This window comes from Mobula hypostoma, chromosome 6 (genome assembly GCF_963921235.1).
Source record: "Mobula hypostoma chromosome 6, sMobHyp1.1, whole genome shotgun sequence".
NCBI classification, from domain to species: Eukaryota; Metazoa; Chordata; class Chondrichthyes; order Myliobatiformes; family Myliobatidae; genus Mobula; species Mobula hypostoma.
Genome location: NC_086102.1, coordinates 106955874 through 107100052, shown reverse-complemented (window position 1 = coordinate 107100052; position 144179 = coordinate 106955874). Strand labels below are relative to the sequence as shown.

Genomic DNA, 144179 nt, shown 5'->3' with positions numbered 1-144179 from the left:
CCTCCGGGAGCCTTGGTTTCCTCCCACATTCCAAAGACATACGGTTAGGGTTAGTGAGTTGTGGGCATGCGACATAGGTTTAAGGTGAGAGCTTTAAGGTCCGATTTCAACTGGAACCTGACAGGTAACTTTTTCATGCAGTGGTCTGTATTTGGAAAGAGCTGCCAGAGGTAGTGGCTGAGGCAGGTACGTCAACAACATTTAAAAGGCATTTGGATATGGGCCAAACACAGGCAAGTGGGACAGCTTAGATGTCCTGATGCAGGGTCTTCGCCCAAAACGACAACTCTTCTTCATTTCTGTAGACATTACCTGACCGGCTCAATCCCTCCAGTGTTTTGTGTGTGTTGCTCTGGATTTTCAGCATCTGCAGAATCTCTTTTTGAGTTTTGGTGTGCATCTTGTCAAACAGCCTGTTTTTGGGCTGTATGACACTACAATATCTTTTGATCTTAATCATTATTAATCTACTTGCACTTATTTTGGGGAGTGCTGTCCCTGAATCAATATTAATTTCAGGATGTGTCAGTACTTAGACTGAAGGAAGGAAATCACTATATAAATTGTTTCCTGATATTCCAACTGCTCTGTCTTCACAAGACAATATTTCAGGCATATATTCCAGAAGACTAGAATATAGTAAAAGCAGGGATGTAATGCTGAGGCTTTGCCCAGGCCTGCGCCCTAGAAACCTTGCAAGGCGCAAATCCATGGTCTCACGAGACTAACGGATGCCTGTCATGCTGAGGCTTTATAATGTTCTAAGATGTACGGGTTAGTGAGTTCTGGCATGCTCTCTTGACGCTGGAAGTAAGGGCTGCCCCCGGCACATCCTTGGTCTGTGGTGGTTGCAAATGTCGCATTTCACTGTATGTTTCAATGTTTCGATGCATGTGTGACAGGTAAGGCTGATCTTTAAGATCGGATGAGCCATGATCTTACTGAATAACAGTTCGAGTTATAAAGGCCAAGAGCTAATTCCAGCTCTGGATCATATTTCTTCTGTCGGAAAGCACAAACTCAACTCCTTTATCCGAAAAGAGAGGGAAGCAGAACAGTTTCAACTACAAGCCAGCTGGCTTGACATCTGCCATTATTGAACTCACTATATCATAGTCATAGAGTCATAGAGCACTACAGCAAAGAAATAGGCTATCCGGCCCATTTAGTCGATGCTGAACTATTCTGCCGAGTCCCATGGACTGGAACCTGGACCGTAACCCTTCACACCCTACCCATCAATGCACCTATCCAAACTTCGCTTAACTGTTGCAGTTGAACCCACATCCAGTACTCCGTCTGGCAGCTTATTCCACCCTCACACCACACTCTGAGCAAATTAGTTTCCCCCTCATGTTCCCCTTAACCAATCACCTCTAGTTCCAGTCTCACCCAACCTCAGTAGGAAAAGCCTGCTTGAATTAGCCCTAGCCATACTCCTCATAATTTTGTACACCTCTACCAAATCTCCCCTCATTCTCACCTGCTCCAGAGAATGAAGTCCTAACCTATTCAACTTTTCCCTATAGCTCAGGTCTTCAAGTCCCAGGAACATTCTTGTAAATTTTCTCTGCATTATTTTGAGCTTATTGATATCTTTCCTGTAGATAGGTGACCAACGTCTTACAAAACTTCAACCTAACATCTCATCTCCTGTACTCAGCACTTTGATTTATGAAGCCAATGTGCCAAAAGCTCTCTTTATAACCCTACCTACCTGTGACACCACTTTTGATGCGATCAATGTCATCAGTTTCAATGTAATCAGGCAACTTCAACATGCTTTAGTGAAAAGGAAATCAGACTTGACCAATTCTTTGAAGCTACACATGCACATAGAGAAACAGGTGGAAGTACTATTCTTAGCTTTCCAGAAGATGTTTGATAAACTGCCACACCAAAGGTTATTATGGAAAATAGAAGCTCATAGTGTAGGAGGCAGTAAGTTGATGTGGAAGCAATACTGGTTAGCTAACAATAGAGAGAAAGTGGTCATAAATAGGCTTCAGTTTTGGCTCTGAAGGGGTAACCAAGGGTACATCTTACGGACTGTTGCCAGGATCTCAACTTTAGAAAATTAATATTAACAACTTGAATGAAGGCACCAAAGGTTTGGTTGCTTTATTCTGCATTATGTTACTGCTTTCCCTTGTACTACCCCTGTGCAATGTGTAATGATCTGTATAGACAGAATGCACGTCAAGCTTTCCATTGTACTTTGGTTCAGATGACAATAGTACACCAATTTACCACATTACTAAAGATGGAAAAATATAAAGTTGTCTACTTTAGTAGGACAAATAACATGAAGTAAAAAGGGGGGGAAATTGGAACACACACCTCAATAGAAAATCTGATGAATTCCTCAGAGGGCTGTGGATCTCTGGATTTTTCTTCCTCAAGAAAAGAGTGGAAGCAGAGACTTTGTATATTTTTAAGGCAATGATAGATGGACAACTGCAGTGAAACAAAAACAAAATATGATATTGTGCTGGAAGATGAGACCCCTAGGTTGGACGACACTCAACAAACTGCTGGGGAAGAGCTGACCAAGACCAAGGTTTTAGATGCGGTTGGAGTAAAGCCTTCAGGACCTTCAATTACTGGGCACGAGCAGAGGGTCAGAAGCTGACTTTGATTGATTTTAGGTACATGGGACGTAAGCAGTATGAATCAGGGAAAGCTGGAGATGGTGAAAGATGAAATGGAATGCTTGCAAATTGACCTACTGGAATCAGGGAGCTGAAGTGGACTGGTTTGGGACACTTTCAATCCGATCAACACTGGATAAACTATGCCAGGAATGACAAGTACAGGAGAAACAGGGAGAAACAGTGTCATGTTCATACTCAAGAAGAAACTGGCTGGAGCTGTATTGAAATATAATGCAGTCTGCGATTGCCTAATCTCAATTCATCTATGAGGAAGGCCTATCAACATCACCATTGTACAAATATATGCACCAACAACAGACGCAGAGGGAGACGAAGTAGATCAGTTCGATGAGCAAGTGCAGGCTGAACTTGATGGAACATGCAAACAAGATATACTGACAGTTATGGAGATTGGAACGAAAACGTTGGGAGTGGAAAGGATGGTCAAGTAGTCAGTAAATATGGACTGGGTACCAGAAATGATGCTGGACAATGTTTAGTTGACTTCCGCAAAACCAACAACTTGTTCATCTCAAGCACGTTTTTCCAACAACTCAAGCGCAGACTGTTTACACTTGGACCTCTCCTAACGGATTACACAGAAATTAAATAGATTATATCTGTGGAGGTTAGTGATGGAAAATTTCTATGATATTGACAAAAACAAAACCTGGAGCTGACTGTGGCTCAGAACACCAACTACTAATATACAAGCTCAAAGTAAAGTTGAGGAAGTACAAGCCTTTCACCAGAGTACCAAAATATGATCTTCAAAATATTCCACCAGAACTCAGAGATGGCCCAAACAATCATTTTGCTGCTCTAAATATAACCGATAGGACACCAGACGGATCGTGGGAAAGTATCAAGAGTGCTGTACACGAAGAGTGTGTAAAGACTCCGTATATGGTGAAAACACACCAAAATGGATGAGTGAAGAAACTCTGAAAATCACACGGGAAAGAAGAGAAGCCAAGCTAAGGGAAAAGGGGTAGCAGTCGCATTTCTTAATTCAGCTTTCTAACATCCTGCTAGGCGAGACAAAGAAAGCTACCACAATAACATATGTGAAGAAGTAGAAATGGAAAATAAGAAAGGAATGACAGGATCAGTCTTAAAGTTACTAAAGAGAAAATTCCAGCCTTGCATGGGAATGCTGAAAGAGGCGCAAGGTGCCATGCTGAATGAATCTGGGATGATCAAACAATGATGGAAGGGATACTGAGAGTCATTACAGCAGAAAGATCAACTGGATCAAGAGTATCATCCTTCATCTTACAATCAGGAGCCAAAGGTAAGGAAGGAAGAAGTTGAGGCAGCATTGAAAGCCCTACCGAAGAACAAACCACCTGGCGTTGATGCAGTTCCAATTGAAATACCACTGCAATCAGACGTAGCTGTTGCAATACTGACGACACTCTGTCAGCTGATCTGAAAGACAACTTCATGGCCAAGCCAATGGAGGAAATCAGTGCTTTTACCAATACTGGTGATCTGTACAATCGCCCTCATTCCTCACGCCAGCAAAATTCCACTAAAGATCATTCAGAAAAGACTTGAAACCTATTTAGAGCGGGATCTTCCTGAAGTGCAAACAGGTTTCAGGAAAGGAAGGGGAACAACAGACATCATTGCAGATGTGAGATGGATTCTCGAGAAGACAAAAGAACACCTGAAGGATGACCATATGCACTTTATTGACTACAGCAAGGCCTTTAACTGCGTCAATCATGGCAAACTATGGATCATATTAGGACACGTGGTTGTACCAGAACATTTGATCATCCTTATGTGCAATCTTTATACAAGTCAGGAAACAGCAGTTCAAAAGGAACAAGGAGAAACAGAACGGTCAGCATCTGTAAAAGGGTACAACAAAGCTGTATTCTCTCCCCCGCCCGTCTAATCTGTATACCGAACAAATCTTCAGAGAAGCAGAAGTGTATGAGAAGAATCAAGGGGTGATATTTGGTGACGGAATCATCAGTAACCTTCATCATGCTTATGACACGACAATATTGGCTGAAAACGAAGATCTGAAGCAACTGCTAGCCAGCATCAAGGAACGTGGCCTTAAGATGGGTCTGCACCTTAACCTGAAGAAGACTAAGATTATGACAACTGGCAGCACAACCAATTTTGATCTTGATGGAGAGGAAATTGGAGTGGTTGACAGTTTCAACTGACTCAGATCAATGATTAACACCAAAGCGGTAGGCAGTCAAGAAATCGAACAAAGAATCGCCTTGGCAGAGCAGCCATGAAGAAATTAGAGAAGATCTTTGGAACAGGAATCTATCTATCGCATTGACCAGATTCTGTTAAGAAGAAGGTCAAATCAGTCGGATGAAACTCAGCGGCAGGAAGAAACCCACAGTCGGCAGAGTATCAGCACCCTATGGGATGTGGAAGAAGTTTCAGGCACAAGCAGCAGTCCAAGACACAACCAGGCACATTGTAAAGTGGAGAACATGCAAGGACGTAAGCCGTTGGTGAAATAGCCAAAGTCTAACAGCAGGGAGTGGGAAACCATCAATGCAGATGTGAGCCTGATCTTAAATGGCATCAAAGGATCAGCAGAAAAGAAGTTGGAGAGGATGGGTGACCTGATCTACAGCTACGGAAAGGAGAAATTTGAAGTGAAGGAACAAGTCAGCAGGAAAGATATGCCTCCTCCCTCCAAATCCCGTCGTCTGCAGGAAATCCAACGACTTGTTAAAGAGAGAAGAGGCCTGAGGAAGTCGTGGAAAAAAGCAACAGCAGAAGAAAGGGAGGGCATCAACCTCCTTCAAGAGGACCTAAAACAGAGGCTCTCGAAGCTGTGTGGAGCAGATAATTTAAGGAAATGACACAAAAAGGAGGAAAAAGCAAGAACAGACTTCTACAAAGATCCCTTTAAATATGTGAAAGGCATTTTCACAAAAGAGAAAAGTGGATACTTATCAAAAGTATCAAAAGAAGAGGTGGAAAGAGATCTTAGAATCATCCACACTGATGAGCTAAAAGATGAACCGATACTTGTCCCAGCTGACATCCCACCAATCTCACCCCCACAACATCAATTTAACATCAGCCCTCCCAAGCTGAGTGAGGTGAAAGAGGCAGTGAAGAAGGCAAGATTGGCATCAGCACCAGGCCCTAACGGTGTTCCGTATTGTGTCTACAAGAACACCCCGGATGTTGTGAAATTCCTTTGGAAAAACATGAGGGTTGCGTGGGAAAAGCAAGTTATCCCCAAAGCCTGGAGAAGAGTGGGGGGAGTTCTGATCCCAAAAGAAAAGAATTCATCCACCATCAAACAGTTTTGCCAAATAAACCTTCTGAACATAAAAGGCAAGATCTTTTTTAGCCTGTTGGCACAAAGACTTACAAAGTATCTGAAACAAAACTATTTCATTGATACGTCAATCCAAAAGGCTGGCACAGCAGGCTTCTCAGGATGTCTTGAACATACCAGCGTCATATGGCATCAAATCCAGATGGCTAAGAAAGAAAGGAAGGATCTGCATGTTTTGTTCCTCGACCTGACCAACACCTATGGATCAGTTCCTCATTCCCTACTGTGGACTGTTTTTGAATTCTTTCAGGTGTCTGCAACAACAAATCTGGTAAAACACTACTTCCAGGATCTGCAAGTTTGTCTTACAACATCAGACTTCACCACAGCGTGGCAACCACTGGAAGTAGGCATCATGGCGGGGTGCACCATCTCCCCATTGGCCTTCACTATGGCAATGGAGCTCATTATCAGAGCTCAAAACGGGTTGCGGGAGGAAAAGGGCTACAGTTTGGTCAACGGTTACCACCAATACGAGCCTAAATAGATGATATAACAATACTGACAACAACTGTCCCCTGCACCAAGAGACTTCTGGAAAAGCTTCAACAAAACGTCACATGGGCGAGGATGAAGATCAAGCCCAGCAAGTGCAGAAGCATCTCCATTGTCAAAGGTCAAGTCACGGATAAAAGATTTCAGATTGACGGGACACCTGTCCCAACTGTTTCAGAAATGCCAGTGCAGAGCTTGGGCCGATGGGATGATGCTAAGCTCAAGAACACTGAGCAGTTTAAACAACTGAAAAAGGATACCATCATGTAGATAGCTCACATCAACAAGACCTTGCTGCCAGGAAAACTCAAGCTGTGGTGCTTCCAGTTCAGCATACTCCCAAGACTCATGTGGCCTTTAACAGTGTATGAAATCCCCATCAGCAAGGTTGAAAAGCTCAAAAGAATGATCAGCACACATGTAAAATAGTGGCTTGGACTTCCACGATGCTTAAGTCCTGTTGGGCTGTACGGAAACGGCAAATTGTAACTACCATTTGCAAGTTTTGTGGAAGAATTCAAATGCACCAAAGCAAGATTTGACATGACCCTCAATGAATCTGAAGATACTGTTATTCGAACAGTGCGCCCCCCCCGCCAAGTGGAAGAGGACCCCATCTGAAGCCGTTCAGAGTGCTAAATCTGCTCTTCGCTTCAGGGATGTGGTTGGCCAAGTCCAGCATGGGAGAGCCGGGCTCGGGCTCGTCCCATAAGCTCTTCAGTGGCACAAGGCAACATCAGTGCAGAAGAGACGGCTCGTGGTGGAGGAGTTGAGAAGACTGGAGGAGGCAGAGCGAAACGCCAGGGCCGTCTCAATGACCAAGCAGGTCTAATGGACGAATTGGGAGAGCCTGGAAAAGAGGAAACTTAGCTGGCGTGACATCTGGGAGATGGAGGGATCTTGGCTAAGTTTTGACATCAGAGCCACTAATGACTTCCTACTCACACCCCAGAACCTGAACCAGTGGTGGGGAGAAGACCCCACTTGCTTTCTTTGTCAAGCACCTGGATCACTAAGGCACATTTTAACAGGATGCACCATGAGCCTCACCCAGGGGCGGTACACTTGGCGGCATAACCCAGTTCTCAGACAGCTGGCATCAATCTTGGAACAGAGGAGAATCACCACAAATGCTCTCCCACATCGGCAGGAAATGTCTAGATCACACAATTTGTACCAGCAGGCCAACCTCCAGAGCACCATATAACATCAAAAGATGTAAGCATTCTGCAGGTTGCTCGGGATTCGAAAATGGACGTGGACTTGGAAAAAATGTTTGTGTTTCCCCCAGACATTGTGGCTACAACACTCTGGCCAGACGTGGTCCTGTGGTCCACAACAGCCAAGCTGGTATATGTTGTGGAATTGACAGTACCATGAGAAGATGGTGTTGAAAGAGTTTATGAGAGGAAAAAGACCAAGTACTCTGAACTGGCAACTGAAGCTGCCCAGAATGGCTGGAAGACCAAGATTTTCCCTGTAGAAGTGGGATGCAGGGGACTCATTGCTACATCTATGACCAGTCTATTGAGAAAGATGGAGGTGAGGGGTTATTCACTCCAGCAAGCAATCAAGTCCTTGTCAAATGCAGCAGAAGAAAGCAGCAATTGGATATGGATTAAAAGGAAAGACAACAACTGGGCTGCAAGATGAAGACAGGAGGGTATGGAACTGAGGGGGGGTTTATCTGGGACGCCAGGTAGCACTGTTGAGCCCTCTGGAGACGTCATGGGTTTATCAACGAAATGTCAAAGAAGGAGGGTGCCCACCTGATGACCCCGATGACGTACCTACCCTGCCTCCTTGTCACCACTCCAAGCACACTGCCAACATCGAGAGTGCTAACTTACCATAGGGACTGAAACATCAAATCCTAGTAGCGCTACTACATTTGACTTGTGTAGGCGATGGTGTTCTCAACGACATTATATAGATGCAATAGTTGTACGGTAAAGGAGGAGACACCTTTGAACCATGGTGCTGGAGAAAAATACTATGAATCTGATGGACCTCTCACAGAACAAATGAATTGGTTGTCAACAAGACTAAAACAAGTCTCTCTGTGGAGACTCAAATGACAAGACTCCCCCTATCAGCCTTTGGACACATCATGTGAAGAACCAGCTCCCTGGAAAAGGATATGCTCGGCGAGGAGAAAGAACCACGGAAGAGAGGAAGGCCACCAATCAGACACAATTAGGACAGCTATGAATTCAACGTTATCAACAATGAGCCGTCTTTGTAAGGATCAAAGCTCATTTAGGGGAACTATCCACAGGGTCACCATGAGTCAATGAAGACTCGGTGGCACTTAACAACGAGGGTGGACTGAAATGTAGATAAGATGGTACAGAAATGTAAGCCATTTTATTTAAACAGCCTAAGGTAATTTGAACACAATTGGTGACTATTTGTCAAAGGAAGCTTCCAAACAGAGTTTGTTCAAATTGTTGGATAGAAAACGTAGGACATATAGTAGAACTGTCATGGTCCGGATTGGGGTCCCTTTAAATTTACCTTGTTCATGTTACGATCCAGATCATTGATTCCCTGTTTTCCCCTGTCCCTCGGCTTTGGTGATTAGAGACAATTAACGCTCGGCTGAACCGGTAGTTTATAGTCTCCGGCTTTCAGCCGTTCGGCGCGGGAGCATCTGCAAAGTCATCAAAGGTACGGTGTGCCGATGTCATCTGGCCGGAGCAAGCCTAACCTCTGCCCAAAGCGAGTGCCGGTAATTTGTCCTTCCTCACCGGAGCAACCCTGTCCAGTTACCTTGCTGAAGTGAGCCTGCAAAGTTTCCTCATCAAGGTGGGTCCGTCAGTTAACCCGCCGGAGAGAATCAGGAGCCGCTGGCCGTTCTGGCTCCGGCGGCATCCAAGTACCACGTCCAAGTCCTGGCTCCGGCGGCACCCAAGTACACAGTCGAGTCCTGGCCCTGGCGGCATCCGAGTACCTAGTCAAGTCCTGGCCCTGGCGGTCTGTGATTCCTGTCCTACCCCCTGTCTGAATTCCTTCTCTGCCCCTCTCACATCTAGCCCTCGTCTGCAGCCCTCGCCTGCACTTCGGTCTAGTTCTATTGTCGGAGCTAGATAGGTACTGTCTGGTGTTCTTTCATGTTGGTCTTGTCTTGTCTTGTCCTCGCCTCAGTGGGGTAAGTCAGGCCGTCTTGCCGTTGCCCCATGGGGGGGTCATGTCTTGTCTTGTCCTCGCCTCCGTGGGGTAAGTCAGGCTGTCTTGTCGTTACCCCGTGGGGGGTCATGAGTCCCGGCCCTATGTTCTGTACCCAAGGAGGGGTCACGGCTCTCTGTTCTGTGTGTGAGTCCCGGCCCTATGTCCTGTACCCAAGGAGGGGTCCCAACTCTGTGTTCTGTGTATGTGTCCATTGTTCCATGTAACTGCTCTCCCGAGACCGAGGCTCTGTGTTTCCATGTTCCTTCTCTCCCTAGCCCATGTCATGTCCATGCCTGGTTCTGGGGTCCAAGCCCAAGGCAAGACCCAGGTACTGGGTCCTTGCCCAGTCTCTGGCTCGGAGTCCATACGGTAACCTCACAAGATGTGTCTTGCATTTGGGTCCACCCCTGCTCCCCATGCCCCACCATTGTGACAAGAACATAGAACTGTACAGTACAGCACAGGCCCTTCAGCCCACAATGTTGTGCTGATCCTTTAACCTACTCCAAGCTCAATCTAACCCTTCCCTCCCACATGGCCCTCCATTTTTCTTTCATCCATGTGCCTATCTAAGAGTCTCTTTAATGTCCCTAATGTATCTGCCTCCACAACCTACCCAGCAGTGCGTAACATGCACACCACTCTCTGTAAAAATGCTGCCAGAATTTGCCCCTGTGCTTTCCTGAAAACCTCAAAATTATGGCCCATCGCTTTCGGCAGTCCTGGAAAAGAAGGTGCTGTATACCACTCAGTGTATGCCTCGTATCATCTGGTACACCTCTGAAGTCTCCTCTCATTCTCCTTCACTTGAAAGCGAAAAGCCTTAGCTCACTCTGCCTGTCCTCACAAGACATGCTCTCTAATCCAGGCAGCATCCTGGTAAATCTAAGGAACATGAGAAACGAGAGCTGGGAAGCTTTAAGAGGGAGAATTCCAGAGTCTAGGGTCTGGGCAGCTGAAGAGACCATGCTATAAATAGTACGCAAGTTTTAACTGCTGTGCACTCCATCTTCTGCACCAGCCCACACAAACTCATCACCTCACCGTAGAGAGCACTTTGGGACAGTTCTTGGGTGACACCAGAAATATGTGGAAAAATTCCAGTTTAGCTTTGCTGTTGTCAATTATCCTCCACATGGTTTAGTGCTCTCTTTCCATCCAGATAACTTAAAGTTTTCCTTTCGTTCTTTCCCATCTGAGTAGCCAGGGCATCAAAGGTTATGGTGAGAAGGCGGGGGAGTGGGACTAAATGGGAGAATGGATCAGCTCATGATAAAATGGCAGAGCAGACTCGATGGGCCAAATGGCCAGCTTCTGCTCCTTTGTCTTATGGTCTTATGGTCTCTTATCTTCCAGACAAGAACTACTCCTTACGGGACAGTAGCAAAGACCGTAAGACATAGGAGCAGAATTAGGCCATTCGGCCCATCAACTCTGCTCCGCCATTCCATCAGGGCTGATTTATTATCCCCCTCAAACCCACTCTCCTGCCTTCTCCATGTAACCTTTGACGCCTCTACTAATGAAGAACCGATCAACATTCGCTTTAAATATGTCCAAAGTCATCTGTGGCAATGAATTCCACAGATTCACCACCATCTGGTGAAAGAAATTCCTTCTTATCTCTGTTCCTTAGGGACGTCCTTCTATTCCGAGTCTGTGCCCTCTGGTCCAAGACACCGACCATAAGGAACATCCTCCTTATGTCCTCTCTATCTAGGCCTTTCAATACTGGATAGGTTTCAATGAGATCTCCCCCTCCCCCTTTCTTCTAAACTCCAGTGACACATGGAAAGCTTCTCATACGTTAATCCATTCCTTCCTAGAACCATTCTTGTAAACTTGCTCTGGACACTCTCTATCACTTCCTTTCGCAGATAACCAGCCCAAACTGCTCACAATGCTCCAAGTGTTGTCTGACCAATGCCTTATAAAGTCTCTGTATTACATCTTTTCTTTCACACTTGAGTCCTCTCGAAATGAACGCTAACATTGCACTTGCCTTCCTTTCCACCAACCCAACCTGCAAGTTGACCTTTAGGGAGTCCCGCACACTGGGAATGTGGGCAGAATCCAGACCACCCAGAGGAAACTTGCGCAGTTCTGGGGAGAGGAGAACATATCAATACCTTACAGACAGTGGCAGGAATTGAACCTGTGTCACTGGCACTGGAAAGCATTACAATAGAATTCAGAATTTATTTAAATCTTACATCCATCCCACAATGTGAGGGAGTAAAAATCTCTGTGTTATGACTCCGTTGCAATATACAGACATGTGACTATACAGGTCTAATGGCTTGTAGAAAGAAGTTGTCCCATAGCCCGTTGATCCTGGCTTTAATACTGCGGTACCGTTTGCCAGATGGAAGTAGCTGATGCAGTTTATGGTCGGAGTTCTGGTGTCCCCGATGATCTTCCAGGCCTTCTCTCTGCAACTGCTGTTATAAGTGTCCTCAATGGAGGGAAGTTCATGTCCACAGATGATCTGGGCTGTCCGTACCACTCTCTGCAATGCCCAGCGATCAAAGTTGGTGCAGTTCCCACACCAGACGGTGATACAGTCAGTCAGGATGCTCTCAATGGTGCCCTTGTAGAAGGTCTTGAGGACTTGGGGGCCCATGCCAAACTTCTTCATTCACCTGAGGTGGAAGAGACGCTGTCTTGCTTTTTTTGCCTCAAAGCCGGTGTGTACAGTCCAGGTGAGATAATCGGTGATGTGTATACTGAGGAACTTGAAATTACTCACCCTCTCAACTGCAGTCCCATTGATGTTGACTGGGCTGAGCCTGTCTCCGTTCCTCCTGTTATCCACAATCAGCTCTTTTGTTGTTTGGACACTGAGGGAGAGGTTGTTATCCTGGTACCACTGTGTCAGGATGTCAACCTCTCCTCTGAGGCTGTATTGTCACTGCTAGAAATAAGGCCGGTCAAAGTCATGTCATCTGTGAATTTGATCATCAGATTAGAGCTGTGTGTGGCAGCACAGTTGTGGGTGCAAAGGGAGTAGAGGAGGGGACTCAGAACACAACCCTGGGGGCACCTGTGTTGAGGGTCAGAGGGGCAGAGGTGAGTGAGCCAATCCTTACCATCTGTCGGCGATCCAATAGGAAGTCTAGGATCCAGCTGCACAAGGTGGGGTGCAGGCCAAGGTCTCTGAGCTTCCTGTCAAGTCTGCAGGGAATTATGGTGTTGAATGCTGAACTGTAGTCCAGGAACAGCATTCTCACACATGGATCCCTCTTCTCCAGGTGAATGAGGATGGTGTGTAGTGCTGTGGTTATGGTGTCATCGGTAGACCAGTCCCATCGGTAGGTGAATTATTCGGGCTCCAGTGTGGGTGGCAGCATGCTGCAGATGTAGTCTTTCACCAGCCTCTCAAAGCATTTGCTTATAATTCAGGCGAGGCGACAGGGCGGCAATCATTCAGGCATGTTACCTCAGAAACCACTACAACACTGTGCCACTGATTAACCAGTGACTGTAATGGCTACTCAGTATAGTGTCCTCACTTTCAGTGCAAGGGATATTTGACGGGCAGTAGATGAAACAAAGATAGATGCTAGTTTATGCAGAAGACTCCAGAAAGAACAGGAGCAAGCCATTCAGCCCTTCATGCCTGCTCTGTCATTCAGATCACGTCCAACCTTTTACCTCAGTGCCAGCCTGGTATGGAGGGTCCAATACATGGGATCACGAGAGGGTGCCGAGGGCTTTGAACTCGTCCAGCTCCATCATGGCCATCCTCAAGAAGGTGGCATCCATCATTAAAGACCTTCACCATCTGGAATGTGCCCTCTTCCCGTTACTGCCATCGGAGAGGAGGTACAGGAGCCTGAAGACCCACACTCAATTATTCAAGACCTGCTTCTTCCCCTCCGCCATCAGATCTGTCGGTGGTCCATGAACCCCTGAACATTATCTTGTGCTTCGACTTTGCACTATTTATTTATCTTTGAAACCTACAGTACAGTTTATCTTTGAAACCTACAGTACTGTTTATCTTTGCAGTGACAAAACATCAAATTTCATGACATATGACAGTGGTATTAAACCTAATTCTGATCCTGATTCTCCAGTAACACACACAAAACTCTGTAGAAACTCAGCAGGTCAGGCAGCGGTGTGTGTGTGTGTGTGTGTGTGTGTGTGTGTGTGTGTGTGTGTGTGTGCGCGCGCGCGCGCACCCTTAACATGACAAGCTTTTGGGGCCCATCCCTCTCCAGGTTTTATTTTTATGGGGTCGAGTTGTTAGCTCGACACTCAACCCAGGCACGGATGGAGAGCATGCAAGGGAGCCGGCCGTATTCGAACTCGGGACCTCTCGCCCCGAAGTCCAGCGCTGATGCCACTATGCCACCAGCCGGCAATTCTACAGAGATGAACACACACAAAACACTAGAAACTCAGCAGGTCAGGCAGCATCTATGGAGAGGAATAAGCAGTCAATGCTTCAGGCTGAGACCTTTCATCAGGACTGGAAAGGAAGGGGAAGGGAAGGAGCCAGCAGGTGAGACCAGGTGAGGGGGAAGGTGAGTAGGTGGGGGAACGGGGATGAAATAAGAAGCTGGGAGGGGTGAGGTAAAAGAGGTAAAGGGCTGAAGAAGAAGGGAGAGGCTTACAGGAGAGGACAGTAGACCATGGGAGAAAGGGAAGGAGGTGGGAAACCAGAGGGAGGTGATGGGCAGATAAGGAGAAGAGAAGGGGTGAGAGGCAGTCCTTTGGTTCCCTTAACAAATCAAAATCAAGTTACAAGAATATTAACAAACTTCTTGTGAGACATTCCTCCTAGCCTTGAATAGTCCTGATGAAAGGTCTCGGCCCAAAATGTTGTTTGTTTATTCCCCTCCATAGATAGTGCCTGAGCAGCTGGGTTCCTCCAGCAGTTTGTCTGCGTTGCTTAGGACTTCCAGCATCTGCAGAACCTCTTTACTTAGACTGGCCCAATGAGCCACACTATTCAGCAACCCGCCTGTTTAAACTGGGCCTGATCACAGGGCAGTGTGCAGTGACACTACAGTCATCACAGGGTAGCGTGCAGTGACACTACAGTCATCACAGGACAGTGTACAGTGACCAGTACGGTCATCACAGGACAGTGTGCAGTGACACCACAGTCATCACAGGACAGTGTACAGTGACACTACGGTCATCACAGGACAGTGTACAGTGACACCACAGTCATCACAGGACAGTGTACAGTGACACTACGGTCATCACGGGACAGTGTACAGTGACACTACAGTCATCACAGGACAGTGTGCAGTGACACCACAGTCATCACAGGACAGTGTACAGTGACACTACAGTCATCACAGGACAGTGTACAGTGACCAGTACAGTCATCACAGAACAGTTTACAGTGACCAGTACAGTCATCACAGGACAGTGTACAGTGACACTATGGTCATCACAGGACAGTGTGCAGTGACACCACAGTCATCACAGGACAGTGTACAGTGACACTACAGTCATCACAGGACAGTGTGCAGTGACACTACAGTCATCACAGCACAGTGTACAGTGACACTACAGTCATCACAGGACAGTGTGCAGTGACACTACAGTCATCACAGGACAGTGTGCAGTGATCACTATGGTCATCACAGGACGGTGTACAGTGACACTATGGTCATCACAGGACAGTGTACAGTGACCACTACAGTCATCACAGGACAGTGTGCAGTGACACCACAGTCATCACAGGACAGTGTACAGTGACACTACAGTCATCACAGGACAGTGTGCAGTGACACTACAGTCATCACAGCACAGTGTACAGTGACACTACGGTCATCACAGGGCAGTGTACAGTGACCACTACAGTCATCACAGAACAGTTTACAGTGACACTATAGTCATCACAGGACAGTGTACAGTGACCACTACAGTCATCACAGAACAGTGTACAGTGACACTACGGTCATCACAGGACAGTGTACAGTGACACTACAGTCATCACAGGACAGTTTACAGTGACACTACAGTCATCACAGGACAGTGTACAGTGACACTATAGTCATCACAGGACAGCGTGCAGCGACCACTACAGTCATCACAGGACAGTGTACAGTGACACTACAGTCATCACAGGACAGCGTGCAGTGACCAGTACAGTCATCACAGGACAGTGTACAGTGACACTACAGTCATCACAGGACAGTGTACAGTGACACTACGGTCATCACAGGACAGTGTACAGTGACACTACAGTCATCACAGGACAGGTTAAAATGACACTACAGTCATCACAGGACAGTGTGAGTGACCAGTACAGTCATCACAGGACAGTGTACAGTGACCACTACAGTCATCACAGGACAGCGTGCAGCGACCACTACAGTCATCACAGGACAGTGTGCAGTGACACTACGGTCATCACAGGACAGTGTACAGTGACACTATGGTCATCACAGGACAGTGTACAGTGACCACTACAGTCATCACAGGACAGTGTGCAGTGACACCACAGTCATCACAGGACAGTGTACAGTGACACTACAGTCATCACAGGACAGTGTGCAGTGACACTACAGTCATCACAGCACAGTGTACAGTGACACTACGGTCATCACAGGGCAGTGTACAGTGACCACTACAGTCATCACAGAACAGTTTACAGTGACACTATAGTCATCACAGGACAGTGTACAGTGACCACTACAGTCATCACAGAACAGTGTACAGTGACACTACGGTCATCACAGGACAGTGTACAGTGACACTACAGTCATCACAGGACAGTTTACAGTGACACTACAGTCATCACAGGACAGTGTACAGTGACACTACGGTCATCACAGGACAGTGTACAGTGACCAGTACAGTCATCACAGAACAGTGTACAGTGACACTACGGTCATCACAGGACAGCGTGCAGTGACCAGTACAGTCATCACAGGACAGCGTGCAGTGACACTACAGTCATCACAGCACAGTGTACAGTGACCACTATGGTCATCACAGGACAGTGTACAATGACCAGTACAGTCATCACAGAACAGTTTACAGTGACACTATAGTCATCACAGGACAGTGTACAGTGACACTACAGTCATCACAGGACAGGTTAAAATGACACTACAGTCATCACAGGACAGTGTGAGTGACCAGTACAGTCATCACAGGACAGTGTACAGTGACCACTACAGTCATCACAGGACAGCGTGCAGTGACCAGTACAGTCATCACAGGACAGTTTACAGCGACCACTACAGTCATCACAGGACAGCGTGCAGCGACCACTACAGTCATCACAGGACAGTGTGCAGTGACACTACGGTCATCACAGGACAGTGTACAGTGACACTACAGTCATCACAGGACAGCGTGCAGTGACCAGTACAGTCATCACAGGACAGTTTACAGTGACACTACAGTCATCACAGGACAGTGTACAGTGACACTATGGTCATCACAGGACAGTGTACAGTGACACTACGGTCATCACAGGACAGTGTACAGTAACACTACAGTCATCACAGGACAGTGTACAGTGACACTACAGTCATCACAGGACAGGTTAAAATGACACTACAGTCATCACAGGACAGTGTGAGTGACCAGTACAGTCATCACAGGACAGTGTACAGTGACACTACAGTCATCACAGGACAGTGTACAGTGACCACTACAGTCATCACAGGACAGCGTGCAGTGACCAGTACAGTCATCACAGGACAGTTTACAGTGACACTACGGTCATCACAGGACAGTGTACAGTGACACTACAGTCATCACAGGACAGTTTACAGTGACCACTACAGTCATCACAGGACAGTGTGCAGTGACACTACGGTCATCACAGGACAGTGTACAGTGACACTACGGTCATCACAGGACAGTGTACAGTGACACTACAGTCATCACAGGACAGTGTACAGTGACACTACAGTCATCACAGCACAGTGTACAGTGACCACTATGGTCATCACAGGACAGTGTACAATGACCAGTACAGTCATCACAGAACAGTTTACAGTGACACTACGGTCATCACAGGACAGCGTGCAGCGACCACTACAGTCATCACAGGACAGTGTACAGTGACACTACAGTCATCACAGGACAGCGTGCAGTGACCAGTACAGTCATCACAGGACAGTGTACAGTGACACTACAGTCATCACAGGACAGTGTACAGTGACACTACGGTCATCACAGGACAGTGTACAGTGACACTACAGTCATCACAGGACAGGTTAAAATGACACTACAGTCATCACAGGACAGTGTGAGTGACCAGTACAGTCATCACAGGACAGTGTACAGTGACCACTACAGTCATCACAGGACAGCGTGCAGCGACCACTACAGTCATCACAGGACAGTGTGCAGTGACACTACGGTCATCACAGGACAGTGTACAGTGACACTATGGTCATCACAGGACAGTGTACAGTGACCACTACAGTCATCACAGGACAGTGTGCAGTGACACCACAGTCATCACAGGACAGTGTACAGTGACCACTACAGTCATCACAGGACAGTGTGCAGTGACACTACAGTCATCACAGGACAGTGTACAGTGACACTACGGTCATCACAGGACAGTGTACAGTGACCACTACAGTCATCACAGGACAGTTTACAGTGACACTAAGTCATCACAGGACAGTGTACAGTGACACTACAGTCATCACAGGACAGTTTACAGTGACCACTACGGTCATCACAGGACAGTGTACAGTGACACTACAGTCATCACAGGACAGTGTACAGTGACACTACGGTCATCACAGGACAGTGTACAGTGACACTACGGTCATCACAGGACAGTGTACAGTGACCAGTACAGTCATCACAGACAGTGTACAGTGACACTACGGTCATCACAGGACAGTGTACAGTGACCAGTACAGTCATCACAGGACAGGTACAGTGACACTACGGTCATCACAGGACAGTGTACAGTGACACTACGGTCATCACAGGACAGTGTACAGTGACCAGTACAGTCATCACAGGACAGTGTACAGTGACACTACAGTCATCACAGGACAGTGTACAGTGACACTACAGTCATCACAGGACAGGTTAAAATGACACTACAGTCATCACAGGACAGTGTGAGTGACCAGTACAGTCATCACAGGACAGTGTACAGTGACCACTACAGTCATCACAGGACAGCGTGCAGTGACCAGTACAGTCATCACAGGACAGCGTACAGCGACCACTACAGTCATCACAGGACAGTGTGCAGTGACACTACGTCATCACAGGACAGTGTCAGTGACACTACGGTCATCACAGGACAGTGTACAGTGACACTACAGTCATCACAGGACAGCGTGCAGTGACCAGTACAGTCATCACAGGACAGTGTACAGTGACCACTACAGTCATCACAGGACAGTGTACAGTGACCACTACAGTCATCACAGGACAGTGTACAGTGACACTACGGTCATCACAGGACAGTGTACAGTAACACTACAGTCATCACAGGACAGTGTACAGTGACACTACAGTCATCACAGGACAGGTTAAAATGACACTACAGTCATCACAGGACAGTGTAGTGACCAGTACAGTCATCACAGGACAGTGTACAGTGACACTACAGTCATCACAGGACAGTGTACAGTGACCACTACAGTCATCACAGGACAGCGTGCAGTGACCAGTACAGTCATCACAGGACAGTTTACAGTGACACTACGGTCATCACAGGACAGTGTACAGTGACACTAGTCATCACAGGACAGTGTACAGTGACACTACAGTCATCACAGGACAGTGTGCAGTGACACTACGGTCATCACAGGACAGTGTACAGTGACACTACGGTCATCACAGGACAGTGTACAGTGACACTACAGTCATCACAGGACAGTGTACAGTGACACTACAGTCATCACAGGACAGTGTACAGTGACACAGTCATCACAGGACAGCAGTGACACTACAGTCATCACAGGACAGTGTACAATGACCAGTACAGTCATCACAGAACAGTTTGCAATGACACTACGGTCATCACAGGACAGTGTACAGTGACACTACGGTCATCACAGGACAGCGTGCAGTGACCAGTACAGTCATCACAGGACAGTGTACAGTGACACTACAGTCATCACAGGACAGGTTAAAATGACACTACAGTCATCACAGGACAGTGTGAGTGACCAGTACAGTCATCACAGGACAGTGTACAGTGACCACTACAGTCATCACAGGACAGCGTGCAGTGACCAGTACAGTCATCACAGGACAGTTTACAGCGACCACTACAGTCATCACAGGACAGCGTGCAGCGACCACTACAGTCATCACAGGACAGTGTGCAGTGACACTACGGTCATCACAGGACAGTGTACAGTGACACTACGGTCATCACAGGACAGTGTACAGTGACACTACAGTCATCACAGGACAGGTTAAAATGACACTACAGTCATCACAGGACAGTGTGAGTGACCAGTACAGTCATCACAGGACAGTTTACAGTGACACTATGGTCATCACAGGACAGTGTACAGTGACCACTACAGTCATCACAGGACAGCGTGCAGTGACCAGTACAGTCATCACAGGACAGTTTACAGTGACACTACGGTCATCACAGGACAGTGTACAGTGACACTACAGTCATCACAGGACAGTTTACAGTGACCACTACAGTCATCACAGGACAGTGTGCAGTGACACTACGGTCATCACAGGACAGTGTACAGTGACACTACGGTCATCACAGGACAGTGTACAGTGACACTACAGTCATCACAGGACAGTGTACAGTGACACTACAGTCATCACAGCACAGTGTACAGTGACCACTATGGTCATCACAGGACAGTGTACAATGACCAGTACAGTCATCACAGAACAGTTTACAGTGACACTACGGTCATCACAGGACAGTGTACAGTGACACTACGGTCATCACAGGACAGCGTGCAGTGACCAGTACAGTCATCACAGGACAGTGTACAGTGACACTACAGTCATCACAGGACAGGTTAAAATGACACTACAGTCATCACAGGACAGTGTGAGTGACCAGTACAGTCATCACAGGACAGTGTACAGTGACCACTACAGTCATCACAGGACAGCGTGCAGTGACCAGTACAGTCATCACAGGACAGTTTACAGCGACCACTACAGTCATCACAGGACAGCGTGCAGCGACCACTACAGTCATCACAGGACAGTGTGCAGTGACACTACGGTCATCACAGGACAGTGTACAGTGACACTACGGTCATCACAGGACAGTGTACAGTGACACTACAGTCATCACAGGACAGGTTAAAATGACACTACAGTCATCACAGGACAGTGTGAGTGACCAGTACAGTCATCACAGGACAGTGTACAGTGACCACTACAGTCATCACAGGACAGCGTGCAGTGACCAGTACAGTCATCACAGGACAGTTTACAGCGACCACTACAGTCATCACAGGACAGTGTGCAGTGACACTACGGTCATCACAGGACAGTGTACAGTGACACTACAGTCATCACAGGACAGTGTACAGTGACACTACGGTCATCACAGGACAGTGTACAGTGACACTACAGTCATCACAGGACAGTGTACAGTGACACTACGGTCATCACAGGACAGTGTACAGTGACACTACAGTCATCACAGGACAGGTTAAAATGACACTACAGTCATCACAGGACAGTGTGAGTGACCAGTACAGTCATCACAGGACAGTGTACAGTGACCACTACAGTCATCACAGGACAGCGTGCAGTGACCAGTACAGTCATCACAGGACAGTTTACAGTGACACTACGGTCATCACAGGACAGTGTACAGTGACACTATGGTCATCACAGGACAGTGTACAGTGACACTACAGTCATCACAGGACAGTGTACAGTGACACTATGGTCATCACAGGACAGTGTACAGTGACACTACAGTCATCACAGGACAGTGTACAGTGACCACTACAGTCATCACAGGACAGCGTGCAGTGACCAGTACAGTCATCACAGGACAGTTTACAGCGACCACTACAGTCATCACAGGACAGCGTGCAGCGACCACTACAGTCATCACAGGACAGTGTGCAGTGACACTACGGTCATCACAGGACAGTGTACACTGACACTACGGTCATCACAGGACAGTGTACAGTGACACTACAGTCATCACAGGACAGTGTACAGTGACACTACGGTCATCACAGGACAGTGTACAGTGACACTACAGTCATCACAGGACAGGTTAAAATGACACTACAGTCATCACAGGACAGTGTGAGTGACCAGTACAGTCATCACAGGACAGTGTACAGTGACCACTACAGTCATCACAGGACAGCGTGCAGTGACCAGTACAGTCATCACAGGACAGTTTACAGCGACCACTACAGTCATCACAGGACAGCGTGCAGCGACCACTACAGTCATCACAGGACAGTGTGCAGTGACACTACGGTCATCACAGGACAGTGTACAGTGACACTACAGTCATCACAGGACAGTGTACAGTGACACTACGGTCATCACAGGACAGTGTACAGTGACACTACAGTCATCACAGGACAGGTTAAAATGACACTACAGTCATCACAGGACAGTGTGAGTGACCAGTACAGTCATCACAGGACAGTGTACAGTGACCACTACAGTCATCACAGGACAGCGTGCAGTGACCAGTACAGTCATCACAGGACAGTTTACAGTGACACTACGGTCATCACAGGACAGTGTACAGTGACACTATGGTCATCACAGGGCAGTGTACAGTGACCAGTACGGTCATCACAGGACAGTTTACAGTGACCACTACAGTCATCACAGGACAGTGTACAGTGACACTACAGTCATCACAGGACAGTGTGCAGTGACACTACAGTCATCACAGCACAGTGTACAGTGACACTACGGTCATCACAGGACAGTGTACAATGACCAGTACAGTCATCACAGAACAGTTTACAGTGACCAGTACAGTCATCACAGGACAGTGTGCAGTGACACTACGGTCATCACAGGACAGTGTACAGTGACACTACAGTCATCACAGGACAGTGTACAGTGACCAGTACAGTCATCACAGGACAGTGTACAGTGACCAGTACAGTCATCACAGGACAGTTTACAGCGACCACTACAGTCATCACAGGACAGCGTGCAGCGACCACTACAGTCATCACAGGACAGTGTGCAGTGACACTACGGTCATCACAGGACAGTGTACAGTGACACTACAGTCATCACAGGACAGTGTACAGTGACACTACAGTCATCACAGGACAGTGTACAGTGACACTACGGTCATCACAGGATAGTGTACAGTGACACTACAGTCATCACAGGACAGGTTAAAATGACACTACAGTCATCACAGGACAGTGTGAGTGACCAGTACAGTCATCACAGGACAGTGTACAGTGACCACTACAGTCATCACAGGACAGCGTGCAGTGACCAGTACAGTCATCACAGGACAGTTTACAGTGACCACTATGGTCATCACAGGACAGTGTACAGTGACACTACGGTCATCACAGGACAGTTTACAGTGACCACTACAGTCATCACAGGACAGTGTACAGTGACACTACAGTCATCACAGGACAGTGTACAGTGACACTACGGTCATCACAGGACAGTGTACAGTGACCAGTACAGTCATCACAGGACAGTGTACAGTGACCACTACAGTCATCACAGGACAGTGTACAGTGACCACTACAGTCATCACAGGACAGTGTACAGTGACACTACAGTCATCACAGGACAGTGTACAGTGACACTACAGTCATCACAGGACAGTGTACAGTGACCACTACAGTCATCACAGGACAGTGTGAGTGACCAGTACAGTCATCACAGGACAGTGTACAGTGACCACTACAGTCATCACAGGACAGCGTGCAGTGACCAGTACAGTCATCACAGGACAGTTTACAGTGACACTACGGTCATCACAGGACAGTGTACAGTGACCACTACAGTCATCACAGGACAGCGTGCAGTGACCAGTACAGTCATCACAGGACAGTTTACAGTGACCACTACAGTCATCACAGGACAGTTTACAGTGACACTACGGTCATCACAGGACAGTGTACAGTGACACTATGGTCATCACAGGGCAGTTTACAGTGACACTATGGTCATCACAGGACAGTGTACAGTGACACTATGGTCATCACAGGGCAGTTTACAGTGACACTATGGTCATCACAGGACAGTGTACAGTGACACTATGGTCATCACAGGGCAGTGTACAGTGACCACTACAGTCATCACAGGACAGTGTACAGTGACCACTACAGTCATCACAGGACAGCGTGCAGTGACCAGTACAGTCATCACAGGACAGTGTACAGTGACACTATGGTCATCACAGGACAGTTTACAGTGACCACTACAGTCATCACAGGACAGCGTGCAGTGACCAGTACGGTCATCACAGAACAGTTTACAGTGACTAGTACGGTCATCACAGAACAGTTTACAGTGACCAGTACAGTCATCACAGGACAGTGTACAGTGACACTACAGTCATCACAGGACAGTTTACAGTGACACTACGGTCATCACAGGACAGTGTACAGTGACACTACGGTCATCACAGGACAGTGTACAGTGACCAGTACAGTCATCACAGGACAGTGTGCAGTGACACTACGGTCATCACAGGACAGTTTACAGTGACACTACAGTCATCACAGGACAGTGTACAGTGACACTACGGTCATCACAGGACAGCGTGCAGTGACCAGTACAGTCATCACAGGACAGTTTACAGTGACACTACGGTCATCACAGGACAGTTTACAGTGACACTACGGTCATCACAGGACAGTGTACAGTGACACTATGGTCATCACAGGGCAGTTTACAGTGACACTATGGTCATCAGAGGACAGTGTACAGTGACACTATGGTCATCACAGGACAGTGTACAGTGACACTACAGTCATCACAGGACAGTGTACAGTGACACTATGGTCATCACAGGACAGTGTACAGTGACACCACAGTCATCACAGGACAGTGTACAGTGACACTATGGTCATCACAGGGCAGTTTACAGTGACACTATGGTCATCACAGGACAGTGTACAGTGACACTATGGTCATCACAGGGCAGTGTACAGTGACACTATGGTCATCACAGGACAGTGTGAGTGACCAGTACAGTCATCACAGGACAGTGTACAGTGACCACTACAGTCATCACAGGACAGCGTGCAGTGACCAGTACAGTCATCACAGGACAGTGTACAGTGACACTATGGTCATCACAGAACAGTTTACAGTGACCAGTACGGTCATCACAGAACAGTTTACAGTGACCAGTACAGTCATCACAGGACAGTGTACAGTGACACTACGGTCATCACAGGACAGTTTACAGTGACACTACAGTCATCATAGGACAGTGTACAGTGACCAGTACAGTCATCACAGGACAGTGTGCAGTGACACTACGGTCATCACAGGACAGTTTACAGTGACACTACAGTCATCACAGGACAGTGTACAGTGACCAGTACCGTCATCACAGGACAGTGTACAGTGACACTACGGTCATCACAGGACAGTTTACAGTGACCACTACAGTCATCACAGGACAGTGTACAGTGACACTATGGTCATCACAGGGCAGTGTACAGTGACACTATGGTCATCACAGGACAGTGTACAATGACCAGTACGGTCATCACAGGACAGTGTACAGTGACCACTACAGTCATCACAGGACAGCGTGCAGTGACACTACGGTCATCACAGGACAGTGTACAGTGACCACTACGGTCATCACAGGACAGTTTACAGTGACCAGTACAGTCATCACAGGACAGTGTACAGTGACCAGTACAGTCATCACAGGACAGCGTGCAGTGACACTACGGTCATCACAGGACCGTTTACAGTGACCACTATGGTCATCACAGGACAGTGTACAGTGACCAGTACGGTCATCACAGAACAGTTTACAGTGACACTACGGTCATCACAGGACAGTTTACAGTGACACTACGGTCATCATAGGACAGTTTACAGTGACACTACGGTCATCACAGGATAGTGTACAGTGACACTACAGTCATCACAGGACAGTGTACAGTGACCAGTACAGTCATCACAGGGCAGTGTACAGTGACACTATGGTCATCACAGGACAGTTTACAGTGACCAGTACAGTCATCACAGGACAGTGTACAATGACCAGTACAGTCATCACAGAACAGTTTACAGTGACCAGTACAGTCATCACAGGACAGTGTGCAGTGACACTACGGTCATCACAGGACAGTGTACAGTGACACTACGGTCATCACAGGACAGTGTGAGTGACCAGTACAGTCATCACAGGACAGTGTACAGTGACCAGTACAGTCATCACAGGACAGTTTACAGCGACCACTACAGTCATCACAGGACAGTGTACAGTGACACTACAGTCATCACAGGACAGTGTACAGTGACACTACGGTCATCACAGGACAGTGTACAGTGACACTACAGTCATCACAGCACAGTGTACAGTGACACTACAGTCATCACAGGACAGTGTACAGTGACACTACGGTCATCACAGGACAGTGTACAGTGACACTACAGTCATCACAGGACAGGTTAAAATGACACTACAGTCATCACAGGACAGTGTGAGTGACCAGTACAGTCATCACAGGACAGTGTACAGTGACCACTACAGTCATCACAGGACAGCGTGCAGTGACCAGTATAGTCATCACAGGACAGTTTACAGTGACACTACGGTCATCACAGGACAGTGTACAGTGACACTATGGTCATCACAGGGCAGTTTACAGTGACACTATGGTCATCACAGGACAGTGTACAGTGACACTATGGTCATCACAGGGCAGTGTACAGTGACACTATGGTCATCACAGGGCAGTTTACAGTGACACTATGGTCATCACAGGACAGTGTACAGTGACACTATGGTCATCACAGGACAGTGTACAGTGACACTACGGTCATCACAGGACAGTGTACAGTGACACTATGGTCATCACAGGGCAGTTTACAGTGACACTATGGTCATCACAGGACAGTGTACAGTGACACTATGGTCATCACAGGGCAGTTTACAGTGACACTATGGTCATCACAGGGCAGTGTACAGTGACCAGTACGGTCATCACAGGACAGTGTACAGTGACAGTACGGTCATCACAGGGCAGTGTACAGTGACACTATGGTCATCACAGGGCAGTGTACAGTGACACTATGGTCATCACAGGACAGTGTACAGTGACCAGTACAGTCATCACAGGACAGTGTACAGTGACCACTACAGTCATCACAGGACAGCGTGCAGTGACCACTACAGTCATCACAGGACAGTGTACAGTGACACTATGGTCATCACAGAACAGTTTACAGTGACACTATGGTCATCACAGGACAGTGTACAGTGACCAGTACAGTCATCACAGGACAGCGTGCAGTGACCACTACAGTCATCACAGGACAGCGTGCAGTGACCAGTACAGTCATCACAGGACAGTGTACAGTGACACTATGGTCATCACAGGACAGTTTACAGTGACCACTACAGTCATCACAGGACAGCGTGCAGTGACAAGTACGGTCATCACAGAACAGTTTACAGTGACCAGTACAGTCATCACAGGACAGTGTACAGTGACACTACAGTCATCACAGGACAGTTTACAGTGACACTACGGTCATCACAGGACAGTGTACAGTGACACTACGGTCATCACAGGACAGTGTACAGTGACCAGTACAGTCATCACAGGACAGTGTGCAGTGACACTACGGTCATCACAGGACAGTTTACAGTGACACTACAGTCATCACAGGACAGTGTACAGTGACACTACGGTCATCACAGGACAGCGTGCAGTGACCAGTACAGTCATCACAGGACAGTTTACAGTGACACTACGGTCATCACAGGACAGTTTACAGTGACACTATGGTCATCACAGGACAGTGTACAGTGACACTATGGTCATCACAGGACAGTGTACAGTGACACTATGGTCATCACAGGGCAGTGTACAGTGACACTATGGTCATCACAGGACAGTGTACAGTGACACTACGGTCATCACAGGACAGTGTACAGTGACACTACAGTCATCACAGGGCAGTTTACAGTGACACTATGGTCATCACAGGACAGTATACAGTGACACTATGGTCATCACAGGACAGTGTACAGTGACACTACAGTCATCACAGGACAGTGTACAGTGACACTATGGTCATCACAGGACAGTGTACAGTGACACCACAGTCATCACAGGACAGTGTACAGTGACACTATGGTCATCACAGGGCAGTTTACAGTGACACTATGGTCATCACAGGACAGTGTACAGTGACACTATGGTCATCACAGGGCAGTGTACAGTGACACTATGGTCATCACAGGACAGTGTGAGTGACCAGTACAGTCATCACAGGACAGTGTACAGTGACCACTACAGTCATCACAGGACAGCGTGCAGTGACCAGTACAGTCATCACAGGACAGTGTACAGTGACACTACGGTCATCACAGGACAGCGTGCAGTGACCAGTACAGTCATCACAGGACAGTGTACAGTGACACTATGGTCATCACAGGACAGTTTACAGTGACCAGCACGGTCATCACAGAACAGTTTACAGTGACCAGTACGGTCATCACAGAACAGTTTACAGTGACCAGTACAGTCATCACAGGACAGTGTACAGTGACACTACGGTCATCACAGGACAGTTTACAGTGACACTACAGTCATCATAGGACAGTGTACAGTGACCAGTACAGTCATCACAGGACAGTGTGCAGTGACACTACGGTCATCACAGGACAGTTTACAGTGACACTACAGTCATCACAGGACAGTGTACAGTGACCAGTACAGTCATCACAGGACAGTGTACAGTGACACTACGGTCATCACAGGACAGCGTGAGTGACCAGTACAGTCATCACAGGACAGTGTACAGTGACCAGTACAGTCATCACAGGACAGTGTGAGTGACCAGTACAGTCATCACAGGACAGTTTACAGTGACCACTACGGTCATCACAGGACAGTGTACAGTGACCAGTACAGTCATCACAGGACAGTTTACAGTGACACTACGGTCATCACAGGACAGTTTACAGTGACACTACAGTCATCACAGGACAGTGTACAGTGACCAGTACAGTCATCACAGGACAGTGTACAGTGACACTACGGTCATCACAGGACAGTGTACAGTGACACTACAGTCATCACAGGACAGTTTACAGTGACACTACAGTCATCACAGGACAGTGTGGAGTGACCAGTACAGCTTTGGACTGTGGGAAGAAACCAGATCAAGCAGAAAAAACTGATGTGTTTATGAGGGGAACCCACACACTCCTACAGATAGAGGTGGGGATTGAACCTCCCTCAATTGCAGGACTCTGCAGAGAGTGGTGTGGACAGCCCAGCGCATCTGTAGATGTGAATTTCCCACTATTCAGGATATTTACAAGGACCGGTGTGTAAAAAGGGCCCAAATGATCATTGGGGACCCGTGTCACCCCAACCACAAACTGTTCCTGCTGCTACCATCCAGGAAACGGTACCACAGCATAAAAGCCAGCACCAACAGGCTCAGGGACAGCTTCTTCCACCAGGCTGTCAGACTGATTAGCTCATGCCGATACAATTGTATTTCTATGCTATATTGACTGTCCTGTTGTACATACTATTTATTATAAATTATTATAAATTGCACATTGCACATTTAGACGGAGACATAACGTAAAGATTTTTACTCCTCAGGTATATGAAGGATGTAAGATATAAAGTCAGTTCAATTCAATTCAATTCACTTCTTGAAACGGCCAGCTGGAGTAGTGGAGAAGTGACAGAAACAGGTTGTGGGTCAGGGTGAATGGATTATGTAGCTCGAGTGCCAGGCTGTCTTTGAAAGACATGACACATTTAAACCACAAGACCTTTGTGGCGTTCAAAATGTGCCAGAGTGTGGGCGGGGGGGGGGGTCTTATAAAATTAACCTCTGCTTGAGGAACATTTCAAGGGCAAGAGTGAAGAGACAGAGCTTGTTTCACAAGGCGGGTATGAGAGGGTCATTGGATTCCTGGTTCCTATTTATGGATCTATCAGTGGTGACATAAATCAAGGTGACAGTCTCCACAGCTGCCCCACAGCAGACAGAAAGAGAGAAGTCCTGCCAAGTGATTTATGCCGAGCTGGGGACAGTCCTGTCCCAGAAGGGACCATCTTCCAATTAACAGGAATGTAGAGGAGCTGCTCATCTGACACTCAGTTCTGGAGACCACTAATATCACAGGAAAAATCAGACACAGTATGGGTGACTGCTTGACGCACTTGGAGTATCGTGTACCCTTTTGGTCGCCCTGTGGTAGGAAAGATGCCATTAAACTAGAAAGTGTGGAGAAAAGATTTATCAATATGCTGCCTAGACTTAGGAGCCTGAGGTACAAAGAGAGGCTGTGTCGATCAGGACTTTATCCCCTGGTGCACAGGAGATGGAGGGTGAGCTGATGGGTTCAGGTTCATTGTCATTCAACAGTACGCATGTACACTGTCAAACAAAGCAACGTTCCCCCGGATCAAGGTGCACACCATGGTGCACAATACAAAGGTAATATTAGCACAAATAAATCAACAAATAATAAGTTACGTTTATGACACAAATCAAAGAGTGAACAGTATACTCAACTGGCTCTTCATACGTGATGAGACCTGGATGGTGGCAGGAAGTTCAGTTATCTCCTGACCTGGGGGAAGAAGCTGTTTCCCAACCTAACAGTCCTTTAGCTCCTGCCTGAGTAGCGGAATATATTAGATCATGAGAGGTATAGACAGGACGGGGTGCTAACAACAAGAAGGCATGGGTTTAAGATCAGAGGCAAATGATTTAAAAGGAACATCAGAGACAACTCTTTTTCACAGAGGGTGGTGTGTATTTGGAATGAGCTGTCAGAAATAGTGGTTGAGGGGGTCAAATGAGGCACATTATATAAAAAAATCTATTTGCCCTTTGGGCTGGCCAGTGGTGTAGTGGCATCAGCTCTGGACTTGGATCCAACAGAATGTTAGCAGGACTGGAGGGGTTGGGTTATAAGAAGAGACTGGATGGGCTGGGACTGTTTTCCCAGGAATGAAGGTGTCTTAGGGGTGACCTTATAGAAGTTTATAAAACCATCGTGGACATAGAAAGGTTATATAGTCACTGTCTTTTTTTTCCCAGCGTAGGAGAGTCAAAATACAGATGAGAGGGGAAAGATTTTAAAAAAGACCTGAGAGGCAAATATTTCCTCACAGAACGAGCTGCCAGGAGAAGTGGTAGAGGCAGGTACAAATTATATTGGGGTGGCATGGTACGTAACGGCTGGCATAATGCTTTACAGCGCCCTTGATATCCCCAATTGCTGTTTGTGAGGAGTTTGTACATTCTCCCTGTGACCACATGGGTTTCCTCCGGGTGCTTCCATTTCCGCCCTCATCCCAAAGAGTTATGGGTTATGGCTTGTGAGTTGTGGCATGCTATTTCGGCACCAGAAGTGTGGCAACAGATGTGGGCTGCCCCCAGCAAAATCCTCATGATGGTTATTGTTGCAATCAAAGCATTTCACTCCAAGCTTCAATGTTTCAATGCACACGTGACAAATAAGGGAAATCTTTGGAAAGTCTTTTCCCCGGGGCAGGGGAGTGCAAACCAGAGGGAGTAGATTTAAAGGAAGAGTGAGAAGATTTGAAGGGAATCTGAGGGGCAACACTTTCACACAGTGGGTGGTGGGTGTATGGGTCAGAGGAAGTGGCAGAAGTGGGATCAATCATGACATTTAAAAGACATTAGGACAGGTGCACGGATAAGAAAACTTTAGAGGGATATGGGCCACATATAGGCAAAGGATGTAGCTCAGTTAGGCACTTTGGTCAGTATGGATGATGTGGACTGAAGGGCCTGTTCCTTTGCTGTATAACTCTACAATACTATTCCAATTAAGCTTAATTTAAGATTGCAGATCAGCACCTTACTTTGGGACTGGCCATGTACAGCCCCCAGGATTCAACATTCCTTTCAGCAATTTCATATAAACAACTGACCAATTCTGGTGAAAGGTAGAGCACAGAACATAGAATATGGAACAGCACAACACAGTATACAGACCCCTACGGGGCACCATGTTTTGCCAACCTTTTAACCTACTCCGAGATCAATCTAACCTGTCCCTCCCAAATAGCCACACACACAAAATGCTGGTGGGACTCAGTAGGCCAGGCAGCATCTATGGAAAACAGCACAGTCGACGTTTCGGGCCGAGACCTTTCATCAGGACTGAGAAAAACGATGAGGAGTCTGAGTAAGGAAGTGGGGGGAGGGAAGAGAACCACAAGATGATGGGTGAAACCGGGAGGGGGAGGGATGAAGTAAAGAGCTGGGAAGTTGATTGGTGAATGAGATCCAGGGCTGGAGAAGGGAGATAGAAGGCCATGGAAGAAAGAAAAGGGGGAGGAGAACCAGAGGGAGGGAGGTGATGAGCTGGTAAGGAGATAAGGTGAGAGGCAAAAGGGAGTGGGGGATGGTGAAGGAGATGGAGGGGGGACATTACCAGAAGTTTGAGAAATCGAAGTTCATGCTATCAGGTTGGAGGCTACCCAGACGGAATATAAGCTGTTGTTCCACTAACCTGAGTGTGGTCTCATCACAACAGTAGAGGAGGCTATGCACTGACATGTTGGAATGGGAATAGGAAGTGGAATTAAAATGGGTGGCCACTGGGAGATCCCACATTTTCTGGGGGATGGAGGGTAAGTGCGCAGTGAAGCGGTCTCCCAATCTGCGTCAGGCCTCACCGAGGCCACACCAGGAGCACCAGAGCGACCCTTAGAGACTCAAACGCGAGAGAGTCACCTCACCCGGAAGGACTGTTTGGGGCCCTGAATGGTAGTGAGGGAGGAGGTGCAGGAGCAGGTGTAGCACTAGTTCTGCTTGCAAAAATAAGTGCCAGGAGGGAGATCAGTGGGGAGGGACATATGGACAAGGGATTTGCATAGGGAGCGATCTCTGCAGAAAGCAGAAAATGGGGGTGGGAAAGATGAGCTTGGTGGTGGGATGCCATTGGAGATGGCGGAAGTCACAGAGAACTACATGCTGGATGTGGAAGATAGCGGAGTGAAGGGATATGGGGAGAAGGCAGGAAAAGGGTACTGATTGTGGATGATCAGCCATGATCACAGTGAATGGTGGTGCTGGCTCGAACGGCTGAATGGCCTACTCCTGCACCTACTGTCTATTGTGAAGACAAGAGAAACCCTATCCCTGGTGGGGTGGCAGGAGGATGGGTGAGCACAGACGTGTGCGAAATGGAAGAGATGCAGTTGAGGGCAGCGTTGATGCTGAAGGGATGCCCTATCCTTTGAAGAAGGAGGACATCACCTTCGTTCAGGAACAGAAAGCATCATCCTGAGAGCCGGTGTGGTGGAGATGGAGGAAATGAGAGAGGGGGATAGCATTTTTACAGCTAACAGAGTGGGAAGAGGTATAGTCGAGGTAGCTGTGAGAGGCAGTGGATTTATAAGAGATATCAGTAGATAAGCTGTCACCAGAGGTTGAGACAGAGTTTAAAACCTCCCACATAGTCCTCCATTTTTCTTTTATCCATGTGCTTATCTAACAGTTGCTTCAATGTCCCTAATCTATCTGTCTTTACCACCAGCCCTGGCAGGGTGCTCCACACACCTTCCACTCTGTAAAAATAAACCAACTCTGACAACTCCATGTACTTTGCTCTCTCGTATTAGCCATTTCAGCCCTGGGGTAAACGCTCTGGCTGTCCACTCCAACCCTGCCTCTTACCATCTTACACATCTTTGTCATGTCACCTCCCACCCTCTTCACTCGAGAGAGAAAAGAACCAGCTTGTTCAACCTCCTGTTGAAAGAAATGTTCACTAATCCAGGTAAATCCCCTCCACACCTTCTCCAAAGCTTCCACTTCCTTCCTATTAGTTATCTTTCCCAAATTAATCACATTCTTCAAACATTCTATTCTCTCCCCGCAATTTATTATGCTCCGTTTCCAGTGTCCAATTAAACCTACTGGAGCACCCAGAGGAAATCCATGCAATCACAGGGAGAACATGCAAGCTCCACACAGACAGCGCCTGCAGTCAGGCTTGTACTAGATGTCTTGTGCTGTGAGGGAGCAGCTCCACACACTGTGTCACCGTGAGGGAGCAGCTCTACAGACTGTGTCACTGTGAGGGAGCTGCTCTACAGACTGTGTCACCGTGAGGGAGCAGCTCTACAGACTGTGTCAGTGTGAGGGAGCAGCTCTACAGACTGTGTCACCGTGAGGGAGCAGCTCTACAGACTGTGTCACTGTGAGGGAGCTGCTCTACAGACTGTGTCACCGTGAGGGAGCAGCTCTACAGACTGTGTCAGTGTGAGGGAGCAGATCTACACACTGTGTCACTGTGAGGGAGCAGCTCTACAGACTGTGTCACTGTGAGGGAGCAGCTCCACACACTGTGTCAGTGTGAGGGAGCAGCACTACAGACTGTGTCACTGTGAGGGAGCAGCTCCACACACTGTGTCACTGTGAGGGAGCAGCTCTACAGACTGTGTCACTGTGAGGGAGCAGCTCTACAGACTGTGTCACTGTGAGGGAGCAGCTCCACACACTGTGTCACTATGAGGGAGCAGCTCTACAGACTGTGTCACTGTGAGGGAGCAGCTCAACAGACTGTTTCACTGTGAGGGAGCAGCTCCACACACTGTGTCACTATGAGGGAGCAGCTCCACAGACTGTGTCACTGTGAGGGAGCAGCTCCACTGTGTCAGTGTGAGGGAGCAGCTCCACACACAGTGTCACTGTGAGGAAGCAGCTCTACAGACAGTGTCAGTGTGAGGGAGCAGCTCTACAGACTGTGTCACTGTGAGGGAGCAGATCTACAGACTGTGTCACTGTGAGGGAGCAGATCTACAGACTGTGTCAGTGTGAGGGAGCAGCTCTACAGACTGTGTTACCATGAGGGAGCAGCTCTACAGAGGGTGTCACTGTGAGGGAACAGCTCCACAGACTGTGTCACTGTGAGGGAGCAGCTATAAAGACTGTGTCACTGTGAGGGAGCAGCTCTACACACAGAGTTACTGTGAGGGAGCAGCTCTACAGACTGTGTCACCGTGAGGGAGCAGCTCCACACACTGCGTCACTGTGAGGGAGCAGCTCCACACACTGTGTCACTGTGAGGGAGCAGCTCTGCACACTGTGTCATTGTGAGGGAGCAGCTCCACAGACTGTGTCACTGTGAGGGAGCAGCTCTACAGACTGTGTCACTGTGAGGGAGCAATTCTACACACTGTGTCATTGTGAGGGAGCAGCTCCACACGCTGTGTCACCGTGAGGGAGCAGCTCTACAGGCTGTGTCAGTGTGAGGGAGCAGCTCCACACACTGTGTCACCGTGAGGGAGCAGCTCCACAGACTGTGTCAGTGTGAGGGAGCAGCTCCACAGAATGTGTTACCATGAGAGAGCAGCTCTACAGACAGTGTTACTGTGAGGGAGCAGCTCTACAGACTGTGTCAGTGTGAGGGAGCAGCTCTACACACTGTGTCACTGTGAGGGAGCAGCTCTACAGACTGTGTCAGTGTGAGGGAGCAGCTCCACACACTGTGTCACCGTGAGGGAGCAGCTCCACAGACTGTGTCAGTGTGAGGGAGCAGCTCTACAGACTGTGTCACTGTGAGGGAGCAGATCTACAGACTGTGTCACTGTGAGGGAGCAATTCTACACACTGTGTCATTGTGAGGGAGCAGCTCCACAGACTGTGTCACTGTGAGGCAGCAGCTCTACAGACTGTGTCACTGTGAGGGAGCAGCTCTACACACTGTGTCACTGTGAGGGAGCAGATCTACAGACTGTGTCAGTGTGAGGGAGCAGATCTACAGACTGTGTTACCATGAGGGAGCAGCTCTACAGACTGTGTCACTGTGAGGGAGCAGCTCTATAGACTGTGTCACTGTGAGGGAGCAGATCTACACACTGTGTTACTCTGAGGGAGCAGCTCTACAGACTGTGTCAGTGTGAGGGAGCAGCTCCACACGCTGTGTCACTGTGAGGGAGCAGCTCTACAGACTGCGTCATTGTGAGGGAGCAGCTCCACAGACTGTGTCACTGTGAGGGAGCAGCTCTACATGCTGTGTCACTGTGAGGGAGCAGCTCTACATGCTGTGTCACTGTGAGGGAGCAGATCTACAGACTGTGTCAGTGTGAGGGAGCAGATCTACAGACTGTGTCACCGTGAGGGAGCAGCTCTACAGACTGTGTCACTGTGAGGGAGCAGCTCTACAGACTGTGTCACTGTGAGGGAGCAGCTCTACAGATTGTGTCACCGTGAGGGAGCTGCTCTACAGACTGTGTTACTGTGAGGGAGCAGCTCTACAGACTGTGTTACTGTGAGGGAGCAGCTCTACAGACTGTGTCACTGTGAAGGAGCAGCTATAAAGACTGTGTCACTGTGAGGGAGCAGCTCAACACACAGAGTTACTGTGAGGGAGCAGCTCTACAGATTGTGTCACCGTGAGGGAGCTGCTCTACAGACTGTGTTACTGTGAGGGAGCAGCTCTACAGACTGTGTCACTGTGAGGGAGCAATTCTACACACTGTGTCATTGTGAGGGAGCAGCTCCACAGACTGTGTCACTGTGAGGGAGCAGCTCTACACACTGTGTCATTGTGAGGGAGCAGCTCCACAGACTGTGTCAGTGTGAGGGAGCAGCTCTACAGACTGTGTCACTGTGAGGGAGCAGCTCTACAGACTGTGTCACCGTGAGGGAGCAGCTCCACAGACTGTGTCACTGTGAGGGAGCAGCTCCACAGACTGTGTTACTGTGAGGGAGCAACTCTACAGACTGTGTCAGTGTGAGGGAGCAGCTCCACAGACTGTGTCACCGTGAGGGAGCAGCTCCACACACTGTGTCACTGTGAGGGAGCAGCTCTACAGACTGTGTCAGTGTGAGGGAGCAGCTCCACACACTGTGTCACTGTGAGGGAGCAGCTCTACAGACTGTGTCAGTGTGAGGGAGCAATTCTACACACTGTGTCATTGTGAGGGAGCAGCTCCACAGACTGTGTCACTGTGAGGGAGCAGCTCTACAGACTGTGTCAGTGTGAGGGAGCAGCTCCACACACTGTGTCACCGTGAGGGAGCAGCTCCACAGACTGTGTCAGTGTGAGGGAGCAGCTCTACAGACTGTGTCATTGTGAGGGAGCAGCTCCACAGACTGTGTCACTGTGAGGGAGCAGCTCTACAGACTGTGTCACTGTGAGGGAGCATCTCTACAGACTGTGTCACTGTGAGGGAGCAACTCTACACACTGTGTCAGTGTGAGGGAGCAGATCTACAGACTGTGTTACCATGAGGGAGCAGCTCTACAGACTGTGTCACTGTGAGGGAGCAGCTCCACAGACTGTGTCACTGTGAGGGAGCATCTCTACAGATTGTGTCACTGTGAGGGAGCAGATCTACACACTGTGTTACTGTGAGGGAGCAGCTCTACAGACTGTGTCAGTGTGAGGGAGCAGCTCCACACGCTGTGTCACTGTGAGGGAGCAGCTCTACAGACTGTGTCATTGTGAGGGAGCAGCTCCACAGACTGTGTCACTGTGAGGGAGCAGCTCTACATGCTGTGTCACTGTGAGGGAGCAGCTCTACATGCTGTGTCACTGTGAGGGAGCAGATCTACAGACTGTGTCAGTGTGAGGGAGCAGATCTACAGACTGTGTCACCATGAGGGAGCAGCTCTACAGACTGTGTCACTGTGAGGGAGCAGCTCTACAGACTGTGTCACTGTGAGGGAGCAGCTCTACAGATTGTGTCACCGTGAGGGAGCTGCTCTACAGACTGTGTTACTGTGAGGGAGCAGCTCTACAGACTGTGTCACTGTGAGGGAGCAGCTCTACAGACTGTGTCACCGTGAGAGAGCAGCTCCACAGACTGTGTTACTGTGAGGGAGCAGCTCTACAGACTGTGTCACTGTGAGGGAGCAGCTCTACAGATTGCGTCACTGTGAGGGAGCAGATCTACACACTGTATTACTGTGAGGGAGCAGCTCTACAGACTGTGTCAGTGTGAGGGAGCAGCTCCACACGCTGTGTCACTGTGAGGGAGCAGCTCTACAGACTGTGTCACTGTGAGGGAGCAGCTCTACAGACTGTGTCACTGTGAGGGAGCAGCTCTACAGATTGTGTCACCGTGAGGGAGCTGCTCTACAGACTGTGTTACTGTGAGGGAGCAGCTCTACAGACTGTGTTACTGTGAGGGAGCAGCTCTACAGACTGTGTCACTGTGAGGGAGCAGCTATAAAGACTGTGTCAGTGTGAGGGAGCAGCTCCACACACTGTGTCACCGTGAGGGAGCAGCTCCACAGACTGTGTCAGTGTGAGGGAGCAGCTCTACAGACTGTGTCACTGTGAGGGAGCAGCTCTACAGACTGTGTCACTGTGAGGGAGCAGATCTACAGACTGTGTCACTGTGAGGGAGCAATTCTACACACTGTGTCATTGTGAGGGAGCAGCTCCACAGACTGTGTCACTGTGAGGGAGCATCTCTACAGACTGTGTCACTGTGAGGGAGCAGATCTACAGACTGTGTCAGTGTGAGGGAGCAGATCTACAGACTGTGTTACCATGAGGGAGCAGCTCTACAGACTGTGTCACTGTGAGGGAGCAGCTCCACAGACTGTGTCACTGTGAGGGAGCATCTCTACAGATTGTGTCACTGTGAGGGAGCAGATCTACACACTGTGTTACTGTGAGGGAGCAGCTCTACAGACTGTGTCAGTGTGAGGGAGCAGCTCCACACGCTGTGTCACTGTGAGGGAGCAGCTCTACAGACTGTGTCATTGTGAGGGAGCAGCTCCACAGACTGTGTCACTGTGAGGGAGCAGCTCTACATGCTGTGTCACTGTGAGGGAGCAGCTCTACATGCTGTGTCACTGTGAGGGAGCAGATCTACAGACTGTGTCAGTGTGAGGGAGCAGATCTACAGACTGTGTCACCATGAGGGAGCAGCTCTACAGACTGTGTCACTGTGAGGGAGCAGCTCTACAGACTGTGTCACTGTGAGGGAGCAGCTCTACAGATTGTGTCACCGTGAGGGAGCTGCTCTACAGACTGTGTTACTGTGAGGGAGCAGCTCTACAAACTGTGTCACTGTGAGGGAGCAGCTCTACAGACTGTGTCACCGTGAGAGAGCAGCTCCACAGACTGTGTTACTGTGAGGGAGCAGCTCTACAGACTGTGTCACTGTGAGGGAGCAGCTCTACAGACTGTGTCACTGTGAGGGAGCAGCTCTACAGATTGCGTCACTGTGAGGGAGCAGATCTACACACTGTATTACTGTGAGGGAGCAGCTCTACAGACTGTGTCAGTGTGAGGGAGCAGCTCCACACGCTGTGTCACTGTGAGGGAGCAGCTCTACAGACTGTGTCACTGTGAGGGAGCAGCTCTACAGACTGTGTCACTGTGAGGGAGCAGCTCTACAGATTGTGTCACCGTGAGGGAGCTGCTCTACAGACTGTGTTACTGTGAGGGAGCAGCTCTACAGACTGTGTTACTGTGAGGGAGCAGCTCTACAGACTGTGTCACTGTGAGGGAGCAGCTATAAAGACTGTGTCAGTGTGAGGGAGCAGCTCCACACACTGTGTCACCGTGAGGGAGCAGCTCCACAGACTGTGTCAGTGTGAGGGAGCAGCTCTACAGACTGTGTCACTGTGAGGGAGCAGCTCTACAGACTGTGTCACTGTGAGGGAGCAGATCTACAGACTGTGTCACTGTGAGGGAGCAATTCTACACACTGTGTCATTGTGAGGGAGCAGCTCCACAGACTGTGTCACTGTGAGGGAGCATCTCTACAGACTGTGTCACTGTGAGGGAGCAGATCTACAGACTGTGTCAGTGTGAGGGAGCAGATCTACAGACTGTGTTACCATGAGGGAGCAGCTCTACAGACTGTGTCACTGTGAGGGAGCAGCTCTACAGACTGTGTCACTGTGAGGGAGCAGATCTACACACTGTGTTACTGTGAGGGAGCAGCTCTACAGACTGTGTCAGTGTGAGGGAGCAGCTCCACACGCTGTGTCACTGTGAGGGAGCAGCTCTACAGACTGCGTCATTGTGAGGGAGCAGCTCCACAGACTGTGTCACTGTGAGGGAGCAGCTCTACATGCTGTGTCACTGTGAGGGAGCAGCTCTACATGCTGTGTCACTGTGAGGGGGCAGATCTACAGACTGTGTCAGTGTGAGGGAGCAGATCTACAGACTGTGTCACCATGAGGGAGCAGCTCTACAGACTGTGTCACTGTGAGGGAGCAGCTCTACAGACTGTGTCACTGTGAGGGAGCAGCTCTACAGATTGTGTCACCGTGAGGGAGCTGCTCTACAGACTGTGTTACTGTGAGGGAGCAGCTCTACAGACTGTGTTACTGTGAGGGAGCAGCTCTACAGACTGTGTCACTGTGAGGGAGCAGCTATAAAGACTGTGTCACTGTGAGGGAGCAGCTCTACACACAGAGTTACTGTGATGGAGCAGCTCTACAGATTGTGTCACCGTGAGGGAGCTGCTCTACAGATTGTGTTACTGTGAGGGAGCAGCTCTCCAGACTGTGTCACTGTGAGGGAGCAATTCTACACACTGTGTCATTGTGAGGGAGCAGCTCCACAGACTGTGTCACTGTGAGGGAGCAGCTCTACAGACTGTGTCACCGTGAGGGAGCTGCTCTACAGACTGTGTCACTGTGAGGGAGCAGCTCTACAGACTGTGTCACTGTGAGGGAGCAATTCTACAGACTGTGTCACCGTGAGGGAGCTGCTCTACAGACTGTGTCACTGTGAGGGAGCAGCTCTACAGACTGTGTCACCGTGAGGGAGCTGCTCTACAGACTGTGTCACTGTGAGGGAGCAGCTCTACAGACTGTGTCACTGTGAGGGAGCAATTCTACACACTGTGTCATTGTGAGGGAGCAGCTCTACAGACTGTGTCACTGTGAGGGAGCAGCTCTACACACTGTGTCAGTGTGAGGGAGCAGCTCTACATGCTGTGTCACTGTGAGGGAGCAGCTCCACACACTGTGTCACTGTGAGGGAGCAGCTCTACATGCTGTGTCACTGTGAGGGAGCAGATCTACAGACTGTGTCAGTGTGAGGGAGCAGATCTACAGACTGTGTCACCCTGAGGGAGCAGCTCTACAGACTGTGTCACTGTGAGGGAGCAGCTCTACAGATTGTGTCACCATGAGGGAGCTGCTCTACAGACTGTGTTACTGTGAGGGAGCAGCTCTACAGACTGTGTTACTGTGAGGGAGCAGCTCTACAGATTGTGTCACCGTGAGGGAGCTGCTCTACAGTCTGTGTTACTGTGAGGGAGCTGCTCTACAGACTGTGTTACTGTGAGGGAGCAGCTCTACAGATTGTGTCACCGTGAGGGAGCTGCTCTACAGACTGTGTCACCGTGAGGGAGCAGCTCCACACACTGTGTCACCGTGAGGGAGCAGCTCTACAGACTGTGTCACTGTGAGGGAGCAGCTCTACAGACTGTGTCAGTGTGAGGGAGCAGCTCTACATGCTGTGTCACTGTGAGCGAGCAATTCTACACACTGTGTCATTGTGAGGGAGCAGCTCCACAGACTGTGTCACTGTGAGGGAGCAGCTCTACATGCTGTGTCACTGTGAGGGAGCAGCTCTACATGCTGTGTCACTGTGAGGGAGCAGATCTACAGACTGTGTCAGTGTGAGGGAGCAGATCTACAGACTGTGTCACCGTGAGGGAGCTGCTCTACAGACTGTGTTACTGTGAGGGAGCAGCTCTACAGACTGTGTTACTGTGAGGGAGCAGCTCTACAGACTGTGTCACCGTGAGGGAGCTGCTCTACAGACTGTGTCACTGTGAGGGAGCAGCTCCACAGACTGTGTCAGTGTGAGGGAGCAGATCTACAGACTGTGTCACCGTGAGGGAGCAGCTCTATAGATTGTGTCACCGTGAGGGAGCTGCTCTACAGACTGTGTCACCGTGAGGGAGCAGCTCCACATACTGTGTCACCGTGAGGGAGCAGCTCTACAGACTGTGTCACTGTGAGGGAGCAGCTCTACAGACTGTGTCAGTGTGAGGGAGCAGCTCTACAGACTGTGTCAGTGTGAGGGAGCAGATCCACAGACTGTGTCACCGTGAGGGAGCAGCTCTACAGACTGTGTCAGTGTGAGGGAGCAGCTCCACACACTGTGTCACCGTGAGGGAGCAGCTCTACAGACTGTGTCAGTGTGAGGGAGCAGCTCTACACACTGTGTCACTGTGAGGGAGCAGCTCTGCAGACTGTGTCAGTGTGAGGGAGCAGATCTACACACTGTGTCACCATGAGGGAGCAGCTCCACACACTGTGTCAGTGTGAGGGAGCAGCTCTACAGACTGTGTCACTGTGAGGGAGCAGCTCTACAGTCTGTGTCACTGTGAGGGAGCAGATCTACACACTGTGTTACTGTGAGGGAGCAGCTCTACAGACTGTGTCAGTGTGAGGGAGCAGATCCACACGCTGTGTCACTGTGAGGGAGCAGCTCTACAGACTGCGTCATTGTGAGGGAGCAGCTCCACAGACTGTGTCACTGTGAGGGAGCAGCTCTACATGCTGTGTCACTGTGAGGGAGCAGCTCTACATGCTGTGTCACTGTGAGGGAGCAGATCTACAGACTGTGTCAGTGTGAGGGAGCAGATCTACAGACTGTGTCACCATGAGGGAGCAGCTCTACAGACTGTGTCACTGTGAGGGAGCAGCTCTACAGACTGTGTCACTGTGAGGGAGCAGCTCTACAGATTGTGTCACCGTGAGGGAGCTGCTCTACAGACTGTGTTACTGTGAGGGAGCAGCTCTACAGACTGTGTTACTGTGAGGGAGCAGCTCTACAGACTGTGTCACTGTGAAGGAGCAGCTATAAAGACTGTGTCACTGTGAGGGAGCAGCTCAACACACAGAGTTACTGTGAGGGAGCAGCTCTACAGATTGTGTCACCGTGAGGGAGCTGCTCTACAGACTGTGTTACTGTGAGGGAGCAGCTCTACAGACTGTGTCACTGTGAGGGAGCAATTCTACACACTGTGTCATTGTGAGGGAGCAGCTCCACAGACTGTGTCACTGTGAGGGAGCAGCTCTACACACTGTGTCATTGTGAGGGAGCAGCTCCACAGACTGTGTCAGTGTGAGGGAGCAGCTCTACAGACTGTGTCACTGTGAGGGAGCAGCTCTACAGACTGTGTCACCGTGAGGGAGCAGCTCCACAGACTGTGTCACTGTGAGGGAGCAGCTCCACAGACTGTGTTACTGTGAGGGAGCAACTCTACAGACTGTGTCAGTGTGAGGGAGCAGCTCCACAGACTGTGTCACCGTGAGGGAGCAGCTCCACACACTGTGTCACTGTGAGGGAGCAGCTCTACAGACTGTGTCAGTGTGAGGGAGCAGCTCCACACACTGTGTCACTGTGAGGGAGCAGCTCTACAGACTGTGTCAGTGTGAGGGAGCAATTCTACACACTGTGTCATTGTGAGGGAGCAGCTCCACAGACTGTGTCACTGTGAGGGAGCAGCTCTACAGACTGTGTCAGTGTGAGGGAGCGGCTCCACACACTGTGTCACCGTGAGGGAGCAGCTCCACAGACTGTGTCAGTGTGAGGGAGCAGCTCTACAGACTGTGTCATTGTGAGGGAGCAGCTCCACAGACTGTGTCACTGTGAGGGAGCAGCTCTACAGACTGTGTCACTGTGAGGGAGCATCTCTACAGACTGTGTCACTGTGAGGGAGCAACTCTACACACTGTGTCAGTGTGAGGGAGCAGATCTACAGACTGTGTTACCATGAGGGAGCAGCTCTACAGACTGTGTCACTGTGAGGGAGCAGCTCCACAGACTGTGTCACTGTGAGGGAGCATCTCTACAGATTGTGTCACTGTGAGGGAGCAGATCTACACACTGTGTTACTGTGAGGGAGCAGCTCTACAGACTGTGTCAGTGTGAGGGAGCAGCTCCACACGCTGTGTCACTGTGAGGGAGCAGCTCTACAGACTGTGTCACCATGAGGGAGCAGCTCTACAGACTGTGTCACTGTGAGGGAGCAGCTCTACAGATTGTGTCACCGTGAGGGAGCTGCTCTACAGACTGTGTTACTGTGAGGGAGCAGCTCTACAGACTGTGTCACTGTGAGGGAGCAGCTCTACAGACTGTGTCACCGTGAGAGAGCAGCTCCACAGACTGTGTTACTGTGAGGGAGCAGCTCTACAGACTGTGTCACTGTGAGGGAGCAGCTCTACAGACTGTGTCACTGTGAGGGAGCAGCTCTACAGATTGCATCACTGTGAGGGAGCAGATCTACACACTGTATTACTGTGAGGGAGCAGCTCTACAGACTGTGTCAGTGTGAGGGAGCAGCTCCACACGCTGTGTCACTGTGAGGGAGCAGCTCTACAGACTGTGTCAGTGTGAGGGAGCAGCTCCACAGACTGTGTCACTGTGAGGGAGCAGCTCTACATGCTGTGTCACTGTGAGGGAGCAGCTCTACATGCTGTGTCACTGTGAGAGAGCAGATCTACAGACTGTGTCAGTGTGAGGGAGCAGATCTACAGACTGTGTCACCATGAGGGAGCAGCTCTACAGACTGTGTCACTGTGAGGGAGCAGATCTACAGACTGTGTCACTGTGAGGGAGCAATTCTACACACTGTGTCATTGTGAGGGAGCAGCTCCACAGACTGTGTCACTGTGAGGGAGCATCTCTACAGACTGTGTCACTGTGAGGGAGCAGATCTACAGACTGTGTCAGTGTGAGGGAGCAGATCTACAGACTGTGTTACCATGAGGGAGCAGCTCTACAGACTGTGTCACTGTGAGGGAGCAGCTCTACAGACTGTGTCACTGTGAGGGAGCAGATCTACACACTGTGTTACTGTGAGGGAGCAGCTCTACAGACTGTGTCAGTGTGAGGGAGCAGCTCCACACGCTGTGTCACTGTGAGGGAGCAGCTCTACAGACTGCGTCATTGTGAGGGAGCAGCTCCACAGACTGTGTCACTGTGAGGGAGCAGCTCTACATGCTGTGTCACTGTGAGGGAGCAGCTCTACATGCTGTGTCACTGTGAGGGGGCAGATCTACAGACTGTGTCAGTGTGAGGGAGCAGATCTACAGACTGTGTCACCATGAGGGAGCAGCTCTACAGACTGTGTCACTGTGAGGGAGCAGCTCTACAGACTGTGTCACTGTGAGGGAGCAGCTCTACAGATTGTGTCACCGTGAGGGAGCTGCTCTACAGACTGTGTTACTGTGAGGGAGCAGCTCTACAGACTGTGTTACTGTGAGGGAGCAGCTCTACAGACTGTGTCACTGTGAGGGAGCAGCTATAAAGACTGTGTCACTGTGAGGGAGCAGCTCTACACACAGAGTTACTGTGATGGAGCAGCTCTACAGATCGTGTCACCGTGAGGGAGCTGCTCTACAGATTGTGTTACTGTGAGGGAGCAGCTCTCCAGACTGTGTCACTGTGAGGGAGCAATTCTACACACTGTGTCATTGTGAGGGAGCAGCTCCACAGACTGTGTCACTGTGAGGGAGCAGCTCTACAGACTGTGTCACCGTGAGGGAGCAGCTCTACACACTGTGTCATTGTGAGGGAGCAGCTCCACAGACTGTGTCAGTGTGAGGGAGCAGCTCTACAGACTGTGTCACTGTGAGGGAGCAGCTCTACAGACTGTGTCACCGTGAGGGAGCAGCTCCACAGACTGTGTCACCGTGAGGGAGCTGCTCTACAGACTGTGTTACTGTGAGGGAGCAGCTCTACAGACTGTGTTACTGTGAGGGAGCAGCTCTACAGACTGTGTCAGTGTGAGGGAGCAGCTCCACACGCTGTGTCACTGTGAGGGAGCAGCTCTACAGACTGTGTCAGTGTGAGGGAGCAGATCTACAGACTGTGTCACCGTGAGGGAGCTGCTCTACAGACTGTGTCACTGTGAGGGAGCAGCTCTACAGACTGTGTCACCGTGAGGGAGCTGCTCTACAGACTGTGTCACTGTGAGGGAGCAGCTCTACAGACTGTGTCACCGTGAGGGAGCTGCTCTACAGACTGTGTCACTGTGAGGGAGCAGCTCTACAGACTGTGTCACTGTGAGGGAGCAATTCTACACACTGTGTCATTGTGAGGGAGCAGCTCTACAGACTGTGTCACTGTGAGGGAGCAGCTCTACACACTGTGTCAGTGTGAGGGAGCAGCTCTACATGCTGTGTCACTGTGAGGGAGCAGCTCCACACACTGTGTCACTGTGAGGGAGCAGCTCTACATGCTGTGTCACTGTGAGGGAGCAGATCTACAGACTGTGTCAGTGTGAGGGAGCAGATCTACAGACTGTGTCACCCTGAGGGAGCAGCTCTACAGACTGTGTCACTGTGAGGGAGCAGCTCTACAGATTGTGTCACCATGAGGGAGCTGCTCTACAGACTGTGTTACTGTGAGGGAGCAGCTCTACAGACTGTGTTACTGTGAGGGAGCAGCTCTACAGATTGTGTCACCGTGAGGGAGCTGCTCTACAGTCTGTGTTACTGTGAGGGAGCTGCTCTACAGACTGTGTTACTGTGAGGGAGCAGCTCTACAGATTGTGTCACCGTGAGGGAGCTGCTCTACAGACTGTGTCACCGTGAGGGAGCAGCTCCACACACTGTGTCACCGTGAGGGAGCAGCTCTACAGACTGTGTCACTGTGAGGGAGCAGCTCTACAGGCTGTGTCAGTGTGAGGGAGCAGCTCTACATGCTGTGTCACTGTGAGCGAGCAATTCTACACACTGTGTCATTGTGAGGGAGCAGCTCCACAGACTGTGTCACTGTGAGGGAGCAGCTCTACATGCTGTGTCACTGTGAGGGAGCAGCTCTACATGCTGTGTCACTGTGAGGGAGCAGATCTACAGACTGTGTCAGTGTGAGGGAGCAGATCTACAGACTGTGTCACCGTGAGGGAGCTGCTCTACAGACTGTGTTACTGTGAGGGAGCAGCTCTACAGACTGTGTTACTGTGAGGGAGCAGCTCTACAGACTGTGTCACCGTGAGGGAGCTGCTCTACAGACTGTGTCACTGTGAGGGAGCAGCTCCACAGACTGTGTCAGTGTGAGGGAGCAGATCTACAGACTGTGTCACCGTGAGGGAGCAGCTCTATAGATTGTGTCACCGTGAGGGAGCTGCTCTACAGACTGTGTCACCGTGAGGGAGCAGCTCCACATACTGTGTCACCGTGAGGGAGCAGCTCTACAGACTGTGTCACTGTGAGGGAGCAGCTCTACAGACTGTGTCACTGTGAGGGAGCAGCTCTACAGACTGTGTCACTGTGAGGGAGCAGATCCACAGACTGTGTCACCGTGAGGGAGCAGCTCTACAGACTGTGTCAGTGTGAGGGAGCAGCTCCACACACTGTGTCACCGTGAGGGAGCAGCTCTACAGACTGTGTCAGTGTGAGGGAGCAGCTCTACACACTGTGTCACTGTGAGGGAGCAGCTCTACAGACTGTGTCAGTGTGAGGGAGCAGATCTACACACTGTGTCACCATGAGGGAGCAGCTCCACACACTGTGTCAGTGTGAGGGAGCAGCTCTACAGACTGTGTCACTGTGAGGGAGCAGCTCTACAGACTGTGTCACCGTGAGGGAGCAGCTCTACACACTGTGTCACTGTGAGGGAGCAGCTCCACAGACTGTGTCACTGTGAGGGAGCAGCTCTACACACTGTGTCACTGTGAGGGAGCAGCTCCACAGACTGTGTCACTGTGAGGGAGCAGTTCCACAGACTGTGTCACTGTGAGGGAGCAGCTCTACATGCTGTGTCAGTGTGAGGGAGCAGCTCTACAGACTGTGTCACCGTGAGGGAGCAGCTCCACAGACTGTGTCAGTGTGAGGGAGCAGCTCTACAGACTGTGTCACCATGAGGGAGCAGCTCCGCAGACTGTGTCACCGTGAGGGAGCAGCTCTACAGACTGTGTCAGTGTGAGGGAGCAGCTCTACAGACTGTGTCAGTGTGAGGGAGCAGCTCCACAGACTGTGTCGCTGTGAGGGAGCAGCTCTACAGACTGTGTTACTGTGAGGGAGCAGCTCTACAGACTGTGTCACTGTGAGGGAGCAGCTCTACAGACTGTGTCACCATGAGGGAGCAGCTCCGCAGACTGTGTCACCGTGAGGGAGCAGCTCTACAGACTGTGTCAGTGTGAGGGAGCAGCTCTACAGACTGTGTCAGTGTGAGGGAGCAGCTCCACAGACTGTGTCGCTGTGAGGGAGCAGCTCCACAGACTGCGTCACTGTGAGGGAGCAGCTCTACAGACTGTGTTGACCTAAGGTCATCAAACTGCAATCTAAATTCTGTTGTTTCTCTCTGCAGTTGCTGACTGGCTTGCTGTGGATTTCAGATGCCCCGTATTTGGTGGTTCTATATTTCATTTTACTGTTTTCTTTCTCTTCTTACATTCTTCTTTCGTTATCACCACTCGTCTGATCGATCAGCTGTGACTAACAAGTGCCCCCCTCTCTCCCTCACCCCTCGTCCCATTTGTTTCCATCACAGACATTCCCTCTGGTCTCTCCACACCTCCCCCTCTCCCCACATCTGCTCCGTAAATGAACATAACGTAGCACAGCAAAGGAACAGGCCTGTCAGCCCAAGGTGTTGTGCCAGACTAGTTATATGAGTTATTCAGTGCCCAACTTAGTTAATCCCTTCTGTTTACAGTGTCCATGCCCTGCGTTTCTGTGTCTTCTAAGAGCTTCTTTGATAGGATTGAAGAGAGTTTGAGAACATGGCATCCATCCTAAAGGACTGTCACCACCCAGGACGTGCCCTCTTCTCATTACCACCACCGGACAGGAGCCTGACGACCCACATCCAACATTTTAAAGACAGCTTCTTTCTGTAGATTATGAGGACACTCAGTCCTCGTTTATTGTCATTTAGAAATGCATGCATTAAAAAATGATACAATGTTCCTCCAGAATGATATCACAAGAAAACACAGGACAAACCAAGACTAAAACTGACAAAACCACGTAATTATAACATATAGTTACAACAGTACAAAGCAATACCATAAAGAGCAGACCATGGGCACGGTTAAAAAAAGTCTCAAAGTCCCGATAGACTCATCATCTCACGCAGACGGTAGAAGGAGGAAACTCTCCCTGCCATGAATCTCCAAGCGCCGCCAACTTGCCGATGCAGCACTATTGGAAGCACCCGACCGCAGCGGACTCTGAGTCCATCCGAAAACTTCAAGCATCCGACCAGCCCTTCCGACACAGCCTCTCCGAGTGCCGTCCTCTGCTGAGCGCTTCGACCCCGCCCCGGCCACCGAGCAACAAACAAAGCCAAGGACTCGGGGCCTTCCCCTCTGGAGATTTCTGATCACACAGTAACAGCGGCAGCAAAGCAGGCATTTCAGAAGTTTCACCAGATGTTCCTCTGTGCTCTCACGTCCGTCTCCATCAAATCAGGATTGTGCACGGCACCCTACTTGACAAATAACAGACATCACCACCGGAGTGGCCGCTGCGAGCTGCGTCGCGCCATCTTCTCCTCCTGTTTTTTGCCTCTGCCATCAGATTTCTGAATGGTCCCTGAACCCATGAACACTTCCTCACTAATTTGTGCTTATTTTTCAGTATTTATTTAGTTTTTTAAAAAAATATATACATATGGTAATTCATAGTATCACACAGTACTGCTGCCACAGCACAACACATTTCATGACATACCTCAGCAGTAATAAACCTGATGCAGATTCTGATTTGAAATGCCTCCGTCATATCCAACTCCACCGCCACCCTGGCAGTGTATCGTGTAAAAAAAACTTTCCATACATCTCCTTTAAACATTCCCCTCTCACCTTAAAATTCTGCCTTCTAGCTTGTGACCTACAGATCCTGGGAAAAAATATTCTCTACCCTCTCTATGCCTCAAGTAATTTTATTAGTATCCTCAGCATCTGATTCTCCAGAGAAAGTAACTCAGGTCTGATCAACCTTTCCTTACAGCTCATCCTGTCTAATCCAGGCAGCACCCTGGTGAAGATCCTCTCCAAAGCCTCAAAGACCTAAAACATGAACTCTGTTTCTCTCTCCCCAGATGCTGCCTGACCTGCTGTGCATTTCCAGCATCCTTTAAATTTAACTCAAATTTCCACCATCTGCTAAAGTCTGTGTTTTTGAGGTTTAATCTCCCGTTTGAATGTAAGGCAAATCAACATTGTGGTCTTCGGACTGTTATAACAACGAATTCCATCCATTGTACCCTTGTTATTTTAATGAGGCTTCAACGTAAAGAGGCTTAGGGTTACATAGCATGCAATAGTTATTCAGCAGGCCCATCAGCCCAACTTGTCCATGCCGACTAAACTGAGTGTGTCCCCTTTTCCCATTTTTGGCCCATTTTCCCTTAAAAGTTTCCTACCCATGTACTTGTAAGCAGACAGACAAAGTGCTGGAGGAACTCCACTGGTCACTTACGGAGAGAAATGAACAGTAGATATTTCTGGCTGAGATACTTCATCAGGACCAAAATAACGACCTGTGGCTCCCTATGTCTGCGTGGGTTTCCTCCGGGTGCTCCAGTTTCCTCCTACATTCCAAAGATGTACAGGTTAGTAGTTAGTTGACCACATGGGTGTAATTAGATGGTGTGGGCTCATTGGGTTGTATCTCTAAATAAATAAAGTAGAATAAAATTAAAATACCGAACCAGATAAACTCAATGGAAGGAACACTTCTGAGCTATTCCATTTGGAACATGCACCACGTCAAAATTGGGATGCCATGGTAATGTAGCGATTAGTTCAAGGTAATTCCAGCTCCGAGTCCAGAGTTTAATTCCGGTGCCATCTGTAAGGAGTCCGTATGTTCTCCCCATGACCACATGGATCTCCCCAAGTGCTCCGGTTTCCTCCCACAGTTGGTTAGTAGGATGCTTAGTCTTTGTAAAGTGTCCTGTGACTAGGTTGGCGTTAAATAGGTGGGGCGCTGGAGGGTGCAGCTCGTTGGGCCAAAAGGGCCTGTTCTACACTGTATCTCTAAATGAAATAAATAAAAAGGTTGGAGCAATTGAATAGATATTTTGATAGGCGCAAGGACAGGAGTGGTTTAGAGGGATATGGGCCAAACACAGGCAAGCGGGACTGGGCACCTTGGTTGCCATGGATATGTTGGGCAGGAAAACCTGTCACCCTGCTGTATTTCTCTACAACTCTATCACTCTAAGCTGTTCATCAATTTAATTTTAACATGGCATAGTTTGTTTTTGACTTCTTTAGTTTCTAAAAGGAACGCCCACAGACCCATCCCCACGTTTTACACTCTAGTTCTAGAACAAAAAAGTGACTTTAATTGCAACAATTACTGGCAAGGACAGAACCCGCTTCCTGTCATTTTGACCCTGCACTGCATAGCTCGGAGGAATTAATGTCGATGACAGCTGCCTCATGCTACCAAACTTCTCAATGATCTATTCTTAGATCCCCACTGTGACTGACACCCCTAAAACACGTGTTCTTGGGCAGTATCAGTTAGCTATTCCACTGCACAAGCAGTAGAAGGCCGAGAGGGCCATTGTTGTCGTAGCAACAGGTTTGATACAGCCTGGCACGGTATCGTAGCGGTTAGCACAACGCTTTACGGCACCAGCGATCACCGATTGGGGTTCCATTCTTGCTGCTGTCTGGAACGAGTTTGTAGGCTCTCCCATGACCATGTGGGTTTCCACTGGGTGCTCCAGTTTCCTCCCACATTCCCAAGGCGGGCAGGTCAGGGTTAGTAACTTGTGGTCAAGTTACGTTGGTGCAAAAAGCATGGCGACACCTGCAGGCTGCCCCCAGCCCTCCACCCTCGGACCCTGTTGGTCACTGATGCAAAGTGAGGTGTTTCACTGTATGTTTCAATGTACGTGTGGCTAAAAGCTCATCTTGAAAAAAAATCTTTAAAACAAAATCACAAAAAGTCTTCAGATGTAGAAATATGTATAAAAAAATTGAAATGCTGGAAATACAGCAGATCAGGCAGCCTCTGTGGTGAGGAACGTCGACTGTACTCTTTTCCATCGATGCTGCCTGGCCTGCTGAGTTCCTCCAACATTCTGTGGGTGTTGCTTGGAATTAGAATTGATTTACTATTGTCACATATACCAAGATACAGTGAAAAACTTGTCTTGTATACCGTTCATACAGATCAATTCATTACACGTTAAAAGAATGCAGGATAAAGTGTAACAGATTTAAAGCAGTGCAGACAGACAATGAAGTGCAATATCTTACTGGGGTTAGACTCTGAGGCCAAGAATCCATCTTGTTGTACCAGGGAACAATTTTATAGTATTATCTCAGCAGGGGAGAAGCTGTCTTTCAGCCTGGTGATATGTGCTTTCAGGATTTGTATCTTCTGCCTGATGGGAAGGGTGAGAAGAGAGAAGGTCTGGGGTGGCTGGGGTCTTTGATCACGCTAGCTGCTTTACTGAGGCACAGACAGGACCAGAATTAGGCCATTTGGCCCATCGAGTCTGCTCTGCCATTCCAATATGGCTGATTTATTATCCCTCTCAACCCCCATTCACCTGCCTTCTGCTATAACCTTTGACACCCTGACTAATCAAGAACATATCAACCTCTGTTTTAAACATACCTAATGGAAATACTCTATATACTCATGAGTCCATGGAGGAGAGGTTAGTTTCTGTGATGTGTTTCTGTGATGTGTTTCCGTGCTGTGTCCACAATTCTCTGTGGTCACTGTACAGAGCAGACGCCATTCCAGACAGAATGATTTATATGGTGCATCAATAAGGGTCGTGGCAATTTCTCAAGTCTCCTGAGGAAGTAGAGGCACTAGTGAGCTTTCTGGAGCACAACATCAACATATTTGGACCAGGCATTGTTCTTTCTTGTAAAATTCTGTATTCTTTATTCTTAATTTATATGTAACACCCCAGTTAAGATTTCTACTGCTATGCTGTGAGGGGTCTTATTTTAGTAGTCTTCTGTAAAAGTAACGTGTCCTGCTAGCAAAAGTTTTTTGGCTTTGGCTAAAGGTAAGGAGCCATGTTGTCCAACTTAGGAATGTTGTATCAGTCAATAAGGAGTGGGACGGGGGGAAAAGTTTTTATGAAGGACAGTAGTCTGGTTTGAGGTCTTTTTGGCGAGAGGTATGGGGAGAAGAGCACCAGGGAGGACGCCTAGAGGATCCCATCTGAAGGGGAGACCCTTTTGCAAGGAGTGCTTCACAGGGCAGAGGATTCCGAGAAGGGCAGTTCTACCTGTGGTTGGTGAGAATAATTGAGCACCATGAGTAAAGCTACTCCCAGCTACTACAGAAATGAGCTCCAATGTTTATGTGCACTTTTAGACTGGTTTAGCTGTAAGGCGCTCATTTATCTTTTGGTGTGTGTCACTTGAATTTCCAGCATCTGCAGATTTCCTCGTGTCTGCATCATTTATCTTTCTGTTTCTTTCTCTGTTAACTGTTTGATCAAGTTGAAAATTGGTAAATATATTTTCTTTATAATATCATGCTGGTGTACGATCTGTCATTTCTGGGCTACTGATAACTGTGTACGGGCAGTATTTACACAGCATTTGCTCATATCAAGGTTCCTTTAATTGAAACATCCAGACGTTACTGTTTGGTTGAACCCTAAATCATACTGACCCTGGACGTGCATTGCTTATGAAAGGGGACATTCTCAACACTGAGTCATGGGGCTGTTAGCAGAGTCAGTTAACAAAGCAATCAGGTGTGAGAAGGTTGCATATATTTTTCTTGTACTGCTGCTGCAACTAAGTGTTTCATTGCACCTGTGCATACTTGTACTTGTGCATGTGACAATAAACTCGACTTTGAAATTGATTTGGAATCTCTGGAATTCTCCTCCCCAGAGTGTCACACGTTGAGTGCATTTGGAGAGTGTAAGGAAAGAGTTAAATTTAATTCCTCCTTGGTACATGCTAAAATAAAATGGAAGTTTGTAAGACAAAATGGTGCAAGCCTAAAATGTTGGAATGTTTTGAGAAAATAAAAAGAATATCAAAGGTATACAAGCCTGGCCAGTAGACAATGATGAATATATCTTTGTCTGGGCAAGGTGAGATCACTGTGAAGCTGCAGGTATAAAAAGTGGCAATTTCTTTGTGCATGTGGGAATCTTCTCAGGCTGGGTCATGCATGATTACTGCTAAAAGTTGGAAATAGAGACAATGTGAGAGAGAGAGAAAGGGGGAGAGAGAGAGAGAGAGAGAGAGGGAGAGGGAGAGAAAGAGGGAGAGAGAGAGAGAGAGAGAGAAAGAGGGGGAGAGAGAGAGAGAGAGAAAGAGGGAGAGAAAGAGGGAGAGAGAGAGAGAGAGAGAGAGAGAGAAAGAGGGAGAGAAAGAGGGGGAGAGAGAGAGAGAGAGAGAAAGAGGGAGAGAAAGAGGGAGAGAGAGAGAGAGAGAGAGAGAGAGAGAGAAACACTTTAAATTCCCTGGTGTTATCATATCTGTACTGGGACCAGCACATATGTAAGCGCCATCACGAAGAAGGCACAACAGCGCCTACTACTTTCTTCAAAGTTTGTTCCAATTTGGCATGGCATCTAAAACTCCTATAGATGCATGGTCACTATTCTGACTGGTTGCATCACGGCCTGGTACGGAACACCAATTCCCAGGAATGGAAAAGTCTACAGGAAGTGGTGGATATAACCCTGTCTATCCCACCTCTGAACACATCTATGAAGAGTACTGATGTAAGAAAGCAGCATCCATCATCAAGGACTCCCACCATCCAGACCATGCTCTCGTCTCATTGCTGCCATTGGGAAGAAGGTGCAAGAGCCTTAGGTCTCACACCAGCAGGTTCAGGAATAGTTATTACCCCCCAACCATCAGGCTCTTGAACCAGCTAGGATAACTTCACTCACCTCAACACTGAATTGATTCCACATCCTATGGCCTCACTTTCAAGGATTTTACAACTCATGTTCTCAGTATTTTCTCATATCCCTTTTGCCCCCATCCCATGATCCTCTCATATCCCTTTTGCCTCCCATCCCATGATCCTCTCATATCCCTTTTGCCCTTCAGTCCCATGATCTTCCCATATCCCTTTTACCAATCAACTTTCCAGCTCTTGGCTCCATCCCTCCCCCTCCTGTCTTCTCCTATCATTTTGGATCTCCCCTTCCCCCTCCCACTTTCAAATCTCTTACTAGCTCTTCTTTCAGTTAGTCCTGATGAAGGGTCTCGGCCCAAAACGTCGACTGTACCTCTTCCTAGAGATGCTGTCTGGACTGCTGCGTTCACCAGCAATTTTTATGTGTGTTTCTCAGTATTATTTATTATTTGTATTTGTGCAGTTTGTCTTCTTTAGCATATTGGTTATTGGTCAGTTTTTGTGTGTCGTTTTTCATTGATTCGATTGTATTTCTTTGATCGACTCTGAATGCCTGCAAGAAAATGAGCCTCAAGGTGGTACATGGTGACATATAAGTATTTTGATAAAAAAATTTACTTTGAACTTTGAAAGTTTGTCGAATTTGTGGTTCCCTCCGGCATTGTGCAGATCAGTGGATGATAAGTATTATTTTGTTTTCTGACAATTAATCATTTGTTTTTCTGTCTGTATTGTTTGCTTTATAAACTCTAATAAAGTGGTTTCTTGCGGCTTGTACAGTAACATGTGTATAGTGCCTCCTTTGTTTGCAAATGCCCCTTGCTGAATCAGGACAGAACATGGAACAAATTTTGACATATTTTCATTACAGAGTCATACAGTTATAAGGCACAGGTACAGGCCCTTCAGCCCAACAGTGTGGACAAATGCCTGTCAATGCTTGCATCTTGCCCATATCCCTATTCAGGTAGCAGTGGACTGTGGGAGAAAGTGAAGGTAATAGAGGGAGGGGATGGCCAGGTGTGGTGAAGAGGAGGGTTGAATGGGAAGCCAGAATGGGGAATGGAAATGGAGAGAATGGGGAATGAGGTACAAGTTATCAGAAGTTAGAGAAATCCGTGTTCCTGTGTCAGGTTGGTAGCTACAAAGCATACTTCATCCCTCCTCGCCCACCCACCCATCTTCCCTTTCACCAGGTCTCACCTATCACCTGCCTGCCAGCTTGTACTCCTTCCCTCCTCCTACCTTCAAATCCTGGATTCTGCCTCTTTCCTTTCCAGTCCTTATGAAAGGTCTCGGTCTGAAACATCCACTCTTTTTTTTTTATTTCCGTAGATGCTGCCTGACCTGCTGTGTTCTTACAGCATTTTGTATGTCTTATGTAAATATTGACAGACACTTTGAACCTCCTTCCTCCCACCTCAAACCTGCGCCCTCCTGTTTCTGATACCCCAACCATGGGAAAGGGGTTCTGTTTCTCTTTGAGAGACACTGGATGAATTACTGGCCCACACACCCTCCATTTTGTTGATTCTGGGGAGGCTTCTGATTAAAATGTTGGCAGTGGCTGCGAAGATTTTGATGTGTTGATACAGAGCTGGAACTGTAATTGACCTTCAACAAGACGCCAGGCTTCTGAAAATTTGGCCATTTTAGGAATACCTTGTCTTGTTTTCCTGGTTCTTCCTCATCTTCCCTTCTTGGGCTGATGGAGTTGTTTTAACAACGTCAGACTCTATCTGACAAAGGCCTCCGGCATGCACACTGATGTCATGCTGTTCCAGTGATGCCTGGGAAAACAGCAGTCCGGAGGCTGGAGTCCTGCTCATCACCATGTGGGCTGCTGGGATTGTCAGCATGCAGAACATGGGAGAATCTGGATGGAATCCCTCCTGAACCTGATCCCCAGGATGTCCCATGGCAGAGATCTAAAGGCCATAGAAGGCCAGAAGACCACGAGACATAGAAGCAGAATTAGGCCATTCAGCCCATCAAGTTTGCTCCACCATTCCATCATGGCTGATTTATTATCTCTCTCAACTCCATTCTCCTGCCTTCGCCCCATAACCTTTGATGCCCTGACAAACCGAGAACCTATCATAAACAAGAGAAAATCTACAGATGCTGGAAATCCAGAGTAACACACACAAAATGCTGGAGGAACTCAGCAGGTCAGGCAGCATCCATAGAAAGGAAGAAAGAGTTGATGTTTCAGGTCGAGACTCTTCATCAGGGTTAGTAAACTGTGGGGATCCTCCATTAGCACTGGATGCCCGGCGGCATCAGTGGGCTTCCCTTAGCACAATCATCGGACTGTGTTGGTCGTTGCGCAAGACAATTCATTTCACTGTATGTGCTGATGTACGTGTGACAAATAATCTTTATTGGAGTCAAGTTGATCGGAGGTATTTGGTGACTGAGCTGGGATTAAGGTACAAATAGAACCTGCCAATATTCCCCCGCCTCCACTCCACCCCCACTCCCCACATCCTTGTGACTGGAAAGTCACATGTTTTAATCTGATTTATGTTCTCTGAGCAAAGACACCTCAAAAGCAAAGCTCTGCTTTCATTACGGAATTACACTAGCTGCTCCCCCCTGGTGGCCGCTCAGAGTATTGCAGACAAATGAACTTCCCCAGTATCAACCCAAAAAGTCTCTGCCAAACCCGATACAGTCTCCACCAACCCACTCCACACTCTATCCCATATTCAATTGCATTTTTCTATCATCCACGTGCTACCAGGTAGGAGTGACAGGAACTTGAGCACAAGAGATTCATGTAGATGTGAAAATCCGTCTGGGTATCTGTCTGGACATGAACATTGGTTTCTCTAATTTCCGGTAATTTCTCTCCCCTTTCTTTTCCATTCCCCATTCAGGATCCTCTCTAACCCTGTTCTTTTCCTCTCTTGCTCATCACCTCTCACTGGAGCACCTCCTTTTTCCCTTTCTCCCATGGTCCACTCTCTTTTTACTTTGAACTCTCCTCTGGAATCAGATTCCTTCTTCTTCAGTCCTTTACCTATTTCACCTATCACCTCCCAGCTTCTCACTTCATCGCCTCTTCCCCCACCCACCCAGCCACCTTCACCCTCATCTGGTCTCACCTAACCTACCACCTCGTACTCCTTCCCTCCTCCACTACCTTCTTTTGGCTTCTTCCCCTATCCTTTTTTGTCCCGATGAAAGGTGTCAGCCAAAAACACCAACTGTATATTCCCCCCGCCCCGTAGATGCCGCCTTATCACCTGAGTTCCTCCAGCATTTAGTGTGTGTTTCACAGGAACCTGAAGTCCCGCACTGAATGTTTCAGGAATAGCTTCTTCTCCTCCAACATCAGATGTGTGAACAGTCTATGAAGCCATGAGTACTTCCACGCATTCCTTTTGGTAACAGTTATTTATTTATTTTTCTGACCGAGTACAGTACTTTTTTAAATGTCTTGTACCGTACTGCTAACACAAAACAGCAAACTTCATGACATTTCCGTGACAATAAAGCTAATTCTGATTCTGATTCCGTCACTGACTGAGTTTTCTCTGAGTAATCCACTCTCCTGCCGTATCTAAAGGACACACAGATTACCGACGTAGTTTGCCACTGGAATATGCGCTGAATGTGCGGGTAGGTAGAATCAGAATCAGATTTAGTATCTCCGGCATGTGTCGTGAAATTTGTTAATTTAACAGCAGCAGTTCAATGCAATACATAATATAGAAGCAAAAAAAAACAAAATAATATTAATAAATAAATCAGTTACAGTATATTTATATTGAACAGATTAAAAATCATGCAAAACAGAAAATATTTTTAAAAACTGAGGTAGTGTCCAAGGGTTCAATGTCCATTTAGGAATCGGATGGGAGAGGGGAAGAAGCTGTTCCCGAATCGCTGAGTGTGTGCCTTCAGGCTTCTGTACCTCCTAGCTGGAGGTAACTTTATAATGAACGCTGCCTTTCTGAGACACAGCTCCTTGAAGATGTCCTGGGTACTTTCTAGGCTAGTATCCAAGTTGAAGCCGGCTAAATTTACAACCCTCTGCAGCTTCTTTCAGTCCTGTGCAGTAGCGCCTCCCCCGCCGCCCCCACCCATACCAGACAGTGATGCAGCCTGTCAGCATGCTCTCCACGGTACATTTATAGAAGTTTTTGAGTGTATTTGTTGAAATGCCAAATCTCTTCAAACTCCTAATGAAGTATAGCCGCTGTCTTGCTTTCTTTATACCTGCATTAATATGTTAGGACCAGGTTAGATCCTCAGAGAACTTGACATCCAAGAACTTGAAACTGCTCACTCTCTCCACTTCTGATCCCTCTATGAGGATTGGTATGTGTTCCTTCGTCTTACCCTTCTTGAAGTCCACAATCACCTTACTGACGTTGAGGTCCAGGTTGTTACTGTGACACCACTCCACTAGTTGGCATATCTCACTCCTGTACGCCCTCTCGTCTCCATCTGAGATTCTACCAACAATAGTTGTATCGTCAGCAAATTTACAGAAGGTACTTGAGCTATGCCTAGCCACACAGTCATGGGTATAGAGAGAGTAGAACAGTGGGCTAAGCACACACCCCTGAGGTGCACCAGTGTTGATCGTCAGCGAGAAGATGTTATCACCAATCCACACAAATTGTGGTCTTCTGGTTAGGAAGTTGAGGATCCAGTTTCAGAGGGATGTACAGAGGCCCAGGTTCTGCAACTTTTCAAGCAGGATTGTGGGAATGATGGTGTGGATGAGGAGAAGATGGCGGCGCGACGCAGCGCGCGTGGCCACTCCAGAAATGGTATCGGTATTTGTTAAGTAGGTACCGTGCACAATTCTGATTTGATGGAGACAGACGTGAGAGTACAGAGGAATATCTGGAGAAACTTATGAAATGCCCGCTTCGCTGCCGCTGTACTGTATGGTCCAGAATCTCCGGAGGAGAAGGCCTCTGAATCCTCAGCTTTGCTTGTTTCGGCGGCCAGGATGAGGTCAAAGGCGCTCAGCAGAGGATGGCGCTCGGGAGGCTGTATCGGAGGGACTGGTCGGAGGCTCGAAGTTTTCGGATGGACTCAGAGTCGGCTGTCGGGTGCTTCCAATGCATTGGCAGTTGGCAGTTGGCAGTTGTTGGTGCTTGGAGGTTTATGGCAGGGAGAATTTCTCCCTTTTGCCACCTGCTATCGGGGACTATCGGAGTCGATCAGGACTTGAGACTTTTTACCGTGCCCATGGTCTGGTCTTCATCAAATTATGGTATTGTTTTGCACTGCTGTAACTATATGTTATAATTATGTGGTTTTGTCAGTGTTAGTCTTTGGTTTGTCCTTTTTTTGTGATATCACTGGAGGAACATTGTATCATTTTTTAATGCATGCATTTCCAAATGACAATAAACGAGGACTGAGTGTCCTCGTAATCTGATCTAATCCAATTAAACGCTACTGAGCTATAGTAGTAGAATCTTTGGGGATATGCAATGGTATTGGTGCAGGAACACTGCAAAATTGATGCTCAGCGGTCAACATGGATCCAATGGGCTGAATTGGCTGATCGTTTGTCTTCTGTTTGATTATTATTTCCATTTAGATTTAAAGATTACCTTTATTGTCACATGTACAATGAAGCATCAAAACACACAGTGAAATGAGTTTTTTGTGTCAGCGATCATCACAGTCCAAGGAAGTGCTGGGGGCAGCCCACAAGTGTTGCCATGCTTCAATACAGCATGCCCTCAGTTTACTAAGCTGTCTGTCTTTGGACTGTGGGAGGAAACCAGAGCACCTGGAGGAAATCCAAATGGTGGCAGACAGAATGTACAAACTCTTTACAGACAGCGGCAGAGCTAAAACTGGATCACTGGCGCTGTAATGGTGGTACTCTAACCGTTATGTTATTGATTTCCCTTGGACTATCTCAATGCACTGATGTGATGAAATTATCCCTATGGCTGGCACTGACAATAATAAACTAAATTATCTATTGGTTGTTTTCCTTTTGTATTACCTCAATATACTATGTGAGAAATGTTGTGTCTGGATGGCACACAAAACAAACAGTTTTCGCTGTATCTCAGTATGTGACAATAATGAACAAACTCAGCTCATTTCAAACTAGCAAGACCAGCTCAACTTTGTTTATCTATCTGAGAAAACGGGTGGGGAACTGTATCGCTCTTACTCTGTTCCTCCGGAAGGGTAACATTCCAGCACACCCTACTCCCACACCTCCTGCAAAATCTGTTATTGCTTTTAACTTGTATTACTGATGTGACGAAATGATCTGTGTGGGTAGCTTTCCACTGTACCTCAGTACATGTCAACAATAATAAATGAATTTACAAACATTATTTATCAAACTAATCATCCATCATTCAGGAATCTCACCATCAGGACATGGCTACTTCTCATTACTTCAGTGGAAACATCTTGACTCTGAACTGAATACACAACCTACAGGCTCACTTTCACAACTCTACAATTCAAGTTTTCAGTATTATTTATTTATGATTATATTTTTTGTATTCGGTTTGTTTTCTCTTGTACATTGGTTGTTTGTCAGTCCTTGTGTGAAGTTTCTCAATAATAAAGATGCAGCCTACAGAGAAGTGATCACCACCTCTCCCTCAGAGTTGCAAAAACAAAGGAGCTGGTTGTGGACTACAGGAGGAATGGAGACAGGCATCCATTGACATCAATGGATCTGGGGTTGAAAGGGTGAACAGCTTTAAGTTCCTCGGCATAAACATCATCGAGGATCTCACATGGTCTGTACATACCAGCTGTGTGGTGAAAAAGACACAACAGCACCTCTTTCACCTCAGACGGTTGAACAAGTTTGGTGTAGGCCCCCAAATCATAAGAACTTTCTATAGGGGCACAATTGAGTGGCTGCATCACTGCCTGGTGTGGGAACTGTACCTCCTTTAATCGTAAGACTCTGCAGAGAGTGGTGTGGACAGGACAGCCCAGTGCATCTGTAAATGTGAAATTCCCACTATTCAGGACATTCACAAAGACAGGTGTGTAAAAAGGGCCCAAAGGATCATTCGGGACCCGAGTCACCCCAACCACAAACTGTTCCAGCTGTTACCATCTGGGAAATGGTACCACAACATAAAAGCCAGGACCAACAAGCTCTGGGACAGCTTCTTCCACCAGGCCGTCAGACTGATTAACTCATGCTGACACAACTGTATTTTTATGTTATATTGACTATCGTGTTGTACATGCTATTTATTATAAATTACACATTTAGATGGAGACATAACATAAAGATTTTTACTCCTCATGTATATGAAGAATGTAAGTAATGAAGTCAACTCAATTCGTTGATTCTATTGTATTTCTTTGTTCTACTAAAAATACCTGCAAGAAAATGAATCCCAAGGTAGAATATGGAGATATATATATATATATACACACACACGTATACACACACACAGTATCTGCTTTGATAACAAATTTACTTTTAACTTAACTTTGATCAGACACAAGGTTCAGAAGCCTGAAGACACACACAACATTTTAGGAACAGATTCTTCCCCTCCTCTATCAGATCTCTGAATGGACCACAAATCCATGAACACTACCTCACTATTTTGCTCTTTTTTCGCACTACTTATTTAATTATTTATTTTTCTTATTGTAATTTATAGTAATTTAATGCATTTCGTTACCTCTGTAAAACAACTTCATGACGTCAGTGATAATAAATGATTCTGATTTTGAACCATCTTGAAACGCAAGTACATAATTTTCATATGATCTTGCAGCTTATTGATTACCTGCACCGCACTTTCCCTGTCTGTTACTTATTCTGCATTGTTATTGTTTTACCTTGTTCTACCCCAATGTATAGACCCTGAACCAGTGTGGATAACTTTACTCACCAGAACACTGAACACAAGCTGTGGACTCACTTTCAAGGACTCTACAACTCATGTTCTTAGTTGAGGCCCTCCGTTGGTCAGGGTCAATCATGGAATTTGCCTCCCGTCTACATGTTACACAAGCCAGGGCAGCACAGTATGCAGAGCAAGCTGTCGTCCATACAGTAGGCTCCTCCTCTCCACACAGCTAACTAATCAAAAGGGATGGCACAGACTGATACAGTTTGGCACCAGCAGTGTTGCTGGAGTTGCCAGTCAACATTGAACTCAAGGTAGGACTGCCTTAGGGAATCTAGCTCAGGATTTTTCCTTGGCGTTTACTCACAAAGCTTTTCCAATGAGTGGGTATAACCACAAGGCAGAGGAAGTTTGAGACCTGAGTTTTCCTTCTCCCAGATGAGCTGCCAACTGTTGATGATGAGCCCAATCTGCCTGAAGTGACTGCTTTTTTTATATATAGGCACCAGTAACCAGCCTTTGACCCTTCTTCTATCAGTAGAAACAGCTCTGCCAGGCTTAGCAACTAAGCCACAAGTGAAGGCCTGGAGGCTAGGTTATCAGAGGCTACTTGAGATACACGCCATTGGGAGCATTTAGTAAGTATTGGCAGTGTTCTAGCCACGTTTGTTTTGTAACACACATCAAAGTTGCTGGCGAACGCAGCAGGCCAGGCAGCATCTCTAGGAAGAGGTACAGTCCACGTTTCGGGCTGAGACCCTTGTCAGGACTAACGAAACGTCAACTGTACCTCTTCCTAGAGATTCTGCCTGGCCTGCTGCATTCACCGGCAACTTTGATGTGTTACTTGGATTTCCAACATCTGCAGAATTCCTCACGTTTGCGTAAGTTTTGTATGCAGTTAATTTTGTTCGAACATCACTTCCTGTCCGTAAACTTTTTTTAAAAAACATCATTTCTTGAGTGGGTCAATTTGGATTCTGACATTACATACACATAGTAGAAAGACACCCATCTCTGTCCACTCTTTATTTGCCCTTGAAACAGCAATATTCTTAAGTCTTAAACTTTCTTAATATTGGTAAACATTTAGTAGGTGGACTTTGAAGGAAGTATTATGTTTATCATTTAGCGTAATTAAGCTACTGTTGAACCACAAGTCAGTCTGGTCTATACAGCATAGTTGAAATCGATCTCACATCCACATTTGTGCTGGCAGCTCGTTCCACACTCTCACCATCCTCCGAGTGAAGTTCCCCCTCATGTTCCCCTTAAACATTTCACTTTTCACCCTGAACCCATGACCTCTAGCTGTAGTCTCACCCAACTTCAGTGAAGAAACCTACTTGCCTTTACTCTATAATCTATACCCCTCATAACTTTGAATACCTCTATCAAATCTCCCCTCAATTTTCTACGGTCTAGGGAATAAAGTCATAATCTATTTAACCTTTCCCTACAACTCAGGTCCTCAAGTCTCAGCAACATCCTTGCACATTTTCTCTGCACTCTTTCAATCTTATTTACAACATTCCTTCGCTTCTGCAGAGGGACAGAGGGTTGGTGCGTAGATGCTCTGAATGTACACCGAGCCTGAGGAAGTGGCAGGGCGGAGAGACAGAATGCACTCTGTGTTTCCCGATGGCAGTTCCTGTGAGGAAAGCAGAGAGTTTCTCACTTCAAGTCCAATGCCTCAGGACACGCACAACTCCAGCAGCGTCACTCTCTTATAAGAGCAAACGTGACTGTGGTGGCTGCACTAACCACCGAGGCATCTCACTGCTCAGCTTTGTTGGCAAGGTTTTCTGCTCCTGTGGTACTCAGAAGGCTGCAGGCACCGGCTGCTCGCCTATGCCCAGAATTACAGGGCGGGCTCTGAGCAGGACATCAACAATCCGCACGACCTTCTCACTACGCCAACCCCAGGAGCAATGCCAACAGCAGACAACCACCTTACACCAACCTCATCAACCTGATGAAGGCCTTTGACCTGGTCAGTAGAATCGGGCTCTTCACTCTGTTCCGAAAGACCAGATGTCCCTACACGCTTCTCAGGATGATCATACCTTTCCACGAAGACATGCAAGGATAGCTCGTCCTCGAACCGCTTCCCAATCAGGAGCGGCGTGAAGCAGGGCTGCGTACTGGCTCCTACACTCCTCAGCATCTTCTCCCTGCTCCTGTCCCATGCCTTCAGTTCATCAGAGGACGGCGTATATCCCTATATCAGAAATGCCGGCAGGCTGTTCAGCCTTGCACATCTGAGAGCAAAGACCAAGGTGTGACTGGCACTGATGAGGGAGTTGCTGTTTGCCGGCAACGCCACCCTTATATCACCATCAGAGTCATCAACTGCTTTGCACTCGCCTGCACAGACTTTGGTCTGACTGTTGGGCTCAAGAAGACAAACATCATGTGCCAAGACGTCAACAACATCTGTATGGGTGACTTCACCCTCGACATGGTATACGAGTTCACCTACCTTGGCTCCATTGTCTCAAGCAACCTCTCCCTAGACATTGAACTGAACGAGCAGGTCGGCAGAGCAGCAATAATGTCCCGCCTGGCAACCAGTGTCTGGGAGAACTCCATGCTGACCAAGAACACCAAGAGGAAGGTTTACCAGGCCTGGGTGCCCAGTACACTCCTGCATGGCAGTGAAACATAGGCAACCTACTCTCAGCAAGAGCGCAGCCTAAACACGCTCCACCTCCGCTGCCTCTGAAGAATCCCGGGCATCACATGGCAGGATCACGTCCCACACAAGGACACTAAGACAAGCAGGCACGTTCACCCTCTTCACTCAGCATGGCCTACAAATGGCTTGGTCACATCAACCGCCGGATCCCCGGTATGGAGAGCTCGCCACCGGCACCAGACCGACTGAAGGACCAGCCCTGCGTTATAGAGACGTCTGTAAGCGCGACATGAAAGCAGGAGACGTTGACCAAACTACCTGGAAAGTCGTGGCAGCAGCTGGAGTCAGCCCGTCAGGGCAGGAGAAAGAAAAACAGTGAGGGGCAAAGAGAGGGCGCAGGCGGCTGAGGTACTCCTCTACAGCCAAGCACAACATCCGCTTGAGAAACTGCAGCAAGGCCAGGCGCTCCAACTGGGCAGCCATCGATGGACAACCGACTGACCACTCCGCTGTCCATCATCATAACTGACACCCCATCGCTCGAATGGTTGATTAAGATCTTGTTCACGCCTCCCGCAGGATTGGCCAATTGGCGGAAGTCCAGTGCTGTTGCGTGATTGGATGATTACTCCTTTCGTTCCCACGCAAAGTGATGAATGATTGACATTCTAATTTTCGAATAGTTGATAGAAATCTAGCTCAGACCTCGCAGGATTGGTTTAATATCTAATGACGTCAGTGTCCCTCGATGGCATAATTGATTGACACACGGGCAGAGCGCCTGGCGGATTGAGGCGATTAAACTTTGGTTCACGCCTTCCACCCGCGATTGGTCAATCGTTGTTACGTCAGCCCCTTGCGGGATTGGTGGAAGAGTAGTCCAGGCCCGTCCCTATTTCTGAGAGGGATACGGTGCTTGTCACGGCGATGCAGGTGAGTGGGTCCGCAGCGAGTTGTGAATTTCGGGCTGGCGGCTCCGCTGCGACGGGGCGAGTAATCCCCTCACTTTTGCGAAGGGAACTGATGACTTGGGACCGGCGGCGGGGTCGGCAGTCTGACGCTGGGCCGAATAACCGGTGGCCTGGTTGCCGGGTGACTGCTGACAGAGTCAGCACAGTCTGTCTCAGGCAACCTAATTTATTGCCAAATGCATCGTGGTGTAATGAAATCCATATAAACAGCGTGCATAGTAATAATAACTACAATGACAAGGGAACAAGTACAGAATGGTACGAAGACTAGTATATTCGGCAAAAAAATTCTAATTTGATAATAGCTGTGTAAGTTGTTCTATTATTGGCACGTGTATCGAGGTACATTGAAAGACTTTGATCCATACAGATTATTTCATGACAACCAGTGCAAGAGAAAACTATAGCACAATGCAGAAAATCAGACTTAAGTTTGGTAAAACAGTGTAAAGGTCACAAAGAGTTGATTGTGAGGTACAGAGTCCATCTTATTTTACTAGGAAACTATTCTGATAACAGCAGGATAGGAGCTATCCTTGAGTGTCGTGGTATGGACTGTTTCAAAGTTCAAAGTAAAATTATTGTCAAAGTACATGTATGGCACCATATGGAACCTGTGATTCATTTTCTTGTGGGCATTTACAGTAAATACAAAGAAACAAAAAATAAGACTAGCAAAATAATAATAAATAAGCAATGCACACTGAGAGCATGAGATGAAGCATCCTTGAAAGTGAGTTCATAGGTTGTGGAAACCATTTAGTGTTGGGGTGAGTGAAGTACCCCCCTTAGCAATCTGCTGGCAAAGGGGAAGAAACTATTCTTAAAAATGATGAGTCTTCAGGCTCCTGAACCTCCTCTCTGTGGTAGTAATGAGAAGAGGGCATATTGTGGGTGGTGAATATCCTTAGTGATGGAAAAACAGAGCTTACCTTGCACTTTGACCTTTCATGTTAGTTCTGTTTTGCTCTGGTCAGGTACTGCCTGTGCATCTGTGGGTTCCACGTTTTTATTGTAGCACTGCAATATTTGCTCATTTATCCTTCGGTGTCTGGTCTGTTTTCTGGTTACTCTGAATGAGCAAAGGACAGTACAGTGACTTTGAGGTTGGAGGTAAGGGTGTGCAGGCTTTGGGAAGTGCAGAAGTTGTTCACCAGGTTACTGTTGGCTTTAGAAAAGACAGCAATGCATAAACCGCTGGAAGAACTCCGTAGGAGGGAAGTGAGCAGTCAGAGACCCTTCTTCAGGACCTGCTTATTGGGCCTCGGTGAAGGGTCTCGAGCTGAAACATCGACCGTTCATTGGTCCCAGTGTAGGAAGCACAAGGACCAGTGAGTCGGCAAGCCTAGAATCCAGGATTCGATACTAAAGATCGAAACCCAGGGGTCTGTTGGAAGTCCAGAAGTCGAAGCCTGGAGCCCTGTCCTGGGGTTAGAGAATTGTCCGTGTGTGTGCGGGATCGTGGATGAGAGGGATGGGCCTTGTATTTTGATATTTGGTTGCTTGTGTTCTATGTTCTGCCAAGCATGGTAGGCACGCTAAGTTGGTGCCTGGATATGTGGTGAAACCTTGGGGGGTGGGGGGGGAGGTACCTCCCAGATCGTCCACAGACTGTGTTGGTCTTTGATGCAAACGATGCATTTCACTGTATGTTTCAGTGTACACGTGATAAACAATGAACAATGAATCTGAATCATGTTCAGTACAGACATGATGGGCCAAAGGACCTGATGTACTGTTCTGTTACGTTTACTTGAATGAGCACTTAAATCAAAGTACGTTTATTATCAAAGAATGTAAAAATTATACATCCTTGAGATTTGTCCGCTTACAGGCAGCCACAAAGTAAGAAACCCGAAGGAACCCAATTAAAAGAAAAGACTAATGCCCAAAGTGCAGTGGGGGGGGGGGATAAAAACAAATCATGCAAACAATAGAAGCAAGCAACAGCATTCCAAAGCAAACTGAGCCCTTGGATCTGAATCCCTGGGGTTCATCATATTGGTGGGACAAATGGACAAAGCTCGCAGACGCCACGCACAGCAGCTGGGGCAGTCTCAGCATCACACAGAGGAGTGAACATCGTGGGGGAGCGAGCCAAATCAGCCTAACTTTCGCTTCTGGTCCTGACACCCTGCCTTTCCAGGCTGTCTGGGCTGCTCTTTAAATTGTCCAAACAGCAGATTATACCTTGTATTAGGACTGGGGCCCCAACCGCAGTGAAATGCTTCGAGCCAAGACCACGCCACCCAGTGATTCGCTCTGGGTCTAGATTCTGTCGCCCGGCCTGAAGCTGTTCTGGACCTCTCCAAATAGGCTTGGCATTTCAACTGATCTAACCTCGTGTCATTTGGATGGGCATTGACACTTCTCCACCTTGACTCCTTTCCAAATCGCTCACTCCAACTCTGACTGCATTGATTGATTGAGGAATAGCAGACTTCCCTCCGTGATCAGACTTTTGAATGGTCTGTGAACTCATGGGCACTACCACATTACTCTTGAGCAACACACACACAAAATGCTGGAGGAACTCAGCAGGTCAGGCAGCATCTATGAAAGTGAATAAACCATTGATGTTTCAAAATGTCTCGGCCTGAAACACTGACTGCTTATTCATTTCTATAGACACTGCCTGACCTGCTGAGTTCCTCTAGCATTTTGTTTGTTGCTCATAATTATCTGTACTGTGTGATTGTATGTACTGTGTTTTGCACCTTGGCCCTTGGAGATAGTGCAATCACTCGAGTCAAGTATGATATTCTCTCAAACACGAGGAAATCTGCAGATACTGGAAATTCAAGCAACACACACAAAAAATGCTGGTCAACTCCTGGCCCGCTGCGTTCACCAGCATTTTTTTGGATGATATTCTCCCAAGGGGTTTTTCCCTTGGTGGAGAATGCCTGTGCGAGACTTTGATCGGGAAAACTGATGCACGGGCAGCCACCGCACTGTCCTTCACACATCAGCGTAAGGAGGCAGTGGCATGGAATGCAAGATGACTGGGGACCCTTTATTGTTGCAGCCTTCCTCCTGTCGTTGTGATCCACCATCTTTTGTCACCTCCATTGTTGAGTTCTTGGTTAGATTGCTGTATCTCCCCCTTGACTTTGCTGCCACAGGTGACCCTACTAAGGAGCTGTGCTCCAGATGGTATCGATCTCAGAAACTCAAAGCCTGGCCACCACAACACAGTGACGACCCTTGGAGAAGTGGCCCTGGGCAACGCTGCTTTATTTAGCTGAATACGCGCTTGTGATAGAGTGACAATTGAACTTGAGATGGGCCGAAGGGCCTGTTTCCATACTGTAAAACTCTCAGCTCAAAATGAATTTCCACGTCCTGCTTTAATCGAAACTGTTTTTATTCCTCAATGATGCAAGTATCTGTAAAGGGGCTGACACTCAATGCCGGTCCTGAGAAGGTGTCAGTGAACAGTTTTGAGAGTCTGTTGTAGTCCGTGCTAGGCAGGTGCGTGAGTTTGTCGGATTCAGATTAGTTTTATTTATTACATGGACATTAGAACGTAGAGTAAAATGCATTGTTTTGTGTCAACAGCCAACACAGTCCGAGGACGTGCTTGGGGCAGGCCACAAGTGTTGCCATGCTTCTGAAACAAACACAACATGCTAAAAACCTACAGGCTAGGGTTAGTATACCTTTGAAACATGGGAGGAAACCTACACGGTCACAGGGAGCACACATTGTCCTTACAAACAACAGCAAGAATTGAACAGCGCTGGTGCTATATAGTGTTACGCTAACCACTATGCTACCATCTGCCCTGGTTCTAGCCTCACCTACCAATGGAAGCGACCTTTGGGCATGTGCAAGTTCACCATGCTTTTGGTGCCAACACAGTTTGTCTACAACTTGCCAACTAACCTGTACACCTTTGGAATGTTTAAGGAAAGCAGAGCACCAGGAGGAAACTGGGTCTGAGTGTGTCCTCAAGGCCCATCCAACAGCATGTTTCCAATCATGAGAGATTCCAGGACCCGAGGGGGCAGCCTCAAAATGGAAGGATGTCCCTTTGGAACAGAAATGGGCAATTTCTTTAACCAGAGGCTGGTGAATCAGTGCAATTCATTGCAACAGAACTCATTGGCTATATTTAAAGCAGAGATTGATGGGTTACTGATCAGGGCGTCAAAGGTTACAGGAAAGAGGCAGAAGAATGGGTTGAGAAGGAAAATAAATTAGGCCTGATTGAATGGTAGAGCAGACTCAATGGACAAATAGACTAATCCTGTTCCTTTGTCTTATGGGTAGTGTTCTGGTACACTTGCTGTCATCATCTAGCTTGGTAGAAATGTTCACAGGTTTGAGGGAACAGGTGACTGTTCATGATTATCGAGCAGCCATGACATTATGTGAATAAAGCAGATACTAGTTCAATTGAGAACCAGTCTTCTGGAAGTAGCTGCTCACAATCTGCTTTCCAATGATACTTCTTGGCTAGAGAAACCAACCATTCGGTGAGGGACATTCTGATTCTGTCTCACTGAAACTACACAGGTGAAGATGATGTATGCAAAAATAACAAGGTTGTTGTTGTGGGTGACTTCAACTTCCCTAATATTGATTGGCACCCTCCTCAGTGCAAAAGATTTAGTTGGGATGGAGTTTTTTTAGGTGTGTCTAGGAAGGATTCCTAACTCTGTATGTAAAACAGGCCAACTAGGATCAGGTACTAGGCACTGAACTTGGTCAGGTGACAGATCTCTCGGTGGGTGAGCATTTCAGAGACAGTGACCACAACTCCCTGACCTTTACCTCAGTCTTGGACAGGAATATCAGCAGATGGTATGGGGAAGTATTTAATTGGGGGAAGGCAAATTCTGATGCTATTAGGCAGGAAATTGTGAGCATAAATTGGGGACCGATGTACTCAGATGTGGAGCTTGTTTTAGAAGCACTTGCATGGGGTTCTGTAAAGGGTTATCCCATTGAGACAGGGAAAGGATGGTAGGGTTGAGGAATTATGATTGACAAGAGAAGTGAAACATCTAGTCAAGAGGAAGAAAGAAGTTAAGGTTTGGGAAACAAGGATTAGACAGGACTCTAGAGTTACAAGGTAGCCAGGAAGAAGCTTAAGAATGAACTTAGCTAGAAGGGGGCATGAGAAGGCCTTGGGCCAACTGTTTATTCCTTAGATGCAGCCTGACCAGTATTTTGTGTGTGTTACTTTGATTATCCAGTACCTGCAGAATTTCTTGTTTGTATTTGAGTTCAAAGTAAATTTATTATCAAAATGCTTGTATGTCACCATATACAACCCCGACATTCATTTACCTGTGGGCATTACAGCTTCTGTGTGGCTCAGTTTAGTCAGTCACCACAGTGACGTGAAAGCATGTTGCAGCTCATTCTACAGTTGTGGTGCTCACATTATTATGCTCTCCAACTTTCAGACCGCAGCTAAAAAAGGTTTAAAGACTGCAGTGCAGACTGCTGCTGAGGAGTTCCTGGCCTTCGTGGATGAAGGGGTGTCCCCTTATCACGGTATGTAATCTGGTTGTTTTACTTTTACCTGGGGCTGTGGATATTTGGAACGCCTGCTCTTGTCTGATACTGACGTTGGAATTTTCATTCAATGGCCACTTTATTAGGTACCTCCTACACATAATAAAGTGGCCACTGAGAGTATGTTTGTGGTCTGAACTCTTGACTTTGCACTCATGCACTCAGTGGTCAATCTCTGATACATAATAAAGTGCACTTTATTACATTTGTGGACTTCTGCTGCTGTAGCCCACCCACTGTATGATTTGACATGGTGTGCGTTCAGAGATGCTCTTCTGCACACCACATGTTATTTGAGTTACCAGTCTGGCCGTCCTCTCTGATCTCTCATTAACAGTGTATAAGATGATGAGAGGCATTGATCATGTAGATAGTCAGAGGTTTTTTTCCCAGGGCTGAAATGGCTAGCATGAGAGGGCATAGTTTTAAGGTGCTTGGAAGTAGGTACAGAGGAGATGTTAGGGTTAAGATTTTTACACAGAGTGGTGCATGGAATGGGCTGCCGACGACGATGGTGGAGGCGGATATGATAGGGTCCTTTAAGAGAGTCCTGGACAGGTACATGGAGCTCAGAAAAATAGAGGGCTATGGGTAACCCTGGGTAATTTCTCAGGTAAGGACATGTTCGGTGCAGCTTTGTGGGTTGAAGGGCCTGTATTGTGCTGTAGGTTTTCCATGTTTAACAAGGTGTTTCCACCTGCAGAATTGCTGCTCACTGGGTGTTTTTTGTTTTTTTTTGTGTGGTACTCTAGAGATTGTACATGAAAATCCCAGGAGATCAGCAGTTTGAGATGCTCAATCCACAGTAAAGTCACTTGCAATTTCATCAGACTATAAAACCTTCCAGCTGATTTCAGAGTCTCCCACATGCTTTCTGGCAAACTCTAGCTGAGATTTCCTGTGTTTTTCAACAGTGGCTTTCTCTTTGTCACTCTCCCATAAAGCTGCAACTGGTGAAGCACCCGGGCAACAGTTGTTGTATGTGCAGTCTCTCCCACCTCAGCCACTGAAGCTTGCAACTCCTCCAGAGTTATCGTAGGTCTCTTGGTGGCCTCCCTTACTCATCCCCTTGCATGGTCACTCAGTTTTGGAGAACAGCCTGCTCTAGGCAGATTTGCATCTGTGCCATATTCTTTCCATTTCTTGATGATTGACTTAACTGTAATTAAAAGAATATTCAGTGACTTGGATACAAGAAAATTTCCATCTGCTGGCTTATACTTTTCAATAACCTTTTCATGGAGATGCTTGGGTTGTTCTTTTGTCTTCGTGGTGTAGTGTTTTGCCAGGACACTGACTCACAAGCAGTTGGACCTTCCAGATCCAGGTGTGTTTTTACCACAATCAATTGAAAACCTTGGCTGCACACAGGTCTCCAAAAACCAGATCTCCATTTAACTAATTGTGTGTCTTCTATAACCAATTGCCTGCACCAGTCCTGACGAAGGGTCTCGGCCTGAAACGTCGACTGCGCCTCTTCCTATAGATGCTGCTTGGCCTGCTGCGTTCACCAGCAACTTTGATGTGTGTTGCTTGAATTTCCAGCATCTGCAGAATTCCTGTTGCCTGCACCAGTGATGATTTGGTGTGTCATATTAAAGGGAGTGAATACTTACGCAATTAATTATTGTGATTTATATTTGTAATTAATTTAGATCATTTTGTAGAGATCAGTTTTCATTTTGGCATGAAAGAGTCTTTTCTGTTGATCAGTGTCAAAAAAGCCAAACTAAATCCACTGTGATTCAGTGTTGTAAAACAATAAAACACAAACTTCTGGGGGTGGGGGGGGGAGTGAATACTTAACATAGACTCTGTAGATTACATTTCTTTCCCAATCCGATGTTTATTTTGAACAACACTGAACCTCTTGACCATTTCAGCATGTGTTTGTCTATTGAGTTATTGCCACATGATTGGTTAATTAGATAATTGCATTAACAAGCTGGTGTACCTAACGAAGTGACTATTGACTGTATGACTACAGACCTGCATTCAAAATCAAAAGTGAAGTTTATTGTCACAAGTCTACGTGTGCACAAATGCAATGAAAAATTTACTGGTAGCAGCATCACAGGTACAGAGCATCATATAAGCAGCATTCACAAGGAAAATGAAGAAGTCCATTTTACTGCATAATAATCAAAGTGGTCACAGCGTTGCTACCATATACAGTATAGTACATTATACAGCAAGGAACACAATCAAAACAAAGTCCATTTTAATGCAACGGAGTGTGGATGAACTGTAGTGATTAGGATTGTACTCTTCCCCTTCCTACCGTCGTATTCTGGCTTCCATCCCTATCCTTTGCAGTCCTGAAGGGGCCTCTGCCCATTGACTGTTTATTCCCTCCATAGATGCCTGAATTTCTGAGTTCTTCCAGCATTTTTTGTGTTGCTTGGGTTTCCAGCATCTGCAAAATCTTGTGTTCATAAAATTCTTTGTTGGGCACAAGCATTCTGTCCTGATGTTCCAGCATTTGCAGAATCTCTTGTGTTTATGATTGGTGCTCCCTTGAAGTTTAAATCTTCTCTTCAATAGGGGTTCAGTGAGACCCTCTTTCACTGGTCCTCCTTTGTGATCTCTGTGGCTCTGTGAGTCTTCAATCCATGTGCAGCTTGTCCTCCTTCACCCACCCCATCTCCTTATTCTGGCTTCTGCCTCTTCCTTTCCAGTCCTGCTGAAGGGTCTTGGCCTCAAAGGTCGACTGTTCATTCTCCTCCATAGATGCTGCCTGACCTGCTGAGTTCCTCTCGCGTTTTGTGTGTGTTGCTCAAGATTTCTAGCATCTGCAGAATTTTTTGTTTATGATTTGGGGTTGTGCTGGTTGGTCTGATAATTGAATGGTTGAAGGGAAGTAGATCGTGGTGTGGGGCTTGGGGCTTGAGGCTTCAGGATCTCAGTTGAGAGAAGATGGCATGGCCTTGATGGTGGGCAAAGAGCATTGCAGCACAGTACAGGCCCTTTGCCCCATGATCTTGTGCTGACCTTTTAAGCTACTATTGTATCAATCTAACTGTTCTCAACCACATAGCCCTCCATTTTTCTAACATCCATGTGCCTACTTAAGAGTCTCTTAAAAGCCCCTAAGGTGTCAGCCTCTACCACCACTCCTGGCATCTTTGATAATGTTTTTTTTGAGGGGATGGTGAGCAGGGTTTGGAGCTGGCATCAGGAGAGGGTAGAGGCTTAAATCCTGCACGATTTCCATGATTGTAACAGTGTCCAGCATCCTATCATACTGACTCAAATCAGCAGAATACACAATGGGATACCTTTATAATGTAGGGGTATACAACCTATAAATGCAATACAAAAGAGCCAGAGTCACACTGCTGTTGCTGGGATTATCCAACCATAGCACCAACGTGATTCGTATAACACCACAACAAGTGGCTTTCCTTTAAAGGTTCAGGAGGATCGGTTTGTCAATGAATGCACCAACAAACTTCTACAGAAATATCATTGAAAGTATTGTGACTGGATGCATCATAGTCTGATGTAGCAATTCAAATGGACAGGAACATAAGACTATAGATATAGGAGCAGAATTAGGCCATTCGGCCCATTGAGTCTGCTCCCCATTCCATTTATTTTTATTAATTTGGAGATATAGCACAGAACAGGCCCTTCTGGCCCAGTGAGCTTTGCCACCCAGCAGCCCACCTATTCAACCCTGCCTATTCAGGATAGATTACAATGACCAATTGACCTACTAACCGGTACTTATTTGGAGTGTGGGAGGAAACCAGACACTCGGAGGAAACCCACGCATTCACAGGGAGGAACGTACAAACCCCTTTTCCAGACAGCATCGGAATTGAACTCCAACACTCCTATCTGTAATAATGTTGTGCTAACCACTAGGCTACCATAGTGCCCCGTGGCTGATCTATTATGAGTCAACCCCATTCTCCTGTCCTCTCCCTGTAACCTTTAACACCTTTACTAATTGAAAACCCATCAACTTCCTTCTTAACAACTAATACCATTACTTAGCCTAATAGATTAGAATTACCACTGTACATAATTATCTAATTAAGTGTCTAATTTCCTTTTATATCATCTCAATGTGTACTTAAGAATGTATAAATAATTATAGTTTTATACATATAAAAAAAATGGAAAAAGTTATAAGTGTGGAAAAAGTACATGATACTTGTGAATTCCTTATCCAAATAAAAATAAAATTTAAAAAAAAGAAAACCTATCAACTTCCACCTTAAATATACCAGATGACTCAAAGAAGCTGCAGAGAATAGTGGACTCTGCCCAATACATCACAGGCACATCCGTCCCCACCGCGGGTGGTATCTGCAGAAGGTGCCATCTCAAGGAGGCAACGTCCATCATCAGAGATCCTCACCATCTGGGCTATGCTGTGTCCTTGCATGTACCACCAGGGAGAAGGTATAGAAGTCTGAAGCCTCTCACCATCAGGTTCACAAACAATTTCTTTCCTTCAACCATTCAGTTCTTGAACCAACTGGTCTCCCTGTGACTCTGTGGATTTCCTCCAGGTGCTCCAGTTTGCCTCCCACAGTTTAATTGGTAATTAGTTTAATTGGTTATATGACTGTAATTGGGCAGTGCAGGCTCATTGGACCAAAAGGGCCTGTTACCTCTAAGTAAATCAATGGATAGATAGAAAACAATGACAATATAAAAAACAAGAGATTCTGCAGATGCTGGAAATCCAGGCCAACACACAAATGCTGGAGGAACTCAGCAGGTCAGTCAGCATCTATGGAAGAGAATGAACAGTTGACATTTCAGGCCAAGACCCTCAAACAGGACTAGAAAGGAAGTGGAAAGAAGCTAGAGTAAGATAGAATTGAAACAGTTCTATGTTGGTCACAGGCTAGACTACAATGAGCCATTCTGGTCACCACACTGGTGGAAGGTAGTGAGAGTAAAAGATTGAATTGAAGTAAAAGTAAAATTGAATTGACAAACAATTTGCTAAAGGAACTTAGTGAATCAAGCAGTATCTGGAGGATAAAAAGGAATTGACAGTGTTGTATCAATCCTGAGAGTTCCTTTCTCCCTCCCTCCCTCTCACAGATGCCACTCGACCTGCTGAATTTCTCCAGTAGAATGTGCTTGCTCCAGGTTACAGTATCTTGTGTTCCTAGAATCACTTGGATGTTGTCTGGATGGAACGATTGTTATGAGGAGAGAGTGGGTAGGCTAATGGGCTGGCATTGGCATGGTGGGCTGGGGACGGTATGGAATCAGTTCATTGACTCATGATCTCCGTACCTTTTCTGGTTCTTACAGTTGTGGAGGAATGCAAGCGGCGTCTCCGATCAGCTGGCTTCAAAGAGCTCAAGGAGACTGACCACTGGGATATTGAACCTGCCAACAAGGTGAGGAGCTAAGTGGGGCAGTTGGGAGTGCAACTGCAACGATGGGACCACCCTCGGGTTGGAGGAGCAGCACCTTGTATTCTGTCTAGGTAGCCTCCAACCTGATGGTATGAACGCAAGTTTCTCCAGCTCCCAGTAATAACTGCTCTTCCCCCCCCCCCCCACACCCTTGCCTTTGCCATTCTCCATTCTGGCACCCGTTTACCTTTCTCCTCGCCTGACCTGATGCCCCTCCTCTTTCTCTTTCACCAAAAGTCCATTCATCTCTCCTATCATATTGCTTCTCCGTCAGCCTTTGCCTTTTCCACCAAACCCCTTTCAGCTTCTCCCCCCAACCCCCAGCCATCCACCTTACCCATCACTTGGTTTCACCTATCATCTCCCAGTTAGTATTCATCCCCTCCTCTCCCCCACCAACCCCACCTTAGTCTGGCTTCTGCACCCTCCTTTTCCAGTCCTGATGAAGACCTCAACCTAAAATGTCAACTGTTTCCATTTGATGATATACAGCAGAGTAGGTCCATCTGGCTCTTCAGGCCCCACTGACCAGCAATCCCCGATTTAAGTGTCACCTAATCACTGTATTAGCTACTCCTTTCCTGGGAAAAGTCTCCCACCATCCACCTGATCTATGCCTCCCATCGTCTTGTACACCTCTATTAAGTTGCCTCTCGTCCTCCTTCGCTCCAAAGAGAAAATCCCTGGGTGGTCAACCTATCTCGTTTATTTCGAGGTAGAGCACAGAACAGGCCCTTCTGACCTGATGAACCACACTGCCCAGCAACCCACCAGTTTAACACTACCCTAATCACGGGGCAGTTTGCAATGACTAAGATGCTGGCTGACCTGCTGTGTTCTTGCAGCATTTTGTGTGTAACTCTGAGCAGAGAAAAGGCAGCTGTTCCCCATGAGTGTTTCTGCCAAAAGCTGTCTATCCAGAAACGCACTCTCTACACCCACAACTGTGTGACTAGGTCAAGCTAAATTGCCATCTATAAATTTGCCAATGGCACAACTGTTAGCAGAATCTCAGATGGTGACAAGGAGATAGATCAGCTGGTTGAGTGTTACCACAACAACAACCTTGCACTGGATGTCAGTAAGACCAAGGAATTGATTGTGGAATTCAGGAAGGGGAGATCGGGAGTATACACATCAGTCCTCAGAGGGATCAGCAGTGGAAAGAAAGGGTGAGCATCTTCAGATTCCGTGTGTCAACATTCTTGATGTATCTGGTCCCAATGTATTGATGCAATCATGAAGAGGGCATGCCAGCAGCTGTATTTTATTAGAAGGTTAAAGAGATTTGATATGTCACCAAAGACTCTCTTGCAAATTTCTACAGATGTACCATAAAGTCCATTTTGACTAGTTGCATTGCTGTTTGGTATGGAGGCTCCAATGGATCAGAAAAAGCTGTAGAGGGTTGTTCACTCATGGAACTCATTGTGCCCACTCGCCTTCTCACCATAGAGTACATTGTCAGAAGGTGATGCCTCAAAGACGTAGTATCTATCATTGAGGACCCTCACCATCCAGGACGTGCCACATTATTGTTGCATCAGGGAGGAGGTGCAGGAGCCTGCAGGCATACATTCATTGTTTTAGGAACAGCTTGTTCACGTCTCCTATCTGATTTCTGAACAGTCTGAGAACCCATGTACACTAACTTGCTATCTTGATTCTCTAAGTTACAATTTAGAGTAGTTCTTGTGTGCTCCTGCAGAACAGCAAATTTTGTGTGTGTGCGTGTGTGTGTGCGTGTGCGTGTGTGTGTGTGTGTGTGTGTCAGTGAAGGTAAACCTGTTTCTGATTCTGAGCATGGGCTACCTACCGGTCCAGAGACAAAAGCATGGTCCAGCAGTTTGAGTTCATACCATATTCAGATCTTGGTTAGTTTGATTTAAGTTTGGTTGAGTTTATTGTCATGTGCAGAAGTCCGTGTGTGCACAACTACAATGAAAACTTTACCTGCAGCAGCATCACAGGCACAAAGTCATAGAACATTACAGCACGGAAATGAATAAACAGTCCATGTTTCGGGCTGAGACTTATCCTCAGATTGGCACCTTACCCGTGGCTTTGGATGTTTAAGTATCTCTGTTAGTGCTCCTGCAAAGTCTGTATCAGACATAAGAAATACATAAATAACACACAATTTTTGCAAGAAAGAACACAATTAGAAGAAAAACCAAAGTGATTTTAGTGTTACTATACTGAGTAGTGATTAGAGTTGTGTCAGTGCATTCAAGAACGGAATAGTTGAAGAGAAGTGGCCAAATCACTACAGTTTAGCAATGCTATGGCCACTTAGATCACTTTGCACTAAAATACACTTGTTGTTGTTTCTTGTTTTTTGTTTTTAAAAAGCGTGTATAGTTTAATTTAATCTTTTATAGCTTGCTTGCATCAGCATCACAGGCGCCTAGCCATCGAGTTTCCTCCCACATTCCCAAGGTGTACGGGTTAGGGCTAATGAGCTGTGGGTATGCTATGTTGGTGACAGAAGCACGGTGACTCTTGTGGCCTGACCCAGCACAGTCATCACTGATTTGATTTGATTTGATTTGAAGCAAACAACGCATTTCACTGTATTAGTCAATGTACATGTGACAAATAAGGCTAATCTCTCTGATTTAAATTACATATAAAATCTTGTATAATTTATTTTCAAATTTTTATGTGAATGGTGCTAATTTGATGTCTGTGATGCCACTGCTGCAAGCAAGATTTGTATTCCACCTGTACACACATGTACTTGTACATATGACAATAAACTTGACTTTGACTTTGCCTCCCTTTGAAAAGGTAGCTATTCATCACCACTCTCTGCTCTTTGGCCCCTATAATATCTATGCTAAGTGAGCCTTTAATCCCTTGGGCTTTACCTTTTGAGGGCCAGGGTGGTACTTCTGGCATCTGAAAGGTTCCATCCTCATCAAAGCTCTCATTGTCTTCTGAGACCCTCATGATACGTAATTTTTTAAAAAATGAATGTTGTACAGACTTACTTGCCAGCTGAACTGTGTTAATCTATTTGTCTTAAGTAGTATTACATGACGAGGAACTACTCATCGATTTTAGCCTTTGCCGTGGGAGCCAAGTATAAACCGGGAAATGGATTCAGCATGATCGGAGCACACACAGACAGTCCCTGCTTGCGGGTGAGTCCCTGTCTGCGGGGAGTGTTCCTGAAGATCACTTGTGGGAGGGGTGAGGGGGATGAGGATTGAGATGATTGTGACACTCTCAACATGCCTTCTGTATCTAAGCCTTTGAATTTCATTGCTGCCGTCTGGAGGCTATAATGTTAGGACAAGATGCTTTCAGCCAACTAAATAGGTAGTATATTGTGACATAAAAATTTACTTTGATAACAAATTTATTTTAACATTCAGGTTGTGCTTCTTGTTGGGTGTCTGGTAATGTTCAGCTGGTGTTTATGATGAATCTCAATCGGTAAAGCTTTTTTTAAAAAGCTCTTTAAACACAAAATATTCCGCAGAAGCACAGAAGATGATGGAGGAGCTCAGCAGGTCAGGCAGCATCTGTGGAGGGAATAAACAGTTGACATCAAGGGCTGAGGCTCATCAGGGCTGGAAAGGAAAGGGGCAGAAGCCAGAATAAGGTGGTGGGTGGAGGGAAGGGAATACAAGCTGGCAGATGAGGGGTTGGGCGGCAGATGAAATGAGACTGGAAGGTGATAGATGGAAAATGTAAAGGGATGAAGAAGGAATCTGATAGGAGAGGAGAGTTGACTATCTAAGAGGGGAGCCAGAATGGGGAATGGAAATGAGAGAAGGTGGAGGAGGGAGAAATTACCAGAAGTAAGAGAAATAGGAATCAATGTTCATGCCACCAGCTTGGTGGCTACCCGGGAATATGAGGAGTTGCTCCTTCATCTTGAGTGTGGCAGAAGAGGAGGCCATGGGCTGATAATGTTGACATGGAAATTGGAATTAAAATGGGTGGCCACTGGGAAATCCTGCCTGTTGTGGCAGACTGAGTGAAAGTACCTGACTTTGTACTTTGTGAAGTCTTGTCAAGTTTGTAACAGAAAATTTGCAGGCCTTTTGAGCACAGTGAGATCCCAGCCTCAGTAACACATAGATATATAATTCCTTAAAAGTGATAGCACAGGGAAGGTCGTTGGAGAGCTTGTGGCATATTGGCCTTCATAAATCAGAGTACTGAATACAGGAGTTGGGATGTTATATTGAATAGGACATTTTAGAGTAGTGTGCACTGTTCTGGTCACCTACCTACAGGGAAAAATTACAGCATTTAATGTCAGAGTCACAAACAGGCTCTTCAGCCCATCTAGTATGTGCCAAACTATTAATCTGCCTAGTCCCATTTACCTGCACCCAGACTATAGCCCTCCCATCCATGTTCCTATTGAAACTTCCCTTGCATGCTGCAATCAAACCTGCATCCATCACTTCCAGCAGCAGGTCGTTCCACACTCTCACCACCCTCTGAGTGAAGAAGTTCCCCCTCAGGTTCCCCTTAATCATTTCACCTTTCTCCCTTAACCCATGACCTCTAGTTCTTATCTCACCCAACCTCAGTTGGGAAAAGCCTGCTTGCATTTACCCTATTTATACCATTCATAATTCTGTATATCTGTATCAAATCTCCCCTCATTCTACGCTCTAGGAAATAAAGTCCAAATCTATTCAATTTTTCCCTATAACTCAGGTCTTCAAGTTATGCATCATCCTTGTAAACTTTCTCTGTAGTCTTTCAATTTTATTGCCATCTTTCCTATAGGTAGGTGGCCAAAACTGCACAAAATATTCCAAGTTAGGCTTCAGCAACATCAAAAAGTACAAAGGAGAAAAGTAAAAGTGGCAGGCCGACAAATCCAGGGCAAGCATTAAAAAGGGCCACTTTTCAACATAATTGTACAAGGGCTAAGAGAGTTGTAAAAGAGCGCCTGAAGGCTTTATGTGTCAATGCAAGGAGCATTCGTAATAAGGTGGATGAATTGAAAGTGCAGATTGTTATTAATGATTATGATATAGTTGGGATCACAGAGACATGGCTCCAGGGTGACCAGGGATGGGAGCTCAACGTTCAGGGATATTCAATATTCAGGAGGGATAGACATGAAGGAAGGGGAGGTGGGGTGGCGTTGCTGGTTAAAGAAGAGATTAACGCAATAGAAAGGAAGGACATAAGCCGGGAAGATGTGGAATCGATATGGGTAGAGCTGCATAACACTAAGGGGCAGAAGACGCTGGTGGGAGTTGTGTACAGGCCACCTAACAGTAGTAGTGAGGTCGGAGATGGTATTAAACAGGAAATTAGAAATGTGTGCAATAAAGGAACAGCAGTTATAATGGGTGACTTCAATCTACATGTAGACTGGGTGAACCAAATTGGTAAAGGTGCTGAGGAAGAGGATTTCTTGGAATGTATGCGGGATGGTTTTTTGAACCAACATGTCGAGGAACCAACTAGAGAGCAGGCTATTCTGGACTGGGTTTTGAGCAATGAGGAAGGGTTAATTAGCGATCTTGTCGTGAGAGGCCCCTTGGGTAAGAGTGACCATAATATGGTGGAATTCTTCATTAATATGGAGAGTGACATAGTTAATTCAGAAACAAAGGTTCTGAACTTAAAGAGGGGTAACTTTGAAGGTATGAGACGTGAATTAGCTAAGATAGACTGGCAAATGACACTTAAAGGATTGACGGTGGATATGCAATGGCAAGCATTTATAGGTTGCATGGATGAACTACAACAATTGTTCATCCCAGTTTGGCAAAAGAATAAATCAAGGAGGGTAGTGCACCTGTGGCTGACAAGAGAAATTAGTGATAGTATCAATTCCAAAGAAGTAGCATACAAATTAGCCAGAGAAAGTGGCTCACCTGAGGACTGGGAGAAATTCAGAGTTCAGCAGAGGAGGACAAAGGGCTTAATTAGGAAGGGGAAAAAAGATTATGAGAGAAAACTGGCAGAGAACATAAAAACGGACTGTAAAAGCTTTTATAGATATGTAAAAAGGAAAAGACTGGTAAAGACAAATGTAGGTCCCCTGCAGACAGAAACAGGTGAATTGATTATGGGGAGCAAGGACATGGCAGATCAATTGAATAATTACTTTGGTTCTGTCTTCACTAAGGAGGACATAAATAATCTTCCAGAAATAGTAAGGGACAGAGGGTCCAGTGAGATGGAGGAACTGAGTGAAATGCATGTTAGTAGGGAAGTGGTGTTAGGTAAATTGAAGGGATTGAAGGCAGATAAATCCCCAGGGCCAGATGGTCTGCATTCTAGAGTGCTTAAGGAAGTAGCCCAAGAAATAGTGGATGCATTAGTGATAATTTTTCAAAACTCGTTAGATTCTGGACTAGTTCCTGAGGATTGGAGGGTGGCTAATGTAACCCCAATTTTTAAAAAAGGAGGGAGAGAGAAACCGGGGAATTATAGACCGGTTAGCCTAACGTCGGTGGTGGGGAAACTGCTGGAGTCAGTTATCAAGGATGTGATAACAGCACATTTGGAAAGCGGAGAAATGATCGGACAAAGTCAGCATGGATTTGTGAAAGGAAAATCATGTCTGACGAATCTCATAGAATTTTTTGAGGATGTAACTAGTAGAGTGGATAGGGGAGAACCAGTGGATGTGGTATATTTGGATTTTCAAAAGGCTTTTGACAAGGTCCCACACAGGAGATTAGTGTGCAAACTTAAAGCACACGGTATTGGGGGTAAGGTATTGGTGTGGGTGGAGAATTGGTTAGCAGACAGGAAGCAAAGAGTGGGAATAAACGGGACCTTTTCAGAATGGCAGGCGGTGACTAGTGGGGTACTGCAAGGCTCAGTGCTGGGACTCCAGTTGTTTACAATATATATTAATGACTTGGATGAGGGAATTAAATGCAGCATCTCCAAGTTTGCGGATGACACAAAGCTGGGCGGCAGTGTTAGCAGTGAGGAGGATGCTAAGAGGATGCAGGGTGACTTGGATAGGTTGGGTGAGTGGGCAAACTCATGGCAGATGCAATTTAATGTGGATAAATGTGAAGTTATCCACTTTGGTGGCAAAAATAGGAAAACGGATTACTATCTGAATGGTGGCCGATTAGGAAAAGGGGAGGTGCAACGAGACCTGGGTGTCATTATACACCAGTCATTGAAAGTGGGCATGCAGGTACAGCAGGCGGTGAAAAAGGCGAATGGTATGCTGGCATTTATAGTGAGAGGATTCGAGTACAGGAGCAGGGAGGTACTACTGCAGTTGTACAAGGCCTTGGTGAGACCACACCTGGAGTATTGTGTGCAATTTTGGTCCCCTAATCTGAGGAAAGACATCTTTGCCATAGAGGGAGTACAAAGAAGGTTCACCAGATTGATTCCTGGGATGGCAGGACTTTCATATGAAGAAAGACTGGATGAACTGGGCTTGTACTCGTTGGAATTTAGAAGATTGAGGGGGGATCTGATTGAAACATATAAGATCCTAAAGGGATTGGACAGGCTAGATGCAGGAAGATTGTTCCCGATGTTGGGGAAGTCCAGAACGAGGGGTCACAGTTTGAGGATAGAGGGGAAGCCTTTTAGGACCGAGATTAGGAAAAACTTCTTCACACAGAGAGTGGTGAATCTGTGGAATTCTCTGCCACAGCAAACTGTTGAGGCCAGTTCATTGGCTATGTTTAAGAGGGAGTTAGATATGGCCCTCGTGGCTACAGGGGTCAGGGGGTATGGAGGGAAGGCTGGGGCGGGGTTCTGAGTTGGATGATCAGCCATGATCATAATAAATGGCGGTGCAGGCTCGAAGGGCCGAATGGCCTACTCCTGCACCTATTTTCTATGTTTCTATGTACAATTTCAACATAACGTCATAACTCCTGTATTCAGTACTTTGATTTATGAAGGACAATGTGCCAAAAGCTTTCTTTATGAGCTTATCTACTCATGATGCCAAAGAGGAAGGAAGTTTGGATGTTTTTGTTCTGGGTGCAAGTTGGTACACTAGGCAGAACAATAGTTTGGCAAAGACCAGATGTGCCAAAGTGCCTGTTTCTGTGCTGCATAGTTCTTTAACTATGAACCACTGAGTTCCTTTGTGTGTAGTTCTGGTCTATTGTCAATGGAACTAGGCAGAATGAGTTTTGTGTGGAGTATATAGGCCCAAATTGTCTGTGATGATAAGTAACTGGGTTTTTTTCCAGCCCTTGTGCTGTATAGCAGTGTATTCCAGTCACTAATTCACTGCTTCCCCTTCAGGAGGCTGAGGGAAGCTACTACCAAGCTGAGAGCATCTTGTTCACTGGCACAACATCTTTCACCTTTATGAAACTGCATCAAGGTAGAATATGCAAAAACATTCTGAGAGTTGCTCTGGATTTGCAGAATGTTTTGTGTTTTAAGAAGTGCAGAATAAAGTATTGGGTTGCAGAAAAGTGCAGTACAGGCAAACAACAAGGTCATAACGTGATGGACTGTGAAGCCAAAGGTCCATCTTACTGTGTTAGAGAACTGTTTGATAGTGTTATAACAGCGGGATGGAATCCTTCCTTGAGCCTGCTGGTTAAGTGCTTTTGTGTTCTGCTCAGTGGAGGAGGGGAGAAGAGCGTGTAATCTGGTATGTGTGTGGATGCACTGCTTGAGTGCTCAACTGGTAATGAAGGTCTTGACTTTGTCTTACCAGGTGAAGCTCAGGTCAAAGAAGACACAGGTAGGCTACCTGCAGGTGGGAGTAGAATGTTACGGTGGTGGAATTTGGAACACCTGGTTTGACCGTGACCTTACAGTGGCTGGCCGGGTTTTGGTGAAGGTAAGCTGGCTTCATTGGTTCCTGGTTAAGTTGTGCCCTGTGCATTTTTGTCCTCTTCTTTGAATCTCTGTCCATTTCTATCTCTAAATGTCTCCAGTCCTGTACAACACACAAAATGCTAGAGGAACTCAGCAGGTCAGACAGCATCTGTGAGGGGGAATAAACAGTTCAAGTTACGGGCAGAGACTCATGAAGGATCTTTGCCTGAGGCATTGACTGTTCATTCCCCTCCATAGATGCTGTCTGACCTACTGAGCTCCTCCAGCAGAGTGAGTAAGTGTGTTCCTGCATTCTGGTCCTATAATTCTCTGACTTGACTCCAGCACAAATCTCCAACTCAGACCTCTCTGCATCTTTACCCCTCTGCTTTAACATGCTGCTTCATAGACTGTCAGAGTTAGGTTTTGATCTAACACTGTGTGCTTGTTCAATAATGCCTCTGTGCTCCATCGTTGCGTAACTAGAAATTTCTCTATCTCCTGTGCATGGAATCTTGTGCTTTTGATTTCTCCACACTGCTGATGATTTTCTGCTTCTGTTCCCAGACAGGATTCGGTGTGGAGCAGCGCCTGATCAATGTGCGTCACCCAGTCCTTCGAATCCCCCACCTGGCTATCCATTTGCAGAGAGACATAAATGACAGCTTCGGACCCAACAAGGAGACTCATTTGTAGGTTTGAACACAGAACAATGCACTCTTTCCCCCAATCCTTGGCTCAACTGTCCAGTGCTTCAAGTTGGAGGCTGAGAGAAAACCTGATAGAAGTGTATAAAATACAGGGAGAATATAGGGTTAAAATGGCAGAATTCTTAGCACTGCTGAGGAACGGAAAGATCTTTGGGCCCATGTCCATATATCCTTCAAAGTTGCCATGCAAGTTGATAGGACTGTTAAGAAAGTGTATGGCGTGTTGGCCTCCATTAGTCAGGGGATTGTGTTCAAGAGTCACGAGGTAAAATCCTGGATTGTCGGAATATTGCATAGAGAAAGAGGGAAGATTTGATGGAGGTATACAAAATTGAGGCATATAGATAGGGTAAATGCAAGCAGTTTTTTTTCATTGATGTTGGTGAGACTGGAACTAGAGGTCATAGCTTAAGGGTGAAAGATGAAATGTCTAAGGAAAATCCTGAGGGGAAACATCTTCACTCAGAGGGTTGTGTGTGTGTGTGTGGAACAAGCTATCAATATAAGTGCTGGATGAGGGTTCAATTGCAACATTTAAGGGAATTTTAGATGTGTACATGGATGGAATGGGTATGGAGAGCTATGGTGTGGGTCGGTGGGGCAAGGCAGGATAATAATTGTCTGATGTTTTTTCCCATCTTCTATACCCTTCCATTACTTGTTCCCTCATGTATTTGGTGTCAGTTCAGTACAGAACAGAAACAGTTCCTTTGGCCCATCTAGTCCATGTCAAAACCATTTAAATGTCTCATCCCATTGACCTGTACTGGGACCATAACTCTCCATACCTGTGCCATCCAAATTTTTCTTAAACGTTGGAATTGAACTTGCATGCACCACTTGCACTGGCAACTCATTCCACACTCTCACGATCCTAACATAACATAACATTCCAACTCCTGTGCTCAGTACTTTGATTTATGAAGGCCAATGTGGCAAAAGCTTTCTTTATGATCCTATCTACCTGTGATGCCATTTTCAATGAATTATGGACCTGTATTCCCAGATCCATTTGTTCCACACACTCCTCAGTGCCCTACCATTCACTGTGTAAGACCTACCCTGTTTGGTCCTACCAAAATGCAACACCTTGCACCTGTCTGCATTAAACTCCATCTCCTATTTTTCAGACCATTATCCCAGCTGATTGCAGGTCCCTCTGCAAGCTCTGAGGGTCTTCCTTGTTGTTTACTACATCCACAGTTTTATTATTCCAGTTAACCACATTATCATCCAGATCACTGATAATACATGACAAACAATAACTGACCCAACACCGATCTGTGCGGCACACCAGTAGTCAGAGGGGCAACCATCTACTACCACTATCTGACTTCTCCCACAAAGCCAATGTCTAATCCAATTTACTACCTCATCTTGAATGTCAAACGACTGAACCTTCTTGACCAATCTCCCATGTGGACCTTATCAATGCCTTGCTGAAATCCATGTAGACAACATCCACTGTCTTGCCTTCAAGTTTCCTGGTAACTTCATAGAAAAATCTAAGATTGGTGAGACATGACATAATACTCAAAGCCATGTGGACATCCAACTACCCCCAATCAGTCCAAAATATCCAAGTATTCATATCCAGTCCTTTGGAATACCTTCCAATAACTTTTCCACCCTTGATGTCAGGCTCATCAGCCTATAATTTCCTGGCATATTTTAGAGCCTTTCTTAAACAGCAGAACAACATTAGCTATCCTCCAAACCTCTGGTCCCTCACCTTTTGCTAAGAATGACTTAAATATCTCTGCTAGGATCCCTAAAATTGCTGCACTTGTCTTCCACAAGGTCCGAAGGAACACTAGGGAGTTATACACCCTAATTTGCTTACATAAGATATAGGAGCAGAATTAGGCCATTTGGCCCGCGTCTAATCCGTCAGTTCATCATGACTGATCCATTTTCCCTCTCATCCCCAATCAGCCTTTTTCCCCATATCCCTTCATGCCCTTACTAATAAAGAATCTGTCAACCTCTGCCTTAAACGTACTCAATGACTTGGTCTTCACAGATTCACCACACTCTGGCTAAAGAAATTCCTCCTCCTCCTCATCTCTGTTCTAAAAGGACACCTCTCTATTCTGAGGCTGTGTTCTCTGGTCTTAGACTCACCTACTATCAGAAAAATCCTTTCCACATTCATTCTATCGAGGCCATTCAATATTTGATATGTTTCAATGAGGTCACCCCTTGTTCTCAGAATTCCAGAGAGTAGAGGCCCAGAGCCAAAAACTGCACCTCGTATGAGAAGCCTTTCAATCCCAGAATCATTTTTGTGAATGTCATTTGAACCATCTCCAATGTCAACACGTTGTTTCTTAGATAAGGCGTCCAAAGTTGTTCCAAGTAGTTCAAGTAAGGCCTCACCAGTGCTTTATAAAGCCTCAACATTACATCCTTGCTTTTATATCAAAATTCCCTGAAAATGAGTGCTTAAAAGTAAGGAATTTGTTAGTTTGGGGAACAAACAGGAGGTTCTGTGAGATGGAGAATCCTGGATGGTATGTTACCTTGTGGATGCTGGGGTCCAGAACATCTCAGGTTGAGTCTTCAGCATTCTAAAGTGGGAGGGTGAACACCCAGAGGTTGTGGTCCATGTAGGTACCAATGACATGGGTAGGATGAGTGATGAGGTTCTGCATGGGGAGATGGGTGCAAAGTTAAAGGGCAGGCACTCCAGGGTGGTGATCTCCAGATTGCCACCCTTGCCATATTCTAGTGAGGCCAGAACTAGGAAGATTATGCAGTAATAACAGAAATGGTGGGCAAACTGCATCAGTCTTCATTGTGGAAGACACTAACAGTATGGTTAAAAATTCCAGATATTGGGGCATGAAGTGTGTGAAGTTACCATAACTAGAAAGAAGGAAACTGAGTGGTCTGAAGGTAGATAAGTCACCTGGACCAGATGGTGTACACCACAGAGGCTGAAGAGATGGCAGAAGCATAAGTAATGATCTTTCAAGAATCACTAGATTCTGGAATGGTTCCAGAAGACTGGAAAATTGCAAATTTCACTCCACTCTTCAAGAAGGGGGAGGCAGAAGAAAGGAAACTATGGGCCAGTTAATCTGACCTCAGTGGTTGGGAAGATGTTGGAGTCGATTATTAACAATGAGGTCTCAGGATACTTGGAGGCACATGATAAAATAGGCCATAGTCAGCGTGATTTCCTCAAGGGAAATTCTTGTCTGACAAATCTGTTGGAGTTCTTTGAAGAAATAACAAGCAGGATAGAGAAAGGAAATTGGCTGATGTTGTGTACTTGCATTTTTCAGAAGGCATTTGATGAGGTGCCACACATGAGGCTACTTAACAAGCTACAAGCCCATGATATTACAGGAAAGATTCTAGCAAGGATAAAGCAATGACTGATTGGCAGGAGGCAAAGTGTGGGAATAAAGGGAGCCTATGCTGGCTGGCTGGCTGCCGATGACCAGTAGTGTTCCACAGAGGTCTGTGTTGGGACCAATTCTTTTTGTTATATGTCAGTGATTTGGATGATGGATTGATGACTTTATTGCAAAGTTTGCAGATGATATGAAGGTGGGTGGAGGGGCAGGTAGTTTTGAGGAAGTCGAGAGGCTACAGAAGGACTTAGATTCGGAAAATGGGTAAAGAAATAGCAGATGGAATACAGTGGGAAGTGTATGGTCATGCACTTTGGTAGAAGAAATTAAAGGCTTGAATATTTTCTAAATGAAGAGAAAATACAGAAAATTGCAGTGCAAAAGGACTTGGGAGATGTTGTGCAGGATTCCCTGAAGATTAATTTGCAGGCTGAGTCAGCGGTGAGGAAGGCAAATGCAATGTCAACATTCATTTCAAGAGGACTAGAATATAAATCCAAGGATGTAATGTTGAGACTTTATAAAGCACTGGTGAGGCCTTACTTGGAGTATTGTGAGCAGCCTTGACCCCCTTATCTCAAAAAGGATGTGCTGACAGTGGAGAAGGTTCAAAGGAAGTTCATGAAAATGATTCCAGGATTGAATGGCTTGTCATATGAAGAGTATTTGATAGCTCTAGGCCTATATTCACTAGGATTAAGAAGAGTGCGGGGTGACCTCATTGAAACCTATCGAATGGTGAAAGGCCTTAATAGAGTGGACATGGAGAGAATGTTTCCTTTGATGGGGAAGTCTAAGACCAGAGGACACAGCCTCAGAATAAAGGGACATCCATTTAGAAGGGAGATGAGGAGGAATTTCTTTAGCCAGAGAGTGGTCCATCTATAGAATTCTTTGCCACAGGCAGCTGTGGAGGCCAAGTCTTCGTGTATATTTAAGGCAGAGGTTGATAGATTCTTGATTGGTCAGGGCATAAAGGAATACAGGGAGAAGGCAGGAGACTGGGCTGAGAGGAAAGTTGGATCATCCAAGATGAAATGGTGGAGCAGACTCGATAGGCCTAATGGCTTAATTCTGCTCCTATATCTTATCATCTTGCAGTCTTAACAGTGGCTAAGGATTTGGTGTAGGAAGGAGGGCATAAGAACTTTGGATCATTCAGCCTCTTCCAGTGAAGGTGGAAGCTATACAAAAGGGATGCTTTGCACCTGAATTGGAGGGGGACTAATATCCTAGAAGAAGGTTTGTTAATACTGCACGGTGAGGTTTAAACTAGAGTTGCAGGGGTTGGGATAACAGTTAGTAGAGGGGTTGTGGAGACATGTTGGTAAGACCTCAGACAAAGTCAGGAATCAAAAGGTTGAGCATAGTGCAATTGGTGTCCTGAGTTGCATATATTTCAAGTATCATAGGAAAGGCAGATGAGGTTGGGGCATGGATCAAACCTGGAATTGATGTTGTAGCCATTCGTGAGACTTGTTTGCAGGAGTGCCAGCTCAATATCCTGGTGTTCTGTTATAGATGTGACAGAGCAGGAGGGGTTAAAGGAGGAGAAGTGGCATTACTAGTCAGGGGAAATGTCATGGCAGTGCTCTGCCTGAACAGACTGGAGAACTTGACAAGTGAGGTATTATGGGTGAAATTGGGAAATAAGAAAGGTATGACCACGTTAATGGGGCATTATTACAGACCACACAACAGTCCCTGGGATTTAGAGGAACAAATTTGTAGAAGGATGGCAGTCTGTTGAAAGAAACATAAGGTTGTTATGAAAGGTGATTTTAACTTTCCACATTGACTGGGAATCCCAATCTGTAAAAGGACTAAATAGGATAGTTTGTCAAATGTGTTCGGGAAAGCTTTCTTCATCAGAACATAGAAGTCCCTATATGAGAGCATGTGATAATGGATCCGCTATTGGGAATCAGACAAGGCAGGTGTTAGAAGTTTGTGTAGGGGAACATCTTGCATCCCGCGTCTACAATGCTATTAGTTTCAAAGTAAATGTGCAAAAGGATAGGTTTGGTCCGTAGGATGAGATTCCAAATTGGAGAAAGACCAATTTTGATGGTATCAAAAGTGATCTGGCAAGTGTGGATTGGAACAGGCTGTCTTCTGGCAAAGGTGCACTTGGTAAGTGGGAGGCCTTCAAAAAGGAAATTTTGAGAGCACAAAACTTGCACATGCCTGTCAGAATAAAAGGTAAAGATAACAAGTGTAGGGAACCTTTTTGATTTCAAGAGATATTGAGGCCCTGGTTAAAAGAAAAAAGGGTGTGGATGGCAGATATAGGCAAGCAGGAACAAATGAGGTGCTTATGGAGTATAAGAAATGCAAGAAAACATTTAAGAAAGAAATCTGGAAGATTAAAAGAAGGTGTGAAGTTGTTCTAGTAGACAAGGTGAAGGAGATATGTCAAGAGCAAAAGGATTGCAAGGGACAAAATTCATCCTCCAGAAGACCAGATTGGTAATCCATGTGTGGAGATAAAACAGATGGGGGAGATCTTAAATGAATTCTTTGCATCTGTATTTTCTCAGAAGAAGTACACTCTATAGAAGTAAGGCAAAGTTGCATCAACTTCGTGGACTCTGTACAGAATACAAAGGAAGAAGTATTTGTTACCTTGAGACAAATCTGAGTGAATAAATCCCCAGGACCTTTCTAGGTGTTCTCTCAGACCTTGTGGAGAGAGCAAGTGCAAACATTGCCAAGCCCGAGCAGAGATATTTAAATCTTCCTTAATGACAGGAGAGGAACAAGAGGATTGGAGGATAGCCAGTACTGTTCCACTTTTTAAAAAGAGCTGTAAACATAAACCAGGAAATTATAGGCCGGTGAGTCTGACATCAGTTGTGGAAAAGTTGTTGGAAGGTATTCTAAGGGTCCGGTTATATAAGTATTTGGAAAGACATGGACTGAATAAGGATAGTCTGCATGTCTAACCAATCCTATAGAGTTTTTCCTGGAAGTTACCAGGAAAGTGGATGAAGACAAAGCAATGGATGTTGTCTACATGGAATTTAGTAAGACATTTGACAAAGTCCTGCATGGGAGGCTGGTCAGGAAGGTTCAGTCACTCAGCAGTCAGGATGAGGTAGTAAATTGGATTAGACATTGGTTTTGTGGGAGAAGCCAGAGACTGGTAGTAGATAGTTGTCTTCCTAACTGGAAGCCTGGGACTAGTGGTGTGCATCAGGGATTGGTGCTGAGTGTTTGTCATCTGTGTCAATGATCTGGATGATAATGCAGTTCACTGGATCAGCAAGTTTGCAGACGACACCAAGATTGGGGGTGCATAAGAGTGAGGAAGGCTATCATGGCTTGCAAAAGGATCTGTATCAGCTGGATAAATGTGCTGCAGATAGGATTTAATGCAGACAAGTGTGAGGTTTTGCACTTCGGTTATGACCAACCATGGTAGGTCTTGCACAGTGAATGATAGGGCACTGATGAGTATGGTAGAACAAAGAGATCTGGGTATACAGGTCCATAATTCATTGAAAGTGGCGTCACAGGTAGATGGGGTCGTAAAGAAAGCTTTTGGTACATTGGCCTTCATAAATCAAGGTATTGAGTTCAAGAGATGGGATGCCACAGGAAACAGTTGAGGCCAGTTCATTGGCTATATTTAAGAGGGAGTTAGATATGGCCCTTGTGGCTACGGGGGTCAGGGGGTATGGAGGGAAGGCTGGGGTGGGGTTCTGAGTTGGATGATCAGCCGTGATCATAATAAATGGCGGTGCAGGCTCGAAGGGCCGAATGGCCTACTCCTGCACCTATTTTCTATGTTTCTATGTTATGTTGATGTTGTATAAGACGTTGGTGAAGCCTAATTTGGAGTGTTTGCAGTTTTGGTCACCTACCTACAGGAAAGATGTAAACAGGTTAAGAGTACAGAGAAAATTTACAAGGATGTTGCCAGGTCTGGAGGACCTGAGTTAGTTACAGGTTTCCCCCGCCATCCAAAGGTAGAGCGTTCCTGTGAAACGGTTCGTAAGCCGCAATGTCGTAAAGTGAAGAAGCAATTACCATTTACTTATATGGGAAAAGTTTGTGAGCGTTCACAGACCCAAAAATAACCTACCAAATCATGCCAAATAACACACAAAACCTAAAATAACAGTAACATATAGTAAAAGCAGGAATGATATGATAAATACACAGCCTATATAAAGGTAGAAATACTTTTCCACAATCATTGCCTGAACTGCTCTCCGTCAGCAGAAATACGTGCAAGCGCTGTCAGCAAAAACACAGCGCAAGTGCTCTCCAGTAACCTTTAAGCTATGAAGCTGCTAAATCATACCAAATAACACGTAAAAATACACAGCCGATATAAAGTAGAAATAATGTATGTACAGTGTAGTATCACTTACGGGAATCGGGAAGACAGCGCTGAGCACACTGATGGTGTGTTAGGCTGAGTCATCGCAGGTTTGGGTGGTGCAGTGGCCACCACCCTCCGGGCAGCGACCCCGATACTGATTCGCAAAGCGTGCAGGGGTGCAGCGGTGGCCAGGACGCATCCAGCACATCTTTAAGAAAAAAAGCCGAAATAGACATGCTAATTAATTGGGTGCCGCCTGGCACGTAAATGTCGGCCCAGATCAGAGATGATGCAATCGGCAATCACCTCTGATCTGGGCCAACAATTACATGCTGAGCGGTACCTAATTAATTAGCATGTTTATTTTGGCTTTTTTCTTAAAGGTGTGCTGAGTGCCTCCTGGCTACAACTGCATTCTCCGCAAATCGGTATCTGTCCGCGGTTTGGGGTGGTGGGACACTGGGGTGTCGTCTGTTTCCATGAGGGTAGGCAGGTCATCTTCTTCTGTCTCTGCCTGCCTCGGTGTCAAAGGTCGAGGTTCTTCGACTGCTGTGGCTGATGTGGAAGGCTTGAAAAATGACAGTACAGTATGCTTGACTGCTGAGCCTCGCGCATTTTGCTATCATACAGTTCTTTGTAAGGACTCAAACCATCTTGCAAATATGCACTAAACCAACTTACCCTTTCAAAATTAAAGTCATACTTTATCATTACTCATTCGGTTTCGATTGTTATCCTTTCCTCTTCCAATTGCATCAGCTCTTCATCTATCAGTTCTTGGTCATGGGATACCAGAACATCTTCAACATCATCTTCGTCAGCTTCCACAAGCCGAAATCACTTTGTCCTTACTTCGTTCACCACGATCGAAATGCTCAATTATGTCTAGTTTTACGCTAAGTGCAACACCCTTATGAGCTGTTTCAGACTTTTCCCGATACCTGAGAACTCATCTTGCAAACGGCTGCTCACAGGCACATGTTTAAGCAATGCCGGCTAGAATGCCGTTCCTAATCCGGGGGAGAGTGGCTGTTCGGGGCGCACGCTGAATTTTTTTTTTTGCACGCTGATTTTTTTCGTATCAGTGAAAACACCTTCTGTTAGCGAAAACAGGGAACTAATGTAGGTCTTTCGTAACGGTGAGGTTTCGTAAAGCAAATGTTTGAAAAGCAGGGGACACCTGTACAAGGAAAGATTGAATAGGTTAGGCTGTATTCCTTGGAACATAGAAGATTGAGAAGAGATTTGATGTACAAAATTGAGGGGCAAATGCAAGCATGCTTTTTACAGGTGAGGTTGTGTGGAACTACAACCAGAAATCATGGGTTAAGGATGAAATGTGAGAAGTTTAAGTGGAACATGAGGGGAAACTTCCTCATTAAGAGGGTTGTGAGTGTGGAATGAACTGCCAGCACAAGTGGTGCATGTGAGCTTGATTTCAACGTTTTAAGAGAAGTTTGGATGGTAGGGGTACAGGAGTAGGCGGTTTCAGGCTTTGGCATGGACTCATTGGGCTGAAGGGCCTGTTTCTGTGCTGCACTTCTCTATGATTCTATGACTCTTAACATCATATTTCCCTTCCTCACCACTGACTCAACCTACAAATTAACCTTCAGTGAACCCTGCACAAGGACGTACAATTCCCTTTGTACCTCAGATTTTTGAATATTCTCTCCATTTAGAAAATAGTCTACACATTTATTTCTTCTATCAAAATGCATGACCATACATTTCCCAACACTGTATTCTATCTGCCATTTCTTTGCCTATTCCCCTAATCTATGTCCTTGTGTAGCCTGTCTACTTCCTCAAAACTACTGGCCCTTCCATCTATCTTTGTATCATCCACAATCTTGGCCACAAAGCTATCACTTCCATCATCCATATCGTTGACCTATAATGTAAAAATAAGACCATCTGTAGAACACCACTAGTCACTGGCAGCCAATCCGAAAGGGATCCTTTTATTTAACATCTTTCCTGTAATACCTTGGGCTCTTTACCTGTTAAGCAGCTTCATGTGTGGCACTTTGTCAAAGGCCTTCTGAAAATCCAAGTACATAACATCCACTGATTCTCCTTTGCCTATCCTGCTTCTTACTACTTCAAAGAATTCTAGCAGATTTGTCAGGCAAGATTTTCCCTTAAGGAAACCATGCTGACTTTGGTCTATTTTATCACATGCTTCCAAGTACCCCAAAACCACATTCTTAACAGTTGACTCCAACATCTTCCCAACCACTGAGGTCAGGCAAACTGGCCTATAGTTTCCTTCCTTCTGCCTCTCTCCCTTCTTGCAGAGTGGAGTGACATTTGCAATCTTCCAGTCCTCCTCCTGTAATCTGTATAGGGTCCTTGTCCATGCTGCTGCTTTGCCTCATTTCTTTAGAGACTGTCCATCTCCTGAATAAATACAGATACAAAGGAGGAGCAATTCTGATTCTTCGAGAGGGCCAGTTTTGTCCCTTGCAATCCTTTTGCTCTTAAATTTTCTCCGCACTTTTAATCTTAGTCTTTTCTTTCCTGTAGGTAGGTAACCTGAGCTACACAATATATAAATTTGTCCTCTTGTACAACTTCAACATAACATCCTCAACTCCTGTACTCGTGAGTGGCTTCGGGTTAATTCAGACACACTGGGACCAGTACATTTTGGCTCAAATAAGCGGCTGCTGTAGTCCCATGGAAATATATACAAAAGTATTTTTTTTAAAAAAGACAAACTATGTTTAACTGAGTAACAAATTATGCATTTAGATGAAATGCAGAACAAATTAGAACACTACCAACACTACCATAGTACTATAAAACTTTGTGTTAGTTCCCATAAGTATCAACGGAAGAATTCATCCAGTGTTGCTACCATGTTCTTTTGATTGACTGTAAATAGACAAAATCAGTGCAGACACCTAATGCAGATAATGGACTGCCTTCATGCAATCCTTTCAACGATTACATCCCTCAAATCTTCATTTTCATTGTAACATTCAAGATGATTGTCGATACTTTAAAATTCTTCCTAGTTCTTGCTGAATTGTTTCATTTTCTCCCCCAGCTGTTTCTTTCAATTCCAAGCCTGAATGCTTGAAACCAACTCTTTTGGATTCATCAACATCTTACACTTGTGGTGCCCAGTTGTGATCATGGGTGACTCATAAATACGAAGGGAATAGAAGGATATGAAGGCTGTGCAAGAGGAGGACATTTGGTATAAATTGACAACTAGATTGCGGGCCAAATGGCCTGCCCCATGCTGTACTGTACAATGTTCTATTAATCACACACAAACATCTTTGTCAAACATCACAAGATAGCAACGTGCATGGTTACGGCGGCCTCTCCGTCTCCAATCAATGCTGAAATTTCCTGTCCTGTTCATATTTTCTATGATCAATTACACTGTTGATCTTGTGGTAATATTTTGTTTTACGTGCTGAGTGTGATATGTGTATTGTAGGTGCACTGTGGTCCAGAGAGATGTTTTTAGTTGTATTAGCAAGACCATAAGATACAGGAGCAGAATTAGACCATTTGGCCCATCAAGTCTGCTCTGCCAGCTCATCATGGCTGATTTAATTTTCCTCTTGACCCTAACCTCCTGCCTTCCCTTTGTGTCCTGACCAATCAAGAATCTATCAACCTCTGCCTTAAATATACATAAAGACTTGGCTTCTACAGTTGCCTGTGGCAAAGAATTCCATAGATTTATCACTTTCTGGCTAAAGAAATTCCTTCTCATTTCCGTATGTACAATCAGATGACAATAAACTTGAAGATGAAACCTTTCGCTCTCAAAAGAAAAGACCTTCATATTTTCAGTCTTTCTTGATTATAGTGACTTAATTCAATTATCAACTTAATCGTTAATTTTGCACCTACCCCAGTGCCTGTAAATCTTTTTTATGGCTTGAGACTAGAATATTTTGTGATATTCCCAAATGAGATCAGGTGAGTGGTTCAGTCTGTTTTTCAATCCTATTCCTATGCGCTTTAACTTGAATTATTTTTAATAGCTTTATTATTTTCAGATTAAGTTTATTGTCATATTTCTTGCGAATTCTGCTATGTGATGCTGTGGCAAACAATATCCAAAAGAAGCCAAACTGTGCAATTTATAAATAATACTGAGAGCGTGAGTTGTGAAGTCCTTGAAAGGGAGTCTGTAGGTGATGGAATCCATTCGGAGCTGTGCTGAGTGAGGTTATCTACGACGGTACAAGAGCTGCATGGTTGTCGGGGCACCGTGGTAGCATAGCAGTTAGTACAGCTCGGAAGTCAGAGTTCAATTCCAGCACGGTCTGTAAGGAGGTAGTACATTCGTCCCCGTGAACACAAGGGTTTCCTCCCACATTCTAAAGATGTACCAGTTAGTAGATTAGCTGGTCAGTGTAAATTGTTCTGTGATTAGGCTAGGGCTAAATAGGTGGGTTGCTGGACAGTGCCGCGGATTGGGTCCCAAGGGGCCTGTTTGGCAGTGTATCTCTAAATAAATAACTGTTCCTGAACCTGATGGTGTGGGTTTTAAAGCTCCTGTACCTCCTGTCTGATGGCAGTAGCATGAAGATTCAGGTTTAAGTTTACTTATCACATGTACTTTGAAACATAGTGAAATGCATTGTGGGAAGAGGACTTGGCCTGGATGGTGGAGGTCTGTCTAGGCCTTGCAATATAAATAAACCTGATTCTGATGATTAAGATTCTTTCGCTTTCTGCCTGGTTGAGCTCAACACTTTACCTTGTTTCTGTTTCCAGGGTTCCAATCATTGCCACGGTTGTACAGGAGCAGCTGGAGACGGGAGGGAAGAGCAGTGGGAATGCCTGTGAAGCCACCCAACTGGTAAAGCAACCATCTGAAATGATCTTAAACCACAAGTTCGTCAAGGTGGATAGTATCAGTCTTTCCCCTAGGGTTGAGTCCAGATCTAATGGGTATAGATTTAGGGTGAGAGGGGGTAAGATTTAAATAGGACCTGAGGGACAACTTGTTTCCAAAGCGGGCACTGGGTATATGGAATAGAGCATCGAACAGTACAGGCCGTTTGGCCCACTATGTTGTGTCGATCTTTTAGCCTACTCTAGGATCAATCTAACCCTTCCCTCCCACATAACCCTCCTTTTCTTTTTTCATCCATGTGTCTTTAAAAGAGTCTGTTAAATGTCCCTAATGTATCTATCTCTACCAGCACACCTGGCAGTTTGTTCCACACACCCACTGCTCTTTGTATTTTTTTTAACGCTTTCTTTGATGCCCCTTCCCATTATACTTTCCTCCAATCACCTTAAGATTATGCCTCCTGGTATTAGCTATTGCTGCCCTGGGGGGGAATGTCTCTTACCATCTCGTACACCTTTATCAAGTCCCCTCTCATCTTCCTTTGCTCCAAAGAGAAAAGCCCTAGCTTGCTCAACTTTTCGTCAGAAGACATGCTCTCCAGTCCTGGCAGCATCCTGGTAAATCTCCTCAGCACGCTCTCTGAAACCTCCACGTTCTTCCTATATAATGAGGTGACCCGAAATGAGCACAATACTCCACATCTGCTGCCCTCTGCAGGGTGTCAGAGTTTGCATATAACTATTTGCATCATTTATCAATCTCAAAATATTAAAAAATTTCATTGAATTTTAAATGAGTATCAAAGAACCCAGAACTGAACGTGGCTCTTAGATGGACATGTGGATGATAGAAAAGTGGAGAGTCGTGTGAGATGGAAGGGTTAGATTGATCATGGAATAGGGTTAAAAGGTCAGCACAACATCGTGTGTCAAAGGGCCTGGACTGTGCTGTAATGTTCTATACTCTACAGGGTTCCAGTACAGTACAGATGCTGAACTATTAAAAACCGAACTGGGCTAACGGGTGACCTGGTAGCATAACAGCATAATGCTTGACAGTGTCAGTGACTCGGGTTCAATTCCACTGCAGTCTTTAAGGAGGTTGTATGTTCTTTCTGTGATGATGTGGATTTCCTCAAGGTGCTCTGGTTCCCTCACATTGCAAAGACGTACAGGTTAGGTTGGTAAGTTATGGGCATGTTACATTGGTGTTGGAAGCATATTGACGCTTGTAGGCTGTCCCCACCACATCCTTGTACTCTGGTCATTGACATGAGCAGTTTTTCACTGCACATTTTGATGTTGCACTCTACATATGACAAATAAAGCTATTCTTTAATCTTTATCTTTAAAGTTAATTCAATTTGTCTATCCATCCATTCTCTGCACATTCAGGTGCCTATCTAAGAGCCTCTAAACATCTTCCTTCACAACGATCACTGGCAATATTGACACCTTAAAGATTTAAAGATTAGCTTTATTTATCACATGTACATTGAAACACAGTGAAATGTGTTGCTTGTGTCTGTGACCAATACAGTCTGTGGATGTAGGTACAGGGGCAATTGTTGCCACACTGCCATGCTCACAACTTAGTAATCTGTACCCTTTGGAATGTGGGTGGAAACTGGAGCACCCGGAAGAAACCCATGCGGTTACGGGGAGAACTTGCGGGCAGCAGTAATTGGCATTGTCAGGTGATTGCACTAGCCATACTCCTGCCATAATAATATCTGCAATAAATGATATGTTGACCACACCCATATTGTTCTGACTGGGCTGGTGATGTTTATCTGCAGTGTGACAAGCACCATCCTGTCCTGCTGAATCTGATCTGCACAGAGCTGGGAGTGAACGCAGAAAATATCCTTGACTTCGAGCTGTGCCTGGCCGATACACAGCCCGCGGTGAGTCTCCGTCTGACAGGCTGTGCACAGCTGACTGTTGGGGGTGCTGGAATGAATAGGCTGGGAACCTGTCTTGTGCCATTCATTCTCCAGAATGGGACACGGCCACAATATCTACAAGAGAATTGGATGTAGTGCCAAAGATTGACTACAGAAAATATTTACCAGGATATTGCCAGAACTGGAGGTTCTGATCTACAGAGAGAGGTTGGCTGGGCTAGGTCTTTATTCCTTAGACAGTTGGGGAATGGGGGGGGGGGGGTGGAGGGAACCTGAAAGAAATGTTCAAAATTATGAGAGGTATATTGATAAGGTAGATGATGATCTTTTCCCCAAAGTAGGGGAGTCCAAAATTAGGTGACATAGATTTAGGCTGAGAGGGAAAAGATTTTAAAAGGACCTAAGAGCAACTGTTTTATGCAGAGATTGACGAGTATTTGGAACAAACTGCTGGTGGCTGAGGCAGGTACAACAGTTCAAAGTAAATTTATTATCAAAGTATGCATATATTATCATAAACTACCTTGATATTAATTTGCTTGTGGCATTTACAAGAAAAAATACAATAGAATTTTATGAAAAATGATATACAAGCATGCAAAGACTGACTTAACAAACCAATGTGCAAAAGAAGACTAACTGCAAATAAAAAAAATCCTGATCATGAGTCATAATGAGTCATTGAATATGACTCCGCAGGGCAGAGTCCTAGAACAGGCCCTTTGGCCCATCTAATCTGTGCCGATCTGCATAGTCCCATCGATCTGCACCTGGACCATTCCCCTCCCATCCATGTTCCTATCCAAAATTCTCTAAAATGTTGAAATCAAACCTGCATCCACCACTTCCGCTGGCAGCTCACTCCACTCTCTCACAACCTTCTGAGTGAAGAAGTTCACTGTCAGGTTTTCCCTTGACATTTCACCTTTTGCCCTTAACCAATGACCTCTAGTTCTTGTCTAACCCAACCTCAGTGGAAAATGTCTGCTTATATTTACACTATCTATGCTCCTTCATAATTTTGTATACCTGTATACAATCTCACCTCATTCTCCTGGGTACAAATTCCGAACCTATTCAACCTTTCACTATAACTGGGGTCCTCAAGTCCTGGCAAAATTCTTGGGGTTCATAGATAAATTCATTGTGATGAGTGCGGTTATCCACGCTGGTTCAGGAGCCTGACGGCTGCAGGGTAATTACTGTTCCTGAACCTGGTGGCGTGGGACCCAAGGCTCCTGCATCTCCTGCTCGATGGAAGTAGCACGGAGAGAGCAAGGTCTGCTCAGTGGGGTCTTTGATGGACGCTGCTTTCTTGTGGCAGAGCTCCATGAAAATGTGCTCAGTGGTGATGTTGAAGTGTAGAGGGATGGGGCATAGAGGGATATTGGCCTCTAGAAACTGGGACTAGCTGGGTAAGCAGGGACGTTTGGGCCAAAGGGCCTGTGTCTGTGCTGTATTGCTCTGACTTGGGATGTTTCAGATCACTTTACATTTTCTTTGTGTTTCAAGGGGTTGGTTTTAGTTTGAGCATTGCTCTCTTGTGAAGATCCCTATTCTTCTTTATAGGCCCTGGGTGGCGCTTTGAAGGAATTTATATTTGCTCCACGACTGGATAATCTCCACAGCTGCTACTGTGCCCTTCAGGTAATGACAGAGGTGTTGGAATTCGGCAGCAACACACACAAAAAGTCAAAGGAGCCAGGCAGGTCCGGCAGCATCTACGGAAAGGAATAAACAGTCAACGTTTCAGGCTGCGACCTGTTAATGGGACTGGAAAGGAAGAGGGCAAATGGTTCAAATGGTTGAATTTGATATCAGGGAATGTATTCAGCAGACAAACTGAAATCCAAACTCTTTGCAGGCAACCACGAAACAGGAAAAAACCCAAAAGAATGAATGACAAAAAACATTAGAAGCCAAAAGCCTTCCCTCCCCCACGTACAAACAGCAGCAAAAAAACCCATCAACCTTCCCCCTACCGCACTTGCTCCAGCAAAGCATCAACACCACCACCCACCATGCTAGCAATAGCAAACCCCCCAAAGAGCCAGTGATCTCGAGTCCTTCAAAACTACCGTCCATTCTAACATTTTGACGTGTCAGACAGGCTCTCTGTCACTGGTGAGCGAGAGATATTGCTCCTGCAACGAGAGGGGAGACCAGCAGCTTGCTGCTTCAATGTTAGTCTTCCGCATCACTTCTCCAAGCCCCTCTCCCCAACTCACTCACCATAGAGAGAGAGAAATTGCTCAAGTACAGGGGCCTTCTGACAGATGTGCACACCGCTTGATGTTTCAATCTCCCACGACGCTCAGTTGCTGACATCGGTGAGGAACTGGGTTGTCCATGGGCCTGCACCCCAAAGGCAAACGTCTTCCAGGCTGCACCTGGAGATATCAAAATACCAGGCCACGTGGTGAGAACAAGAATGCACTGGCCGTGTAGAACTGTAGTTTAAGGTGCAGCTGTAGATCACAGACTCCCAACAGGACCCCAGCCTTGAAAAGAAAAGCCAGATCGGGGGAGAAGGAGGACGACAAACTGACAGGTGATAGGTGAGACCAGGTGAGGTGGGAAAGGTAGGTGAGAGGGGGATGAAGTGAGAAGCTGGGTGGTGAAGGGTGGAAGAGGGGAAAAGCTGAAGAAGGAATCTATTAGGAGACAAGACTGTGGGAGGAAGGGAAAAAGGAATGGTACCAGAGAGGTGTGTTGGGCAGATGAGGAGAAGAGAGGGTAAAAGGGGAGGCAGAATGGGGAATGGAAAAAAAGAAAGGGGAGTGGGGAGAAATTACCGAGTTGGAGAAAGGTCAGAGCCCAAACGGACAACTGTTTATCCACAGATGTTGCCTGACCTGCTTGAGTTCCTCCAGCATTGTGTGTATGTTGCTGAAGATGACCAGTATCTGTAGAATTTCTTGTGTTGGAATTCACTTGCTTGTAGGAGGAGGCTGGGGTCATGAAACTGCTGCCTGCTGGAATCAGGAGCAACAAGCTAGTTGAGCATCTGTAGGGGACATTTCAGGTTGAGACATCGCATCAGGATCGATTGTGGACCTGAAACATCGATCCCTTGCATATTACCAGTTAGACTCAAAAGCCATAGAGCACTACAGCACAGAAACAGACCCTTCAGCCCATCTAGTCCTTACCGAATTGTTATTCTACCTAGTCCCATTGATCTGACCCAGACCATAGCCCTCCATACCCCTCCCATCCCTGTACTTACCCAAACTTCTCTTAAACGTTGCAATCAAACCCGCCTTCACCACTTCCGGCACCTTATTCCACACTTTCACAGTACCCTCTGAGTGAAGAAGCTCCCTCCAATATTCCTCTTAAACATTTTGTTTTTCACCAAAAGCTTCTGGCATCTAGCTCTAGTCTCACACAACCTCAGGGATAAATGCAAGCAAGATTTTTCCACTATCTATACCCTCTGTACCTCTCAAATCTCCCCTCATTCTCTTGTGCTTCAGAGAATAAAGACCTAACTTATTCAACCCTCCCTACAGCTCAGATCCTCAAGTCCCAGCAACATCCTTGGATTCCTGTAATCTATTTGATGTTACCATTTCTAAGTGATGGTTGCAAAATGGAACTTCTTACACTTGCCTGCATGAAGTTACAGCTTCTACCTCTATCTTTGAGCAATACATACAAAATGCTAGAGGAACTGAGGTCAGCCAGCAACTGTGGAGGGGGAAAAAAATCAGCATTTTGGGCCAAGACCCTTCAGGATTGGAAAGGAAGCGCCAGAAGCCAGATAAGATAGGGGTATAGGAGGAGGAGGAGGAGGAGGAGGGGTACAAGCTCTCAGGTGGTAGGTGAGACTAGGTGAAAGGGGTCTTGTCTCATTGAATCTCCTCTCCTATAAGATTCCTTCTTCAGCTGTTACCTCTTCTACCGCTCACTGAATCCCCTCTTTCCCCCACCACCTTCCTCTCACCTGATCTCGTGTTGCATGTCCCAGACACCTCTACAAAAAAAAACTTCATTCTCTTTTCTCCACAGGGCCTGATAGACTCATCTAAGGATGATGGGACGCTGTCAGAAGACACCAATATCCGAATGATTACACTGTTCGACAATGAAGAGGTAGGTGCAGACGCAGGAAGGATCGAGGAACAAATGGTCTTGTGAACAGATGAGGAGGAACTGTTTTTCCCAGAGAATAGCAAGTCTGTGGAATTCTCTGCCCAGAGAAGCAGTAGAGGCTATCTCATTTTATATATATATATATAAGGCACAGTTAGATTTCCCACTGCTGCCTGTAAGGAGTTTGTATGTCCTCCCCGTGATTGTGTGGGTTTCCTCTGGGTGCTCTGGTTTCCTTCCACAGTCCAAAGGTGTACCAGTTAGGATAATTGATCATTGTAAATTGTTCTGGGTTAAATTGGGGGTGGGGGGTCATTGCTGGGTGGTGTGGCTTGAAGGGACAGAGAGTCCTATTCCACGCTGTATATCAAAAATAAAAAAAATAGTAGGCAGAGCTGAGTCGACAGCCAGATCAGCCATGAGCTAATTGAATAGTAGAGCAGGCTGAACTCTTCCTATTTTCCTATAGAGTCATAGAAAACTACAGCACAGAAACACTTCATCTACTAGCCCATGCCAAATAAACTGCCTCTTCCCATTGACCTTCACTCATACCATAGCCCTCCTACCTCTCTAATCCATGTATTTTAACTTTTCTTAAACATTGAAATTGAAATCACATTCACTACTTCTGCTGATAGCTCTTTCCACATTCTCAACACCATCTGAGTGAAGAGGTTTCCCCTTAGATTCCCATTAAACATTTCACCATCTACCTTAACCCCTGACCTCTCATTGTAGTCTCAACCAAACTCGGTGGGGGAAAAAAGGCTGCTTGTATATACCCTATCCTACACCCCTCATAATTCTGTAAACCTCTATCAAATCTCCTCTCAATCTCCTACGCTCAGGGAATAAAGTTCAATTTTTCCCTGTAACTCGGGCCCTCCAGTCCCTGGAAATTTTCTCTGTACTCTTTTTAAATCTTATTTACATCTTTCCTGCAGGTTGGTGACCAAAACTGCACGCAACACTCCAAATTGTGTCTCACCAACGTTAGTTGGATTTTTGTTTGGTTCATGTTTTGGTAGATATTTCATTGCACCAAAGTTAAAGATTAGCTGTATTTTTAACATGTGCATTCAATCATGCAGTGAAATATGTCCTTTGCATCGAATCAAATCAGTGAGGATTGCTATGCCATCCCGAAGAGGAATTTAAGTGAAAGTGAGAATGTGTCTCGAATCTGAGTGCTAACCTTGCTCTTCCCCCTTCTCCCTGCTGGGTCCAGGTGGGTAGTGGCAGTTCTCAGGGTGCAGAGTCCTCCCTTACGGAGTTGGTTCTTCGCCGGCTATCCAGCAGCGCCAGCAATCTGACGGCATACGAGGAAGCCATTCCCAAGTCCTTCATGATCAGCTCTGACATGGCCCATGCTGTGCACCCCAACTACCAGTAAGTGTTCTAACTTTGCACACCTCCTACACAGGAATGCATGTGGCCATTGCCCAGATTATTCCGGCTTCTTCTCCCTTCCTTTCCAGCCTTGGCCTGAAACATATCTGTTTGTTCCCTTCTGTGGGTTTGATGGTGCGGTTGGGATTGGTGCAGAGTGGAAGGTAGTGCATTTAGAGGGGGTAAGGTTTAAATAGGAAGGAGTAGTGCTGAAGTCAAGATGGTTGATATCTTGTTGCTAGAGTTTGCATAAGTTCAGGAAAAGAAGGGAGTTTGAAGATGGAAGGAGGAGTCGTCGGTGTGGGGTAGGTAAACCTTGCCAAAGAAGTAGGCGCGGACACAGGTGTCAGTGCAGTGGGTGCAGAACTCACTGATGTGCGGGTGCAGGGACAAAGGTAAGGCCCTTGCTGAGGGCAGAACGTTCTGCCTCAAAGAAGTGAAGTTCGGAAGGGATCCAGCTTCTCCTTGTAACTAAAATACTCCACCTCAAGTGACTTCCTGTTGAATTTCCTTTGCACCCTCTCCAGTGCAGTCTCATCCTTCCTATTAGTGTGGAGACCATAAATGTGCATCCTCTGCATTCTCACTGTACAGCAGGGAGTGTGAACTTCAGACAAGAAGCAATAAGCCACAGAATTGAGAGTAACTTGCTCTGTTTTCAATCTTTCCAGAGACAAACATGAGGAGAATCTCAGACCAGCTCTGCACAAGGTGAAATTCCTGTATTACAGTTAAATTCCACAGAGGTTTCCAAACGAATCCCTAAGTCAATAAAAAGCAGCAGGGAGTTGTGGGGGGAGGGGGAATATGTGTGATTATTCTTCTCACCAATTCTTTTTGAATTTTTTTTTAACGTGAAATATTAGTGAGTCTTAATTTGCAGTGGGATTGGAGTATGCTGGACTGCAAAATGATAATTTACAAAAAATGTGAGCATTTCATATTTAAAATTATTGCATTATGTATTTATTAAGTACCTCCTGTACCTAATAAACTGGTTACTAAGTGTATGTTTGTGGTCATCCACTTCAAAATTTGACATGTTGTGCATTCAGAGATGTTCTTCTGCACAGCACCGTTGCAACGCATGATTATTCGAGTTACTGCCGTGTTCTTGTCAGCTTGAACCATTCTGGCTATTCTCCTCTGACTTCTGATTAACAAGGAGTTTTTCACTCCATTCTCTGTTAACTCTAGAGACTCTTGTGCATGAAAATCCCAAGAGATCAGTAGGTTTGATATTTGGTATTTGCATTAACGGGCAGGTGTATCTAATAAAGTGGCCACTGATGACGAATTTACTTTGATTTTGGTTCTCTTCCTGTGTGATCTGCTAACAAAGCCTTTCGCTGTTCCTGTGCAGGGCCCGGTAATTAAGTTTAACAGTAACCAGCGCTATGCGTCCACTGCAGTAACGATGGCAATCATTCGAGAGATCGCCAATCAAGTGGCAGTCCCACTACAGGTAAATTTGCACCTTCTGTCAGGATATCGGAATGTTTGATGGCTTTGGGCCTGTACCCACTGGTGTTTAGGAAAATGAATGAGTATTTCTTTGAAACATATCAAATATTGCAAGGCTTAGATGCAGTGGATGTGGAGAGGATGCTTTCTATAGTGGAGGAGTCTAGGACTATAGAGCACAGCCTCAGAATACAGTGATATCCCTTTAGAATAGAGATTAGGACAATCTTTAGCCAGAGGGTGGTGAACCTGTGGAATTCATTGCCACAGTTGGCTATGGAGGTCAGTCATTGGGTATATTTAAAACGGTGGTTAATAGGTTTTTGATTATTTAATGGAGTCGAAGGTTATGGGGAAGAAGGCAGGAGAATGGAATTGAGAAGGATAATAAATTAAACATGATGGAATGGCAGAGCAGACTCGATGGGCTGAATAGCCTTCTTTTGTCTTATTCTCTCCCCCTCCACCACCACCCCATATATAGGAAAATGGGTTCATCCAGTGGGAATTTGTACAAATTCACCTCAGTACTGTGTTAGATCCCTCATGCTTTTGCAATCCAAAAGTCTTTCAGAAATCAAGAATGAGGCACAAAACTTGCTGCTTATGGCTGTTTTATTAAATGTTACAAGAGCAAGGAAGAACAAGAGACAGCAGAAAACAAAGAACAGACTAGACTAAAAAGTAGCTATGGCTATCTCGTACTCAGACTAGAGATGGTCAAGTAATAACAAGTAACCAGCAAAGTAGTCAGATTCAAGCCATGTGACATCTGCTACTGAAAACTAACGTCTCTAGAAAAATACCGAAGCAACTGTACTGTAATTGTAGGAAAATTCATTCAACATGTATACACAGAAGATGATTATATAAGTGTGTGTGGGAAAGTAGTCCTGATAACGAATGTTGATTGTTTATTCCCCTCCAGCATTTTGTGTGCATTGCTCTGGATTTCCAGCATCAGCAGAATCTCTGTGTATTTCTTTACCAGAAAAATACACCCCATAATAGTACACCCAAATCCACCAACCATGAGGATACGCCAAAGAGCCACTTCCTCCTCTGCAAGGACCAGGGTTCGATCCTGACCTCCAGAGCTGTCTGTGTGGGGTTTGTGACCACATGGATTTCCTTCCACATCCCAAATGTGCTGGTTGGTGGGTTAATTGGCCAGAGAAAAATCTGGATCAATTGGGGGAGAGTTGATGAGAGTAAAGGATGAATAAAATGGAATTGGTATCGGATTCATACAAAACAGAAACATGATTCTCAGTGTAGACCTGTTGAGCAAGAGGACAATTTCTGTGCTGTGGGAGTCTCTCAACTCCAGTAACCCAGGTTCAATCCCAACCTCCAGTGCCATCTATGGAGTTTGCACGGCTTTCCCTTAACCTCGTGGTGCTTCAGTTTCCTTCCACACTTCGAAGACGTGTGGGTTAGTAGGTTAATTAGCTGCTGCAAATTGCCCCAAGTGAGGGGCAGAATCTAGTAAGAATAAAGGAGTCTTTAAGGAGTGTGTACATTCTCCCCTTGAACCACATGGGATTCCTCTGGGTGCTCCAGTTTCCGCCCACATTCCAAAGTACAGATTAGTAAGGGAGTTGTAGGTATGCTGTGTTGGCACTGGAAGCATGGTGACACTCGCCGTCTGCCCCAGCAGAATCCTCCAGCTGTGTTTGACATTGATTCATTCCACTGTATGTTTTGATGTTTCAATGTGCATGTGACAAATAAAGCTAATCTTTATAATCTAAACTTTCTACCTCTACTACAATCTCAATGCTCGACCTAATCGTTGGCTGCTCACATCTCCCTCTGGAGATGTTGCCTGACTCACTGAGCTCCCCCAGCTCCTGGAGGGTGCAGTGGAGATTTACCAGGATATTGCCTGGACTGGAGAGTGTGTCTTGTGAGGGAAGATTGAGTGAGCTAGGGTTTTTCTCTTTGGAGCAAAGGAAGATGAGAGGGGACTTGATAGAGATGTACAAGATGAGACTGAGTAGACAGCCAGAGACTTTTCCCAGAATGGAAATGACCAGTACAAGAGGGCTTAATGCTAAGGTGATTGGGAGGAAAGTATTGGGGCGGGGGGGGGACTGTCAGAGGTTTTTACACAAGAGTAAGGGGTGCATGGAATACTCTGCCGTGGTTGGTGGGAGAGGCAGATATCACCAGATTGATTCCTGGGATGGCAGGACTTTCATATGAAGCAAGACTGGATGAACTGGGCTTGTACTCGTTGGAATTTAGAAGATTGAGGGGGGATCTGATTGAAACATATAAGATCCTAAAGGGATTGGACAGGCTAGATGCAGGAAGATTGTTCCCGATGTTGGGGAAGTCCAGAATGAGGGGTCACAGTTTGAGGATAGAGGGGAAGCCTTTTAGGACCGAGATTAGGAAAAACTTCTTCACACAGAGAGTGGTGAATCTGTGGAATTCTCTGCCACAGGAAACTGTTGAGGCCAGTTCATTGGCTATATTTAAGAGGGAGTTAGATATGGCCCTTGTGGCTACGGGGGTCAGGGGGTATGGAGGGAAGGCTGGGGCAGGGTTCTGAGTTGGATGATCAGCCATGATCATAATAAATGGTGGTGCAGGCTCGAAGGGCCGAATGGCCTACTCCTGCACCTATTTTCTATGTTTCTATATTAGAGACATTTAAGAAACATGGATGAAAGAAAAATTGAGAGCGAAGGGTGGAAAATGTTAGATTGATCTTAGACCAGGCTAAAAGATTGGCACAGCATCATGGTCCCAAGGGCCTGTAGTGTTCTGTCCTATGTCCTTAATGTGTTCCTCCTGACCAGCTTCCAATTGTTTTCAGGATGTCATGGTGAGAAACGACAGCCCCTGCGGGTCTACGATCGGCCCAATTCTGGCCTCGGGCCTGGGACTGAGAGTGGTGGACCTGGGCAGCCCCCAGCTGTCCATGCACTCCATCCGGGAGATGTGTTGCAGCTCCAGCATTCTCCAGACCATTAAGCTGTTCAAGGTGAGTGACCCACGCTTCTATTGGCTCCTGTGAGTTCTGACAGACTGCTCCATCCTGTGTTCACTGATCGTTAATGGGCCCAGCTCACACAGGAACTTATTTGTAAAGTACTCATTTGATTGCTTCATGGCTTTGAGGTTCTGTAGGGCAGTGGTCAGACTGCACTTGGAATATTTGAGTGGTGTTTGTCCCATTATCTAAGAAAAGGTGTGCTGGCATTGGAGAGGGTCCAGAGGGTGTTCTTGAGAATCATCCTGAGAATGATAGGGTTAATGTATGAGGAGTGTTTGATGGCTCTGGGTCTGTACTTGCTGAAGTTTAGAAGAATGAGGAGAAATTCAGTTGAAACCTATCGAATATTGAAAGGCCTAGATGGAAAGGATGTTTCCTATAGTAGGAGAGTTTAGGACCAGAGGACACATCCTCAGAGTACAAGGATGTCCCTTTAGAACAGATGAAGAAGAATTTCTTTAGTCAGAGAGTCTAAGTCTGTGCCACAGATCGCTGTGGAGCCTAAACCATTTTTGAAGCAGAGATTGTTAGGTTCTTCGTTAGTGAGGGTGTCAAAGATTACAGGGCAAATGGTGGAATGGTAGAGCAGACTCAATGGGTCAGATGGCCTCACTTGCTCCTTTGTCTTAGGACAATGTCTGTGAAGAAACTCAGCAGGCTTCAGGGAGTAGAAACCAAAGCTTTGGGACCTTGATTGTAAATAATTCACCATTGGTAACAATGCCTCCAATTATCAAGTTTCAAATGCAGGTGTATTGACCTGGGCATGTAGAAGTTGCAGCAAGGTACGGGTTAAGGTAATGTCCAGGCAAGGATAGTTTGCAGGTAGTGTGCAGTCAGTCCAAGCAAGAAAGTTCTGTGAAAAGGATAGCTCCCCTTTGCACAGCAGCCTAATGAAGCCATTTGGCATATCGAGGGAAGATGAGGATGTTACTGAAGGATGCAAGCCCCACATACCAACTAGAGAACAATACCTCTACTAACTTCAAAGTATCATCCATCGGTGGTTGTTTCTATCGGCATCTAACACCTGTATTGTTGTAGTGTGAATGAATCAGGTTTATTATCACAAATGTGTTGTGAAATGTGGTGTTTTGCAGCAGCAGTACGACGCAATACATAAAATATACTATAAATTTTATAATATGAAATGAGTATTAAAAATAGTGAGGTAGTTCATTGTCCATTCAGAAATCTGATGGTAGAGGGGGAAGAAGCTGTTCCTAGAACGTGTGTGTGTGCGTGTCCTATATCTCCTCCCTGATGGTAGTAATGAGAAGAATTGAATTGACTTTATTACTTATTTCCTTCATATACATGAGAAGTAAAAATCTTTACGTTACACCTGTCTAAATGTGCAATGTATAATTTATAATAAATATTATGTACAACAAGACAATCAATGTATCAAAAGTACAGTTATGTCAGTATGAATTAATCAGTCTGATGGCCTGGTGGAAGAAGCTGTCCTGGACCCTGTTGGTCCTGGCTTTTATGCTGTGGTACTGTTTTCTGGATGGTAGCAGCTGGAATAGTTTATAGTTGGGGTGACTCGGGTCCCCAGTGATCCTTCGGGCCCTTTTTACACACCTGTCCTTGTAAATACCCTAAGTAGTGGGAAGTTCACATCTACAGATGCGCTGGGCTGTCCGCTCCACTCATTCGCGCGACTCTGCAGAGAGGGAGGTGCAGTGATGCAGCCAGTCAGGATGCTCTCAATTGTGCCCCTATAGAAAGTTCTTGGGATCTGGGGACTTCTTCAGCCGTCTGAGGTGAAAGGGGCGCTGTTGTGCTTTTTTTCACCACACAGCTGGTATGTACAGACCACGTGAGATCCTCGGTGATGTTTATGCTGAAGAATTTAAATCTTCACCCTCTCAGCCCCAGATCCATTGATGTCAGTTGGGGTTAGCCTGTCTCCATTCCTCCTGTAATCCACAACCAGCTCCTTTGTTTTTGCAACATTGAGAGAGCGGTTCTTTTCTTGACACCACTGTGTCAGGGTGATGACTTCTTCTCTGTAGGCTGCCTCATTATTATTTGAGATTAGGCTAATCAGTGTAGCATCATCAGCAAATTTAATTAGCAGGTTGAAGCTGTGGGTGGCAACACAGTCATAGGTATACAGAGTAAAGGAGGGGGCTTAGTACACAGCCCTGAGGGGCAGAGGTGAGGGAGCCCACTCTTACCACCTGCTGGTGATCTGACAGGAAGTCCAGGAGAGTATGTTCTGTGTAGAGGGGATCCTTAACGATGAATGCTGCTAATGCCCACCCTGGAGCTGGCTGTGTTTACAGCCCTCCACAGTGATCCTGTACAATGACTCCTCCATACCAAATACAACTAGTTGGAATGCTCTTCACAGTACATCTGTAGAAATTTGCTAAAGTCTTTGGTGATGTAGCATTAGGGCAAGCGGAGAAGAGATTTACCAGGATGCTTCCTGGACTAGAGAGCATGTCTTGTGAGGATAGGTTGATATATACACATATACAAAGGTTTTTACAAAGAGTAGTGGCTGCATTGCCACGGATGGTTATTTAACTATTAGACTGTCACATGGATGATAGAAAAATAGAGGGCTATGTAGGAGGGAAGGGTTAGATTGATCTTGGAGATGGCTAAGAGGTCAGCACAACATGCTGTGTCTATGTTCTTATTCCTACCATTGGGGAGGAGGTATAGGAGCCTGTAAAGCCACACTCAAATACTTCAGAAATCTGATTGTTGAGGGGAGCAAGCTGTTTCTAAAGGGCTCATGAATCCATAAATGCTACCTTACTATTCCTCTTTTGCATTTTTTATTTTTTATATTGTAACTTAAAGCAATTTTTTCCATTGGGGTTCAACTCCTGCTGCTGTCTGTAAGTTCCCTAGGTGACTGCAAGGGTTTTCTCCAAGTGCTTTATTTCCTCCCACTTTCCAAAGATGTGCAGGTTAAGGTTAGTAAGCTGTGGGCCTGCCATGTTGGTGCCAGGAAGTGTGGCAACATTTGCGGGCTGCCCCCAGCACATCCTTGGACTGTGTTGGTCGATGATGCCAAATGGCACATTTCACTATGGTTTGACAAATAAAGTTAACCTTTAAAACTAATCTTTAAATCTTTTATATTGCTGCCACAAAATAACAAATTTCATGTCATGTCAATGATGAACTTGATTCCTCTCTTATAAGTGCCAAGGAAAATCAGCTTCCTGCAGCAACACAGTACGTTACAAATGCAACAAACATAAGTGAACATAAACTTAGTTTAACATTTATTATACTTGACTTGCACAACAAAATAAACATAAAACTATGGGGGGGAAGGGTTAGATTGATCTCAGGATGGGTTGACACAACATTGTGGGCCGAAGGGCCTATACTGTTCTGTACCCTATTAAAACTAGTACAAGTTGAGAGGGAGAGAAGAAAAAAAATCTTTAACTGGAGGATGGTGGATTTGTGGAATTCATTGCCACAGACGGCTGTGGAAGCCAAGTCATTGGATATATTTAAAACAAAGGTAGATAATTTCTTAAGTAATCAGGGCATCAAAGGTTATGGGGAGAAAGCAGGGGAATAGGGTTGAGATGGGAAATAAATCAGCAGTGATCGACTGGCGGAGCAGACAGGATAGGCCTAATTCTGCTCCTGTGACTTAGTCTTATGGATTTCAGACTGAGGGAAATGGGAAGGACAGATGGGTACAGATGGAAAGGATATGAAGGGATACAAGGACAAGAATTGCACGGATTTATTTCCTTTGGGCAATCTGTGAGCCAGTGTCAGTAGCTTTGTTTGTAATTTAGTGTCATCTCCAGCATGCCAGGAGGGGGCAGTGTTGGTCTGGCACAATGATAGACTCCTCACAGTGCACTGGTGTCTATCACTGAATCGCAGGCCTGTGATGCACCCATGCACATCACAGCAGAAGCCCCAGCAGCAGGTGGCTGCACTCCAGGGCATCTTCTTTGAGGAAAGCATGGTAGTGTAGCAGTTAGCATAACACTATTACAGCACCAACAACCTGGGTTCATTTCTGCCTGTCTGTAAGGAGTTTGTACGTTCGCCCCATGATTGCATAGGTTTCTTCCACATGCTCCAGCCTCCCCTCACATTCCAAAGACGTACGGGTTAGTAGGTTAAATGGTCACAAGGGTGTAATTGGGCAGCCTGGGCTTATTTGGCTCTAAGGGCTTGTTAGCGTGTTGTATGTCTAAATAAAATAAGGTTCAAAGTACACTTATTAGTTAAGTATGTATATCATATACAACCCTGAGATTTGTCATCTTGCAGGCACTCACAAAACAAAAGCACAATAGAACCACTTACAACGCCCCCCCCCCCCACAAAGACCATCAAACACCTAATGTGCGAATAGAAAGAACAAATTGTGCAAACAATATAAAAGTAAAGCAGCACCACTGAACAGGAACTGCAGAGTCTGAGAGCGAGTCCAGTCACAGAGATGGTTCTGTGCTGAGGCGAGTGCTAATGGCTGCAGGCCACAGATGTGGAGTCATAATAATAAATACTTCCTATAAGGAATAAATAATTCAGGATGTCTGCACTCTGCTCCACGCCCTCATAAGTGAATAGTGGCACAATGAATGCAACATGGTGGAGTCGTAGAACAACGCAGACAGATACAAGCCCTTCAGACCTACCTGTCCACAGCACCCACCAACAGAGTCCCAATTCGCCATATCCTATCATCAGTAACCATTTTATGAGGTACCTCATCGATGTAATAGAGTGACCACCATCGGTTTCAAAGTTTGACCTGTTGTGTGTTCATAAATGCTCTTCTGCTGTAATGTGTGGTTATTTGAGTTACTGTCACCTTTCTGTCAGCTTAAACCAGTCTGGCCATTCTCCTCTGACCCCTCTCATTAACAAAGCATTTTTGCCCACAGAACTGCTGCTCACTGGATGTTTTTTTTTTCTTTATTGCACCATTCTCTGCAAACTCTAGATGCCGTAAAAATTGAGAGATCAGCAGTTTCTGAGATACTCAAACTACCCTTTCTGGCAGCAACCATCATTTCACAGTTAGTCACTTCAATCACATTTCTTCCCCATTCAGATGATTGGTCTGAACAACAACTGAACCTCTTGACCAGGTCTGCATGCTTTTATGCACTGAGTTGCTGCCACAATTGATTGGCATTAATGGCCAGGTGTACGGGCGTACTTAATAAAATGGCTACTGAGTGTATAGTCGTGTCTTGGCCCAATTCCCTCTAATCCCCAGCCCTTCATGTACCTATCCAAGTGTTTCTTCAATGATACTATTGTTCTTTCCTTTCTGGTAGTTTGCACAATGCACTCAATACTGTCTATTTTTTTTTAAGTTGCTCCAAATACATGCAAGAGGGAATAGCTTAAGTTATTTTGGTTGACGTGGGCAAGTTCAGAATCAGGTTTATTATTGCTGACATATGTAGTGAAATTTGTTGTTTCGCAGCAACACCAGTAAATACAATTCATGAAAAGTGCTATAAATTACAATAAGAAATGTATTACGAAGTTTAAAAATTTAGTACAAAAGGAGAACAAAAATAGTGAGATAGTGTTCATGGACTGTTTAGAAATCTGGCAGATGGAACAAACCTGTTGGTAAAATGTAGAATATGTGCCATTTTGAGGCATCATGGTTTGAAGATGTCCTTGATGCTGGTGAGGGTTGTTTTCATAATGGAGTTGGCTATGTTTACAACCCTGTGCATTGGGCCCTCCATACCAGATGGTGTTGCAATAAGGTGCAAGATCATAGCAAGGTAGATTGTGAGGTCAAAGTCCTGTGCAGTGCCCCCCCTCCCATAAATAAATAGTGTGAAAATGGAAATAATGAGAGAAGTTCATGGATCATTCAGAAATCTTAAAATGTTGATTGTGTGTTTTCAGGCTCCTGTAGTTCCCCTCTGATGGCAGTAATGATGGTAACTTCCCTTTGAGCCCTGAATGTTGCGATTAACCTCTTGTATTTTCCCCCCAGGGATTCTTCGACTTCTTCCCATCTGTGAACAACAAGCTGATCGTTGACTGACGTCATTCCTTTCCTGTCTCTGGGACTGAAGCCTAACCATAAGTGGTCAATGTCTCCACACTGGACACTCCCACTAATGTGGGATAAGCCCTCATGGCCACCATCCACCTTCCAAAGACAGGCAACGACTCTGATTTAGCAAGGCCTGCAGATTAATCATAGTTACTGTATCACATACAAACTGGTGGAGGAGCAAAGCAGGTCAGGCAGTATTTATTCGGGGAAATAAACAGGCAACAGTTTGGGCCGAGAACCTCCAACAGGACTGGAATGGAAGGGGGAATAAAATGAGAAGCTGGCAGGGCAGAGGTGGAAGAGGTAAAAGGCTGGAAAAGAAGAAACTTGTTTGGAGAAGAAACTGGAACATGGAGGAAAAGGAATGAGGAGGGAAACCAGGTGGAGTGATGGGCAGCAAAGAGAAGGGGATGAGGTTGAAATTACCAGAAGTTGGAGAAATCGATGTTCATGTTGTCAGTTTGTAGAGCACCAAGATGGAATGAGATTTTGCTCCTCCAGCCTGAGTGTGGCCTCATAGTGGCAGTAAATGAGATCTTGTATCTATAATACTACAAGACATGGGAGCAGAATTAGGCCATTCAGCCCATCAAGTCTGCTCCACCATTCCATTATGGCTGATCCCAGATCCCACTCAGCCCCATACACCTGCCTTCTCGCCGTATCCTTTGATGCCCCGACTGATCAGGGAACGATCAACTTCTGCCTTAAATATACCCGTGGACATGGTGTGCATCACAGTCTGCGGCAACAGAGCATTCCACAGATTTGCTACTCTGACTAAAAATATTCCTCCCTACCTCTGTTCTAAAAGGTCACCCCTCAGTTTTGAGACATGCTGTCCAGTTCTGGATACCCCACCATAGGAAACATCCTCTCCACATCCACCCTGTCTAGTCCTTCAGCATTTGGTAGGCTTCAATGAAATGCCCCTGCATTCTTCAAAATTCCAAAGAGTACAGGCCTAAAGCTGCCAAACGCTTCTCATATGTTAACTCCTTCATTCCCAGAATCATCCTCGTGAACCTCCTCTGGAATCTCTCCAATGACAACACATCCTGTCTGAGATATGAGGCCCAAAACCATTGTCGATGCTCCAAGTGTTACCTGACTCGTGTATTGTAAAGCCTCAGCATTATCTCTTTGCTTCTATGTTCTATTCCCCTTGAAATAAATGCCAACATTGCATTTGCCGCCTTTACCACAGACTCAACCAGTAAATTAACCTCCTGGGAGTCTTGCACAAGGACTTCTAAGTCCCTCTGCACCTCTGATGTTTGAACCTTCTCCCATTTAGATAGTCTCTACTATTGTTCCTTTTACCAAAATGCATTATCATGCATTTCTCAACACTATACCATGTGCCACTTTTTTGCCCATTCTTCCAATTTGTCTAAGTCCTGCTGCCCCTCCACCTATCTTCATATTGTCTGCAAACTTTGCCACAAAGCCATCAATTACATGGTCCAGATCATTGACAAACAATGTGAAAAGTAGTGGTCCCAATACTGAACCCCTAGGAACACTGCTGGTCACTGGCAGCCAATCAGAAAAGGCCCTCTTTATTCCCACTCGTTGCCTGTTCCCTGTCAGCCATTCCTATATCCATGCCAGTATCTTTCCTGTAACGCCATAGGATTTTATCTTGTTAGCAGCCTCGTGTGGCATCTTATCAGGTGCCTTCTGAAAACATGTATCAACGTGTTGGAATTTGAATTCAAATGGAATTACAATTGGAAGATCCTGTTTTTTGTGGCAACTGCAGCAAAGTCACTTGATGAAGTAGTCCCCCAATCTACAGTGCATTGATCTGAAATGTCAATTGTTTATTTCTCTCCATATATACTGCCCAACTTGCTGAGCTCCTCCAGAGGTTTTTGTTTGTTGCTCTAGACATCTGCATTGTTTATGATCTGTGGGGAGTGGAGGAATTACTGAAATTTCAGGGTCCTGATGCAGGGGTTCAACCCAGAATGTCAATAATTTCTTTCATCCCATACAGCTGCTTGATCCATTGAGTTCCTTCAGCACATTATTTGTTGCTTTGAAAAAGCTTCCATTTAACCTCCTCAACTAATCTCTCATAACTGCTACACATTTATTTTCAACATTCCAAGGATTTGATGGCTGTCTTAAGAATTTCTCCACACCTCAGTTTTAAATGACCAGCCCTTTACTTTGTAGCTGTCTCCCCTTGTTCATGAGTCTCAACAAAAAAATTTTTAGACTATAAGATGTAGGAGCAGAATTAGGCCATTTGGCCCATTGAGTCTGCTCCACCATTCCATTAAAGCTGATTTATTATCCCTCTTAACCTCTATTTAAAATGGAGGTTGATAATTTTTTAATTTGTAAGGGTGTTAAAGGCGACAGCTGTGTAGGGATGGGGTTCGTATTCTGGAGATGGAAAGAACAACCAGAAGGCAGCAGAAGAGAGCCAGGAGAAATGCAGCCATGGTTGCCACCACTACCACATATACATGTCCCACCTGCAATAGAGCTTGTGGGTTCAGGATCGGACTGTATAGTCATCAAAGATCTCACCGTTAAAGGAGTGGACGTCGTCATTGGATTTCGATGGACAACCGAAGATGAAGAAGAGATCCTTTAACACCCTTACAAATTAAGAACCTATCAACCTCCACTTTAAATATACCCAATGGCCTCCACAAATTCACTACCCTCCAGCTAAAGAAATACTTACTCATCTCTTTTCTAAAGGGATGTCCTTGTATTCGGAGTCTGTGCCCTCTGGTCCTAGATTCTCCCACTCTAGGAAACATCCTCTCCACGTCTACTCTGTTTAGGCCTTTCAATATTTGATTGGCTGCAATGAGATCCCTAATCATTCTTGTAAATTCCAGCTATTATAAGCCCAGAACCATCAAATGCTCGTCATACCATCAAATGCTTTCCATTCCCAGGATAATTTTAGGCAGTAAAATTTTTGGACAAATACTGCAGATGCTGGAACCCAGAACAACAAAAGTGGATCGGGAAACATCTGTGGTGTAGGGGGAGGAATTTTTGTATTTTGAGTTGAAGCCCTCTATCAAGACTGATGCATTGTTCCAACCTGAAATATTGAAAAATCCTTGTCTTCCTTCAGATGTCTTTCAACCCACTGAGTAGATTTTTGTTGCTGATTTAGGGATTTTTGTACATTTTAGTGAGATAACAGGATCATTTTTCTGTACTCTAGAGATAATAAGTCCATTTGACTCAATCTCCTTCCACAGGACAAGTCTTACCTCCAAGGAATCAATCTAATGAACCAAAGTTACACTATCAGTAATCCTGTTCTTACTCAGGCAAGGAGACAAAAGCTCCTCTCCATTCTAGGTGTGATCTCACCAGAGCTCCATGCCATCCTATAATGTCATCTGTATTTAACATTGAAGGCCAGCATTCGCCTTCCTGACTCTCCCATGCACCAGGGGGGTCATTGGTTTTCTGTCTTGGTGGAACAAAGAATTTCCATTGATGGCTGTTTTGTCTCGGAATGGCTGGAAGAGTGTTCTAGCTAGAGTCAAAACTGGTGAGGTAATCTCTCCTGAATTAGTGAGGCTGCATCGTGGTTGGAGCTGGAAATGAGGTTGTTCAGAATTTAATGTTGCATCACTATGGTCCTCCTGACTGGGTGGTGCTGTGGTGCAACTCAGATCCTATACCTAGTCAATCAGTAACCTCCCTGTGGTGGAAAAGTCAACTGCAGTTACAAGCCCGGTTTCTAAGTGACACAAATAATCACTGTCCTGAAGATGAAAAGCTCTATTTTTATCTTAATGTATTGCTTCTTAAACGATCAATAAACTTTGAAACTCAGTGTTCAATCCTGATTGGTTATTGCTTTGAGTTTACCCATTCTCTGGGTGCTTCAGTTACCTTGTACATCCAATGTTCAGCAGATCATTACATTAATTGCCCTTGCTGTGTAGGGTAATTTAATTGGTGGAAACGTACATAATTCACAACCACTGACATTGAGCTGGGATCTCACTTTAGGAGGCTGGTTGGATGTGATGACGTTTCAGCATGCTTTTACGTTTAGGTTTTGGAGTTCAATAAAATGTGTTACAGGTTTCATTAAACAAAATGGTTTTATTTGTGAAAACCTATGTTGGTGACCCCAATGATCTAGGATGATTCCAGAGCTATTGAATAAGTCATTCCTCCTCCTCTCTCTACCTGAATTAGCCCAGTCAGTAAGGCCCCCAATGTAAAGATGTCTGCTGCTGCTGTGAAAAAGACAATACCAGTCCTGTGCTTTTACCATGTGCTCTTTCGTACAAACACTAGAAAGTGCCGACGGCCTTGCAGCTTCAAAAGTGCCAGCACATCAGGACATCAGAGGTCTGTGAATGCCGTGGGTGCCAGCTGCCAGAGTTATCTAGTGATGAGAAGGCAGAGTGCCAAAACCTCACTGGAGGCAGCCAATGGCAGCAAGATACAGACCTGCAGGACATGACAGGTGCTCCTCTGCTTACGTGAGCAGCATTGCACATGGAGACTTCATCATGGCTGAAGTGGCCAGACCTCTGCTCAGTGCAGATTTCCTGTGTGCCCAAGGACTATTAGTTGATCTTAAGAACTGCGGCTTGTGGATGCCAAGGACTTTGGGTCGTTACCCAGTAAGTTCCCCATGACTCTGGCAAGCGTCTGCACCAGTGTATGCAAGTTTACTCGACTGCTGGGTGAATTCCCAGACCTCTCCAAGCCCACATTTTCCACTACAATCACAAACCATTGGTTTGAGCACCACATCCAACAACTGGCCCACCAGTCTATGGCCAGGTGCTGAGACTGGATCCAGAAAAGCTGGCATCCACAAAGGCTGAGTTTGCCAACATGGAAACATTGCATGCCAGTTGAATAGCCCTGGGCATCACCCCTCCATATAATGCCCAAGTCTGCAGTAGTTGCTTCCCATTGTTATCCGCTCCCACATATTCAGGACTTTACAGCTCCTTCTAGACCCACCATCTAGAAGGACGAGAACAGCAGACACCTGGGAAAGCCACCACTTGGAAATCCACCTTCATGTTACTCGCCATCCTGACTTGGAAACATATCGCCGTTCCTTTATTGTCACTGGGTCAAAATCATGGAATTCCCTTCCTAACAGCACTGTGGGTATACCTACACCTCAGGGTCTGCAGCAGTTCAAGAAGACAGCTCATCACCACATTCTCAAGGGCAACTAAGAATGGGCAATAAATGCTGGTGACGCCCACATCCTGTAAATGAATGAATATATAAAGAAATTTAGCTAGAAAGTTAATTTTTTTCCAATGTCAATCTAATTGGGGGCTACCATCAGGTGCCTGTGTGCTCGGAAGACTTTCTCAAAACAGCTGTGATAAACCCATTTGGCCTCTTTGAGCTTCTGCACATGTTGTTTGGGCTGAAAAATACAGCACAGACTTTCCAATGGCTGATGGACTCTGTATTGAAAGACTTGGATTTTCTTTTCGTTTACCTGGATGACATACTTGTCGCCAGCGCATCCAAATCCAAACACACATCTCACTTCCGCACGCTCTTCAAGCATTTAAGCCAGCATGGGTTGATTATTAACCGTGCTAAATGCCTGTTTGGGCTGTTGACGTTTGACTTTCTTGGCCATCGCATCCCCACAGAAGTTGTAAAAACCCCTCCCATTAAAAATAACTGCTATTGGGGATTTCCTACTGCCCCACACTACAAAAAAACTACAGGAGTTTTTGGGTGTGGTAAATTTGTCTCACCGCTTCATTTCACGAGCTGCCGAACTTCTGCTCCCCCTGATTAGCACGCTTAAAGGCAATACTGTACCCCTAATCAGGTGCTAGACTGGTCAGCAGACATGACCAGGGCATTTGATGATGCCAAATGAGCTCTTTCCAACAGAACCCTACAGGCGCACCCGCTCCCCAACACACCCACAAGCATTACTGATGCTTCAGACTATGCTGTGAGTGCCCCGCACGAACAGTTCATCAGAGGCATGTGGCAGCCGGCAGCTCTGACACCCGAAAGGAAGTACAGCACATTTGGCCATGAGCTTCTTGGTCTCTGCTTGTCCATCATTTTTGTTTTCTTCCAGATGGTCGGCATTTCACCGTGTTTGTTGACCACAAACCCCTTGTGCACGCGATGGCCAAAATATCAGACAATTGGTCTACACAGCAGCAATGCCAACTGACCTACATAGAGTTCACAACTGATATACAACATTTGGGGAGATGTAATGCCAGTGCTGTGGCTGATTGCCTCTTACAGCCAACCACTGAGGCCATACACGTATGGGTTGACTATGCCGGCATGGCAGCCAACCAAGTTACTACTCAGAGGTCCAGGCTGACTGAACAACATGGCTGACATTAAGTTCTGGGAAGCTGGGGTTTCTCTCCTGTGCAATGTCTGAACCGGTCACCCTCACCCCATCGTATCCACAAACTGGCGCGGACTGTTTTCGACTCCATAAATGATCTCGCATCCAGGCCGGAAGGCCTCAAGAAACTGGTTGCACTAATGTTTAGCACGGCCTCAGAAGTGACGGGTGTAATTGGACTGCAGTTTGTGTGGAGTGACTACAGGCAAAAATTATCTGTCAATCTCAGGTGCTATTGGCACCTTTTGAGGTCCCTGAGTGACAGTTCGACCACGTCAATGTGGACCTTGTTGGTCTTCTTTCTAGCCCCCCCCAAAACCCCCGGCGGTACCATGGTAAACCATACCACCAGGTGGCCAGAGGTCATCCCTCTAGCATCGATGGCCGCAGAGGTGGCTCAGATGTTCATCAGCACCTGGGTTGTTCAGATTGGCACCCGATCTGCTATTTCCTCTGACCACGGTCCCCAGTGAGTTTCAGACCTCCGCGCTGAGATGACCCAAAGCCTCAGCATAAGGCTGTATCGCACTCAGTCCAATGGCCTATGAGAGCAGTTTAACCACTCCATAAAGGCTGCTCTGAGGGCTTCCCTGATCGATGAGTATTGGCGTAATGATCTCCCATGGACCCTGGGGCTGAGAACTGCTCCAAAAGAGGACTTGCAGCCATCCACAGCTAAGTTGGTTTACGGGCAGCTGTTACGAGTGCCAGGTGATTTCATTCCTAACACCACGGCCCCCTGACCGGCCTCTCAACAGCGTTCCACCCTCCTCAGTAAATTCAATTCCTTTTCACCTATTCCTACCTCCTATCATGACGTACAGCACTCCTGGGCTCCTGTTGACCCACATTCCACCTCGTTTGTTTTCTTCTGCCATGACACACATCAACATCCCCTTGGGGGCCCTTTCAGTATTTTGGCATAGGGAGAAAAGACTTTTATGATGAGAGGGTAAGCCTGCATACAGCCCAACAAGATCTGAAGTATTCTACTGCCCTGCCCCTGCTGTCACAACATGACCAAGCACCTGTCAATACAGCTCTGGACGAGCCAGTGGCATCTGCTCCAACCATGGGCACAGGACCTTGGCCGGGCAGCTCGTCTAAGCTCCAGACAGGCTCACAATGCCGGTTTCAGTGAATTCTGGGGGTCCTATGTAGAGTAATATAATGTGGGGGGGGAATACATTATTCACAACCACTGACATTGAGTTGGGGTTTTGCTCTAAGAGGCTGGTCTGATGTGATTACATTGTTATGCAAGGATTCTTAGGTCGTTTTTGTGTTTAGGTTTTGGAGTTCAGTAAAATGTGTTGCAGGTTTTACTAAACATAGAATGCCTCACTTTCATCTGCGAAAACTTACAAGGGCTTTAGAATGGTAACTTCCACTGGGTGTATTTCAGCGGAGGTTGATAGGTTCTTGATTAGTAAGAGTATCAAAGGTTGTGGAGAGAAGGCAGGAGAATGGGGTGGCGGTGATGATAAGTCAGCCATGATGGAATGGTAGAGCAAACTCGATGGGTCTACTATGTCTTATGGTCTAATATTTTACCTTTTTAAAAAAATATTTAGAGATACAGCACAGTAATAGGTTCTTCAGGAACCCATGCTGCCTAATTGCATGCATGACTAATTAACCTACTAACCCATACGTCTTTGAAGTGTAGGAGGAAACTGGAGCACCCGGAGGAAACCTGCACAGCCGTGGGAAGAACGTAGGAACTCCTTACAGAGAACTATGGAGTTGAACCCTGGTCGCTGGCACTGTGATAATGTTACCACACCACCCACAAAGTTTTGATTCCTGCCTTCGTAAAATGCACGGTTGAAGAATTGTTGTTAACGTCAAGTTAAATAGATGTTGACAACAATTCTCCAACTGAAGCCCTTGTTATTACAGTTCAGCATGGACTGGATGGACTAGGGGGCTTGTTTCTGTGCTGTGCTGGTGTGGACATTGCAACACAGGACAAGCTCTTTGGTCCGTGATGTTGTGCTGACCTTTTAAACTACCCCAAGATCAATCTAACTCTTCCCTCACACATAGCCCTCCATTTTTCTTTCATCAAGGTGCCTATCTGTTTTTTTTAAATGTCCCTAATGTATCGGTCTTACCCCTGGCAGGGATGTTCTATGCACTCACCTGCTCACCACTCTCTGAGTAAAATAAAGTAAGTAGCCTCTGACATTTTCCCTCCCCACCCCCTTATTCTTTCAATTCCCCGCCCCCACTTCAATTACCTTAAAATTATACTCCTTCATATTAGCCATTTTGACCCTGGGAAAAATGTCTCTGGCTATGCACTTGAACTGTTTTCCAATTATCCAGTATATCTCTATTGAGTCACCTCTCAACCTCTTTCACTCTAAAGGGAAAAGTCCTAGCTCATACAACCTAAAGATAAAGATTTCCAGAGGACAAGGTACCTGGTCCAGATGGGATATATGCTAGGTTCCTATAGGATGTAAGGAAGAGAATGAGAGATTATCTGGCTGTAAACTTCTGAATATTTAAATACACCTGTGTTTTGGAAAATTGCAATATCTATCCCTTACTTAATATGTAGAATTAATCAATATTTTTTGATCAGGCACAAAACCTAGACACAATCAGGAGAGTGTTAATAGTTGCTTGAATAGGTGTGTAACACACACAAAATGAGGAGGAATTTCTTTAACCAGAGGGTGGTGAATCTATAGAACTCATATACCCAAATCATTGGGTATATTTAAAGTGACCTTTGGTAGGTTCTTGTTTTGGGCAGGTGGGGCTCATCAGCCTCGGACGGCAGCCCGCCTAGGAGAAGGAAAACTCTGATTTTAAACCTCCGCTGCCTTGTGGCCGTACCCACCCATGGGAAAGGCTTTGGGAGTGAACCTCGAGGAAGAAATCTGGAGCCGGGGTCCCTAAGGCAGTTTGATGTTGTTTACAACTTCACTCTGGCAGCCTCTGTGACGATACTGGTGCCAAGCTGTATCAGTGCTTGCCCTTCCCTTGGCCTAAATCAGTGACGTGGAGAGGGAGAACCAGCTGCATGGGCAACAGCCAGTTCTTCAAATCTTCCCACCCAGGCTTGCACCCTGGAGAGGACACAGTCCACCAGAGGAGCAAACCCATGAACCCCTGCTATTGTCAGCTACCTACTACATAATAGGTTCTTGATTAGTAAGAGTGTCAAAGGTTACTGGGAGAAGGCAGGAGACTGGGATTGAGAGGGCTAATAAATCAGCAATGTTAGAATGGTGGAACAGACTTAATGGGGCAAATGGCCTAATTTTGCTCCTATGCCTTATGGTCCTTTGGTCTAAAATGCTGGAGGAACTCAACATGTCAGGCAGCACCTATGGAGGGGAATAAACAGTTGAAGTTTCAGGCCCGAATCCTTCATCAGGTCCTTGGCCCAAAATATTGACTATTTATTCCCCTCCACAGATGCTGCCCATCTTGTTGAGTTCCTCCAGCATTTAGTGTTGTTGCTTAAGATTTCCAGCGTCTCTTGTGTTCACAGACAGGTGTGGATTGTGTGAGAAAGCTACGGTCTAAGTATATTCCATAGATTTGTCCAAAGGTAAATCATTAAATGTAAATTGAGCCAAATTAATAAGGTCGTTATTTAATGAGGGAATGGAGGGAATCAATGAAGGAAACATGGTTGAAAGGGTATTCGATAAGCTGCCACATAATTGGTATCTTATTAAAATTGAAGGAACTGGAATGTAAGGGACTCTAACAGCAAGGATGGCAAATTAGCTCAGCAGTGGAAGAAACAGAGATTAGTCATGGAAGATGGATTTTCAGACCACAGAAGTGAACAGTGGAATTCTCTAGGGATCAGTAACTGTATCCCTTCACCTATAAAAACAGGGACGTAATGCTGAACTTTCCTAAGATATTGGTCAGACTGCACTTGGAGTATAGTGAGCAGTTTGGGGCCCCTTGTCTAAGAAAGGCATCGGAGCTGGTCCAGAGGGGCTTTATGAGATTGATCCCAGAGATGATAGGGTTAACATACACAGTGTGTTTGATGGCTCTGGGTCTGTTCTTGCTGGAGTTTAGAAGAATGAGGAGTCATTCTCATTGAAGCCTATCAAATATTGAAGAGCCTAGATAGAGTGAACATTTTACAGGGTGTTTCCTATGGTGGGGGAGTCAAGGACCAGAGGGTATCGCCTTGGGAGAGAAGGATGTCTGTTTAGAACAGAGATGAGGAGGAATTTCTTTAGCCAGAAGGTGGTAATCTGTGGAATTCATTGCCACAGATGGCTGTTGAGGCCGTCATTGAGTGTACTTAAGGCGGTGTTTGATAGGTCCTTAATTAGTAAAGGCATCAAAAATTATGAGGGAAGGTGGGAGAGTGGGGTTGAGAGGGATAATAAATCAGCCATGATAGAACGGTGGAGAAGACTAGATGGGTCAAATGACCTAATTTGTTCCTATGTCCATGTTCTATGTCCTAATATAAACTGGGACCACCGTAGTGCAAGGGGATTAGATGGGGGCAGAATTTGTTTAGTGTATCCAGGAAGGTTTCATAAATCAATATGTGAATGGTCCAACGAGAAGAGGGGATGTTGTGGACTTGGTGTTGGGTAATGAGCCTACCAGGTGACTGACCTTTCAGCGGGTGACCAGTTAGGGAATAGTGACCACAGCTCCTTAACTTTCAGGATAGCTATAGATAAGGACAGGTATGGTCCTTGTGGGAGAGTTCTAAATTGGAGTAGGGCAAATTTTGAGACATTGGGCAGGCATCAAAATGGTTGTTGTGATGTGTCTAGTGTAGTGGTGTAGTGGGTCATGTTTGTCACTCTCACTTTTGGCTTTCACCACTGGCTAGCAGTCTTGCAAAAAGGAGAGCTGAATTTGCAAGTCTCTCCCTGCCGGTACATAGCCCATCCAACGGCAAGCCTCGTGTAATGCCTCCTCGCTGGTGACACGCAGAAACTGGAACTCCTTTCGGACTCGGGCTGAACTACAGGGGACAGGGATGAGGTCTAGCCCCTGCACACACAGCACGCAGGCCCATCCAGAATGTGTGACGTGCCCTGGTGAACCAGATCCCCAGCTATGGGTAAGTAACCCCACTTCCTTGTGGGCAGCCTCTGGAGAGACAAAGGCTATGGTAGTAAACCGACAGCAAATCCTGAATGGAGCCCCTAAGGTGGCTGGACCTTATTGAACATCCTTCCAGCAGCTCCTGCAGCCAAGCTGGTGCCAAACGTATTGCTTCATAAGCTTTCCTTTGGACTAACTGTTGAGGCTGAGGGGGCAATCTTGATGACCAGGCATCTCAGGGTCTCCATACCTTCTGCCCAGGCTTGTGAAGATGATCATCACCCATTGTCCTTCAAGACAGACGGGTGCCAACCAGGCAGGACTAAGAAGGGTTAATTGGGAACGTGTTTTTTTTTTCTGGCAAGTCCACATCAGACACGTGGAGGGTGATTCCAGATCAATTTCACAGAGTACAGGAAGGGTATGGTCCTTTTAGAAGGAAGGACAGGGATGGAAAGATAAGATAACCTCGGATGTCCAGAGAGGTGATGAATTTAGTCAAGGAAAAGGAGAACTATGTAAAGCTTCGGAAATGAGGATCAAACAAGGCATGTGAGGAGTATAAAGAAGCCAGAAAAGAACTAAAGAAGGGGATTAGGAAAGCCAGGAGGGGCCAAGAAAAGTCTTTGCCAAGTAGGATTAAGGTGAATTTCATGGCATTCTAAGCATACATCAAGAGTAAGAGGATAACGTGGGAGAGTTTGGGACCACTCAAGGATAAAGAGGGAGGCATTTGCTTGGATGTGGAGAATGTGAGTGAGGTACTTAATGAGTACTTTGCTTCAGTATTTACCTAGGAAAGGATATGGAGGACCAGGAGATCGGTGTTGAGTGTATAAGTACGTCAGGCATTCAGAGGTCAAGGAGGAGGAAGTGTTGGGCTCCTAATGAGTGTTAAGGTGGATAAGTCTCCAGGGCCTGATGGGATTTACCCCAGGTTATTGAAGGAGGCAAGAGACGAGATTGCTAATGAAATATAGCAGCAGGTGTGCCTTCTTTGTAATTGCATCAGTATCTTTGGCCCAGGGTATATCTTCAGAAATGTTGACACCTGGGAATTTGAAGCTGCTCAGACATTTCAATGAAGACTAGTGTGTGTTCCCTTGACTTCCTCTTCCTGAAGTCCACAATCTGGCCCTTGGTCTGGCTGATGTTCAGTGCAAGGTTGCTGTGGCAACACCACTTGACCAGCCAGTCAATTAAATCTCACTCCTGTATGCCTTCTTGCCTCCACCTGAGATACTGCCAACAATAGATGAGTTATCAGTGAACCTGTAAATTCATGAGTAACTAAGCCATAATAATATTTTACAAAACACCGGTTCAGCCATGTGTGGAGAACTGTATTCATTTCTGGGTACCACGCTTTGGGGAAGGTGCAGAAGAGACACACCAAAGTATTCTAAGGATGAGGAAATTTAGGTCTGTGGAGAAGGTGGTCTTGGAACAGAGGAGTTTGTAAAGGATTTAAACCCATGAAGAGTGTGGACAGTGAAGAGAGAGAAAGGGAGAAAAGCTGTTCCCATGGAGGAGGCAGGAACCTGGGGATAGAGCATGAAGATAAGAACTCCATGTGACATGAAGAAATATTTGTTTTCACTGAGTGGTTATTCATGTCCGGGGAAAACACACACAAAATGCAAGAGGGACTCAGCATGTCAGGCAGCATCTATGGAGGGGAATAGACAATCAACATTTCCGGCCAAGAATCTTGGAAGATTTAATTGTAGCATTTAAAAGGAAGCTGGATGTACCTGAAAGGAAAAGATGGATGTGAATGTGCAGGGATGTAGGGAGAGGGCAGTGGAGTGGAACTGGCTACACTGCCTGTGCAAATGAAGAGTAAGGATGTGATGGTCCAATGGCCTCTTTAGGATGGCCACTCAGTGAATCTGTGTCTGAAGTCAATCACAGGATCTCCAAGTTCTGATGACATATACGATCATCAGAATGTTCACCAGATGGTCTATACAATCTTCTGGTCGGTGGTGAATTCCCACGCAATTGATATTGATGGGTATCTCTCTGATGGCGATGGAGATGGAAACTTCCCAAAATATTGATGGTTATGGCAATGGAGATCACCCAGATCATTGGTGGTGATAGAAATGGAGGTCTCCCAGGACATTGATGGTGATGGAGATGGCTACCTCCCAGAATGTGGATGATGATGGACTTGCAAGAATGTTGATGGAGTGGAGATCTTCGATGGAGTTGATGGTGATGGAACTGGTGATTTCCATGTCATTGATGGTGATGGAACTGGTAACCTGACAGAATGTTGATGGTGATGGAGACATCCCAGGGAGTTGATAGAGATAGGAAGAGAGACTTCCCAGGATGTTGATGGTGATGGAAATGGAGATTACCTAGGATATTGATAGTGATGCTACTGAAGGTCAAGGGGTTAGTGGTTACACTCTGGAGATGGACATTGCCTGGCACTATTGTGGTCATGGGTTATTTGCCATTTCTCATCCAAGCCAGGGATTTGCTTGAACAACCAACGCTGGAGATCAATGGGTCAGACAGCATCTATGAAGGCAGAGGGATGGGCAACATTCTGGGTTGACACCCAACATCAAACCCAACAGTTTCTTTCCCTCCATTCCTTCTGGTAGTGTAGTGAATATCATAATGCTATTACAGCGCCAGTGATCAGTGTTCAATTCCTGCCACTGTCTGTAAGCTCTCCCCATAACCATGTGGGCTTCCTCCAAGTGCTCCAGTTTCCTGCTACATACCAAATATATTCAGGCAAGTATGTTGTGGACAGGCTATGTTGGCACCAGAAGTATGGAGACAACTGCGGGCTGCCCCAGCACATCCTTGAAGTACGTAAGTTGTTGACTCAATCGACTCATTTCACTGAAGGTTTCAATGTACATGTGACAAATAAAGCTAATCTTTATCATCTTCATCGGCTGTTATGGAGTATTGCAGACGGCAGGAGAAGTGATGGAGCAATATCTCATCGAAAAGGCAACATATTCAACAGGTATTTTTCTTAATTTACTATTAATCTACATATACGCTCAGTGGCCACTTTATTAGGTACGCCTGTTACCTGCTTGTTAATGCAAGCATCTAATCAGCCAATCATGTCGCAGCAACTCAATGCATAAAAGTATACAGACATTGTCAAGAGGTTCAATTGTTGTTCAGACAAAACATCAGAATGGGGAAGCAATGTGACCTATGTAAGTGACTTTGACCATGGAATGATTGTTGGTGCCAGATGGAGTGGTTTGCGTATCTCAGAAACTGCTGAAGTCCTGAGACTTTTATGCATAACAGTCTGTAGTTTACAGAGAATGGTGCGATAAACAAAAAAAAACATCCAGTGAGCGACAGTTCTGTGGGCAAAAATGCTTTGTTAGTGAGAGAGGTCAGAGGAGAATGACCAGACTGGTTCAAACTGACAGGAAGGTAACAGTAACTCAAACAAACTACGTACTCCAAGGATGTGCTAGGACAGTCCACAATTGTTTCCACACTGTTGGTGCCTACATGGCACGTCCACAACATACTAACCTGTGTATATTTGGAATGTGGCAGGAAACGGGAGAACTTGGAGGAGACCCAAGTGGTTATGGGGTGGTCTTACAGACATGCATTCAGTGGCCACATTATACAACAGCAGTGTGCAGAAAAGCACCTCTGAATGATCAGCACATCAAACGTTGCAGTGGATGGGCTACAGCAGACATGCACCTAGTGGATGGGCTACTGCAGACATGCACCCAGTGGATGGGCTACTGCAGACATGCACCTAGTGGATGGGCTACTGCAGACATGCACCTAGTGGATGGGCTACTGCAGACGTGCACCCAGTGGATGGGCTACTGCAGACGTGCACCTCGTGGATGGGCTACTGCAGACATGCACCTCGTGGATGGGCTACTGCAGACATGCACCTAGTGGATGGGCTACTGCAGACATGCACCTAGTGGATGGGCTACTGCAGATGTGCACCTCGTGGATGGGCTACTGCAGACATGCACCTCGTGGATGGGCTACTGCAGACGTGCACCCAGTGGATGGGCTACTGCAGACGTGCACCTAGTGGATGGGCTACTGCAGACATGCACCTAGTGGATGGGCTACTGCAGACATGCACCTAGTGGATGGGCTACTGCAGACATGCACCTCGTGGATGGGCTACTGCAGACATGCACCTAGTGGATGGGCTACTGCAGACATGCACCTAGTGGATGGGCTACTGCAGATGTGCACCTCGTGGATGGGCTACTGCAGACATGCACCTCGTGGATGGGCTACTGCAGACATGCACCTCGTGGATGGGCTACTGCAGACATGCACCTCGTGGATGGGCTACTGCAGACATGCACCTAGTGGATGGGCTACTGCAGACATGCACCTAGTGGATGGGCTACTGCAGATGTGCACCTCGTGGATGGGCTACTGCAGACATGCACCTCGTGGATGGGCTACTGCAGACGTGCACCCAGTGGATGGGCTACTGCAGACGTGCACCTAGTGGATGGGCTACTGCAGACATGCACCTCGTGGATGGGCTACTGCAGGCATGCACCTAGTGGATGGGCTACTGCAGACATGCACCTAGTGGATGGGCTACTGCAGACATGCACCTAGTGGCCACGCTATTCAGTACAGATGCTAACTATTAAAGTCACCATTGAATGTATATCACCATACCCCCTACTGAAATTCATTTTCTTGCAGGCATTTACAATAGAATTTACTAAAAACTATACAGAAATAAAGACTGACAAACAATCATTGTGCAAAGGAAGACAGAGTGTGCAGATTATGCAGTTATTACATTATTACATTCTCAGTATTATAAATTATACCGAGAATGTGAATTGTGGTGTTTTTGAAAGTGAATCTGTAGGTTGTAGAATCAGATGCGGTGTGTTATCTAAAACATTGACAAATTTCTATAGATGTGTGGTGGAGAGTATATTGACTGGTTTCATCACAGGCTGGTAAGGAAACACCAGTGTCCTTGTATGGAAAAGCCTGCAAAAGTAGGAGATGCACCATGGTCCAACACAGGTAAAGCCCTCCCCACCATTGAGCACACCCACATAGAGTGTTGTCACAGGAAAGTAGCATTCATCATTAAGGACCCCCTGCCATCTAGTCCATGCTCTCTTCTTGCTGCTGCCAGTATGAAGAAGGTACAGGAGCCTCAGGACCTGCACCACCAGGTTCAGGAACATTTATTACCCGTCAACCATCAGACTCTTGAAGCAGAAGGGATAGCATCACTCAACTTCACTCACCCCAACACCGAACTGTTCCCACAACCTACGGACTCACTTTCAAGGACTCTTCATCTCATGTTATCAATACTTAATGATTATTTTTTCTTATTTTTTTGTATCTGCAAAGTTTGTTTTCTTTTGCACCTTGGTTGTTGTCCATCCCGTTGGGTGCGGACTTTCATGGATTCTGTTGTGTTTCTTGAGTTTACTGTAATTTACCACAAGAACCCAATATCACAGGTTGCTGGGTGATTGGAGAATAGTTAACATTGCTCCATTGTTCAGGAGCAGCTCTAAGAATAAGCCAGGAAATTATAGACTGGGGAGCCTGATATCAGTAGTGGAGAAAATTATTGGAAGGTATCCTAAGGGACTGGTGTTACGTACCCCGTAACTGGGTTGCCAAACCAGCAGAAATGGATCACTCTGTTGGAGTCTGGGTTACTAGAACTAAGAAAGTTTTATTAAAGAAACAAGTAACACAGTACTCTAATCAAAAGGATAATGAATGCAACAGTTCAGCAATGATAAACATACATGTACACAGAATTAAGATAACAGGATCAATCAAGCTCTATCGTTGTCTAGGGGTAAATGACCAGTTTCAAAATGACGCAAAGTTCAGTTCAATTTAGTTCAGTTCAGTTCGCAGTAATCGCTGCCGTGGCGATGGACAGTGGGGGGGAAGGAGAGAGAGAGCAAAACGAATGAACATTCAAGGCTTCCACACAGACATTCGCAGTCAGCTTTCGGGCGAGTCCTTTGTGATGTCATCTGAGGTCACCGACCGTAACCCCTCCGTTTCCAGATACGATCGTTTCCCTGCAGTGAACCTGGCACCCAGGCAAGGGTGGACACACACCAGGTTCCCGCTGATCGTGCCTTTCCGCCCTGTGTGTCTATGGCCTGGTACTTCCCACCGACTTGTGAGAGACGCACCGCTTCCAGGGTCTCGTTACCTCGGGTGTCGTGTGTCTGTCCTGCCTTAGCGAACCTGTCCCTTTTATCCCCTGCTGGGGTATCGCCTGTCCATCACTTCAAACAGTTCAGGGTTCAAAGGGGGAGCCGCTCTTGACAGCTCTCCTTCCTTTATTAACATCTCCAACTGCTGCTCCATTGTTTTCCTTATCTCTCTCTCTCCTGAAGACAGGTGGCAGACCAACTGCTGATTCCACTGGTGCCAGCACAGGACAGCTACATCGTAATCTATGTGTATTCTTGTCACACTGGATATACAAGTATTTGGACAGACAGTGACTGATTAGGGATAATCAACATGGCCTTATGCATTGTAAGTTGTGTCTAATCAATCTTGTAGAATTTTTCAAGAAAATTACCAGGAAAGTTGATGAAGGCAAGACATCAAAGACAACAGAAGGCAAAAATGTTGTCTACGTGAACTCTAGCAAGGCCTTTGACAAAGTCCTGCATAGGAGATCAGTCAAGAAGGTTTAGTCGCTTGGCATTCAAGATGAGGTAGTAAATTAGATTAGGCATTGGCGTCGTGGATGAATCCAGAGAGTGATTTACATGGTTGCCTCTCTGGCTGGAGGTTTGTGACTAGTGGAGTGCCACAGGGATTGGTGCTGGGTGACAGGTGTGTAAAAATGTCCCAGAGGATCATTGGGGACCCGAGTCACCCCAACCACAAACTGTTCCAGCTGCTAACATCCAGGAAACGGTACCACAGCATAAAAGCCAGCACCAACGGGCTCCAGGACAACTTCTACCATGGCCATCAGACTGCTTAATTCATGATGGCACAACTGTGTTTCTATGACTGTTATATAAACTGTCCTGTTGTACATACTATTCATTATAAATTACTATACATTGCACATTTAGACGGAGATGTAACGTAAAGATTTTTACTCATGTATGTAAAGGATGCAAGTAATAAAGTCAATTCAATTCATTGATTCTATTCATTCATTGTTGTTTGTCATCTATATCAACAATCTGGATGTTAATGTAGTAAACTGGATCAGCAAATTCGAAGATGACAACAGGATTGGTGGTGTAGTGGACAGCAAGGAAGACTATCAAAGCTTGCAGTGGTATCTGGATCAGCTGGAAAAATGGGCTGAAAAATGGCAGATGAAATTTAATGCAGACAAGTGTGAAGTGTTGTACTCTGTGAGGACCAACCAAGGTAGATCTTACACAGTGAGCGGTAGGGCATTGAAGAGTGTGGTAGAACAGAGGGATCTGGGAATACAGATTTATAATTCTTTGAGAGTGGCATCACAGTGTAGCCCCCTGGTAAGCCTCAGACTTGCTCAGCTCACTTCCGTCTAGGGGGAGCAACCTTCGGCCCCGCCAAACTGGGTGATCAAGTTTGTGTGGATGCTGTGTGATGTACCCCACCCCTCCAAATAACAGACAGTACACCATATGTGATTACATGATTACACTTTATAGATCTTACTGGAACTATGTAATTAATAGAGATACAATATGCAAGGAAAATAAAAGGCCCCAAACTTACCAAAGTTCAACCACTTCGTGCACAACAGTTGGAGCTCAATTAACGGAGTCTCCTTTCCACCATTTGATCCCCCCCCGACCCCCTCGACCCACCACCTGGGACCAACCACGGAGGTCAACCTGATGCTCCGCACAAGTCTGTCTTCATCTCCTCTCCTCGCCGAAGACCCTGGGCCTCAGACTCCCGCTGAGGGTCGGTCCCGCCGCCCTGGGTCACAGCATCACGTCTCCTCTCTCTGTCCCCATCACGCCTTCTGCCCCAAAGCCCACGAACAATAGCTTACAGACACACAAGAAAGAATAACATCTATCCCAATTGGATGGTTCCCTCTGTTATCAATAATATAACCAAAACAAGCAGAGAAAGAGAAGCACTTGCTCAGCAGTTTATATAACAAAGAAGCCATTTTCATTAGCCTTAGATTAGATTAGATTATGAGGACATTCAGTTCTCATTTAGTAATGCATGCATTAAGAAATGATACAATGTTCCTCCAGTATGATATCACAGAAACACAAGACAGACCAAGACTAAAACTGACAAAAACCACATAATTATAACATATAGTTACAACAGTGCAAAGCAATACTGTAATTTGATAAAGTAGACCATGGGCATGGTAAAAAAGAAGTCTCAAAGTCCCGATAGCCCCTTCATCTCACGCAGATGGTAGAAGGAAGAAAAACTCCCCCTGCCATGAACCTCCAGCACCCTAGAAACACCCGACCACAGCTGACTCTGAGTCTGTCCGAAAACTTCGAGCCTCTGACCAGCCCTCCGACTCCGAGCACCATCTCTGCCAAGCACTTTGACTCCGGCCCCGGTCGCCAAGCAACAGGCAAAGCCGAGGATTCAGGGCCTTTCCCTCTGGAGATTCTGGATCTCACAGTAGCAGTGGCAGTGAAACAGGCAGTAACATAAAAGAAGATACCCCTTACAACAGGTAGATAGGTTCATCAAGAAGGCTTGGCCTTCATAAATCAAAGTATTGGGTACAGGAGTTGGGATGTTACGTTGAAGTTGTACAAGGTATTGATGAGACCTAATTTGGAGTATTATGTCCAGTTTTGGTTACCTACCTACAGGAAAGATGTAAATAAGATTGAAAGAGTGCAGAGAAAATGTACAAGGATGTTGCTGAGACTTGAGGACCTGAGTTATAGGGAAAAGTTGAGCAGGCTAGGACTTTATTCCTTAGAATGTAGAAAATTGAAGGGAGATTTGATAGAGGTATTCAAAATTATCGGGGGTATACTGTAGATAGCGTAACTGCAAGAAGTCTTCTTCCACTGAGGTTAGGTGAGACTACAACTAGAGGGTTGAAGGTGAAATGTTTAAGGAGAACATGAGGGGGATCTTCTTCACTCAGAGGGCGGTGAGAGTGCGGAACGATCTGCTAGTGGAAGTAGCGAATGTGGGGTTGATTTCAACATTTAAGAGGAATTTTGGATGGATACATGGATGGGAGGGGTAAGGAGGGCTATGGTCCTGGTGCAAGTCGATGGGACTAGGGAGATTAATGGTTTAGCATGGACGAGATGGTTCGAAGGGCCTGTTTCTATGCTGTAGTGTACTATGACTATGACTCTGAAATGAATCTCAGGGCTGTACTGTATATGGTAACATACACATATGCACTTTGATAATAAATTTATTTTCAACTTTGTACCTGGTGGTGGGACCTAAGGCTCCTATGCCTCCTGTCTAGTGGTTGTACTGAGAAGAGAGCATGGTCTGGATGGTGGGGTTCTTGATGACGGATGCTGCTTTCTTGTGGCAGCACTCCTTGTAGATGTGCTCAATGTCAGGGAAGGCTTTGAAAGTGAGGGATGGTGCTTCTCCACCTTTCTGCTCCTGGGCATTGGCATTTGCACACCAGGCCATGATGCGACCACCGAAGACACTCTTCAATGTACATAGATAGAAGTTCGTTCATAGAATTGACAAAGGATGGGAGAAAGGCAGAGAGAATACATAAAAGACTCACAGGAATGATGCCTGTACTGGAAGGCCTGTGTTGTAAGGAGAAACTGAACAGACTGGTACTCTTTTCTCTGGAGCATAGGAGGATGAGGGGTGTAGAATCAGGAGGAACATAGATAGGGTGCATGGTCACAGTCCATTCCCCAGGGTAAGGGAATCTAAAACCAATCACATAGATTTAAGGAGAGAGCTTAAAGATTAGCTTTAATTGTCACATATGCATCAAAACATGGAGTGAACTGTGTCATTTGCGTCAATGGCCAGCACAGTACAAGGACGTGCTGGGTGCAGCCCTCAAACGCTGCCACACTTCTGGTGCCAACATAGCATGCCCACAACTTACCAACTCTGACCCATACATCTTTGGAATGTGGGAGAAAACCGGAGCACCCAGAGTAACTCCGCTCAGACAGAGAGAGAATGTACAAAATCCTTACAGACAGCAGTGGGAATTGAACCCCAGTCAGCGATCACAGGCACTGAAAAACACCAAACTAACCACTACCATGTCAAAGATCACTGCAGTACAGAAACAGGCTCTCCCGCCTATGCAGTTCATGCCAACCCAATCTTCTTCCGAGTCCTACCTACCTGCACCCGGACCATATCACTATGAACCCCACCCATCCATGTACCTACCCAAACTTCTCTTAAAATGTTACAATTAAACACGCATATACCACTTCAGCTGGAATCTCGTTCCACACTCACAACACCCTCTGAGTGAAGAAGTTCCCCCTTAGATTATCCTTGAGTATTTCACCCTAAACTTATGACCTCTAGTTCTATTTTCACCCAAACTGAGGGGGGAAGACTCTGGGGAGCTGATGGGTGAGTTTTTCACACAGAGGATAGTGGTTACACTATTTGTCGAGGTGGAGAGGCTCCTGAGATCCTGAGATCTTGAGAGCGATGTCATTTGGAGTTTAACTCCTGGTACGGTCACCCATGGCAGTAAGATGGAGGAAGGCTGCAGCAGTGACTGGTCCCCAGTTATCTTGAATTCAATGCCACTGAGCCCTGACCCCGACTGGTCAAGGAACACGTGGTGGCTGCCAGTGCATCAGCCTCCCCACGTTAAAGAGAATCACACGCAGGCATTCTCCATTTTGCTAATATCCTGTCAATAGAACATCATACTCAACTCGAGTGATTGCACTACTAAAGGTGTGTATAAGGTACGAGCCCCCAGAGAAAGTAGCAAAGATGGGTACAATTACAATGTTTAAAAACCATTTGGGCAGGTACATGGTTAGGAAAAGTATGTGGATAAAAACAGGCAAATGGAATTAGCATAGGCAAGTAGGACCTGTTTACTTGCTGAAAAACTTTATGAATCTGTTATCTGGAGGTTGGATCAATTTGTGAGTTTAACTTGAAGTTGAGTTGATTTGATAGATGTGTACAGGACAGTAAGAGGCATGCTGTAGATTAAGCTGATAGTCAGAGGCTTTTTCCCATAGCAGAAATGGCTAATACAAGGGGGCATAATTTTAAAGAGATTGGAGGACAGTATGGGGAGGATGTCAGAGGTAGGGATTCGACACAGAGAATAGTTTTAAACATTGATGTACCACAGAGAGCATCCTAACTGGTTGCACCTCCTTCCAGTATGGAAGGGCCACTGCACAGGATTGGAAAAAGCTGCAGAAAGTTGTAAGCTCAGCCAGCTCCATCATGGGCTCCCCAGCATGGAGGACACCTTCAGAAGGTGGCGTCCATCATTAAGGACCCCATCATCCAGGACATGCCCTCTTCTCAATGCTACCATCGAGGAGGAGGTAGAGGAGCCTGAAGACACACACTCAACATTTCCCCTCCACCATCAGATTTATGAATGAACAATGAATTGATGAACACTACAACACTAATTTTTCCCTCTTTGCAGTGCTTATTTAATTTATTTTTATGTGCTTACTGTAATTTATAGTTTTTATGACTATTTATTGCAATGTTCAGCTGCCACAGAACAGCAGATTTCGTGACTTATGCCGGTGATATTAAATGTGATTCTGACTCTGGGCCTGAGGAATGCTGTGCCAGGGTGGCGCTAGAGGCAGGGACATCAGGGACTTCTAAAAATAAAAGTTTTGCTTTATTTGGCACGTGCATATCGAAACATACAGAGAAATGTGTAGTTTGCATCGATGACCGATAGTCCAAATACGAGCTGGCAGCAGCCTGCAAGCGTTGCCCTGCTTCTGGTGCCAACGTAGCATGCCCACAACCCACTGACCCTAACGCGTATGTCTTTGGGATGTGGGAGGAAACCAGAGCACCTGGAGGAAACCACATGGTCACAGGGAGAACCTTACGGACGGCAGCGGGAATTGAATCCTGATTTCTGCTGCTGTAAAGTGTTGCACTGTCACACTACCCTGCCCTCCTCTCCACACACAGCACACGGACAACAGGAAAATGGAGGGCAATGGGAGAGGGAAGGGTTGGACTAACCTTAAAGTAGGTTAACAGGTCAGCACAACATCATGGGCCGAATGGCCTGCACCATGCTGTACTGTGCTATGTTCTTTTACAACTACAGGCGCATGCTACAGCGTAATTAATCAGGGTTATGAGGTGTTAAGAGGGATAGATATAACACAGCCAGAGACTTAGAAAACATAGAAAACCTACAGCAAAGTTGTGCCGAATGTGTCCCTACTTTAGAAGTAACTAGGGTTACCCTATAGCCCTCTATTTTTCTAAGCTCCATGTACCTATCCAAAAGTCTCTTAAAAGGCCCTATCGTCTCCGCCTCCACCATGGCCAGCAGCCCATTCCATGCACTCACCACTCTCTGCATAAAAAACTTATCCCTAACACCTCTGTACCTGCTTCCAAGCACCTTAAACCTGTGCCCTCTTATGGCTGCCATTTCAGTCCTGGGAAAAAGCCTCTGACTATCCACACGATCAATGCCTCTCATTATCTTATACACCTCTATCAGGTCACCTCTCATCCCCCGTCGCTCCAAGGAGAAAAGGCTGAGTTCACGCAACCTGTTTTCATAAGGCATGCTCCCCAATCCAGGCAACATCCTTGTAAATCTCCTCTGCACCCTTTCTATGGATTCCACATCCTTCCTGTAGTGAGGCGACCAGAACTGAGCACAGTACTCCAAGTGGGGTCTGACCATGGTCCTATATAGCTGTAACATTAGTTCTTGGCTCCTAAATTCAATTCCACGATTGATGAAGGCCAATATACCGTATGCCTTCTTAACCACAGAGTCGACCTGCGCAGCTGCTTTGAGAATCCTATGGACTCGGACCCCAAGATCCCTCTGATCCTCCACACTGCCAAGAGTCTTACCATTAGTACTATATTCTGCCAACATATTTGACCTACCAAAATGAACCACTTCACACTTATTTGCGTGGAACTCCATCTGCCACTTCTCAGCCCAGTTTTGCATCCTATCAATGTCCTGCTGTAACCTCTGACAACCCTCCATACTATCTCCAACACCCGCAACCTTTGTGTCATCAGCAAACTTACTAACCCGTCCCTCCACTTCCTCATCCGGGTCATTTATAAAAATCACAAAGAGTAAGGGTCCCAGAACAGATCCCTGAGGCACTCCACTGGTCACCGACCTCCATGCAGAATATGACCTGTCTACAACTACTCTTTGCCTTCTGTGGGCAAGCCAGTTCTGGATCCACAAAGCATCGTCTCCTTGGATCCCATGCCTCCTTACTTTCTCAATAAGCCTTGCATGGGGTACCTTGTCAAATCCTCAGGGCAGATATGGCTACTAGCAGATGGCATAACTTTAAGGTGACTGGAGGAAAGTATAGGGGTAAGGGGAAAGTCAGTTACACACAGAGAGCGGTGGGTGCATGGAACAGGCTGCCAGGGGTGGTGGTGGAGGCAGATACGTCATGGACAGTTAAGAAACTCTTAGATCAATACATGGGTGGTAGAGAAATGGAGGGTTGTGTGAGAGAGAAGGGTTAGACTGATCTTAGAGTGGGTTAAAAGGTCGGCACAACAGCGTGGGCCGAAGGGCCTGTACTGTGCCCTGGTGGTCTATGTTCTATGTTCAATCGCCGGTGTTGGAGAATTGAAATGAAATCCAACGGAGCTGGCACTAATTCAGGCGGAAGTCATTTATTCAGCACTTCTCGTTCCTCAGCTTTTGCATAAATATATGATTGTTTTTTTCTGTCGGGAGAACAGGGAAGATAATTCATACACAAACGAAACAACGTTCCTCTGGACCAAGGTGCGCAACACAATACATGCAGCTCACACACAACACATAAAGTAATATTACCACGAACAAATGAACAACTAATAAAATATATCCCAGAAGACTGACATTTAGCATAAGGTGCATTTACGACAGAAGTTCAAAAGTAAACTGTATATCGGTGCTGGCGCTTCGTAAGTGATGAGACCTGGGTGGTGCCAGGGAGTTCAGTAGCCTCACGGCCTGGGGGAAGAAACCGTTTCCCCTCGGTACAGTACCTCGTGCCTGATGGTAGGGGGTCAAAAAGATTTGCGTTCATGCAATTATATATAAATGCCATTTAAGCAAACCTTCCAGTTTTGTAAATTGAATATATATAGAATATGCACTATAGTATATAACCAAATATGCATTCATTAAACGGTTCAATGCAGAGTTTAAGATTCAAGATCTTAATTCTGAATTCAAGGTCTTTTATTTTCACTTTATCCCATTGTAAAGCACTTTGAACCACATCGCCTTTGAATGAAAAGTGCTCTGTAAAGGAGCTATTATTATTAAGATTGTTTATTGTCATTCTTCGGTACACGAGTGTAAAGGAGAACGAAATGATTGTTACTCTGGATAAGATGCGGCATAAAAGCACAATAAATATAAATATCACTCAATAATGCTCCAATGCACCCCTGTGATGAATGAGGTAGTTATATAAATGCAGAAAACGCGGCTTTTTGCAGCAAGCGGGGTCTGCGATCAAATTGTTTGCGAAGGGGGTGTTGGTGTTTGATGTAATGCGCGCTCCCGGTGACGTCAGGCCGCGTGCACGCGCGCCGCCGGTGGACCACTCGCTGCTGCTGTGGCGGCGGACGGCGGCGGAGCGCAGCCGGGAGCGGGTGGGAGATGTGAGCCGCTGAAGGTCACCCCCGCGGTCCTGCCTTCCCTCGTCGCCTCGCTCCGTCCCGCCTGTCAGACCGAGGATGAAGGCACCGAGGAGCGAGCTCCGAGCCCTGCTCTCTCTGCACCTGCTGCTGCTCGCCCCGGGCACGGCCGAAGCCGCCGCCCGTAGCCACGGTAAGGCTGAAAGAGAGCCGCGGCGGGACAACACGCTTAGCTCCGTGTCAGGGGGAGGGAACGGGTCTGGACTGAATATATACACAAGGATTGCGGTGGTGCGGGGGGGGGGGGATGTTTAACTTCTATATCTATAGGAATGAATAGGGTTAACGTCTGTATCTACGGTCAGGGGGGTGGTAACGTCTGTATCTACAGGGACTGAGAGGGTTTAATGTCTGTACTAACAGGGAGTGAGGTGGTTAATGTCTGTATCTACTGGGAGTGAGGGGGTTAATGCCTGTATCTATGGGGGGGTTAACATCCATATCAATGGGGAGTGAGGGGGTTAACACCTGGATCTACAGTCAGTGAGAGGCAATAACATTTGTATCTACAGGAGTGAGGGGGTTAATATCTGTATCTACTGGGAGTGAGGGGGGGTTAATGTCTGTATCTACAGGAGTGAGGGAGTTAATCTCTGTATCTATGGGGGGGTTAACATCTGTTTCAATGGGGAGTGAGGGGGTTAACACCTGTATCTACAGGAGTGAGGGGGGTTAATGTCTGTATCTACTGGGAGTGAGGTGGGTTAATGTCTGTATCTACTGGGAGTAAGGTGGGTTAACATCTGTATCTACTGAGAGTGAGGCGGATTAACTTCTGTATCTACTGGGAGGGAGGCAGATTAATGTCTGTATCTACTGGGAGTGAGGGGGTCAATGCCTGTATCTACAGGAGTGAGGTGGGTTAACCTCTGTATTTACTGGGAGTGAGAGAGTTAATGTCTGTATCTATGGGGGGGGTTAACATCCATATCAATGGGGAGTGAGGGGGTTAACACCTATATCTACAGTCAGTGAGAGGGGATAACATTTGTATCTACAGGAGTGAGGGGGTTAATGTCTGTATCTACTGGGAGTAAGGTGGGTTAACAT

The 144179-nt window shown here is 46.1% G+C and overlaps 2 protein-coding genes across 6 annotated transcripts in view; both read left to right on the top strand.

Annotated features, from left to right (window-relative positions):
- Positions 1-65912: 65912 nt before the first annotated feature.
- dnpep (aspartyl aminopeptidase) lies at positions 65913-120675 on the top strand. Of its 4 annotated transcripts, none has more exons than XM_063051384.1 (15): positions 65913-65979; positions 71435-71525; positions 76830-76918; positions 79969-80082; positions 85587-85712; positions 86258-86382; positions 98845-98929; positions 100725-100832; positions 102402-102479; positions 104847-104930; positions 106162-106322; positions 106994-107033; positions 107686-107787; positions 110614-110781; positions 116774-120675. In XM_063051384.1, the coding sequence occupies exons 1-15, from the start codon at positions 65974-65976 to the stop codon at positions 116822-116824; spliced, it is 1428 nt and encodes a 475-aa protein (XP_062907454.1). In that variant the 5' UTR covers positions 65913-65973; the 3' UTR covers positions 116825-120675. The 4 variants fall into 4 exon arrangements, with proteins under 4 accessions (XP_062907454.1, XP_062907453.1, XP_062907455.1 ...); XM_063051383.1 differs by lacking the exon at positions 65913-65979 and adding an exon at positions 69610-69669; XM_063051385.1 differs by lacking the exons at positions 65913-65979; positions 102402-102479 and adding an exon at positions 69610-69669.
- A 22350-nt stretch (positions 120676-143025) lies between these two features.
- ptprna (protein tyrosine phosphatase receptor type Na) overlaps positions 143026-144179 on the top strand; it is a 238779-nt gene continuing 237625 nt past the window's right edge. For both annotated transcript variants that reach the window (XM_063051378.1, XM_063051377.1), the window contains exon 1: positions 143026-143262. In XM_063051378.1, the coding sequence (XP_062907448.1) occupies positions 143169-143262 (94 nt within the window). In that variant the 5' untranslated portion in view covers positions 143026-143168. The remainder of the gene's footprint in view (positions 143263-144179) is intronic.

What these genes read in the sequence shown, in the direction of transcription:
- dnpep (XM_063051383.1), top strand. Translation starts at nt 69,625, where the DNA reads ATGCTTCTGAAACAAACACAACATGCTAAAAACCTACAGGCTAGG. An exon ending in CTAAAAACCTACAGGCTAGG is followed by an intron (nt 69,670 to 71,434) that starts GTTAGTATACCT and finishes TCCAACTTTCAG; the next exon opens with ACCGCAGCTAAAAAAGGTTT. An exon ending in ATATTGAACCTGCCAACAAG is followed by an intron (nt 76,919 to 79,968) that starts GTGAGGAGCTAA and finishes TGTCTTAAGTAG; the next exon opens with TATTACATGACGAGGAACTA.